The sequence below is a fragment of the Scyliorhinus torazame genome, chromosome 8, assembly GCF_047496885.1.
Source record: "Scyliorhinus torazame isolate Kashiwa2021f chromosome 8, sScyTor2.1, whole genome shotgun sequence".
Taxonomy (NCBI): domain Eukaryota; kingdom Metazoa; phylum Chordata; class Chondrichthyes; order Carcharhiniformes; family Scyliorhinidae; genus Scyliorhinus; species Scyliorhinus torazame.
In genome coordinates, this window is record NC_092714.1 from 23,594,277 (window position 1) to 23,716,172 (window position 121,896).

At 49.0% G+C, this 121,896-nt stretch overlaps 1 protein-coding gene across 4 annotated transcripts; it reads left to right on the forward strand.

Annotated features, from left to right (window-relative positions):
- Window positions 1-63,457: 63,457 nt before the first annotated feature.
- Window positions 63,458-118,450, forward strand: tmprss3a (transmembrane serine protease 3a). 4 transcript variants are annotated; one of them, XM_072513155.1, is made up of 13 exons: window positions 63,458-63,520; window positions 64,765-64,912; window positions 65,483-65,599; window positions 88,954-89,070; window positions 90,979-91,102; window positions 94,835-94,960; window positions 96,739-96,782; window positions 100,196-100,361; window positions 104,455-104,624; window positions 105,600-105,695; window positions 108,712-108,857; window positions 112,681-112,833; window positions 118,378-118,450. In XM_072513155.1, the coding sequence occupies exons 1-13, from the start codon at window positions 63,506-63,508 to the stop codon at window positions 118,396-118,398; spliced, it is 1,443 nt and encodes a 480-aa protein (XP_072369256.1). In that variant the 5' UTR covers window positions 63,458-63,505; the 3' UTR covers window positions 118,399-118,450. The 4 variants fall into 4 exon arrangements, with proteins under 4 accessions (XP_072369256.1, XP_072369257.1, XP_072369258.1 ...); XM_072513156.1 differs by having other exon boundaries at window positions 108,715-108,857; XM_072513157.1 differs by lacking the exon at window positions 112,681-112,833 and having other exon boundaries at window positions 118,378-118,433.
- The last annotated feature ends 3,446 nt before the right edge of the window (window positions 118,451-121,896 follow it).

The following is a 121,896-nucleotide window of genomic DNA, read 5'->3' on the forward strand; positions in this document are numbered from 1 at the left end:
GAAGTCTCATTATCCCCATAGTGACCAAGGACAAATAACCTCAAGTAAACCCAGGGGGCTGTGGGATATTCTGACCCACTGCGATCCTATCAAAGAATTAGTGAAGCAAAATAAGGAAGGTGCTTCATTAAAATATACACTCAGTGATACCCAAAAAATCTGTGCTACATTATCCTTCAACTCCTGTCTGCAAAAGTGCCCAGAGCAATAAGTCAGTGCGGAACTTAAACACCACTGCCCCTGAAGATCATTATTCTCCCGCAGTAGATCAGAGACTTGGCAGAATTTGGGCTTTGCAAGCCAAAGAACAAAGTGGCTTCTGCTCCCCGCAATCTTTCTCCCCCGCAATTGTGAGGAAAATGCGAGTATATTCTTGATCTCTATCTTGAGGCAACTGAGATTCAGTGGGTTAAGGGGGAATACCTTGACACATCAGATGCACTTGGGCTCCACGTCCCCTTCTGTTTATTGCCTATGCTGCCAACATCTGAGGACCGATGAATCTCGTACAGGAACAATTTCATTTTTCTCACCTTCTGACTAATGGGGCTGAGTTCTTTACCAGGGAGAGACGGGGACAGGAGTTAAGGTTGTTTTTTGGGTCAGGAAATTTTCCCCACTTGTTGATTTTCACAGAAGAGGAAGTTGGGGGGGGTAGGTGGGGTGGTGAGTGTCGCGTTATTCACCCTGGGGGTAACACGGACTGCAATTGAATGCTGTTGTACTGGAAAGCAGACGCCAAACTTAGACGTTGGTTCAATACAATTTATTGAACTTCTGTAACAAGGCACACAGCTTGCTGTGGGTCGACACTCTACTACTCTAAGTGTGCTAACTCTAACTAACTAGACCAGACTAACTCTGAGCCACGTGTAGAAGGTGCGAACTGATATATACACCCTGACTGTCACTACAGTTGTCACCAGTGGAAAGAGGCGGAGTGCTGATGCCTCATGTGTTTTATAGTAGGAAACCTCCCTCTAGTGTTCTGTCTGGTGATTGGTTGTGTTCTGTCCTGTGTGTTGATTGGCTAACCTGGGTGTTGGTCACTGCCAGTCTTTACCTCATTATGTGCATGAGTGCATATCATGACAGTGAGCTTTCATTAAAAAGGAGGTGGGTTCCCTGTTCAATTAGTGCCAGTGACAGCAGGAATGGAGGTGGGTCAGTTGAAGCGTGGGCCTCATTTTAAACTTCTCACCGCAGCCATCACTGGGGCTGGTGGTTGTCCAGTGAAGGGAGGCCACTGAATCGTGCTGAATTCTTCCACTGCACCACAGGGAAGGGAGGTGGTGCAGCGGAGCCGGAGGACTGGCACACCGGGTAAGACTGCCCCTTGCTTCATCAATGTCAGCTTGGGTGTAATTCTAAAGGCTCTGAGAGAGAGGAGGGAGGTTGCATTCTCAGAGTGGGGCAGGAGGAAGCCACCTGTAGAAGTCAAAGAGGCCTAAATTCAGACCGCTACAACCATCAGTGGCAGAATCGAGATGAGCAGAACCTGGATCCAATGGTATAAAAGGATTCACTTAATTGATATGCTCAGGAAAGTTGGGTGCAACCCCCAAGCTTCAAGACAGGGTTCACGGCCTATACCCTCCAGCCCACAGCCCACCAGAGGGGCATTTGAGTCCATGTTGCTCCTCAACATGAGAGGGGTGTGCGTCCAGGTCACATACTGACCCTTCAGGTGTGCTCCCACCTGCATCGCCGCTGTTGCCTGCCAGCACTGTGACATGCAACTCCGAATGGATTGGGGCTGGTGACATTAGACACCGAGATCAGAAATGTTTTATCTCACTCACTACTGTATTTGCAGGTGAAACAAGTTGACAATGTGAGGGAGAGGGATCGGATGGGAGGCGGAGTACGTTCTTTTCCAGAATTATCCCAGTGGAGCAGGCAGTGATGGAGATAGCCAGGATGGTGAGAGAGGAGGCAAATGGACCTGACGGAACAGTTCACTGTGGACCTGGTGATTGCACAGGGTGACATCGTCATTAAAGGGGTGTTCTGCATGCCACCACGTTCAACAGCTGGTCACAGATGAGTAAGATTGGGTGGCCTCAGCATGGCAGACGTTTCTGCTCCGAGGCCAGCTCTCATCATCTCTTTTTGCGCCTCCCACAAGTACAGGTGCCCCACACCTGGCAGCATCATCTCCCCATCCCACCACCGTGAACCCGGAGGAGAACACAGGATGTGAAGAAGCATCATTACAGCTTGTAAGCACATCCTCCACCAGTTCAGATACTCTCACATTGGTGAGTCCTCACGCCCGGTTAAATAAGGTGGCACTGGGTGCTGAGCACAGCATTGTGTTCAGGAGGAGGGGGCCAAAGGCCGAGCCAGCTGTGGGCAGTCCCCCTCGGAGGATGAAGTCACTGGAAATGTGGTAGCAGAAAATATACTCCTGTGTGCCAGAGTTCGCTCATGTGAAGATGCCGGCGCTGTGGGCACAGTAAGAAGTCTCACAACACCAGATTAAAGTCTAACAGGTTTATCTGAAATCACAAGCTTTCTGAGCGCTGCTCCTTTATCAGGTGAAGTTCAGGCAGGTTCACAAACACAGCATATACAGGAGAGACACAATTGCAAGAGAATTACAGATTGATTTTACCTGTGATTCTCACTCATTACACTCACACTATCTCATCCTGTAAAACTTGTTTACATGTAAAGACTCACATTCTTCACACTCCAGTCTGCAATTATCTTGCAATTGTATCTCTCCGGTGTTTTTGTGAACCTGCCCCATAGGGACACAGGTTCAAATCCCGCCCCTGCAAACGGTGAAATTTGAAATCAATTTTTTTAAAATCCGAAATGAAAAGTCTACTGATGACCAAGAAACCATTGCCGATTGTCGTAAATCTGTCGCCTTTACCTGGTCTGGCCTACATGTGACTCCAGACCCATGGCAGCAATGTGGCTGACTCATAGCTGCCCCTTGAAGGGCAAATTAGGGATGGGCAATAAATGCTGGCTCAGCCTGCGACGCCCGCATCCCGTGAACAAATAAAGAAATAAATAAATAAACCTCTCCACCTGTCTCTCTCTCTTCCTTCTCTTTTAAGTTTCTCCTTAAAGCATACCTGCACAAACAAGCGTGGCTACTTCTCAATGTTTGTTTGGCAATGTACTTGGGAAGTTCCTTGAGTTGTTTTATTATACAACAGGAACAAAATCAATGTAAGTTGCTGTTGTTAAGTCAGGATTCCGGAACTGCAGAATTTGTGCTTCAGGTAGCCACACTCCAGAACTGGAAGCTGGGAGTTAAATGGGTCCCATGTATCACTGACTCGGAGTACAGAGGTGCAATTAATGGATTCAATGGCTTGTGAATAATTTTGTTTCTTTGAGAAAGAGGTTTAAAAAAATGCAGGACAATTTGCAAAGGTCATCGAGATGGACAAAAAGAACATCAAGTCAGATGTCAGGAAGTCCCCCCACACCCACTGCTCCGACAGGCAGTCATCCCCCTCCGGAATTAATTACCTAAATATCCGATGAGTTTGGATTCCTTATAGTCCATTCAAGTGGAACTTTACTGAGTTGGAAAGATATATCCAGTCATGAAGGGTGTGTCGCCTGTTCCTTTTTGATGTAAGAACCAGTAGCAAGGCAGAAACTTGATGCCCACCCTTGCTAGTCAATTTAGTCAACAGGATACAGCTAACAATGTAGGCTGACTTCCCTATAGATCATTAATGAGCCAGATGGGTTTTAGTCACCATTTATTTTGGCTTCCTTCTCTCAAATTTCCAAAGGAATTAAACTTTGCAATTTTCTGTGACTTGAACTTATGCAGCAGGATTCTTCGGTCGCCGACGCCGAAATCGCGTTTGGCGATCGGTCCGAGAATCGGCGCTCACAACCGCATCGGGGACGGTGCCGCTTTTGTGATGCTCCACCCCCTCCAAAGCGACGTACTTTGGCGAGCCGGCCAAAGGGGGGCACTATTTCGCAGGCCAGGTCCGCGAGCTGCCGGCGCCATGTTGCACGGCGCGGCCGCTGTAGGCATGCGCGGCCGCTGTAGGCATGCGCGGCCACGGACCCGGCAAATCAACTTTTGTGATGTTGATTATGGGACAGATATTGGCCAGAACACCTGGGATAACTCCCCTGTTCTTCTTCACAGCTCTTAATCTCGTCAAATAAATAGGGAGGCATTGAAAAACCACATCAAAGAAATACGGTGAGCACTGTTGCTTCACAGCTCCAGTAATCCAGGTTCGATTCCCAGCTTGCGTCACTGTCTGTGCAGAGTCTGCACAATCTCCCTGTGTCTGCGTGGGTTTCCTCCGGGTGCTCCGGTTTCCTCCCACAAGTCCCGAAAGATGGGCTTGTTAGGTGAATTAGACATTCCAAATTCTCCCTCAGTGTACCCGAACAGGCGCCGGAATGTGGCGACTAGGGGCTTTTCACAGTAACTTCATTGCAGTGTTAATGTAAGCCTACTTGTGACAATAATAAAGATTATTATTATTATAAACCTCAAAGCATCAATCAAATAAACATAGCACTCCCCTTCAAGCTGTGTCAACTTCACCTACAAGACTAAGGGGTGAATCCTCCGTCTCCCCAGCTCTGTGTTCCTTACGCGGCCTGCTGTCGCCGGCAGCAGGATTTTCTATTCCCACCGCCGGCCAGTGGGATTTCCCATTGCGCCTACCGCATGCTGCCGGGAGTTGCAAGGGCGGCAGTGCACTGCTGACGGAACAGGGAATCCCGCTGGCGGAGAATTCACTACAGTGTTCATTATTCAGTCTGAAAGCTAATCTTAGCATTCCTAATGAGACAACCTGGTAACTGTATCAACAGAGGCAGGCTGAACAGATGACCAGATATCTGCTTTTCCTAGATGGGCTGGGGCACCAAACAGCCTTAACGGTACTGGAGTGAGATCGCAGAAAACTGCGGCAGGCCTGTTAACCAGTCTGCCTGCATTGCTGCCTTATGCCTGCTTTGGCAGGAAGTGGGACCAACATCTCAAGAAATTTCAGAAGTCGGGTATGCAACGGCGGGAAACCGCCTGACTCATTGGGCGGGATTCTCCGACCCCCCGCCGGGTCGGAGAATCGTCGGGGGCTGGCGTGAATCCCGCCCCCGCTGGTTGCTGAATTCTCCGGCACTGGATATTTGGCGGGGATGGGAATCGCGGCGCGCTGGTTGGCGGGCCCCCCCCCCAGCGATTCTCCGGCCTGCGATGGGCCGAATTCCCGCGGCTGGAATGCCTGTCCCGCCGGCGAGAATCAAACCACCTCTCTTACCGGCGGGACTAGGTGGCGCGGGCGGGCTCCGGGGTCCTGGGGGGGGCGGGGAGCGATCTGGCCCCGGGGGCTGCCTCCACGGTGGCCTGGCCCACGATCGGGGACCACCGCGGGCGGGCCTGTGCCGTGGGGGCACTCTTTTCCTTCCGCCTTCGCCATGGTCTCCACTATGACGGAGGCGGAAGAGACCCCCTCCACTGCGCATGTGCGGGGATGCCGTGAGCGCCTGCTGACGCTCCCGCGCATGCGCCGCACGGCAAAGTCATTTCCGCGCCAGCTGGCGGGGCACCAAAGGTCTTTCCCGCCAGCTGGCAGGGCGGAAATCAATCCGGCGCGGGTCTAGCCCCTCAAGGTCAGGGCTCGGCCCCTCAAAATGCAGAGAATTCCGCATCTTTGGGGCGTCGCGATGCCGGACTGATTCGCACCGTGTTTGGCGCCGGTTGGGGAGAATCCCACCCCTTGTTCCCAACTCTAAGGGGAAAGTCCGGCCCAAGTTGTTTCTTTGTGTTGACCATGCGGGAGGAACGGTCCTGACAATATTTTGAACTAACCTCTACTAGTGATTGGTAGCGATGGGTCCGATGCGAGTTGCATCAAACCTTTAAAATAGACAGTGCAAAATCTCTGACATTTAAAGAACTCATGATATTCCATTAATATGGTAAAGTTTCTTGGGCGTCATTCTCCGACCCCCCGCCGGGTCGGAGAATGGACGTTGGCCGCCGTGAATCCCGCCCTCGCCCCCGCCGAAGTCTCCGATACCGGAGATTGGGCGGGGGCGGGAATCGGGCCGCGCCGGTTGGCGGGACCCCCCGCTCAATTCTCCGGCCCGGATGGGCCGAAGTCCTGCCCAGAAATTGCCTGTCCCGCCGGCGTAAATCAGAGCTGGTATTTACCGGCAGGACCAGGCGGCGTGGGTGGGCTCCGGGGTCCTGGGGGGGGCACGGGGCGATCTGGCCCTGGGGGGTGCCCCCACGGTGGCCTGGCCCGCGATCGGGGCCCACCGATTCGCGGGCGGGCCTGTGCCGTGGGGCACTCTTTCCCTTCCGCCTCCGCCACGTCCTCCACCATGGCGGAGGCGGTAGAGACTCTCCCCACTGCGCATGCGCGGGAAACTGTCGGCGGCCGCTGACGCTCCCGCGCATGCGCTGCATTTCCGCGCCAGCTGGCGGGGCAACAAACACCATTTCCGCCAGCTGGCGGGGCGGAAATCCCTCTGGCGTCGGCCTAGCCCCTCAAAGTTGGGGCTCGGCCCCCAAAGATGCGGAGCATTCCGCACCTTTGGGCCGGCGCGATGCCCGTCTGATTGGCGCCGTTTATGGCGCCAGTCGGCGGACATCGCGCCGCTGGGGGAGAATTTCGCCCCTTATGTTAAAATGACAACTAGATTTTAGAAGTAGTCCATTGCCAGTTAAACACTTTGGGATGTTCTTCACTTTAGATGGCGCCTGTTGAATTATATGAAGTGGGTTAACACCTCAACTAAAATGCCAAAGAGAGAAACTTCAGGCAAATATGTTGAACCGTCTCGACATAGGTTAATATCCCACACTTTCTGTTCAACATATCCGTTCACACTGCTCCAAGTTCAGATCGAGTTCAAAACAGTTGACTAGCCAAGGAGAAAGTTCCTTGTGTTATTTCCCTCTGCATGTGACAGAATATAGATAGTTTACTCTTTAAAGGTTCCACACACAGTTTGACAGGCTTTAGATCACAATGACATTCCAGAACTGCTTCAAATGGTGCTTGACTACTTGTGCTGTGGAATTCAATCCATTTACAGACAAACTGCTGCCCACACGCAGGACAGGATATGGGCAGTAATTTAACAGTCAGTCGTGTAGCCTGGAAAGCCCCTGGCGACTATCCGAGTGAATAAAAGTTTGAAGTGCTCAAATGACACTTGTGGAAAAAGTTAATTCATTAAAAGTGACTGGGCTGGATTCTCCGCACCCTGACAGCAAAATCGTGGTTGGCGATGGGGCGGAGATTCCAGTTTCCCACATGAAATTGGGACACGGCGCCAGTTCAGTGATTGTGTGCCCACTGAAAAGCGGCATACTCGGGGATTACCAAACGCCAATTATCCACCACATGAGGCCATTGCCCGAGGCCTGCCACGCTATTCTCCACCCCCCCCGACCAGCCGAATTCCCAATGGCGTGGACCACTCATGGTCCCACCGTCCGTGATACTCGCGAGGCAGCTGCGGACTCTGTCCAGGGCCGCCACAGTCGGGGAGGGGGGGGGATGCCGATTGGAGGGCAGGGGGAGCCTTATTCGGGACCGGGGATGGGGGGCACTATTCCCGTGGTCCAGGTCCGCGGTCTGAGTCCGCCATGGAGCATGGCGTGGCCAGAGGTGGCCACCGCCATGCGCATGCCGCCATCTGGCCAGGAGGTGCGGGGGGCCGTATCGGCAGCTGGAGCAGCGCGTGCCACGACAGATGCCTGCTAGCTCCCTGCAAGGCTGTGAATCACCAGTTCCTCTGGCGTAAAAGACCACAGTTTTTGGCATGATATGCAAACATGCAACAAATGAACAGTCAGAATAGGACACAACCAATGGGCAGTCAGCACACTTAGAGGTGGCATCACCGCAAGGGGCATGGCATAAACACTATAAAAGGGATGAGGCACACACACCCTGCCTCTTTCCACAGACAGACATCTAGAGAGTTAGACAGGGTTGATCAGCAGCATCACACTCCAGCGTGTGGCTTAGAGCAAGCTGGTACAGTTAGACTGAGTTACTACAGTTAGATTAGCAGAGAGTCAAACTCATTTGAGAACTGTGTTAATAGTTCAATAAACACGTTGAACTCATTTCAGAGCCTGGAGCATCCTTTAGTTAAGACTGCATCAAGTAGCAGCCTGTGTTATCTGAAGCAGCACAACACAACATGATACCAGGAGTGACTGTTCAATCTATTTAGTTCAACTCAGCAAGATCCGTGACAACCAGCTACTGCATCCCGGCACAATGGACAAGATTCAGGCTCCTCATCAGCTCAGGACCACCGGCAATCTTAGTGCCAACTGGCGATCATTCAAGCAGAAATTTCAACTGTACGTGGAAGCATCTGATCTCAATGGCGCGACCGATGCGCGGAAGATTGCTCTTCTACTCACCACTGCGGGTGACCATGTGATAGAGATCTTCAACTCCTTTCACTTTTCTGACGTGCAGGACAAAACAAAGTACCAAACCATTCTGGACAAAGTCAACAGCCACTGCGAGGTGGACACCAACAAAATCTTCGGGCGCTACATCTTCAAGCAGAGGATGCAAGGTAAAGACGAATCCTTCAACTCCTATCTAACTAACCTTGGACTGCTAGCGCAATCCTGCAACTTTGGTGATATCACTGACTCCATGATCAGAGACCAAATCATTTTTGTAGTCCAGTCTGATCCGCCGCGAAAGCAATTGTTGAAAATCAAGCACATGACCCTGCCAGTCGCAGTTGAAACGTGTACTGTGCATGAACACTCTAGAAATCGCTATTCACAGTACAAAACGGCAGAAAGTGTAAAACAAGTCTCCCATGAGGTGGAGAGTGTTCAGGCCATCTCCCGGATGCAGCGCCTCCACATTGACGAAAGCGGCCATTTTGTGCGCTCTTCCCGGGGCCCGACGCATGCGCAATGCGATCGGGAACACGAACCGGTCGAAAACCGCACTGCGCAGGTGCAGATGTCCGAGAACCGCACCGCGCATGCGCAACGACGCACTGAGCGTCATGACGTGTGCGAACTGCGGCATGCCTATTTTAAAAAAACTATCCTGCAAGAGGCAAACGTTGTTTAAACTGTGGGAAACCAAACCACTATGCAGCCCTGTGCAGATCTGCACCACCAGTCAGGAGCCACGCTCCCAATTCCGACAGCGGCGCATCAGAAGTGTGCAACACCGAATGCATGACTGATAGGCACGCTGCTGTATGAGTACAAGATTCTACTGCGGCCTGATGCCAAGCCAGTGGTCCACGCACTACAACGTGTCCCTGCTCCACTGAGAGAGCGCCTGAAGGCAGAGCTCACGAGTCTACAACAAAAAGGCATCATCTCCAAGGTCACTGAACCAACCGACTGGATCAGCTCGATGGTGTGCGTAAAGAAGCCTTCGGGGGACCTATGGATCTGCATTGACCCCAAGGATCTAAACAAAAACATTATACGGGAACATTACCCCATCCCGAACAGGGAAGAAATCACGAGTTAGATGGCACACGCGCTTCTTCACAAAATTGGACGCATCCCAATGATTTTGGCAAATCCAACTTGAAGAATCCAGCAGAAGGCTCTGCACCTTCAGCACGCCTTTTGGCAGATTCTGCTACAACCAAACGCCATTTGGCATCATCTCGGCATCAGAGATTTTCCATCGCATCATGGAACAGATGATGGAGGGAAAAGAAGGGGTTTGTGTCTACGTGGACGATATCATAATCTGGTTCACAACCCCAGAGGAACATGTGGCGTGACTCAAGAAAGTATTCCGATGCATACATGAACATGGCCTCAAGCTAAACAGGTCCAAGTGCTGTTTTGGGACATCCATGCCGAAGTTCCTGGGCGATCAGATTTCGCGACACGATGTGCGCCCGGACACAGGCAAAATTAAAGCCATCGAGGCAATGAAAGTCCCTGAGGACAAGGAGGCAGTACTGCGCTTCCTGGGAATGGTGAATTTCCTTGGCAAGTTCATCCCGAACTTGGCCACACACACCACGGCCCTACGCAACCTGGTGAAAAAATCAACCGCTTTTGAGTGGAAGGCGGAGCACCGAACAGAGTGGCTGGAGCTGAAAGCCAAGCTCACCACTGCACCCGTCCTTGCATTCTTTGACCCAGACCGAGCGACCAAGATATCCACAGATGCGAGTCAGGGTGGCATTGGGGCGGTGTTGCTTCAAAGAGACGACACGTCATCTTGGGTACCAGTAGCATACGCGTCACAGGCAATGACACCCACTGAGACCAGATATGCGCAGATTAAGAAGGAGTGTTTAGGTCTTCTCACCGGCATCCTCAAATTTCAGGATTATGTCTACGGCTTGCCAACATTTACTGTTGAGACGGATCATAGGCCTCTGGTCCACATCATCCAAAAGGACCTGAACGACATGACGCCTCGTTTGCAAAGGATTCTGCTCAAACTCCGGAGGTCAGGGGCGTCATTCTCCGCCGGCGGGAGTCTCCGTTTTGCTGGCGCCCGGGGGTTTCCCGACGGCGTGGGGCTGCCCCACAATGGGAAACCCCATTGACCGGCCGGTGTTACGGAGACTCCCGCCGGCCGGTCGGCGCAGAAATGTGGCGGGGCGGGTAGGAGAATTCCGCCCATGATTTCAATTTGGTGTACATACCTGGCAAGGAGCTCATCATCGCCGATGCATTGTCCCGATCCGTCAACTCACCCAGTGAACCACTGGAGATCATCCAGCACGTTGAATTGCAGGTACAACTGTGTGCAAGCACTCTCCCGGCAACAGATGAGAAGATCGTTCTCATCCGAGAAGAGACGGCCAAAGACCCCCTGTTGCAGCAAGTCATCCACAACCTCAGCAATGGCTGGCAGAAAGTACAATGCCCTCAATTCTACAACGTCAAGGACGACCTGATGCTGATCGACAGCATCCTGCTCAAGCTGGACAGGATAGTCATCCCGCTACGTCTCCAGAGCATGGTGCTGCGGCAGATTAATGAGGGATACCTGGGCATAGAAAAGTGCAGAAGCAGGGCCCGGCAAGCTATCTACTGGCCCGGCATCAACCAGGACATCACGGACATGGTCCTGAACTGCGAAACCTGTCAGAGGTTCCAACCAGCACAGAGCAAGGAGACGCTCCAACCACATTACCTAGAGACCTCTCCATGGTCCAAGGTTGGCATTGACCTATTCCACGCAAATGGTCGCGACTATATCTTAATCATCGATTACTTTTCAAACCATCTTGAGGTCCTGAAGCTGCCAGATCTCACCTCACAGACCGTCATCAAAGCGTGTAAAGAGACATTCTCACGGCATGGCATTCCGAACACCATCATGAGCGACAATGGCCCGTGCTTCCACAGTCGAGAATGGTCCACGTTTGCCAAGAGCTACAATTTCAGGCATGTCACCTCCAGTCCGCACTATCCGCAGTCCAATGGCAAAGTCGAAAAAGGGGTGCACATCGTTAAGCAGCTCATCCGCAAGGCCTCAGACTCCGCTTCCGACATACACCTTGCATTACTTGCAGACCGGGCGACCCCACTGTCCACTGGCATGTCGCCAGCTCAACTGCTGATGAACAGGGGCCTGTGGACGATGATTCCTGCCATACACCTGCCCAACCTTGATCACCTCCCGGTGCTGCAGAAAATACAGTTGCTTCGTGACAGCCAGAAGCAGGGCTATGATGCACATGTCACCGATCTGGAAGTGCTATCCCCGGCAGACACTGTCAGGATCAAGATACTGGATGGTGGGTGGTCTGCTCCGGCTGTCGTATTCGACAGGCTGCGCCCAGATCCTATGTCATACGTATGGCTGATGGCTCCATTGTGCGAAGGAATCGAAGGGCACTGCGAAAAGTTGCATCCCCACAACCACTTTCCCCTCCATTTCCACATGTCGATTTGCCACCTCCAGACACCTCGAACCATGAGGCCACCAGTCGTGCCTCCCACTCGCCTGTCAAGACACCGTCATCCCCTCCACCACCTCTCCGGCGGTTGACGAGGATCAGACGCAAGCCTCAGAGACTGGACTTTTGAGCATTTGTTTTGCTTGTTCTGTTCTGTATTCCTCAGTCAGTCACATTAGACAGGCACATTCACATGTATATACATCTTTAAAAAAAGGGGAGATGTCATAATATGCAAACATGCAACCAATGAACAATCAAAATAGGACACAACCAATGGGCAGCCAGGACACTCAGAGGTGGCATCATCACAAGGGGGCATGACATAAACACTATAAAAGGGATGAGGCACTCACACCCTGCCTCTTTCCACAGACAGACATCTAGAGAGTTAGACAGGGTTGATCAGCAGCATCACACCCCAGCACGTGGCTTAGAGCAAGCTGGTACAGTTAGACTGAGTTACTGCAGGTAGATTAGCAGAGAGTCGCACTCATTTGAGAACTGTGTTAATAGTTCAATAAACACATTGAACTCATTTCAGAGTCTGGAGCATCCTTTAGTTAAGACTCCATCAAGTTGCAGTCTGTGTTATCCAAAGCAAAATAACACAACAGTTTTCACGGCAGCGTGGGGAAATAGTCCCTGAAAAGGGGAATCCAGTCGCATGAGTTAATGTTCGTGTTAAAATAGCGAAAAGAAATTGAAGACAATAATGTGGATTTGTGTCATTTATTTTAGACTTTGGACCACCCAAGTCTTCGGCTGTCCCGGCTGTGGTGGGATGTCCCAATGCTGGTCTGTACAAACAGTGATGGGATGTCTCAATGCTGGTCTGTACAAACAGTGATGGGATGTCCCATTGCTGGTCTGTACAAACAGTGATGGGATGTCCCATTGCTGGTCTGTACAAACAGTGATGGGATGTTCCATTGCTGGTCTGTACAAACAGTCATCAGCTGTCCCAATGCTGGGCTGTACAAACAGTGAAGTGATGTCCCATTGCTGGTCTGTACAAACAGTGATGGGATGTCCCAATGCTGGTCTGTACAAATAGTGATGGGATGTCCCATTGCTGGTCTGTACAAACAGTGATGGGATGTCCCATTGCTGGTCTGTACAAACAGTGATCAGATGTCCCAATGCTGGTCTGTACAAACAGTGATGGGATGTCCCATTGCTGGTCTGTACAAACAGTGATGGGATGTCCCAATGCTGGTCTGTACAAACAGTGATGGGATGTCTCAATGCTGGTCTGTACAAATAGTGATGGGATGTCCCATTGCTGGTCTGTACAAACAGTGATGGGATGTCTCAATGCTGGTCTGTACAAATAGTGATGGGATGTCCCATTGCTGGTCTGTACAAACAGTGATCAGATGTCCCAATGCTGGTCTGTACAAACAGTGATGGGATGTCTCAATGCTGGTCTGTACAAATAGTGATGGGATGTCCCATTGCTGGTCTGTACAAACAGTGATGGGATGTCCCATTGCTGGTCTGTACAAACAGTGATCAGGGGCGAAATTCTCCCCCAACGGCGCGATGTCCGCTGACTGGCGCCAAACACGGCGCCAATCAGACGGGCATCGCGGCGGCCCAAAGGTGCGGAATGCTCCGCATCTTTGGCGGCCGAGCCCCAACATTGAGGGGCTAGGCCGACGACGGAGGGATTTCCGCCCCGCCAGCTGGCGGAAATGGCGTTTGTTGCCCCGCCAGCTGGCGCGGAAATGCGGCGCATGCGCGGGAGCGTCAGCGGCCGCTGACAGTTTCCCGGCGCATGCGCGGGAGCGTCAGCGGCCGCTGTCAGTTTCCCGCACATGCGCAGTGGGGAGAGTCTCTTCCGCCTATGCCATGGTGGAGGCCGTAGCGGAGGCGGAAGGGAAAGAGTGCCCCCATGGCACAGGCCCGCCCGCGGATCGGTGGGCCCCGATCACGGGCCAGGCCACCGATGGGGGCACCCCCCGGGGTCAGATCGCCCCGTGACCCCCCAGGACCCCGGAGCCCGCCCACGCCGCCTGGTCCCGCCGGTAAATACCAGCTTTGATTTACGCTGGCGGGACAGGCAATTTCTGTGCGGGACTTCGGCCCATCTGGGCCGGAGAATCCAGCGGGGGGTCCCGCCAACCGGCGCGGCCCGATTCCCGCCCCCGCCCAATCTCCGGTACCGGAGACTTCGGCGGGGGCGGGGGCGGGATTCACGGCGGCCTACGGCCATTCTCCGACCCGGCGGGGGGTCGGAGAATGACGCCCCAGGTGTCCCAATTCTGGTCTGTACAAACAGTGGGTGTGATGTCCCAATACTGTCTCTCCAAACAGTGATGGGATGTCCCATTGCTGGTCTGAACAAACAATGGGTGAGATGTTCCAATGCTGGTCTGCACAAACATTGAGGCGATATCCCATTGCTGGTCTGTACAAACAGTGATGCGATATCCCTATGCTGGTCTGTACAAACAGTGATGGGATGTCCCATTGCTGGCCTGTACAAACAGTGATGGGATGTCCCAATGCTGGTCTGTACAAACAGTGATGGGATGTCCCAATGCTGGTCTGTACAAACAGTGATGGGATGTCCCATTGCTGGTCTGTACAAACAGTGATGGGATGTCCCATTGCTGGTCTGTACAAACAGTGGTGGGATGCCCCATTGCTGGTCTGTACAAACAGTGATGGTCTATCCCATTGCTGGTCTGTACAAACAGTGATGGGATGCCCCATTGCTGGTCTGTACAAACAGTGATGGTCTATCCCATTGCTGGTCTGTACAAACAGTGGTGGGATGCCCCATTGCTGGTCTGTACAAACAGTGATGGTCTATCCCATTGCTGGTCTGTACAAACAGTGGTGGGATGCCCCATTGCTGGTCTGTACAAACAGTGATGGTCTATCCCATTGCTGGTCTGTACAAACAGTGGTGGGATGCCCCATTGCTGGGCTGTACAAACAGTGATGGGATGTCCCATTGCTGGTCTGTACAAACAGTGGTGGGATGCCCCATTGCTGGTCTGTACAAACAGTGATGGTCTATCCCATTGCTGGTCTGTACAAACAGTGGTGGGATGTCCCAATGCTGGTCTGTACAAACAGTGGTGGGATGTCCCATTGCTGGTCTGTACAAACAGTGATGGGATGTCCCATTGCTGGTCTGTACAAACAATGATGGGATGTCCCAATGCTGGTCTGTACAAACAGTGATGGGATGTCCCATTGCTGGTCTGTACAAACAGTGGTGGGATGTCCCATTGCTGGTCTGTACAAACAGTGATGGGATGTCCCAATGCTGGTCTGTACAAACAGTGATGGGATGTCCCAATGCTGGTCTGTACAAACAGTGGTGGGATGTCCCAATGCTGGTCTGTACAAACAGTGATGGGATGTCCCAATGCTGGTCTGTACAAACAGTGATGGGATGTCCCAATGCTGGTCTGTACAAACAGTGGGGGATGTCCCAATGCTGGTCTGTACAAACAGTGATGGGATGTCCCATTGCTGGTCTGTACAAACAGTGATGGGATGTCCCAATGCTGGTCTGTACAAACAGTGGTGGGATGTCCCAATGCTGGTCTGTACAAACAGTGATGGGATGTCCCAATGCTGGTCTGTACAAACAGTGGTGGGATGTCCCATTGCTGGTCTGTACAAACAGTGATGGGATGTCCCATTGCTGGTCTGTACAAACAGTGGTGGGATGTCCCATTGCTGGTCTGTACAAACAGTGGTGGGATGTCCCATTGCTGGTCTGTACAAACAGTGATGGGATGCCCCATTGCTGGTCAGTACAAACAGTGGTGGGATGTCCCATTGCTGGTCTGTACAAACAGTGATGGTCTATCCCAATGCTGGTCTGTACAAACAGTGATGGGATGTCCTATTGCTGGTCTGTACAAACAGTGGTGGGATGTCCCAATGCTGGTCTGTACAAACAGTGGTGGGATGTCCCATTGCTGGTCTGTACAAACAGTGATGGGATGTCCCATTGCTGGTCTGTACAAACAGTGGTGGGATGTCCCATTGCTGGTCTGTACAAACAGTGGTGGGATGTCCCATTGCTGGTCTGTACAAACAGTGATGGGATGCCCCATTGCTGGTCAGTACAAACAGTGGTGGGATGTCCCATTGCTGGTCTGTACAAACAGTGGTGGGATGCCCCATTGCTGGTCAGTACAAACAGTGGTGGGATGTCCCAATGCTGGTCTGTACAAACAGTGGTGGGATGTCCCATTGCTGGTCTGTACAAACAGTGGTGGGATGTCCCATTGCTGGTCTGTACAAACAGTGATGGGATGCCCCATTGCTGGTCAGTACAAACAGTGGTGGGATGTCCCATTGCTGGTCTGTACAAACAGTGGTGGGATGTCCCATTGCTGGTCTGTACAAACAGTGGTGGGATGTCCCATTGCTGGTCTGTACAAACAGTGGTGGGATGTCCCAATGCTGGTCTGTACAAACAGTGATGGGATGTCCCATTGCTGGTCTGTACAAACAGTGATGGGATGTCCCATTGCTGGTCTTTACAAACAGTGATGGGATGCCCCATTGCTGGTCAGTACAAACAGTGGTGGGATGTCCCATTGCTGGTCTGTACAAACAGTGGTGGGATGTCCCATTGCTGGTCTGTACAAACAGTGGTGGGATGTCCCAATGCTGGTCTGTACAAACAGTGGTGGGATGTCCCATTGCTGGTCTGTACAAACAGTGGTGGGATGTCCCATTGCTGGTCTGTACAAACAGTGATGGGATGCCCCATTGCTGGTCAGTACAAACAGTGGTGGGATGTCCCATTGCTGGTCTGTACAAACAGTGGTGGGATGTCCCATTGCTGGTCTGTACAAACAGTGGTGGGATGTCCCAATGCTGGTCTGTACAAACAGTGATGGGATGTCCCATTGCTGGTCTGTACAAACAGTGGTGGGATGTCCCAATGCTGGTCTGTACAAACAGTGATGGGATGTCCCATTGCTGGTCTGTACAAACAGTGGTGGGATGTCCCATTGCTGGTCTGTACAAACAGTGGTGGGATGTCCCAATGCTGGTCTGTACAAACAGTGATGGGATGTCCCATTGCTGGTCTGTACAAACAGTGATGGGATGTCCCATTGCTGGTCTGTACAAACAGTGATGGGATGTCCCATTGCTGGTCTGTACAAACAGTGATGGGATGTCCCATTGCTGGTCTGTACAAACAGTTGTGGGATGCCCCATTGCTGGTCTGTACAAACAGTGGTGGGATGTCCCAATGCTGGTCAGTACAAACAGTGGTGGGATGCCCCAATGCTGGTCTGTACAAACAGTGGTGGGATGTCCCAATGCTGGTCTGTACAAACAGTGGTGGGATGTCCCAATGCTGGTCTGTACAAACAGTGGTGGGATGTCCCAATGCTGGTCTGTACAAACAGTGGTGGGATGTCCCATTGCTGGTCTGTACAAACAGTGATGGGATGTTCCATTGCTGGTCTGTACAGCCAATGATGGGATGGTCCGATTTCTGGTCTCTTTGGGCATCAGTAGTTATTCAAGTCGCCACATGACATGAAAGGAACTGAAGAAATCCATTTCTGCCCAAAGTAGACTACTCTGGGGAATCTGCTGTGGTAATTTTGTGCAGTGAGACATCAATCTTTTGTCTTTTTGAATGCGCTTGCTGTATAATTATGCACAGTGCCTATACTGATTCCTGCCCCAGATTCCTTTTCTCAGTTTACAGCATTATTCAACTTTGTTCCCATGTTTTTGCTAATGGCAGACTCTTGTTTTGTGAATATATATCACACGCAGAATGATTCACTTGCAAAGTACATCAAGTGTTTGATTCGAATGGCTTCATTTGTTTGGGAGCGAAGCCGAAAACATCATAGTGCTGTAAGGTGTCTGGTGCATGCCTGCAAACACTTGTGGTAGGAGTGAGCAGTTAAGAGTCAGTCTGGCTTTTCCTACATCTCCCTGACCAGAGTGGTGTGACTGACCAGAACCATCTCTGTTCATCCGACTTCAAACCTGTCCCCAATGCATCAACAGAGGAATGGCCATTTTGTCGACTGGCAGACCCCCCCTCAGCACATGCTAGCAAAATCTAGCAGCAGAAACGGGCCTAAATCACCACAATACTGTTTCTGAGCCTAAAGGTTGGCAATGGTAGTCTATTCACCACTGTGAAGTTGTGCTGAAACAACTTCAGATGTTTGCTGAAGGATCCCGGACCCGATCAAAGACAATTTCAGCATCAGAACTGAACCATTCGGATCAGACCTTATTTCCGCAGTCCTGCCACATCCAGCTGTGAATGGTGGGCGACAATTAAAAAATTAGCTGGCGGATGAGGCTTCACAAATATCCCCATCCTCAATGATGGAGGAGCCCAGTACCTCAGTGCAAAATACAAGGCTGAGGCATTCGCAACCATAAGACTATAAGACTATAAGCCATAGGAGCAGAATTAGGCCACTCGGCACATTGAGTCTGCTCCGCCATTCAATCATGGCTGATATTTTTCTCATCCCCATTCTCCTGCCTTCTCCCCTAACCCCTGATCTCCTTATTAATCAAGGACCTATCTATCTCTGTTTTAAAGACACTCAGTGATTTGGCCTCCACAGCCTTCTGCAGCAAAGAGTTCCACAGGTTCACCACCTTCTGGCTGAAGAAATTCCTCCTCATCTCTGTATTAAAGGATCATCCCTTTAGTCTGAGATGGTGTCCTCTGGTTCTAGATTTTCCTACAAGTGGAAACATCCTCTCCACATCCACTCTATCCAGGCCTTTTGTAAGTTTCAATAAGATCCCCTCTCATCCTTCTAAACCCCAACGAGTACAGACCCAGAGTCCTCAAACGTTCCTCAGACGACAAGTTCTTCATTCTAGGGATCATTCTTGTGAACCTCCTCTGGACCCTTTCCATGGCCAGCACATCCTTCCTTAGTTACGTGGCCCAAAACTGCTCACAATACTCCAAATGGGGTCTGACCAGAGCCTTATACATCCTCAGAAGTACATCGTGGGTCTTGTATTCTAGCCCTCTTGACATGAATGCTAACATTGCATTTGCCTTCCTAACTGCTGACTGAACCTGCACATTGACCTGCAGAGAATCGTGAACAAGGACTCCCAAGTCCCTTTGTGCTTCTGATTTCGTAAGCATTTCCCCATTTAGAAAATAGTCTATGCCTAAATTCCTCCTTCCAAACTGCATAACCACACACTTTTCCATATTGTATTTCATTTGCCACTTCATTGCCCACTCTCCTAGCTTGTCCAAATCCTTCTGCAGCCCCCTTGCTTCCTCAATACCACCTGTCCCTCGACAGATCTTTGTATCATCTGCAAACTTAGCAACAGTGCCTTCAGTTCCTTCTTCCAGATCATTCATGTATATTGTGAAAAGTTGTGGTACCAGCACAGACCCCTGAGGTACACCACTAGTCACCGGCTGCCATCCTGAAAAATACCTCTTTATCCTCACTCTCTGCCTTCTGCCAGTCAGCCAATCCTTTATGCATGCCAGCATCTTACCCTTAACACCATGGGCTTTTAACTTATTTAACAGTCTCCTATGCAGCACCGTGTCAAAGGCCTTCTGGAAATCTAAATAAATCACGTCCACTGGTTCTCCTTTGTCTAACTTCCTTGTTACCTCCTCAAAGAACTGTAACAGATTTATCAGACACAACCTCCCTTTGACAAAGCCGTGCTGAGTCAGTCCTATTTTACCATGACTTCCAAGTACTAAACAACAACCTTCAGCCAGAAGTGTTGAGTGGATGATCTATTTTGGCCTCCTCAGGAGGTCCCCAACAGCACAGATGCCAGTCTTCAGCTAATACGATTCACCCCACACGATATAAGGAAAGAGCTGAAGGCACTGGATACTGCAAAGGCTATGGACCCTGACAATATTATTACTGAAGACTTGTGTTCCAAAACTTACTGTGACTCTCGCCAAGCTTCCCTAGTACAGCTACAACACTGGCATCTACCCAGCAATGTGGAACATTGCCCAGGTATGTCATGGACACCGCTATAAATAACAGTGAAACAGAATACCCGGAGGCCTTGTTCATCATGGCCGGGGACTTCAACCAGGCCAACCTCAAGAGTGTACTGCCAAAATTCCACCAATACATGTCCTGCCCCATCAGGGACACCAACATCCTTGACCACTGCTACACCAACATCAAAGGCACCTACCGACCCATCCCCCAACCACATTTTGCAAAATCAGACCACAAGGCGTCTCCCAGCGTACAAGCAGAAATTTAAGCGGGAGAATCCGGTTAAGAAGGTCGTGCAATGCTGGTCTGAGGCAAGGGAAGACCTATTACGTGACTGCTTGGAGTCAGTGGAATGGTCCACATTCAAGAACTCAGCAGTCAACCTAGAAGAGTATGCATTCATCGTCACTGACTTCATCAGGAAGTTTGTAGAAGATTGCGTGCCAAAGAAGGTAGTACATACATCCCCAACCGGGAAACATGGTTTAATCAGGGGATTCACTCCATACTGAAGTCCAGGTCTGAGGCATTCAGGACAGGTGATCCTGACCTATAAAGGAAATATAGGTACGACCTCCGCAAAGCCATCAGGGACGCCAAGGGACATTACCAGACTAAGCTAGAGTCACAGATTAACAATATGAATTGTTGTCAGTTGAGGCAAGGTTTAAACAACATAATGGGCTACAAAGCAAAGCCGAGTAGAATCCCTGGTAACAGAGCGCCGCTCGCTGATGAACTCAATGCATTCTATGCTCGTTTCGAGCAGGAAACCAACAACCCATTGACAACTGCCCCAGCAGCCTCAGACACACCCATACCTACCATCACAGCTTCTGAATTCAGATCATCATCCTTGAAAGTGAACCCACGGAAAGCAACGGTCCTGATGGAGTCCCTGGTCGAGCACTCAGATCCTTTGCATACCATCACAACTGGTCCACAGCAGACGCTCTCTCCCTGGCCTTACACTCATCCCTGGAGCATCTCGACAACAAGGACTCCAACGTCAGACTCCTATTCTTTGACTGCAGCTCCGCCTTCCCAGCCAAAGTCATACCCAAACTGCAAAACCTAGGATTCGGCTCCTCCCTCTTCAATTGGATCCTCGACTTCCTGACCCATGGACAACAATAAGTAAGGATAAGCCAACGACACCTCCTCCACGATCATCCTCAATACAGGGGCCCCGCAAGGCTGTGTGCTTAGCCCCTTACTCTACTCTCTGTACACAAACAACTGGGTGGCAAAATTCAGCTCCAACTCCATCGACAAGTTTGCTGATGACACGACTGTAGTGGGTCGGATCTCGAACAACGATGAGTCGGAGTGCAGGAGGCAGTTAGAGAACCTAGTGGAGTGGTGCAACGACAACAATCTCTCCCTCAATGTCAGCAAAACTAAGGAGGTGTTCATCGGCTTCAGGAAGCAAAGTGTCGTACACGCTTGTGTCTGCATTAATTGTGCCGTGGTGGAAATAGTTGACAGATTCAAATTCCTAGGTGTGCATCATCAAAAATCTGTCCTGGTCCACTCAAGTCAGTGCTTTGACCAAGATAGCACAACAGTACCTACACTTTCCCGGGATGTCCACATTGACTCTTACCAATTTTTACAGATACACCATAGAAAGCATCCTATCTGGCTGCACCACAGCCTGGTATAGCCGAGTATGGCATCAAGCAGACCTAGCAAAACTGGAGTCAATGGGAATCAGGGGGGAAACTCTCCACTGGTTGTAGTCGTACCTGACACAAAGGAAGATGGTTGTGGTTGTTGGAAATCAGTTATCTCAGTCCTAGGACATCACCACCACTGATGTCCCCCACCATCAACATTCTGGGGGCTACCATTAACAGAAACTGAACTGAACGAGCCATATAAATACTGTGGCTCCAAGAGATGTTCAGAGGCTAGGAATCCTGCAGTGGATTCTATGGACCCCACAGCCTGTCCACAATCTACAAGGCACAAGTCAGGAATGTGATGAAATATCTACACTTATTTGGATGGGGGCAGTTTCAACAATATTCGAGAAGCTCGACACCATCCAGAACAAAGTTGCCTGGTTGAACGGTACCCCATCACAAACATTCACTCCATCCACCACTCAGTAAAAGCTGTGTGCACCATCCACAAGATACGCTGCAGCAACTCACCAATGCTTCTTAGGCAGCATATTCCAAACCCACAACTGTTACAATCTAGATAGACAAGGGCAGCAGACACATTGGAACAACGCTGCCTGGAAGTTCCCCATCAAGCAATGCATCATCCTGACTTGGAAATGCATCGCCGTTCATTCACTGTTGCAAGATCAAAATGGTGGAACGCCCTAACAGCACTGTAGGTATACCTACACCACATGGATTGCAGCAGTTCTAGAAGGCAGCTCACCACCACATTCCCAAGGGCAATTAGGAATGGAAAATGGATTGTGGTCTAGCCAACAACACCCACAACCTGTGAATGAATAAAATTAGGCCAACTTTGGGAGTGATCTCCGAACTTTCGCAATTTAACTTCAGTAGACTGGCCATTAGTGTCAGAAAGCAGAGGTAGTTTTAAATAATTTATATTTAGTTTTGTGGCTATTATAAATAAGGTCTTGGTTTCAGTGAGTTTAATTTTGTGTTTCTAATAGTTGAAAGAGTTTTTAAAAAAGTTTTGGATTGTGGTCGATCGGATTTTAGTAAAATCTGGCCAGGGTAGACAGGGAACAACTACGAGTGGGGGTGTTCAGAAAGGAAATGGGGAGGCTATAGGCCCAACATATTCCATCAAGGGTGATAGGAAGGAGTAACAAGCCCAGAGAACCATGGATGACCAGAGATATTCAGCATACGATGAGAAGGAAAAGAGGCTTTTAGCAGGTACAAGATGAGCAAATCAGCTGAGGCATCGGTGAAGTACAGGAAGTGGAGGGTGGAGCGTAAGAAAGCAATTAGGACAGCAAAGTGAGTATCTGAGACAGCTCTGGATGGTAAAGTAGGGTAAGTCCCAAGATATTCTATGAAAATATCAATGAGAAGAGGATAATCAGGGAAGAGTAGGGTCCATTGAAGACCAAGAGGGAAATCTCCGGGTGGAGCCAGAGCACATTGGTAGGGTGTTAAATGAATGCTTCACATCCATCTTCACCCAAGAGAATGAGGAGGTAGAAAAGGATCTTGGGGAGAGAGACTGCGAGGTGCTTGAGTAAGCTGACAAACAGTGTCAAGGTATTAGAGGTGTTGGCAGGCTTGAAAATGGACAAATCTCCAGGTCCGGGTGAATTGTGTTGCAGGCTGCTGTGGGAGGTGATGCAGGAGATTGCAAGGGCTCTGATCCAAATGTTTTTATTTCTCTCTGGCCACAGGGGAAGTGCTAGAGGACTGGAGAACAGCTCGTGTGGTTCCACTATTTAAGAATGGTTACCAGGGAACTACAGGCCAGTGAGTCTCACATAAGTGGTAGGGAAACTATTGGAGAACATTCTGAAGGAACAATTCTACCTCCACTTAGAAAGGCAAGGTTAGATCAGGAACAGTCAGCATGGTTTTCAGAGGGAGGTCATGCCTAACAAATTTGATTGAATCTTTGAAGCGGTGACCAGACGTATAGATGATGGTATTGTAGTTGATGTAGTCTATATGGATTTCAGCAAAGCTTTTGATAAGGTGCCACATGGGAGACTTAGAAAGAAGGCAAATACATGTGGTATACAGGATAACTTGATAAGGTGGATTAAACTTTGGCTTAGCTGTAGGAGACAGAGGGTGGTGACAGATGCCTACTTTAGTGACTGGACGCCAGTGTCCAGTGACGTATCACAGGGATCTGTGCTGGGTCCCCTACTATTTGTCATTGATATAAACACCATAGATGACTATGTGGGGAGGGAGGGTCAGTAAGTTTGCAGATAACACAAAAATTGGCAAGGTGGATACAGAGAGATTGAGTGTCTTGAGTTCCAGGAAGATATAGATGGGATGGTCTTTCGGGGTTCTGCTACGAGAATCTGCGTTCCCACGCCTTATTCCTAGCCCATGTGACACCATTTTGAGGCCCTCCTACCCCTGATGTGTGTAAAAAGACAGGCAAGGCTTCTGATGCAAAATCAAAAATAGGGTTTATTTCAAATAAAGCAAAATCACCAAACTTACACTACCCCTCCCACCTGGCTTATTCACTCTTCCAACTTCTTCCATCAGGCAGGAGATAGAAAAGTCTGAGAACACGCACGAACAGATTCAAAAACAGCTTCTTCCCCGCTGTTACCAAACTCCTAAACGACCCCCTTCGGGTCTGATCTGTTCTCTTCACACATCGTCTCTACCGAGTAGTACTACACTCCTGTATGCTTCACCCAATGCCTGTGTCTATGTATTTACATTATGTATTTTAGGTTTGCCCCATTATGTATTTTCTTTTCATGTATGGAATGATCTGTCTGGACTGTACAGAACAATACATTTCACTGGAGCTTGGTGCACATGACAATAAACAAATCCAGCAAATACAAAACAACAAACTGGATGAGGGACAGAGAAGGGAACACGCAAATACAATATACCTGATGCACGATCAATTGCACAAAGACTAAAGTTGGGTACAACTGTGGCTTTATTACAGTCAGATGCGTGGCCTCCTGCTGCAGCTGGCGAAATGGCAGGGCACTGGAGGTCAAGCATATTTATACAGTTCTCCGTGGGCGGAGCCAGCCGGCAGGAGCTACCGGCGAACCTGTAGTGCAGGTCCTACCTTACATCTCCTATTACAGTGGATCACCACAATACCATAAGGAAAAGAAAAAAAAATGCCAACACCAACCTCCCACTGCCCTCTCCTGACTGACTATATTGGGGCTTGGGGTGTCAGGATCTATGCTCACCACTGTGATATGGACAGATGCTTCCAAAATGCGGGTTGGTTCCCCCCTTGGCATTGCCTGGTTGGAGGTATTGTATCCCTGACATTGTTGAAGCCCTCTACTGCATTCCAGGTTAGTTGGGGTGTGGTCAGTCGGTGTTTCTATGGTGAGGTTTCCGTTGCTGATGTTGGTTCCTCGTTTCTCAGGTTTGATCTCGATGCGCCTGGGTAGATAAGCTTGAAACTTCCTGAACTGCTGGAACTGGACTGCACCCCTTTCTTTCCTAAAAACAAAACTCAATTCTTGTCTTCTTCCACCCATATTATAGAACATAGAACATACAGTACAGAAGGAGGCCATTCGGCCCATTGAGTCTGCACCGACACACTTAAGCTATCACTTGCACCCTCTCTCCGTAACCCAATAACCCCGCCTAACCTTTTTGGTCACTAAGGGCAATTTAGCATGGACAATCCACCTAACCTGCACATCTTTGGACTATGGGAGGAAACCGGAGCACCCGGAGGAAACCCACGCACACACGGGGAGAATGTGCAGATTCCGCACAGACAGTGACCCAGTGGGGAATCGAACCTGGGACCCTGGCGCTGTGAAGCCACAGTGCTATCCACTTGTGCTATCATGCTGCTCTTCCAGTTGCTAGGATGGACTATCTGGGTGCCAATCTTGACTTGGTTTTGCTTTGCATTATGTGGTAACTGCTTCCGGGATGACCTGACCAGGTGTTGATTGTTTGGCCCATTGCCCTGATGTTGTGGGTAAGCTATGGGGTTGTCTGTGGCTTGATGGGACTGTCTGTTACTGGGCCTTTGTTGGGATGGAGGCGTTAATGGGGTTTGTGGACTATCCTCGCATTGAATCTGGAGTTGGCTCCACGGTGGGGCTCCTGGAGAGGCCATGCTGGAACTGAGTCTCAGGCTATTGTTTAAATGTTAACGTCTCTTGGGGTGAGATTCACACACAGGCCGCTGTTCCATGACCATTTAAAAAAACAGTTTTTGCTTTTCCATTCAGTAACTGTTCGAAACTCATAAACCACATAACTCTGGGAGATTTTTGAACATTCTTCAGCGTCTGGTTTAGCACAGGGCTAAAGAGCTGGCTTTTAAAGCAGACCAAGGCAGGCCAGCAGCACCGTTCAATTCCCGTACCTACCTCCCCGAACAGGTGCCGGAATGTGGCGACTAGGGGCTTTTCACAGTAACTTCATTTGAAGCCTACTTGTGACAACAAGCGATTTTCATTTCATTTTATTTCAAATGGGCAGATAAATGGCAGATGGAATTTAATCCTGAAAAGTGTGAGGTTATACTCTTTGGAAGGAGTAATTTGACAAGGAATTATCCAATGAATGGGCTGACTCTGGGAAGTTCTGAGGAACAAAGGGACCTTGGCGTGTTTGTCCATAGATCTCTGAAGGCTGAAGGGCAGGTTAACAGGGTGGTGAAAAAGTCACATGGGACACTTGCTTTTATAATAATCTTTATAATAATAATCTTTATTGTCGCAAGTAGGCTTACATTAACACTGCAATAAAGGAGGGAAGAACTTTTAAGATGCAGTGGGGTGTTTTAGTTTCTGCAAGAAGGATGGTTGATTCTTGCATGCATGATTTTGCTTAAGCTGCTTGAAGCTTCTTCTTTTGTGTTTGATTCTGTTTGAAGGTGATGGGACTGATAAGAATCGGTTAAAGGGGGAGGGGTTTGCCTCGTTCCCTGCACGTTGGGGGATGGTTTGTTTGCTTTTCGGGATTTTTGTTACTGTGTTGAGTGCTTGTGATATAGCTAGGTGTGATAGGACCTGGCAGTCGGCAGGTTTTTTGACGCCAGAGGGTGGGAGATGCTGAGCTAGCTGGATAGCTGATTCAAGGGAGCAAAGTGGGAGGAGAGCTGAGGAAAGACGAAGTGGGGGGGGTGGTACTGCTGATGGGTAAGGGACAGTTAGGAGACTGGAGATGGAGATCAGATGGCAGTCGCCGCCGAGGGGCGGATCAAGCGAGGTGTGGAACACGGGCTCGGAGCTGGCCTAAGAAAGTTCATGGTTGACTGACAGGGGAGGGTGGCACAAGCCCCCCCCCCTCCCCGACCAGACTGGTCACGTGGAATGTTCGTGGACTGAAAGTGCCGGTTAAGAGAGCCCGTGTGTTCGCACACCTGAGATAGTTAAAAGTGGACGTGGCTATGTTACAGGAGACACACTTGAAGCTGGGAGACCAAATTAGATTGAAGAAGGGAAAGGTCGGGCAAGTGTTTCATTCAGGACTGGACTTTAAAACAAGGGGGGTGGCTATCCTGATTAACAAAAGGGTGACATTCGAGGTGGGGAGTATAGAGGTAGACCCGGGAGGCAGATTTATTATGGTTAGTGGGGAGCTAGAGGGAATGGCAGTGGTGCTGGTGAATATATATGTCCCAAACTGTGATGATGTTGCGTTTATCAGGAAGGTGCTGGGAAAGATCCCAGAACTTGACTCACACCGGCTGATCATGGGGGGTGACTTTAATACGATCCTGGACCCGAGATTGGACCGGTCGAGTGCTAGGTCGGGAAAGCTATCAGCAATGGTAAAGGAACTGCGGGAGTTCATGGAGAGCATGGTGGACCCGTGGAGATTTGAGAGACCAAGGAACAGGGACTATTCATTGTACTCCCATGTACATAAGGCGTACAAAGAACAAAGAACAAAGAAATGTACATCACAGGAACAGGCCCTTCGGCCCTCCAAGCCCGTGCCGACCATGCTGCCCGGCTAAACTACAATCTTCTACACTTCCTGGGTCCATATCCCTCTATTCCAATCCTATTCATGTATTTGTCAAGATGCCCCTTAAATGTCACTATCGTCCCTGCTTCCACCACCACCTCCAGTAGCGAGTTCCAGGCACCCACTACCCTCTGTGTAAAAAACTTGCCTCGTACGTCTACTCTAAACCTTGTCCCTCTCACCTTAAACCTATGCCCCCTAGTAATTGACCCCTCTACCCTGGGGAAAAGCCTCTGACTATCCACTCTGTCTATGCCCCTCATAATTTTGTAGACCTCTATCCCTCAACCTCCGTCGTTCCAGTGAGAACAAACCGAGTTTATTCAACCGCTCCTCATAGCTAATGCCCTCTATACCAGGCAACATTCTGGTAAATCTCTTCTACACCCTCTCGAAAGCCTCCACATCCTTCTGGTAGTGTGGCGACCAGAATTGAACACTATACTCCAAGTGTGGCCTAACTAAGGTTCTATACAGCTGCAACATGAATTGCCAATTCTGAGACTCAATGCCCCGGCCAATGAAGGCAAGCATGCCGTATGCCTTCTTGACTACCTTCTCCACCTGTGTTGCCCCTTTCAGTGACCTGTGGACCTGTACACCTAGATCTCCCTGACTGTCAATACTCTTGAGGGTTCTACCATTCACTGTATATTCCCTACCTGCATTAGACCTCCCAAAATGCATTACCTCACATTTGTCCGGATTAAACTCCATCTGCCATCTCTCCGCCCAAGTCTCCAAACAATCTAAATCATGCTGTATCCTCTGACAGTCCTCATCGCTATCCGCAATTCCACTAACCTTTGTGTCGTCTGCAAACTTACTAATCAGACCAGTTACATTTTCCTCCAAATCATTTATATATACTACAAACAGCAAAGGTCCCAGCACTGATCCCTGCGGAACACCACTGGTCACAGCCCTCCAATTAGAAAAGCATCCTTCCATTGCTACTCTCTGCCTTCTATGACCTAGCCAGTTCTGTATCCACCTTGCCAGCTAACCCCTGATCCCATGTGACTTCACCTTTTGTACTAGTCTACCATGAGGGACCTTGTCAAAGGCCTTACTGAAGTCCATATAGACAACATCCATTGCCCTACCTGCATCAATCATCTTTGTGACCTCCTCGAAAAACTCTATCAAGTTAGTGAGACACGACCTCCCCTTCACAAAACCATGCTGCCTCTCACTAATACGTCCATTTGCTTCCAAATGGGAGTAGATCCTGTCTCGAAGAATTCTTTCCAGTAATTTCCCTACCACTGAAGTAAGGCTCACTGGCCTGTAGTTCCCTGGATTATCCTTGCTACCCTTCTTAAACAGAGGAACAACATTGACTATTCTCCAGTCCTCCGGGACATCACCTGAAGACAGCCAGGATCCAAAGATTTCTGTCAAGGCATCAGCAATTTCCTCTCCAGCCTCCTTCAGTATTCTGGGGTAGATCCCATCAGGCCCTGGGGACTTATCTACCTTAATATTTTTTAAGACGCCCAACACCTCGTCTTTTTGGATCTCAATGTGACCCAGGCTATCTACACACCCTTCTCCAGACTCAACATCTACCAGTTCCTTCTCTTTGGTGAATACTGATGCAATGTATTCATTTAGTACCTCGCCCATTTCCTCTGGCTCCACACATAGATTCCCTTGCCTATCCTTCAGTGGGCCAACCCTTTCCCTGGCTACCCTCTTGCTTTTTATGTACGTGTAAAAAGCCTTGGGATTTTCCTTAACCCTATTTGCCAATGACTTTTCGTGACCCCTTCTAGCCCTCCTGACTCCTTGCTTAAGTTCCGTCCTACTTTCCTTATATTCCACACAGGCTTCGTCTGTTCCCAGTCTTTTAGCCCTGACAAATGCCTCCTTTTTCTTTTTGACGAGGCCTACAATATCTCTCGTTATCCAAGTTCCCGAAAATTGCCGTATTTATCCTTCTTCCTCACAGGAACATGCCGGTCCTGAATTCCTTTCAACTGACACTTGAAAGCGTCCCACATGTCAGATGTTGATTTGCCCTCAAACATCCGCCCCCAATCTAGGTTCTTCAGTTCCCGCCTAATATTGTTATAATTAGCCTTCCCCCAATTTAGCACATTCACTCTAGGACCACTCTTATCCTTGTCCACCAGCACTTTAAAACGTACTGAATTATGGTCACTGTTCCCGAAATGCTCCCCTACTGAAACATCTACCACCTGGCCGGGCTCATTCCCCAATACCAGGTCCAGTACCGCCCCTTCCCTAGTTGGACTGTCTACATATTGTTTGAAGAAGCCCTCCTTGATGCTCCTTACAAACTCTGCCCAGTCCAAGCCCCTGGCACTAAGTGAGTCCCAGTCAATATTGGGGAAGTTGAATTCTCCCATCACCACAACCCTGTTGTTTTTACTCTTTTCCAAAATCTGTCTACCTATCTGCTCCTCTATCTCCCGCTGGCTGTTGGGAGGCCTGTAGTAAACCCCCAACATTGTGACTGCACCCTTCTTATTCCTGATCTCTACCCATATAGCCTCACTGCCCTCTGAGGTGCCCTCCCGTAGTACAGCTGTGATATCCTCCCTAACCAGTAGCGCAACTCCGCCACCCCTTTTACATCCACTGTATCCCGGCTGAAACATCTAAACCCTGGAACGTTTAGCTGCCAATCCTGCCTTTCCCTCAACAATGGCAACAACATCATAGTTCCAAGTACTAAGCCAAGCTCTAAGTTCATCTGCCTTACCCGTAATACTTGTTGCATTAAAACATATGCACTTCAGACCACCAGCCCCGCTGTGTTCAGCAACGTCTCCCTGTCTGCTCTGCCTCAGAGCCACACTGCCCCTATTCCCTAGTTCTCCCTCAATGCTCTCACCTTCTGACCTATTGCTCCCGTGTCCACCCCCCTGCCATACTAGTTTACACCCTCCCGTGTGACACTAGCAAACCTTGAGGCCAGGATATTTATGCCTCTCCAGTTTAGATGCAACCCGTCCTTATATAGGTCACACCTGCCCCGGAAGAGCTCCCAGTGGTCCAGATAATGGAACCCCTCCCTCCTACACCAGCTGTTTAGCCACGTGTTTAGCTGCTCTATCTTCCTATTTCTAGCCTCACTGGCACGTGGCACAGGGAGTAATCCCGAGATTACAACCCTCGAGGTCCTGTCTTTTAACATTCTGCCTAGCTCCCTGAACTCCTGCTGCAGGGCCTCATGCCCCTTCCTGCCTATGTCGTTAGTACCAATATGTACAATGACTTCTGCCTGTTTGCCCTCCCCCTTCAGGATGCCCTCTACCCGTTCCGAGACATCCTGGGCCCTGGCACCAGGGAGGCAACATACCATCCTGGAGTCTCTTTCACGTCCACAGAAGCGCCTATCTGCACCCCTGACTATAGAGTCCCCTGTTACTATTGCTCTTCTGCGCTTTGACCCTCCCTTCTGAAGATCAGAGCCAGCCGTGGTGCCACGGCTCTGGCTGCTGCTGTTTTCCCCTGATAGGCTATCCCCCCCGACAGTATCCAAAGAGGTATACCTGTTCGAGAGGCGGACAACCACAGGGGGATTCCTGCACTGACTGCCTGCCCTTTCTGGTGGTCACCCATTTCTCTGCCTGCACCTGGAGTGTGACCACATTTATATAACTGCGATCTATGACGCTTTCCGCCACCTGCATGCTCCTAAGTGCATCCAATTGCTGCTCCAACCGAACCATGCGGTCTGTGAGGCGCTCCAGTTGGGTGCACTTTCTGCAGATGAAGCCATCCGGGATGCTGGCAGCCTCCCGGACCTGCCACATCTCACAGTCAGAGCACTGCACCCTGCTAACTGACATTGCGTCAATTAATTAGTAAATTAAAGTTAAAAGTTTTTTTTAAAATGTTTTTAAAGTTACTATTAACTATCTGTTTCCTAACACTAGGGGCGTCATTCTCCGCCGGCGGGAGTCTCCATTCTGCCGGCGCCCGGGGGTTTCCCGACGGTGTGGGGCTGCCCCACAATGGGAAACCCCATTGACCGGCCGGTGTTACGGAGACTCCCGCCGGCCGGTCGGGGCAGAAATGTGGCGGGGCGGGTAGGAGAATTTCGCCCTAGATTTCTACTATAAATGTGAAAGCTAAATATAGTACTCTCCGATCTCTGGCTTAGATACCCCTCGAAATTATAATTAAGTAATTATGTTTAATTAGTAACCAATGCTTAATTTTTTAAATTTAGTGTAGATTCCCAACCAGCCACTCAGGTCACAGCTTTTCTGTGATGTCACTTCAGTTCCCCCCCCCCCCCCCCCCCACACACACACACACACAATTTGAAAAGGTAATAAAAGTAAAAATGAGTAAAAATCACTTACTTACCTTCTGAGGGTCTCAGATGTTCTCAGGTTCTCTCCCTGCTGATTAAAAGTTACAGGCCAGAAAAAAGAGAGAGAACAAAACAGTAGGGAAAAAGCACCTTCTCTCACTCTTCACCGAATTACCTCACTGCACCAAATTACCAAGTTTCAAATTCTCACTCTGTGTCTCGCTCACTCAGGCTGTGTCTCTTTGACCTGCGCAACGCTTACTAAGTGTGCTTTCTGTCTGTCTTTTACACAGACTTTAGGATGACTCACACTACTTAAACTTCAAAGAGAAGAATACAATGTGTACCTTTGTGCCCCTAAACAGGCCTCAGATGACTGCCAGATAACTGCCTCTCAGCAATTAGGATGGGGCAGCTTCAGCCAATCAGACACTAATCTACACTGCACTTTTAACTGAAAAACAACAGAATTAGATTTATCACTTACCTTACCTGGTGACCTCACTGCACCAAATTACCAAGTTTCAAATTCTCACTCTGTCTATGTCTCACTCACTCAGGCTGTGTCTCTAAATTTGTTCATGCTAGATAAACCACTGTTAGCAGGGGTTGAGGACACTGAGTACTCAGCAATTGTGCTCTCAGATCATGCACCGCACTGGATAGACCTACGGGCAGACATGGGAATGTCCCAGCGCCCACAGTGGCGACTAGATACAGAGCTGTTAGCGGATGAGGAGACCTGTGAGCGAGTGAGAGAGGCCATTCGGGGGTACATAACGATCAATGACCCGGGAGGGACTGCAGCTGGGGTGGTCTGGGAGGCACTGAAAGCGGTCATTAGAGGGGAATGTATTTCGATTCGAGCCCACTGGGATAAAACTGAGCTGTTGGAGCTGGACAGGTTGGTAGGAGAAATCTTACAGGTGGACAGGAGATACTCGGAGTCTCCAAATGAGGAGCTCCTGAAGGAGCGTCAGAGACTTCAAATGGAGTTTGGGCTCCTTTCCACAGGTAAGGCGGAGGGTCAGCTGAGGAGGGTAAAAGGGGCAATATATGAACATGGGGAGAAAGCTAGCAGGATGCTGGCACATCAGCTGAGGAAACAAGAGGCGGCGAGAAATAGGGAAAATAAAGGATATGAGGGGAAAGATGGTGATGGACCTGGGGGAGGTGAATGAAGTCTTCCGGGAATTTTATAGCCAGCTATACGAGTCGGAACCCCCGGTTGGGGAGGAGGGCATGAATCAATTCCTGGGGAGGCTAGAGTTCCTGAAGGTAAATGAGAAGCTGGTGGAGGCCCTGGAGGACCCGATTGGGCTTGGGGAGGTGATAGATGGACTGGGGGCGATGCACTCGGGTAAAGCCCCGGGACCTGATGGATTCCCAGTGGAATTTTATAAGAAGTTCTCTGGGTTACTGAGGCTGCTCCTGGTTAAGGCTTTCAATGAGTCCAAGGAGCTGGGAGTACTCCCCCCAACATTATCACTGGCATCAATTTCTCTCATCCTGAAGCGTGACAAAGATCTGGAGAGCTGTGGATCGTACAGGCCAATCGCCCTCTTGAATGTAGATGCCAAATTATTGGCAAAGATCCTGGCCACTTGAATAGAGGATTGTATCCCGGAGATAATTGGGGAGATCAGACGGGATTTGTAAAGGGCAGGCATCTGACATCCAACTTAGACGGCTTCTTAATGTAACCATATCTTCACCGTGGACTGCACCGCTGGGCTCCCTGAATACCTGCACGGAGCCATTGGCAATGCTGCCGTCACCATAGCCCTCAAACTAGTCCCCTTACAATATTCTTCCTCCATCCTAACCCACTCTACCCCTTCTCCTTCCCACCACCGCCGCACCTTGTCTACATTTGCCGCCCAATAATAATGAAGCAAGTTTGGCAACGCCAACCCCCTTTCCTGCCTCTGCCGCAGGGTCCTCCCCCACCCTCGGCACTTTCCCCACCCATACAATGTCCGAGATGATTGTGACCACTTTCCGAAAAAAGGCCTTTGGTACAAAGATTGGGAGAGCCTAAAAGATAAACAAGAACCTCAGCAGAATATTCATTTTCACCACTTGGACCCTCCCCGTTAAGTGCAGTGTATCCCACCTCTGAAGAACCTCCCTGGCCTCCTCCACCAACTTCGTTAAGTTCCACTTATAGAGCCCCGTCCATTCCCTCGCTACCTGAATCCCCAAATATCTAAATCTATTCCTCGCTACCGTAAATGGCATCCCCTCTAAATTAGCCCGCTGTGCCAGCTCATTCACCGGGAATATCCATATCGATTATGTTGGTCCATTCCTGGGCACAACACTCTAAATGGATGGACATTTTTGAGGTGAAGTTATCCTCCATGCTATCATCAAAAGATTATGTCAATGCTTTTCAACTTGCAGATTACCTAAAGTCATGGTATAAGACAATGGAAGCGTATTTACAAGTGCTGAGTTTCAAAACTTTGCCACTTTCAAAGGTACCAACCACATTCGAACTGTCCCTTACCACCCAGCTTCAAATGGAGTAGCTGAGAGAGCCGTCCAAACTTTGAGGCCTAAAGAAATTGCCAGGAGGAACCTTGGAGACAAAATCTCACTATTCCTCCTTCGCAAGCGCACCACTCCACATGCAACAAGGGGAGTTCCACCAGAAGAACTGCCAATGAAACACTGGGTGTGATCGACCGGCAGCATTCCGCTCTCGCTCGAGAGCAATGCAGCCGGCAGATCCCGAGAGAGGCCTCCCACGGGCTTCCCATCAGCCTTTATGCCTTGCGGGATATAGAACTGAAGAAATGTTTCCATTAAATGCCCCCCATCGTCTCAGAGCGAGACTGAGCCTCATATTTCCAAATTTACCCATGTGGGTAAAAATGAATCAAAGTAATCAGAAAGCAAGACAGTGTTCACACAGTACAGCACAATCATTGATGGTAAATTAAGTTGTAAATGTGAGAAACCTCAGCCGTGGATCAAATTGGATCACAGGAATTATTGTGCCTAAGACTGGACACCTTTCATACACTTCCCTTCTCTCCCTTCCTCCCTCTCTTCCCTCCTCTCTCTTCCCTCCTCTCTCTTCCCTCCACTCTCTTCCCTCCACTCTCTTCCCTCCTCTCTCTTCCCTCCTCTCCCTTCCCTCCACTCTCTTCCCTCCACTCTCTTCCCTCCTCTCTCTTCCCTTCTCCCTCCACAGAGGCTGTCAGACCTGCTGGGATTGTCCAGTATTTTCTGTTTTTGTCCCTTTCACACCAAGTGAATGTGGAGGGAAGGATCATTCGTAAACATGTGGATCACTGGTGGAGTAGGGAGACGATCCAGCTGTCCGTGTTGTCATCAAGAATTTTTTTCATAAGCACCGACGTACCTGATTGTCCTGTCATCAACATAACTGATTTCTCCGTGGATGCAGATAGTAATGAACTGTCTGTACCAGACGAGGTTCCTGTTATTTCAGTTCCTGTTAACATCAATTCCAAGGAAACATCTCAGACAACAGAATTACCCCCGCTGTACAAGAAGCAGAAAACCCCCTCAAAGACTTGATTGATAATTGTCCAACTCATGTATGTAATGTTCAGTTAGTATTTAGGACCGAGTGAATTGCTATTGAAGATTGTAGAAAGGACTGAAAGGGTAAGTGATGTGATGATTTTTCTTTAAGGGCAACACAGCAGAGTAAGGGTCACATGGCCTGTGCGACCAATTGGGACCAATTGGGGCAGCAGGGTAGCATTGTGGATAGCACAATTGCTTCACAGCTCCAGGGTCCCAGGTTCGATTCCAGCTTGGGTCACTGTCTGTGCGGAGTCTGCACATCCTCCCCGTGTGTGCGTGGGTTTCCTCCAGGTGCTCCGGTTTCTTCCCACAGTCCAAAGATGTGCAGGTTAGGTGGATTGGCCATGATAAATTGCCCTTAGTGTCCAAAATTGACCTTAAGTGTTGGGTGGAGTTACTGGGTTATGGGGATAGGGTGGAGGTGTTGACCTTGGGTAGGGTGCTCTTTCCAAGAGCCGGTGCAGACTCGATGGGCCGAATGGCCTCCTTCTGCACAGTAAATTCTATGACTCAGAGTGTGGAATCACCCCTGGTGAGAGAGGTTCCTTGGCAGATATAATAATAATCTTTATTGTCGCAAGTAGGCTTACATTCACACTGCAATGAAGTTACTGTGAAAAGCCCCTAGTTGCCACACTCCTGCACCTGTTCGGGGTACACGGAGGGAGAATTCAGAATGTCCAATTCACCTAACAGCACGTCTTGTGGGAGTTGTGGTTGGAAACCGGAGCACCCGGAGGAAACCCACGCAGACACAGGGAGAACTTGCAGACTCCACACAGGTAGTGTCCGAAGCCGGGAATCGAACCTGGGACCCTGGCACTGAATCAACAGTGCTAATTACTCTGCTACCATGCCGGCTATACAAGTTACAGCCATGAGGCTGCTGCACAATTCTTATTAATAAATACCTTTCGTGTTCGCCTATGAAGTCTGCGAAAATGCATCTTTATAGTTATCCTTTCAAATCTGGATAGATCTGCAAAGATAGAGCTGGGGTAAATGACTACTATGTCGTGGTCAATCTTTTCATGTTTAATAAATGGTTTATTCTTTTGTTAAAAGTTAATTGGCCGTTTTACGATTCTGTTCATCTGCAAACAAAAAATAAAAGCTACTGTCTATTGAGCCAGTGTTCCATTCTGGGACCTGACTACCGAGTAGTAACATCAGCTGGGATTGTAACATCAGTCAAATTCCATTTTATACAGTGAAGGGTACACTGGTTGTGTGGGGGGGGAGGTGGGTAATGCTGATGGGGAGAGGGCCAAGTGCGAGAAACCTAATTCTCATAACTCCACTTTGACGGGGAGACTGATGGTAATTGGTGACATTGTCTCCCCCGAAGATGGGTTTGCAGGCCTGCCCCACTTAATATTTTGCTCTCAATTTTAAGAGTTCAGGTTGTTCCATTTAAAATGGCGGTGTTTGGCTCACATAGCTGACCCTTGACGACCAGCAGGGATTCTCCCTGGAATTGAAGAATAAGAAACGCAACACAATTGTGATTGAAAACTGGGTGAGGAGGGGGTGGGAGAGAATCACAGGGACGGTCCCCAAAATTGGGCGGGCTTTTTCTTCTCTCTTTTCGGTCATTGATTCAAGAAATATTGAGAGACGGGGGCGGGGGTGCGCGGGAAGATGGGCTCCTTGACTCGCAGTCAGGATTCACCCAATCGGCGGATGAAGAATATGCTTGCTGTCCCATTGGACTTGGGAAGGCGGTGAGGTGGGGGACCAATGGGGGAGGATGGGGAGGGGGGCAGAGAGATGTGGGACCAATGGGGGAGGGTGGGGAGGGTGCACGGTGAGATGTGGGACCAATGGGGGAGGGTGGGGAGGGGGCACGGTGAGATGTGGGACCAATGTGATGTGTTGGGTGTTCTGGATCACATACAGCTCACCAACACTTGAAATAGTGCAACACTATTTTATTGAATCATTAACTGTTTAAACATACTCAGAATGTCTGTGTTGCAGGCTGTGAGCTCTGTCCTCCTAGCTAGCTGGAACTCCAATGAGCGGGAACTCTGATGCCCCCTGTCTTTATAGTGCGTGTGCTCTCACTGGTGATTGGCTGCGGTGTTGTGTATGTTGATTGGTCCCACTGTGTGTCCATCAGTGTGTGTCTGCACCATGATATACTGGTGTATATTATGACATGCCCCCTTTTATAAGAAATGTACCTGCGTGGCAATAAATAGTGTATAGTGAATGTTCCTGACTACGTGTGTGCGAAATATTTACAGGACTATGTGCATAAAAACTAAGCTATTTACATGGGAAGGTGCCTGGTGCAGAAAAACAGTGTGTCACAAGAATAACGAGATGAACACTATGTACAAACCACTTGAACGATTAAACGGAAGAACAGAACAAATCAGAAAGTCCATAAGTCCACAAAGTTCACAAATTAAGTCTCTGAGGTGGGCGACGAATTCTGGTTAACCGCCTCAAGGGTGGGTCGGGAATCGCCGGCTGAGGAGCGGGCTGGACTGCATCAGAGTGAGCAGGATGCAGAGTGACCGGAATCTCTGCATAGTCCAGGTCAGGGTCAACAGGAGGGCGTGGCAATGGTGGAGGATCACGTAGCGAGCGCGGAACGAGACAAAGGGCACGTCGATTGCGGCGCAGAATGGAACCATCCGGTAGACGAACCAGGAACGAGCGGGGAGCTACCTGCCGAAGAACCACAGCAGTTGCAGACCAGCCACATTCCGGAAGATGGATACGGACGTTGTCATCTGGAGCCAGAGCAGGGAGATCAGCTGCACGGGAGTCATGAGCCGCCTTGTGCTGTGCACGAGACAGTTGCATTCGTTGAAGGACCGGAATGTGGTCGAGGTCTGGGACGTGAATGGACGGCACCGTCGTCCTCAGGGTGCGACCCATGAGCAGCTGGGCTGGCGACAGGCCAGTGGACAGTGGGGCCGAGCGATAGGCCAGCAGGGCGAGGTAGAAATCGGACCCAGCATCGGCAGCCTTGCAGAGGAGCCGTTTGACTATGTGGACGCCCTTCTCCGCTTTGCTGTTGGATTGGGGGTACAGGGGACTGGATGTCACATGCACAGAGTTGTACCTCCTGGCAAAGTTGGACCATTCCTGGCTTGCGAAGCAGGGGCCATTGTCCGACATCACAGTGAGTGGGATGCCGTGTCGAGCAAAGGTGACCTTGCAGGCACGGATGACTGCAGACGATGTGATGTTGTGTAAACGTACCACCTCCGGGTAGATTGAAAAGTAGTCTACAATCAAGACATAGTCCCTGCCCAGTGCGTGGAACAGGTCGATGCCGACCTTGGACCAAGGGGACATGACCAACTTATGGGGCCGTAGGGTCTCACGTGGGCCAGCTGGAAGCGCTGACAAGTAGGACAGTTGAGCACTGTGTTGGCGATGTCGTCATTGATACCGGGCCAGTACACAGCCTCTCGGGCCCGTCAGCGGCACTTTTATGCACCAAGATGGCCCTCGTGTAGCTGTTCCAAGATGAGCTGGCCCATGCTGTGCGGGATGACAATGCGGTCCAGTTTCAGGAGAACATCATCGACTACCGGCAGATCATCTCTGATGTTGTAGAACTGCGGACATTGGCCCTTGAGCCACCCGTCTGTTAGGTGGCGCATGACACGCTGTAGCAGGGGGTCAGCCGCAGTCTCGTGGCGAATTTGGATGAGGCGTTCATCCGTGGCAGGTAGATTGGAGGCCACAAAGGCCACATGGGTGTCCACCTGACAGACGAATCCCGCTGGGTCACATGGAATGTTGACTGCCCTGGAGTGAGCGTCAGCAATGATTAGGTTTTTGCCCGGGGTGTATACCAGCTGGAAGTCATATCGCCGGAGCTTGAGCAGAATACGCTGGAGGCGAGGTGTCATGTCGTTCAAGTCTTTCTGTATTATATTGACCAGCGGGCGATGGTCGGTCTCGACGGTGAATTGGGGAAGGCCGTACACATAATCATGAAACTTGACGACACCGGTCAAAAGGCCCAGGCACTCCTTTTCTATCTGCGCGTAGCGCTGTTCCGTGGGGGTCATGGCGCATGATGCATATGCAACGGGGGCCCATGATGAGGCCTCATTGCGTTGCAGGAGCACTGCCCCAATGCCGGATTGGCTGGCATTGGTCGAAATTTTTGTCTCTTTCGCTGGATCAAAAAAAGCTAAGACCGGGGCCGTGGTGAGTTTGGTCTTGAGCTCTCTCCATTTGCGCTCGTGGGCAGGGAGCCATTGGAAGTCTGTCGTCTTCCTGACCAGGTTCCTGAGAGCCATGGTTAGGGATGAACTTCCCGAGGAAGTTGACCATGCCCAGAAATCGGAGGACTGCCTTCTTGTCCTCTGGCGTTTTCATGGCTGTGATGGCAGCCACCTTGTCCACATCCGGCCGCACACCCAACTGGGAGGTGTGGTCCCCTAGGAACTTGAGTTCCGTCTGACCAAAGGAGCATTTGGCTCTGTTGAGGCGTAGGCCCTGCTCTCGTATGCGTCTGAACACGCGCTGGAGGCGACTGACCTGCTCCTGCGGGGTGGTGGACTAAATGATTATGTCATCGACATAGACGCGAACACCTTCAATGCCTTCCATCATTTCTTCCATGATCCTGTGGAACACTTCTGAAGCCGATATGATCCCAAACGGCATCCTGTTGTAACAATATCTGCCAAAAGGGGTGTTAAAGGTACACAGTTTCCTGCTGGATTTGTCGAGCTGGATTTGCCAGAAACCTTTCGAGACGTCAAGTTTGGTGAAGAGCTTGGCGCGAGGCATGTCACATGTGATCTCTTTGCGCTTGGGAATCGGATAATGCTCCCTCATGATAATGCGATTCAGATCCTTGGGATCAATTCAAATTCTCAGCTCGCCGGAAGGCTTTTTTATGCACACCATGGAACTGACCCAGTCGGTTGGTTCCGTAACTCTGGAGGTCACTCCTTGGTCTTAGAGTTCCGCAGCTTCTGCTTGAGGCGGTCCTTGAGGGGTGCAGGGACTCTGCGAGGTGCATGCACCACAGGCGTGGCGTTCTGTTTGAGTAGGATCTTGTAAGTATATGGGAGCGTGCCCATGCCTTTGAAGACATTGCGGTGGTGGTCGATGATGGCGGCGAGTTGTGCCCTGAAGTCAGCATCCTGGAAGGCAGACGTGTCATCAGGAGAGAGAGAGTGAACTCTTTGAATGAGGTTCAACAGCTTGCACGCCTGTGCGCCAAGCAGGGAGTCCTTCGAGGAGCCCACGATCTCAAAAGGAAGGATGGCTTTCCGTGACTTGTGCGTCACTTCAAGTTGGCACGAGCCGGTAGCAGGAATGATGTTGCCATTGTAGTCCAATAGCTGGCAGGCCGATGGAAGGATGGTTGGTTAGACACGAAGGCTTTGGAAAGCAGACCTGGAAAGCAGACCACGCCATGAGATTGGCGGAGGCACCAGTGTCCAGGCGGAATCGTATTTGGGGCCGGTTGACCGTCAGGGTGGCACACCACTCATCGTCTGGATCGATGTTGTATACCGACAGCGGCTGGTGTCTTTGCTTCGGGGACAGCCTGTTTCTCGTTACAACACCGACTCGAAAAGGCGCCTTTGGGTCCTCGGTGTCACTGATGTGTGGGAGATCGGTGACCATGGGTTGAATTGCCCGAACATTCCTGCGAGGCCGGCTGAAGCAATATGAGTTGGCAGGCTGAGCTGCTCGACTGAAGGCAGCATAGTGGCCAAGTCTTCCACATCGTAGGCATTGTCGAGATTTTGCGGGGCATTGCCGCTTTAAGTGGGCGGAGCCACAGTTGCCGCACGTCGTGACGTCAGTACATTCGTTGCACCACCGCGCATGCGCGGTGCGGTTGTGCATGGTGCGCGCCTGCCATTACGTTTCTCAACTTCGCCGTCCCCTCGTTTGGTGCGTACAAGCGCGGGAGTCTGCGAAAAGCGCGCAAAATGGCCACCCTCATCCAGGCTGAGGCCCTGGAGGTGCTTAATCACTTGGACCCGTTCCGCCTCGTCGGGACCTTGCCACGCCATTTCAGCCGTTTTAAATGGGAGTACCGACTGGTGGCATTTTCATTTAAGACACAGGTCTCAATGGCGGTCGCTAGGGTGAGTTGCTTTACTTTGAGGAGCTGCTGACGTAGGAGGTCTGACTGAACACCAAAAACGATCTGGTCGCGTATAATGGAGTCGGAGGTGGGCCCGTAGCTGCAAGATTGCGCAAGGATCCAGAGGTGCGTGAGAAAGGATTGGAAAGGTTCGTCCTTACCCTACAAATGCTGCTGGAACACGTAGCGTTCAAAACTTTCATTCACCTCAACGCTGCAGTGAGTGTCGAACTTGAGGAGGCCGTCTTGAACTTCGTCTTAGCTTCGTCATCTGCAAAGGTGAGAGAGTTGAAAATGTGGATGGCATGGTCCCCGGCCGTGGAGAGGAGAAGAGCAATCTTTCTTGTGTCCGAGGCGCCCTTCCTGGCTGTGGCTTCGAGGAAGAGCTGGAAGCGCTGTTTGAAAATCTTCCAGTTGGCCCCGAGGTTGTCGGCGATGCGGAGCGGCGGCGGCGGGCTGATGTTGTCCATGTTGCAGGATGACGGAATGCTGGCGGAAGGCAGGTCACTTGCAGGTAGGTCTAAGATGTGTTAATATCCCACCACACCTGGTATCATGATGTGTTTATGTTCTGGATCACATACAGGTCACCAACACTTGAAGTAGTGCAACACTATTTTATTGAAAGGTTAACTGTTTAAACATACTTGAACTGTGGGTAAATACGATACCAGCTTTAACTAAAGACCTTTGCCTTGTCCTAACCAGTTGGTGCACTCAGTCTGTGTTGCAGGCTGTGAGCTCTGTGCTCCTAGCTAGCTACAACTTGAACTAACGGGAACTCTGATGCCCCCTGTCTTTATAGTGTGTGTGCTCTCACTGGTGATTGGCTGCGGTGTTGTGTGTGTTGATTGGTCTTGCTGTGTGTCCATCAGTGTGTGTCGGCACCATGATATACTGATGTATATTATGACACAATGGGGAAGGGTGGGTGGGGGGAGCGGTGAGATGTGGGACCAATGGGGGAGGGTGGGGAGGGGGGGCGGAGAGATGTGGGATTGGGGCACTTCGAAGTAGGGAGTGATCTGATGGAGCCCCAGAAAGACCCCCAATCAGAGTTGACAGCTCTACAGTCCATAAGACCAGAAGACAGAGGAGCAGAATTAGGCCACTCGGCCCATCGAGTCTGCTCCGCCATTCAATCATGGCTGATATTTTCTCATCCCCATTCTCCTGCCTTTTCCCCATAACCCCTGATCCCTTATTAATCAAGAACCTATCTAACTCTGTCTTAAAGATACTCAGTTATTTGGTCTCCACAGCCTTCTGTGGCAAAGAGTTCCACAGATTCACCACCCTCTGGCTGAAGAAATTCCTCCTCATCTCTGTTTTAAAGGATCGTCCCTTTAGTCTGAGATTGTGCCCTCTGCTTCTAGTTTTTCCTATTGGTGGAAACACCCTCTCCACATCCACTCTATCCAGGCCTCGCAGTATCCTGTAAGTTTCAATAAGATCCCCCCTCATCTTTCTAAACTCCAACGAGTACAGACCCAGAGTCCTCAACCGTTCCTCATATGACAAGCTCTTCATTCCAGGGATCATTCTTGTGAACCTCCTCTGGACCCTTTCCAAGGCCAGCACATCCTTCCTTAGATACGTGGCCCAAAACTGCTCACAATACTCCAAATGGGGTCTGACCAGAGCCTTATACAGCCTCAGAAGTACATCCCTCATCTTGTATTCTCGCCCTCATAGAATCATAGAATTTACAGTGCAGAAGGAGGCCATTCAGCCCATCGAGTCTGCACCGGTCCTTATAAAGAGCACCCTACAGAAGCCCACGTATCTACCCTATCCCCATAACCCAGTAACCCCCACTTAACATTTTTTGGACACTTAAGGCAATTTATCGTGGCCAATCCACCTAACCTGCACATCTTTGGACTGTGGGAGGAAACCGGAGAACCCGGAGGAAACCCACGCAGACACGGGGAGAACGTGCAGACTCCGCACAGACAGTGACCAAAGCCGGGAATCAAACCTGGGACCCGGGAGCTGTGAAGCTATTGTGCTAACCACTGTGCTACCGTGCTGCTACTCGACATGGATGTTAACATTCCATTTACCTTCCTCACTGCCGACTGAACCTGCACGTTAACCTGAAGAGAAGCGTGAACAAGATTCCCAAGTCCCTTTGTGCTTCTGATTTCCTCAGCATTTCCCCATTTAGAAAGGAGTCTCTGCCTCCATTCCTCCTTCCAAGGTGCATAACCTCACACTTTTCCACATTGTATTCCATCTGCCACTTCATTGCCCACTCTCGTGGCCTGCCCAAGTCCTTCTGCAGCCCCCCCGCTTCTTCAGTACTACCTGTCCCTCTACAGATCTTTGTATCATCTGCAAACTCAGCAACAGTGCCTTCAGTTCCTTCTTCCATCAACTAACATGACAAGTCGCAGTTACGGATGCAGAGCTCTCATCCCCCCCTCTCTCTCCCTCACATGTGAGCAAGTCACCCTCGATGCAACCATTAGGGAACATTGAGAATACCTCCCACAATATTCCTTTTGGCCATCGAATTGACAGCAAGGGCACATCGCCTTGAAGTCCGAGCCGGGCCGCTAAGAAGTAAAATCGCCCTTCCTCGCGGCGTGGCAGAAATCCGGGACAGCCTTCCCCGGAAAGGCTGCGAATCCTGGGAAATAATCGGGAGGTTACAAGAAACTGAGCTGGATCATTTTTCGGGGCCCAAGCGAATGAAAGGACGTGGAGCAAAGGGAAGGCGAGGTGCAAATCAGCCTCGGGAATGAGCGGCCCAGTCCTGTTCCTCAGCTTCCTATCCGGCTGGGATTTAATCAGATTCTGATTGATTGTCAGTGTGGCAGAGATTAAATGGACAAACCGCAGCCATTGTTGACGGGCTGGTGGCGACACTTCGTTTATGTGGTACTTTGCTGCCCTCCTATGGCACCGGCTGAAAGTGCAGATCCAACGGCAATTTTTAAAAAACACACGCAGCAAAATGCGGCCTTGAACACTGAGTGGCAACAATCCACGCCCAGAGCCTCTTAACACATGGGTCAGGAGGCCCAACCTACCTCAGGTGGCAAATACCTGCTCCTCTTAATAATTAGAAGATCTACATCTTCACCAAAATCATAGAAGAATGTACGCCATTTAGTCCGTCAAGCTCCTGCATGGCTCTCTGGAAGAGTAATCCAGTTCCCCGCGCCCTTCCTCACAGCCTTGATTACCACTCCCCCGCCCTCCCCCTTCTTGAAAAAATGATCAAATTCCCTTTTGAAAGCCATTAATGTATCTGGATAATAATTTGAGTATCTGCACCTTTAATGATGTGCCTATCTGTCAACCAAAGTCCATTTCCTTGTCCATTCAATTTAATATCCGAGTATCGACGAGCATTTTGGCCTGTGCTTACTCCCAAAGTAAACCCTTCCTGCACCGAACTGCATTGCTGCCCATCCGGTTAGGCTTCTTTGGATTGGGTTGGATTTGTTTATTGTCACATGTACAAGGTAAAGTGAAAAGTATTGTTCTGCCTACAGTCCAGGCAGATCATTCCATACATGAAAAAACACATAGGACATCATAAATACACAATGTAAATAAATAGACAGAGGCATCGGGTGAAGCACACAGGACTGTTGTACTACTCAGTAGAGAAGATGTGTGGAGAGATCAGTTCAGTCCATATGAGGGCCATTCAGGAGTCTGGTAACAGCAGGGAAGAAGCTGTTTTTGAATCTGATATTTTTGTATCTCCTGCCCGATGGAAGAGTTTGGAGGAGAGAATAAACCGGGTGGGAGGGGTCTTTGATTATGCTGCCCGCTTTCCCAAGGCAGCGGGAGGTGTAGACAGAGTCAATGGATGGGAGGCAGGTTCGAGTGATGGACTGGGCGGTGTTCACGATTCTCTGTAGTATCTTACGGTCCTGGGCCGAGCAGTATTCCTCTTCAGATTTTAATCGCTCCTCATCTGCCCATCAATTTTTCGTCCATCAACAAATTCCATACCGCTTGCATAGTTCCAAACTCCAGCCCGTTCTTCATGTAGGGCATCAGCAGAGTCCTGACACAGGCTGATGCACATTACCGGCCTCATTCAGGCCCAGAAACAGGCACTGGGGGTTCCTCCGCCTCAAGGCTAAAGATGATCAGCCAAATCCCAATTCAAAGGGGTTAGGTCCCAACCCAATGCGTCACTCAGTCTCCAACAGGCTCTCTGTTATTAATCAAACGCCACACATTAAAGAAAAAACGGCAGACTGACAAAATGTGTTTCTGATATTGTGTCTATTATTCACACGTATCGGGTGCTGCTCTGCATAAATATAGACTTGGTGTTAATATGGAAAAATAGCAACAGCTTGACTTCAGCCCGCTGGGAGCCGCAGTTGGCTCGTTAGTGTGACCAAGACCATCCTTAAACATAAGGGTTTTCTTTCCTTCTATCCCTGATTGCAGACGTATGTAAACACAGACAGGGCCCACAGACAAGGCGAGCACAGAGTGGGGCCTGTGTTTATTTGCACTCTGGGGAAAGATTGACTTGCCCACAGTGAACCATCTTTTCGGGAACGCTGCTCTTCTGACCCCATCCTCTCGCAGAACAGGGGTGTTGCATTCTCGCTGGTCCTGAGCTGCCCGTTGGGTCAGCGCAGACCCTCGGAGAGAGTGCCCCACCCTGGCCCCATGACCCCCACCCTATTCCCGTAACCCCGCCTAACCTTGGACACTGAGGGGGCAATTTAGAATGGCCAATCCACCTCACCTGCGCATCTTTGGACTCCAGAATCTCTCCTGAATACTCAACCTGCACTCACAGAGTTCACATTAGCTGTGCCCGGGCTGTCCCATCACATCCATAAGACAAAACTTTGCGTGAGATTTATTTATCCCCTCGGGGGGGGGGGGGGGGGGGGGGGGCGGGCGGCGGGGGGGGGGGGGGGGGGGGGGGGGGGGGGGGCGGACTTGCTGCGTTTTCCCAGCATTTGTTTCAGATTTCCAGCAGCCGCAGTATTTTGCTTTTATTTCACTTGTGCAACACCAGCACCCGCCTTTGTGCAGGATCCAACTCATTGAACTCGGAGATCCTCATCCATGCCTTTACTTAGTCTCCCAGTCTTGACTGTTCCTGAATTCCGCCCCCCCCCCCCCCCCCCCCGCTGCTTTCTGTGTCCTAACCTAACCCGCAGCCAATTCAATTCATCCAGCAGCCCCTCTGCTCACTGACCAACACCGGCTCCGGGTTAAGCGACGTCTCGATTTCAAAACACTGACTTGCCAATCCCTCCGTGGCCTCACCTTCCCGACCTCTGTAACCTCCTCCAGACCCTGTGCTTCTCTACGTCTGAGCAACCTGGCTCGATTTTAAGTTGTGTCTTGCGGGTGTAACGGGACGGTCGAGGCTAAGCGCCCTGGAGAAATGGACTGCGCTGTGCAGCGCGTAAGGTCACGGGAACGGCAAGCGCGGAAACACCCTTCAGCTCCTCCACCCCACCGCCTTTGCCATTCTCAGGCCTGGGGTCATTTTCAAGAAGCTGGTGAGGGGCAGGGTCACCTTCAAGGAGCAAGAGTCGGCCATTCAGCCCAACAAGGCGGCCCCGCCATTCAATTCGATCATGTCTCAGCAGCCACTTCGACGATAAGACCATAAAGGCGCAGGGGCAGAAGTAAAATCATATGGTTCCATCAAGCCGCTGACAGATTTGTTATCAACAATCCTGATTTTAATTCAATCGTAATTAAATCAAATCCACGCCGCCCCGCCCCCATTGGCAGAGAACGAATATGTTTGTTGTTCACTTGATGAAAGTGCTTCTGCCCACAGAAATACTTTACATGTAGCACCTCTGCCACCGTGTGGCCCAATATAATAACTACAAGTCACAAATTAGTGTCCACCCTCTGCGCATTATGTGAAACTTTGTGCTTCATCTTGCTCACACTGAATCAAAGCACTTACACCCTGACAAAAGAGCATCATTATCAAAAGGTGTTTGAAGGCTTATCGCACTGTGCCTTTAGCACAGGGTGAAAACCCTCCCCATGGAGCCAAACAGAGGTAGCCTCTGGAAAGGTTATTTTATTCTGTTGAGTAGCTGGGTTTAGACTTAACTTCCTCCCGCTGCCCAGTCAGATCCCAGAGGGAAAGCACAGTGAGGACCTGTATTCTTATTTCCTCATTTTACTGACTTTCTCCCTTCTGAGATTTCGACGCAGACCTGTTTGGCTTCAAGTCTTCCTTAGAATCCATCTACTTGACCGACCCTTTTTTAAAAATTTAGAGTACCCAATTCATTTTTTCCAATTAAGGGGTAATTTAACGTGGTCAATCCACCTACCCTGCCACATCTTTGGGTTGTGGGGGCGAAACCCACACAAACACGGGGAGAATGTGCAAACTCCACACGGACGGTGACCCAGAGCCGGGATCGAACCTGGGACCTCGGCGCCGTGAGGCAACAGGGCTAACCCACTGCACCGCCGTGCTGCCCTGACCGACCCATTTTTGATCACACTGCTATCCCTTTGCATTGGTTCCATTTTTGTCGAAGTTTGCCTCTAGGAAGTGCCTTTTAGATGATTTCTATTCATATGTTTGTTCATATTTGCTGGAGGTCTCCGGGCCACATATCAATTCCTGCAGGAGTATGTCAGTCTTTGCAGGATGTCACTGGGAGAGTACTGGGCAACTGGTCACCCATTTAAGACAGTAATGAGGAGGAATTTCTCCTCTCAAAGGGCAGTGAATCTGGGGAATTCTTTACCACAGAGAGCTATAGTTAGGTGAATTGGACATTCTGAATTCTCCCTCTGTGAACAGGTGCAGGAGTGTGGCGACGAGGGGATTTTCACAGTAACTTCATTGCAGTGTTAATGTAAGCCTACTTGACTTGTGACACTAATAAAGATTATTATTATTATATTTTTGTTTTTCTTATAGAATCATAGAATCCCTACAGAGCAGAAGGAAGCCATTCAGCCCATCGAGTCTGCCCTGACCCTCCAAAAGAGCATCGCACCGAGGTCCAGTCCCCATCCCTGCAACCCCGTAAGCTAAGCTGCGTGCCTTTGGACACCCAGGAGCAATTGATCCACCTAAACCTGCACATCTTTGGACTGTGGGAGGAAACCGGAGCACCCGGAGGAAACCCACGCAGACACGGGGCGAGCATGCAGACTCCGCACAGACGGTCACCCAAGGTTGGAATCGGAACTCTTGGCGCTGTGAGGCAGCAGTGCTAACCACGGTGCCTCCGTGCCATCACGTGGCTCATCGGGAGTCTTTCCCGCTCTTTCCAGCTGCCATTGGCATGTGTTGGGAAGAATTGCAGGTCGCTGCCCAACCTGTCTGACTGCAGTAGGGCCACATGTTCCTCAGCCATCGAACCCTGAAGTGAAACCCAGAGTTCTTGGCTCAGGCACAGAGATGCTGTCCCCATACCTCACGACATTCTCGGGCAAGTTTGGCTGATCGCGACCACATTGCTTTTGTGGGAGCTTCTGTAATCTGGCTGCTACAGTGTGACAGCAACTAGACTCAAAAATACTCAAATTGGCTGGAAAGTGCATCTCCGGGACATCGGCACCAATGCCAAGTTCTTCCTTTTGAGCAGAGAGAAGAAAAGAAGAAAGGGCGAGGATTTTCTTTACGTAGGGCCCATTATGTCTCTCAGAAATTTCCCAAAGAGGTTATTTTTCAAGTAGAGCTGCTGAGAGGCATTCAGCACAAGACAAGGCCTCGTGGGCAGCAGCAAGATGAAAGATCGCTTAATCCGCTTTTCATAGAACATAGAACAGTACAGCACAGTGCAGGACCTTCGGCCCACGATGTTGTGCCGACCATTTATCCTAATCTAAGGTTAACCTAACCTACACCCCTTCAATTTACTGCTGTCCATGTGCCTGTCCAAGATTCGCTGAAATGTCTGACTCTACCACCTCTGCTGGCAGTGCATTCCACACACCCACCACTCTCTGTGTAAAGAACCAACCTCTGACATCTCCCCTATACCTTCCTCCAATCACCTTAAAATTAAGTCCCTGCGTGACAGCCATTTCTCCCCTGGGAAACCAGGCTATCCACTCTATCCATGCCTCTCATCACCTTGTACATCTCTGTCAAGTCACCTCTCTTCCTTCTTCACTCCAGTGAGAAAAGCCCTCACTCCCTCAATCTTTCTTCATAAGACATGCCCTCCATTCCAGGCAGCATTCTGGTAAATCTCCTCTGTACCATCTCCAAAGCATCCACATCCTTCCTATAATGAGGGGGCCAGAACTGGACCCAAGGAGCAGGATTCTCTGATCCTGAGGCTAAGTGTTGGCGTCTTGGCAAATGCTGTTGGGTTTTACGATGGTGTCAACAGGCCCTCAGGAGCAGCGATTCCGAGCCCCTCAGTAGGCCAGCAAATGGGCGGTGCGGTGGCTCCCTTCTCCGCGCCGGCCCTGACGCAACATGGCGTAGGGTTACAGGCCGGCACGGAGCAAAAGAGGCCCCCAGGCCGAGAGGCCGGCTCACCGATCGGTAGGCCGCCATCGCGGGCCAGGCCACAGCGGAGGCACCCCCCCAGGATCGGACCCCCCCCCCCCCCCCCCCACTCCCCCAGGCTGCCCCCCGGAAGGATGCACGGCGAGGTCCCGCCGGGTAAGACCACACGTGGACGGCGCCTGCAGGACTCGGATTTGTTTTGCGGCCACTCGGCCCATCCCGGGCGGAGAATCGCCGGGGGAGGCCGTGTAGAGCTGTCCACGACCGGCGTCGGGGTGGCGTCGCGTGATTCGCGCCCGACCCAGCGATTCTCCGGCCCGGCGTGGACTGAGAGAATCCCACCCAATATTCCAAGTGTGGTCGAACGAGAGTTTTATAAAGCTGCAGCAAAAACCTCGCCTCTGGAACTCAATCCCCCTGTTAATGAAAGCCGACACACCATACCCCTTCTTCACAACCCTATCAACCTGGGTGGCAACTTTGAGGGATCTATGTACGTGACCCCAAGATCCCTCTGTTCCTCCACACTTCCAAGAATCCTGCCTTCAACGCTGTATTAAGCATTCGAATTCAACCTTCCAAAATGAATCACTTCACATTTATCAAGGTTGAACTCCATCTGCCACTTCTCAGCCCAGCTCTGCATCCTGTCAATGTCCTGCTGTAACCTGCAACAACCCCCAACACTATCTACAACTCCCCCAATCTTTGTGTCATCGGCAAACTTACTAACCCACCCTTCCACTTACTCATCCAAGTCATTTATAAAAACCACAAAGAACAGAGGTCCCAGAACAGAGCCCCGGGGGACACCACTGGTCACCGACCTCCAGGCGGAATACTTTCCATCCACTACCATTCTCTGTCTTCTTTCGGCCAGCCAATTCTGTATCCAGACAGCCAAATTTCCCTGTATCCCATGCCACCTAACTTTCTAAATGAGCCTACCATGGTCAACCTTATCAAATGCCTTACTGAAATCCATATACACCGCATCCACTGCCCGACCTTCATCAATGTGTCTCGTCACATCCTCAAAGAATTCAATGAGGCTTGTGAGGCATGACCTGCCTCACACAAAGCCATTCTGACTATCTTTAATCAAACTATGTTTTTCTAAATAATCATAAATCCTATCTCTCAGAATCCTTTCCAATATTTTGCTCACCACAGACGTAAGACTGATGGGCCTGTAATTCCCAGGGATTTCCCTATTCCCTTTCTTGAACAGGGGAACAACATTCGCCTCCCTCCAATCATCCGGTACTACTCCATTGGAGAGTGAGGACGCAAAGATCACCGCCAACGGCGCAGCAATCTCCTCCCTCGCTTCCCGTAGTAACCTTGGGTATATCCCATCAGGCCCAGGGGACTTATCTAACCTGATTCTTTTCTACAATTCCAGCACACCATCCTTCTTAATGTCTGTTGAATCTATTAACCTGTTTGAGTCTATTAACCTGGTTCACACTGTTCTCATGAGCAACAAGGTCTCTCTCTCTAGTGAATACAGAAGCAAAATATTCATTTAGGGCCTCCCCCATCTCCTCAGACTCTAGGCACAAGTTTCCTCGACTATCCCTGATCGGCCCTACTCTCACTCTGATCATCCTCTTATTTCTCACATAAGTGTAGAACGCCTTGGGTTTTCCCTAATCCTTCCCGCCAGGGCTTTTTCATGCCCCCTTCTAGCTCTCCTCAGTCCATTTTTGAGTTCCTTCCTGGCTACCTAGTAACCCTCTAGAGTCGAATCAGATCCTTGTTTCCTCAACCTTACGTAAGCTTCCTTCTTCCTCTTGACTAGAAGCTCCACTTCTCTTGTCATCCAAGGCTCCTTCACCTTACCATTCCTTCCTTGTCTCAGTGGGACAAAACTATCCAGCACTCGCAGCAAGTGCTCCTCGACTGTCTGGCGAAAGGAGGAAAATTTGGGCAGGCTGCTGAGAAGGATAGAGAGAGCAAGAAGAAGGACGGTTAAGAGCAATTAAACAAAAGCTGAAGGACAGGGAAATAAAAGTCAGCTGAAGTTTCCGCCGAGGTTCCCTGGCAGGAGGCCGGCGGGGACAGGTCTGAGAGTGACCATTCACCATCCACCTTGCAAAAAAATGATGCCAAGAAGCTATTAAGAACTCGGCCAAAGTTCAGCAGACGCTGTCTGCAACCGTGGATTAAAGCATTTGTGTCTGAGGAAATAGCGAGGGTAAGCTGAATCAAGGTGACGGGAAGAACCGAGTGGAAGGGTCTCAGAGTATCATGTGAGAGGCAGCCAAGTATAGTTCAGTGGACTCTTGACCCTAAGTCACAGGACATTGGCCTGACTGAAACACCACTTGATCATTTCATCATCTGTGCTAAATACACCACTGACAAAAAATTAAATACCGCCGACACGTCATCACGAATATCCCATCTAGCATGAATTGAGATAAATTTACTGAAAGAATTCTTGTTGTATTTCTATTCAGCTTCTCGTGTGAAAACGGTGATCACCGTGTTTGTGAAAAAGGCAGGGAGTTCAAGGTTGTGGTTAGGGGAGGGGGTGTAATACAGAAAGTACAATCCGAGAGTTTCATTTATCAAAAGCCTTTGAAGGCCCAGGGAATGATAAAAACTGACAAGATCTGGAGGATCTTTGCTCACCATATTTCACAGTTAACCACTGAATTTCTCTTTTTAAAATATTTTTATTTGGGATTTTTAGCATTTAGTAACCTGTGGCGGGATTGTCCCACAATCGGCGGGTTGGCCCGACGCTGGCGCCAAGAATCCTCTGCAGTTCCAGGGGCTAGGCCGACGGCGGAGGGGTTGGCACCGTGCCAACCGGCGCCAAAGGGCCGCGGTGGTCCCGCGCATGCGCAGAACCGCCGGCATGTTCTTGCGCATGCGCAGGGCGTTTCTTCTCCGCGCCGGCCATGGGGGAGCCCGACAGAGGCCGGCGTAGAGGCTAAGATTGCCCCCACGGCACAGACCCACCCGCAGATCGATGGGCCCCGATCGCGGGCCGGGCCACCGTAGCCCACCCCCCCCCCCCCCCTGCCCGGGGGCCGGATCCTCTCGCGCCACCCCGAGGACTCCGGTAGACGGCCTTCTAGCCAGGTCGCACCGTGATGGACCGTGTCCATTTCACGCCGGCAGGACTGGCCGAAAACGGGTGGCCAACGGGAATTGCCGGGAGGGTTGCTGCCAATGGCCCCCGACCGGCACGGCATGATCCCTGCCACCGCCCGATACCTGGCGCTGGGGAATTTGGCAGCCAGCGTTGGGGCGGCGGGGCGGGTTTCACGCCGCCCCCCCCCCCCGGCGATTCTCCGACCCGGCGGGGGGTCTGAGAGTCCCGTCCAAGGTTTATACACAGCAAGAGGCACAAATGAAGAAATTGAGCAACAGAAACTTCATAAACCTCTGTACAACAAGTTGTCACTTTCCCTGTGACCCAGGTTCCGGTGCTCACATTCTCTTATTTACATTTGTATTTACAATTAATGCCAGAACTCCAGAACTCTTCACTTTCTTTCTATTTATACTCATTTTGATGGGGTGGGGGGGGTGGGGGGTCCTGTTCCCCCATTGAGTTTTTGAGGGAGGTTAGGGTGATCAGCCTCCTCGGTTTTCTGTGTGTGGGAGGGGTCTGTGTCTACTCCAGCGAACGGCCTTTATCTGCTGTACGTGAGCTTCCTTTCATCCCGCCGCTACTCCCTGCCCCCTCTCGCCCCTCCGTGCCCTCCCTTCCCCCCTTCTTAGTCCCCTCCTTCCTATCTGTCCCCCTCCTTACTATCTGCTCTCCCACCCCGCCTCACCCACCCCAGTTAGCTGCTGCTTGCGAACAGGTCCTCAAAGAGGTTTGTGAACTTATTCCATGTGTCGTGGAATCTCTCCTTGGACCCCCTGATCCAGAACGTTATCTTCTCTAGACTCAGTAACTCGGCCAGGCCTGAGAGCCACTCCGAGGCTTTGGGTGGTGCTGCAGACCTCTGATCGGGCTGAAGGCTCCGCCTGGCGATCAGTGGAGTGAAGACTCATTTTTACTTGAATACCTTTTTCAAATTGTGTGTGTCGGGGGGAAACTGAAGTGACATCACAGAAAAGCTGTGGCCTGAGTGGCTGGTTGGGATTCTACACTAAATTTTAAAAATTGAGCATTGGTAACTAATTAAACATAATTACTTAATTATAATTTAGAGGGATATCTAAGCCAGAGATCGGAGAGTACTATATTTAGCTTTCGCATTTCTATTAGAAATCTAGTGCTAGGAAACAGATAGTTAACAGTAACTTTGAAATTTTTTAAAAAATATTCAAAAAAAAAAACATTTTTAATTTTAATTTTAATTAATTGATGCAATGTCAGTTAGAGGGGTGGTGTGCTCTGACTGTGAGATGTGGCAGGTCCGGGAGGCTTCCAGCGTCCTGGATGGCTTCATCTGCAGAAAGTGCACCCAACTGGAGCTCCTCACAGACCGCATGGTTCGGTTGGAGCAGCAATTGGATGCACTTAGGAGCATGCAGGTGGCGGAAAGCGTCATAGATCGCAGTTATGTAAATGTGGTCACACCCAAGGTGCAGGCAGAGAAATGGGTGACCACCAGAAAGGGCAGGCAGTCAGTGCAGGAATCCCCTGTGGTTGTCCCCCTCTCGAACAGATATACCCCTTTGGATACTGTCGGGGGGGATAGCCTATCAGGGGAAAGCAGCAGCAGCCAGAGCAGTGGCACCACGGCTGGTTCTGATGTTCAGAAGGGAGGGTCAAAGCGCAGAAGAGCAATAGTAACAGGGGACTCTATAGTCAGGGGCGCAGATAGGCGCTTCTGTGGACGTGAAAGAGACTCCAGGATGGTATGTTGCCTCCCTGGTGCCAGGGTCCAGGATGTCTCCGAACGGGTAGAGGGCATCCTGAAGGGGGAGGGCAAACAGGCAGAGGTCTTTGTACATATTGGTACTAACGACATAGGCAGGAAGGGGCATGAGGTCCTGCAGCAGGAGTTCAGGGAGCTAGGCAGAAAGTTAAAAGACAGGACCTCGAGGGTTGTAATCTCGGGATTACTCCCTGTGCCACGTGCCAGTGAGGCTAGAATTAGGAAGATAGAGCAGCTAAACACGTGGCTAAACAGCTGGTGTAGGAGGGAGGGTTTCCATTATCTGGACCACTCGGAGCTCTTCCGGGGCAGGTGTGACCTGTATAAGAAGGACGGGTTGCATCTAAACCGGAGAGGCATAAATATCCTGGCCGCGAGGTTTGCTAGTGTCACACGGGAGGGTTTAAACTAGTATGGCAGGGGGGTGGGCACGGGAGCAAGAGGTCAGAAGGTGAGAGCATTGAGGGAGAACTAGGGAATAGGGACAGTGTGGCTCTGAGGCAGAGCAGACAGGGAGAAGTTGCTGAACACAGCGGGTCTGGTGGCCTGAAGTGCATATGTTTTAATGCAAGAAGTATTACGGGTAAGGCAGATGAACTTAGAGCTTGGATTAGTACTTGGAACTATGATGTTGTTGCCATTACAGAGACCTGGTTGAGGGAAGGGCAGGATTGGCAGCTAAACGTTCCAGGATTTAGATGTTTCAGGCGGGATAGAGGGGGGTGTAAAAGGGGAGGCGGAGTTGCGCTACTGGTTCGGTAGAATATCACAGCTGTACTGCGAGAGGACACCTCAGAGGGCAGTGAGGCTATATGGGTAGAGATCAGGAATAAGAAGGGTGCAGTCACAATGTTGGGGGTATACTACAGGCCTCCCAACAGCCAGCGGGAGATAGAGGAGCAGATAGGTAGACAGATTTTGGAAAAGAGTAAAAACAACAGGGTTGTGGTGATGGGAGACTTCAACTTCCCCAATATTGACTGGAACTCACTTAGTGCCAGGGGCTTAGACGGGGCGGAGTTTGTAAGGAGAATCCAGGAGGGCTTCTTAAAACAATATGTAGACAGTCCAACTAGGGAAGGGGGCGTACTGGACCTGGTATTGGGGAATGAGCCCGGCCACTTGGTAGATGTTTCAGTAGGGGAGCATTTCGGTAACAGTGACCACAATTCAGTAAGTTTTAAAGTACTGGTGGACAAGGATAAGAGTGGTCCTAGGATGAAGGTGCTAAATTGGGGGAAGGCTAATTATAACAATATTAGGCGGGAACTGAAGAACATAGATTGGGGGCGGATGTTTGAGGGCAAATCAACATCTGACATGTGGGAGGCTTTCAAGTGGCAGTTGAAAGGAATACAGGACCGGCATGTTCCTGTGAGGAAGAAGGATAAATACGGCAATTTTCGGGAACCTTGGATGACGAGTGATATTGTAGGCCTCGTCAAAAAGAAAAAGGAGGCATTTGTCAGGGCTAAAAGGCTGGGAACAGACGAAGCCTGCGTGGAATATAAGGAAAGTAGGAAGGAACTTAAGCAAGGAGTCAGGAGGGCTAGAAGGGGTCATGAAAAGTCATTGGCAAATAGGGTTAAGGAAAATCCCAAGGCTTTTTACACGTACATAAAAAGCAAGAGGGTAGCCAGGGAAAGGGTTGGCCCACTGAAGGATAGGCAAGGGAATCTATGTGTGGAGCCAGAGGAAATGGGCGAGGTACTAAATGAATACTTTGCATCAGTATTCACCAAAGAGAAGGAATTGGTAGATGTTGAGTCTGGAGAAGGGGGTGTAGATAGCCTGGGTCACATTGTGATCCAAAAAGACGAGGTGTTGGGTGTCTTAAAAAATATTAAGGTAGATAAGTCCCCAGGGCCTGATGGGATCTACCCCAGAATACTGAAGGAGGCTGGAGAGGAAATTGCTGAGGCCTTGACAGAAATCTTTGGATCCTCGCTGTCTTCAGGGGATGTCCCGGAGGACTGGAGAATAGCCAATGTTGTTCCTCTGTTTAAGAAGGGTAGCAAGGATAATCCTGGGAATTACAGGCCGGTGAGCTTTACTTCAGTGGTAGGGAAATTACTGGAGAGAATTCTTCGAGACAGGATCTACTCCCATTTGGAAGCAAATGGACGTATTAGTGAGAGGCAGCACGGTTTTGTGAAGGGGAGGTCGTGTCTCACTAACTTGATAGAGTTTTTCGAGGAGGTCACTAAGATGATTGATGCAGGTAGGGCAGTGGATGTTGTCTATATGGACTTCAGTAAGGCCTTTGACAAGGTCCCTCATGGTAGACTAGTACAAAAGGTGAAGTCACACGGGATCAGGGGTGAGCTGGCAAGGTGGATACAGAACTGGCTAGGCCATAGAAGGCAGAGAGTAGCACTGGAAGGATGCTTTTCTCATTGGAGGGCTGTGACCAGTGGTGTTCCACAGGGATCAGTGCTGGGACCTTTGCTCTTTGTAGTATATATAAATGATTTGGAGGAAAATGTAACTGGTCTTATTAGTAAGTTTGCAGACGACACAAAGGTTGGTGGAATTGCGGATAGCGATGAGGACTGTCGGAGGATACAGCAGGATTTAGATTGTTTGGAGACTTGGGCGGAGAGATGGCAGATGGAGTTTAATCCGGAAAATGTGAGGTAATGCATTTTGGAAGGTCTAATGCAGATAGGGAATATACAGTGAATGGTAGAACCCTCAAGAGTATTGAAAGTCAAAGAGATCTAGGAGTACAGGTCCACAGGTCATTGAAAGGGGCAACACAGGTGGAGGAGGTAGTCAAGAAGGCATACGGCATGCTTGCCTTCATTGGCCGGGGCATTGAGTATAAGAATTGGCAAGTCATGTTGCAGCTGTATAGAACCTTAGTTAGGCCACACTTGGAGTATAGTGTTCAATTCTGGTTGCCACACTACCAGAAGGATGTGGAGGCTTTAGAGAGGGTGCAGAAGAGATTTACCAGAATGTTGCCTGGTATGGAGGGCATTAGCTATGAGGAGCGGTTGAATAAACTCGGTTTGTTCTCACTGGAACGAAGGAGGTTGAGGGGAGACCTGATAGAGGTATACAAAATTATGAGGGGCATAGACAGAGTGGATAGTCAGAGGCTTTTCCCCAGGGTAGAGGGGTCAATTACTAGGGGGCATAGGTTTAAGGTGAGAGGGGCAAGGTTTAGAGTAGATGTACGAGGCAAGTTTTTTACGCAGAGGGTAGTGGGTGCCTGGAACCCGCTACCGGAGGAGGTGGTGGAAGCAGGGACGATCGGGACATTTAAGGGGCATCTTGACAAATACATGAATAGGATGGGAATAGAAGGATATGGACCCAGGAAGTGTAGAAGATTGTAGTTTAGTCGGGCAGCATGGTCGGCACGGACTTGGAGGACCGAAGGGCCTGTTCCTGTGCTGTACATTTCTTTGTTCTTTGTTGTTTGTGTCCGTAACCCCCTCCCTGTGTCGAACTCTGTAGACTCTGACACCCCGAAGACCACCACAGAGGGGCACGATTCCATCTCGACCCCCACTAATCAGTATGAAAATATTGAAGATGGGGCTGTTGGACCCGAAAGCAACCCTGTACCAAAGTGTCTTTTCAATTCCCGATTGGCCTGAGAAGACAGGGTGCACGGTGATGGCAATGTTGGCTGACTAATGGCTGGAGAAGAGGGTAAGGGGTGGATGGAACCAGGAGGCCATGTGATGAAGCCTCCAGGAACACGTCCAGTCAGAATTGCCAACCCCAACACAAACACACAGATGCAAACATTCCAGCACGTTCCCATCGGAGCTCAAGTAGACATGTGGCTGGGCAATCCGCCAATTCTCACCATCCTTGGGCTGGATTTTATGCTTCCCTGTCAGTGCGTTTGAAGGCGCTTGCGGCTGGTAAAATACAGCATGGGGCCTCCCCACCACCTTCCCGCCCACCCCTGAACAGGGAGGGTTGCGCTTCTCAGACTTTGAACCACTTAGAGTGGACCACGGCTCGGCTTCAAGGTTCCCAATATTCATGAACCAATCCACACATCTCAAAATGGCCGAAACAGTGCTGTGCCAGATGGACGAACTATCCTCACAGTTAGACCTACCCTTGCCTGTTGAATATCGGTGATATTTTGCTGTGAAAGTTGCAGGGACAGGGGGATGGCAATGACATGGTCCCATCCAGAATCTGAGTAAAACACCTTTCTCCTTAACCAATCAGTTTGAAGGATTATAAAATGAGAGCACAAGGATTGAGCCAGGAAGTGTAAATTAGAATGAGCAAATTCAATGTCAATTCAGTTCCAGAAAGAGAATTAAAAGAGGAAATAAAGATTGGATTAAAAGGGAAAAAAAGAAAGACAGAAAGAAAAATTTATAGATTTTAAACCTTCAAAATCAATGGAAACTTGAAAGAATGGGACTCCACACTTAAAATAAAATATTTTATTTTCAGTGCCAAAGAGTTTGACTGGTAGTAATTAACATCTATAATGCTGTTAAGCGCAGTTTGACAGGAAATGACTTGACTTCCTGTACTGAGTTTGATAAATAATAATAAATAATAATAATCTTTAATTGTCACAAGTATGAAGTTACTGTGAAAAGCCCCTAGTCGCCACATTCCGGCGCCTGTTTGGGTAAGCTGGTACGGGAATTGAACCTGCGCTGCTGGCCTTGTTCTGCATGACAAACCAGCTATCTAGCCCACTGAGCTAAACCAGCCCATATGTATGACAAGTTTAACCACATGAGTTTGACACATGTCCACCACACTCCTATTCAGGTACAGGAACTTCACCTGCTCCACCAATTGAAGGGGAGCTGGACAAATAAATATGGAGAGGCAACAGCCTAGTTTTCTTACCCTGGACTGGTGATGCAAAGACCCAGGGTTTGAATCCTACCATAGCAGGTGGTGGAAATTGAATCCAATAAATATCTGGAGCTAACGATGACCATGAAATCATTGTTGATTGTTGTAAAAAAAAAACAGCTGCTTCACTAATGTCCTGTAGGGAAGGAAACCTGCTATCTTCACCTGGTCGGGCCGACAAGTGACTCCAGACCCACAGCAACATGATTGGCTCTTAAATGTCCTCTGAAATGGTCTGTAAAGCTCAGTTGGATAAAACCGCTCCAAGGTCAATAAGAAGCAATGAAACTGGACGGACGACCCGGCATCGACCCAGGCACTGGCAACAACAATGGCAAATGCAGCTATGCCCACCCTGCAAAGTCCGCCTTACTAACATCTGGGGGCTTGTGCCAAAGTTGGGAGAGCTGTCTCACAGACTAGTCAAACAACAGCCGGACACAGTCATACTCACAGAATCATACCTTACAGACAATGATTCTCCGCCGGCAGGATGCTCCGTTTTGCCGGCAGCTCAGGGGTTTCCCGACGGCGTGGGGCTGCCCCACAACGGGAAACCCCATTGACCGGCTGGCGTAACGGAGCATCCCGCCGGCGGGTCGGGGCAGAAATGTGGCGCAGCGGGGTGGAGCATCCGGCCGAATGTCTCAGGCACCACTCTCACCATCCCTGGGTGTGTCCTGTCTCACCGGCAAGACAGACCCAGCAGAGGTGGCAGCACAGTGGTGAACAGTCGTGAGGGAGTTGCCGTGGAAGTCCTCAACATCGGCTCTGGATCCCATGAAGCCTCATGTCTCCAGGTTAAACATGGGCATGGAAACCTCCTGCTGATTACAACACACCGGCCACCATCAGCTGATGAATCAATTCTCCTCCATGTTGAACACCACTTGGAGGAAGCATTGAGGGTGCAAAGGCACAGAATGTACTCTGCGTGGGGGACTTCAATATCCGTCACTAAGAGTGGCTCGATAGCACCATGACTGACCAAGCTGGCTGAGTCCTAAAGGACATAGCTGCTGGACTGGGCAGGTGGTAGGTAGTGAGGGGACCAACAAGAGGGAAAAACATACTGGACGTCATCCTGGCCAATCTGCCTGCTGCAGGTGTATCTGTCCATGACAGTATCGGTAAAAGTGACTACCGCACAGTCCTTGTGAAGACGAAATCCCATCTTTACATTGATGATATCCTCCACCTTATTGTGTGGCATTGCTATCGTGCTAAATGGAGTAGATTCAGAAGAGATCCAGCAACTAAAGACTGGGAATCCATGAGGCACTGTGGGCCATCAGCAGCAGAATTGTACTCAACCACAATCTGTAATGATCTGGCATATCCGCCACTCGAGCATTACCACCAAGCCAGGGGAACAACCCTGGTTCAATGCAGAGTGCAGGAGAGCGTGCCAGGAGCAACACCCGGCATACCTAAAAATGATGTGGCAACCTGGTGAAACCACAACACAGGACTGCTTGCATTCCCAGCAACATAAACAGCAAGTGATAGACAGAGCTGAGCGATTCCACAGCCAATGGATCAGATCGAAATTCTGTCGTCCTGCCACGTCCAGCCGTGAATGGTGGTGGACAATTAACCAATTCACTGGAGGAGGAGGTTCACAAATATCCCCACCCTTAATGATGGAGGAGCCCAGCACATCTGTGCAAAAGACAAGGCTGAGGCATTCGGAAAAAATCTTTAGCCTGAAGTGCCGAGTGGATGAGCCATGGCGGTCTCCTTCGGAGGGCCCCAGCTTCACAGGTGTCAGTCTTCAGCCAATACGATTCACTCCATGTGTTATCAAGAAACGAGTAAAGGCAGTGGATACTGCAAAGGCTACGGATCCTGACAATATTCCGCAATAGTACTGAAGTCTTGTGCTCCAGAACTTGCTGCGCTCCTAGCCAAGCTGATCCAGTACAGCTACAGCACTGGTGTTTACCCGGCAATGTGGAAAATTGCCTAGGTGCGTCCTGTACACAAGTAGCAAGCCACATCCAACACAGCCAATTACCGCCCTATCAGTCTACTCTCCATCAACAGTAAAGTGATGGAAGGGGTCATCAACAGTGTTATCAAGTGGCACTTATTTAGAAATACCTGCTCAGTGACGCTCAGTTTGGGTTCTGTCAGCTCCTGACCTCATTACAGCCCTGGTTCCAATTTGGACAGCAGAGCTAAACCCCAGTGGGGAGGTGAGAGTGACTGCCCTTGACATCAAGGCAGCATTCAATCGAGTATGGCGTGAAGGAGCGCTAGTTAAACAGGAGTCAATGGGAATCAGGGGAGAAACCTCTCCGCTGGTTGGTGTCATACCCAGTACAAAGGACGATGGTTGTGGTGGTTGGAGGTCAGTCATCTCAGCTCCAGGGCATCACTGCAGGAGTTCCCCAGGATAGTGTCCTCAGCCCATCCATCTTCAGCTGCTTCCTCAATGACCTTCCTTCCAACATAAGGTAGATGTGGGATGTTTGCTGATGATTGCACAATGTTCAGAACCATTGGTGACTCCTCAGACACTGAAGCAGTCCACGTGCAAATGCAGCAAGACCTGGACAATATCCAGGCTTGGGCTGACAAGTGGCAAGTTACATTTGCGCAACACAAGTGTGAGGCAATGCCCATCTCCAATAAGAGAAAATCAAACCATTGCCCCGTGACATTCATTGGTATCACCATCACTGAATCCCCCAAAATCAACATCCTGGGGGTTACCATTGACCAGAAACTTAACTGGACTAGTCACATTTGTGGCTACACGAGCAAGTCAGAGGCTAGGAATCCTGCAGCAACGAACCCACCTGCTGACCCCCCCCTCCCCCCAAAGCCTGTTCACCATCTACAAGGCGCAAATCAGGAGTGCAATGAGATACTCCCCACTTGCCTGGATGAGTGCAGCTCCAAGAACACTCAAGAAACTTGACACCATCCAGGACAAAGCAACCACTTGATTGGCACCCCTTCCACAAACATGCACTCCCTCCACCACCGACTAACAGGGGCAGCCGTGTGTACCATCTTTAAGATGCACTGCAGGAACTCACCAAGGCTCCTTAGGCAGCACCTTCCAAACCCATGACTACTACCATCTAGAAGGACGAGAGCAGCAGATACCTGGGAACCCCACCACCTGGAGGTTCCCCTCTAAGTCATTTACCACCCCGACTTGCAAATACATCACTGAACCTTCACTGTCACTGGGTCAAACTCTTGGGACTCCCTCCCTAAAGCAGTGTGGGTGTACCTACGCCACATGGACTGCAGGGGTTCAAGAAGGCAGCTCACCACCACCTTCTCAAGGGCGATTAGGGAGGGGCAGCAAATGCTGGCCTAACCAATGAAGCACATATGTGTTTTGCCAGGTTTGGAAGAAAAATATATTTCAAAACAACAATGAATTTTAAAAAGGTGTCCTTATAGTTACAACAATTAATAATTTCAATGCTTTGTAAACATCCACCCTTTCCACAAATTTAGAAGAGATAGATTATAATGGGGTGTGATATTTGGGGACAGTTACGTTCTACATGGGTACTTGAAGTGTAGCTTTTCGCAGGCATTCTGGAGCGCACATTGTGTTAAATTGATGTGTCAACCACAAGGCGGTGTTGGCTTACCATTTGATCCTGATCATAATGAGGAGCGATGTAATGCTGCCTGGTATCCATAGCCACCTGCTCAGTGGAGGAGCAACCTGATAGTCACTGTCTGAGCTGTTTGCTGGCTCTCATTGTTCCTCGCACAGGGATTATCAAACAACCGGCTTTGGCAAATGTGCCTTCATTGCGATTTCTTCAAGACCACGGGGCCCGGCTGGATTAAGTCATGTGCATGCCCTGACATGGTTTTGTAATCTGTGTGAGAAATGTCTTCCACAGAGGTAAGCTAAAGAGAAATAATTAGGGCCTCAACAGTCTGGCCTGAGGTCCGATCATTTATTCATCTGTTTTCTTTTGCCAGAGCTTTTTGAGACATTGAAGACAGATAGGTTGACCAGTCATCTGTAGGCTGTCCTACACGGGGCAGTGTACTGTTAAAGAAAAGAAAGGCTTGTATTTGTAATAGCACCTGTCACCACTCAGGACGTCCCAAAGTGCTTTGCAGCCAATGAAGAACTTTTGAAGTGTCGTCGCTGTTTTAATGGAGGAAATGTTGCAGCTAACATATGCACAGTAAGCTCCCACAGACAGCAGTGTGATAACGATCAGATAACCTGCTTTAATGACATTGCTTTTGAGGGATATATATATTGACCAGGAGAGCTCCCCTGCTCTTCTTCAAAGCAGCGCAATGGATATTATATTCCCCCTGTGAAGGGGGCGACCTGGCCTTGGTTCCATGCCTCACTCCTGAAGAAGGGACCTCCAACAGTGCAGCACTCCCTCACTACTGTAATGCAGTCAGCTTTGCCACTGACAGATGCTACAAAACCCTCAAGAAACGGAGAGGAAAGACGAAGGCATCACCAAAGGTGATGTAAATCAAGGCTCGGCTTTTGACTGCAGGAGGGGAGGGAGAGCTTGGAGATATAAACAGTTCCATTTTTTGCAGTGGCCAGCAAAGAACCCGACGACCGTGTGCCCCTCGACATGACGACACTGGGGAGTGAAGCGTATGTCGATGGGCCAAATGGCCTCCTTCTGCACGGTCGGGATTCTATGTCAAACTTTGTATTCGGGGAAAGCACTTCAGAGGGGAAAGGACTCTTGTTGCTTTCGATCCTGCGCATAACTGATCAAATTCCATCTGTATCCCACACCGGTTAAATCCTATTGGTCGCAATCCTGCCCCTAGCATCTTCGTACCTGCAGTCTATCTACAGCTCCCACTTCCCCAGAACACTGGAGTCAATGCTGTCGTCCACATTTCCCTGTCGTTCTCCACCCAACCTCTCCAACCGCCTGGAACTGAATGGCTCAAATCAGCTAAAGTCATCACATCTTAGAGTATCAATACTAGTTAGTTAGTTGAGCTTCAACTCAAACTACTTTGGTGTGTGATTCTTCCATTGGGGATTTTAAGATATATTTTTAGAAATATCCATCTTTGATAGACCCCAGTTCTACTGTGGAGCAGTAGTGTGTGCCTATTTTAATGACTTTTTTTTAACTTAATTGACTGCAGGTACAAGCTGAAGCAGCAGAGAACGCAGACAGCACAAATTTAGAAATAGTATCAGTCACCGAAGATGAGCTGCCTACCATCGAACTTCCCAACACCGCACAAAGAATCTCCAACACTCTTGAATCAAAAGTATTGCCGGTCGAGGCAGGTAAAGTGGTTGTTTTTCTGTCTCTATTCTAGTGACGTTTAGTTGAGGTCCTGGCTATAAGCTTTTGTTGAAGAGGGTCACGTTCCAAAATCAACGCTCAGATCAATGGGCAAATGTCCTCGGCTATGACGTGGCCATATGTTTACATTGCTCACTAACAGAAAGAAAAAAATGATTGTCCTCCGCATTTCCAGAGTCACAGAAATGTTACGGTGCAGAAGGAGGCCATACGGTCCGTCGTATATGCATTGGCACTCCAAATGAGTATTATAACTTAGTACCATTTCCCTGCCTTTTCCCCATACCGCTGAACATTGTTTCTATTCAAGGAATCATTGGGTGGTACGGTAGCACAGTGGGTAGCACTGTTGCTTCACAGCGACAGGATCCCAGGTTCGATTCCCAGCTTGGGTTACTGTCTGTGCGGGGTCTGCATGTTCTCCCCGTGTAATTGGTTGGTGACGGTAAATAATGTAGGTGTGCACCTGATTCCATAGTTTTATTTGGTGTCAGCCGAAACAACATCCAATATTCCAGTTGTTTCATCAAGTCTTTTTTTAAACTTTCCAGAAAACCAGGACCTAACCTATTCAAAATGCCATTTTCTTGCATCCAAGAAGCTTCTTATTTTGGTTGCAGTGGGTGTGAGTGGCGTAGTATTAATCACAATCGCCATTGCTGTGGGTGGTGAGTACAATGTCCACACTTTTCAGTGTTTGAGCTGTACGCATTTGGTGCTCTTTTCTGAATGGAAAATATAATTTGTCCTCTTTTTAGCCTCTCTAATCTCTCTAGTTTGGGGATGGAGATGAAGGCAGAGTGGCGGAAGAAATGTCCTGTATCACTGTTAGTGAAGTCATTACAATACTGGATAAAATTTTATGTTCGCTGGTTGGAGCGAGATTTTATGGGGTCTTTTTGTGGCTCTCACACAAGTCAGAAGGTTACAGGTTCAAGCTCCACTCCAGGAATCTGAGGCGATAATCCAGCCTGACACTCCCAGTGCAGTACTGAGAGAGTGCTGCACTGTCTGTGGTGCCTTTTTTCGAATGAGACATTATGGCAAACATTCAAAGAGCGCACGGGTGAACAGCAACAATTGTTCATTCCTGCCTGGCACAAAAATAAAATGGGAAAGATGGTCAACCCAGGGCTTACAATGGAAATTAGCGATAATATTAGATCCATGGAAGAGGCATACAAATTGGCCGGAACAACAGGCCTGAGGATTGGGAGCAGTTTAGAATTCAGCAAAGGAGCACAAAAGGATTGGTTAAAAAGGAGAAAATAGAGTACGAGGGAAAGCTTGCGGGGTACCTTAAAACTGACTGTAAAAGCTTCCATATGTATATTAAGAGGAAAGGATTGGTGAAGATTCCCCACTGGGTCACTGTCTGTGTGGAGTCTGCACGTTCTCCCCGTGTCTGCGTGGGTTTCCTCTGGGTGCTCCGGTTTCCTCCCACAGTCCAAAGACGCGCAGGTTAGGTGGATTGGCCATGATAAATTGCCCTTAGTGACAAAAAAGGTTAGGAGGTGTTATTGGGTTACGGCGATAGGGTGGAAGTGAGGGCTAAAGTGGGTCGGTGCAGACTCGATGGGCCGAATGGCCTCCTCCAGCACTGTATGTTCTACGTTCTAAGACAAATGTAGGACCCTTACAGTCAGACAGAGAAATGTATAATGGGGAACAAAAAAATGGCTGACCAACTAAATACATTAGTTCTGACTTCATAAATGAGGACAAAAAATAACATACAAGACATATTTGGAACACAGGATTTCGTGAGAGGGAGAAACTGAAAGAAAATAGTATTACTAGGGAAATGGTGTTCTGGAAATTGAAGGGATTGAAGGCTGACAAATCCCAGGGCCTAATAAGCCACATCCCTGAGAACTTAAAGAAGTGGCCCTTGAAATAGTGGATGCATTGGTGGACAGCTTCGAAGATTCTATAGACTTTGGAACAGTTCATACAGGTTGGGGGGAGCGAATGTAACCCCACAAAGGGACATAGAGAGAAAAGAGGGAATTATAGACCAGTCAGCCTGATGTTGGTAGTGGAAGGAATGCTGGAGTCCATTATAAAATATTCAATATCAGAGAACTTGGGAAACAGTGGCAGGATCGGACAGAGTCAGCATGAATCTACGAAAGGGAAAACATTCTTAACAAATCTACTGGAATTATTCAGGGATGTAACCAGTAGAGTTAACAAGGGGGAAAGTGGATGTGGTTTACATGAACTTTCAGAAGGCTTTCGACAAAGTCCCACATAAGAGATCTGTGAGTTTTATTAAAGCGCGTGGGATTGGGGATTCTGTATTGAGATAGAGAGCAAACTGGTTGGCAGACAGGAAACAAAGAGTAGGAATAAATGGGTCTTTTTCCAAATGGCAGACAGTGGCTAGTGGGGTACCGCAGGGACCAGTGTTAGAACCCCAGCTATTCACAGTATGTATTAATTATTCAGATGAGGCAACTAAATATCTCCAAATTTGCAGATGACACAAAGCTGTTTGAGAGAGCAAAAACAGAAAGGCAGATTACTATCTGACTGGCTATAGTTTGAGAGAGGGGGATGTGCAACAAGGCCTGGGTGTCCTCGTATTCCAGTCGCTGAAGATAAGTATGCAGGTGCAGCAGGTGGTAAAGAAGGCAAATGGTATGTTGGCCTTCATAGTGAGAGGATTCTAGCTCAGAAGCTGGGATGTCTTGCTGCAATTATACAGGACTTCAGTGAGGCCACAGCTGGAATATTATGTACAGTTTTGTTCTCCTTATCTGAGGCAGGATGGCCGGGATTCTCTCACCCCGGTGCCCGAACGGAGAATCGTCGGGACCGGTGCGTTCGGAGGCCGCTCTACGCCCCCCCCCCCCCCCCCCCCCCCCACCCCCAGCGATTCTCGGCCTGGGATGAGCTGAGCGGCCACGCTGAAAAGGCCGAGTCCCGCCGGCGCCGTCCACACCTGCTCTTTCCCGGCGGGACCTCGGCGTGGATGCGTCTGGGGGCGGGGAGGGTGGTCCGACCCCGGGAGAGGTCTCCGCTGTGGCCTGGCCCGTGATCAGGGCCTACCGGTCGGCGGGCCGGCCTCTCGGGCTGGGGGCCTCTTTTGTTCCACGTTGACCCCTATAGCTCTACGCCATGTTGCATCGGGGCTGGCGCGGAGAAGGGAGCTACTGCACATGCACGGCAATCGCGCCGGTGCCACTGCCACCCCGCGGCGCCCATCTGACACCAGGATCGGTAGCTGGAGTGGCATGGCGTTTACGACAGCGTCAACACATAGCCTCAGGATGAGAGAATCCCGCCCGATGTTCTTGCTATAGAGGGAGTGCAGCGAAGGTTTACCAGGCTGATTCCTGAGATGACAGGACTAACGTATGAGGAGAGATCGAGTCGGTTTGAATTATATTTACTGGATGTTTGAAAAATTAGGGGGATGTCACAGAAACTTATAAAATTCTAACAAAGCTAGACAGGACAGATGAAGGAAGGATGTTCCTGATGACAGAGGAGTCCACAACCAGGTTTCGCTGTCTAAGGATACGGGGTAGACCTTTTGCGACAGAGTTTAGGAGAACTTTCTTAATTCAGAGAATGGTGAGCTTGTGGAATTTGCTTCCACAGGAAGTAGTTGAGGCCTGAACATTGTAAGCTTTCAAGAAGGTGCTAGATATCGCTCCTGGGGAAAAAGGGATCAAAGAATGTATGGGGAAAGCAGGAGCAGGATACTGAGTTGAATGATCAGCTATGATCATAATGAATCGCGGGGCAGGCTCGAAAGGCCAAACGGCCTACTCTGGCTTCTATTTTCTATGTTTCTATACTGACCCCTGGGATACATATCACATATATCCTTTTCCATTCTGGACAGCAATCATTCACCATTACTCTCTGTCCTTTAGTCAATTTTACACCCAGTGATCTTTTATTCCTATGGGCTTTCACGGATTCCCGACAGTGCATGAAACTATGCAGCCCTTCGAATCTGCACTGACCCACCAAAAGAGCCCCCCACCTAGGCCCAATCCCCCTCCCCATTCCAACAACTTCACCTAACTTTGGGACACAAAGGGGCAATTTAGCATGGCCAATCCACCTAACCCGCACATCGTTAGACTATGGGAGGAAATTGGAGCACTCGGTGGACACCCACGCAGACACGGGGAGAACTAGCAAACTCCACACAGTCAGTCACCTGATATTCGGAATTGAACCTGGTGTGAGACAGCAGTGCATTTCATGGTCATCATTAGGAATCAAACTTAACCATATGCCATGGGCAGAATTTGAACTCAGGTCCCCAGATTGTGCCCTGGGTCTCTGGATTACTAGCCAAGTGACAATACCACTTCCCCGCCACCACCCCGCACTCCAACCAGTAGAGAGTTTCCTCTCATTCTCATTGAACCCGTTTTTTCTAGGGCCCCTTGATGCCATATTCAGTGAAATGCTGAATTAATGTAAAGGACAGTCACTCTGACCATCACCTGGATAGGGGAGACAGTGAATATCACCTACCTGGTCTTCAGGAAGACATCTAACCTCATTCTACACAACATGCATAAAATCCAAGCTCAGACAAGAAAGTTAAACTGAAAGAAACCCAATTAAATAAACATGTGGAGAGATCTGACTCACGTTGATTGAGCAAACAGACTAAATGGTAAACAGAGGGAACTTTGAAAGAAACAATACAAAAATATGTTCCATTACAAAACAAAATCTCAGCAAGAAAGATCCATCCTCACAAAGGATGTGCGTGATTCTATTTGATTAAAAGATGTTGCAAAGAATCACAGTATGTCTGATGATTGTATGGGAAAACAGGAAATGTGATCAAAATGTTGATTAAAAAGGTGGAAATTATGGGCTATGAGATTAAATCAGTCAGGAATGTAAAATCAGATAGTAACAGCTTTAACAAATGGTGAAAAATGGAAGTAACTAAGTTAAGCAAGTACCTTCGAGGTAGAGAAAAGATAAATCATTATCAGGAATGAGGAAATGGCAGAGACATTAAATAAATATTTTATGTTTGCTTTCATAGTAGTAGAAGACACACATTGCATACCACAGGCTAATGAGGAACTTAAAGTAATTAATATCAGCTCTGGAGAAACTGAGGGGAAAGCTCAGAGTTCCCCAGGACCTGGTGACCTGCATCGTTAGGTTCTAAACGAGGTAACTGCTGCGATCGTGGATGTGCTGGTCATTACCATGGGAGGCACGGTTGCTTCACAGCACTAGGGTCCCAGGTTAAATTCCCGGTTGGACCACTGTCTGGGCAGAGTCTGCACGTTCTCCCCGTGTTTCTATTTAATTTGTTCATGGGATGTGGGCTTCGCAGGCTATGCCAGCATTTATTGTGAACCACATTGCTGTGGGTCGGAAGTCACGTGTAGGCCAGGCCAGGTAAGAATGGCAGATCATTAGACTTTAATTTCCAGATATTTTATTGGGGTTAAATTCCACCCCCTGCCATGGTGGGATTCGAACCCGGGTCCCCAGATCATCACCCTGGGTCTTTGGATCACTAATCCAGCGACAATGTCACTATGCCACCGCCTCCCCTGTCGGTGTGGGTTTCCTCCGGGTGCTCTGGTGTCCTGCCCCAAGTCCCGAAAGACATGCTGTTAGGCAATCTGGACATTCTGAATTCCCTGTCCATGTACCCGAACAGGCGCCGGAGTGTGGCGACTAGGGAATTTTCACAGTAACTTCATTGCAGTGTTAATATAAGCCTACTTGTGACACTGATAAAGATTATTTATTTAATTATTTTCCAAAATTCCCTGGGTTTTAGAATGATCCCAGCAAATTGCAAGTTGCAAATGCAACACCTTTATACAAGAAGAGAGGAGAAATAAAACAAGGAAATACAGGCGAGTTAACCAGACATCAATCATCAGCAAAATGCTATCATCTATTATAAAGGAAGTTTTAAAAGTGCTCTTTGAAAATCATAGCATGATCAAATGCTTTTATGAAAAGGAAATCATGTTTGACAGATATATTAGAGTTTTTGGAGAATGCTACCTATAGGGTTGATAAGGGGGAACCAGTAGATGTGGTATACTTGTATTAAGTCGCCATAGTCCCAGATGACCATAGGCTGCTTTCCCCTTTGAGGGGGAGAGCTGACTGGTGGTGATTTAACCTGAGGATCACCACACCTCAGGTGAGAGGAAAGGTTGAGAAGGCAGGGCCTTCATGAATAACCTCAGGCGGTACAGGGATTGAACCCGTGCTGTTGACATCGCTCTGCAACACAAACCAGCCATCCAACCAACTGAGCTAAACCCCCAAAATACAATCAGCTGCACAACTTTGCGCTGGCACTGAGTCTTCAGAATCACCAAAGTTAAACAAGGGGATTGGAACTGACACCTGCATAGGCGCTGAAACCTAAATCCAGCACCTTAGACAGCTCCGCCATGATATCACAGGCTGTATATAGTGGAGTGTCATAAGACTGTATGAAGGACTTGTGACACGGTAGTGTCCCTGCCTCTGGGGCAGAAGCTCTGGGTTCGAGACCAATCCCAGGAATTGGTGGCCAAAGAGGTGCATTCATAACATGGACAAAAGGTTGAGTATCAATCTGCAAGACCCTTCCAACACACAACAATGGCAGGTGGTGAGAGAGAGAGACTCATGGTCAGCCATGCTTGATGTGCAGTGGCACCTCTGGCGACAGGATAGCACCCTTTTCCAGGAAAAAACAGCTATGGACTCGGATAAATGCCTCCCGAGTGCACCACCAAATATGGGAACAGAAACAATCGCAAGATTGTTAATGACTTTGATGAAGAGACAAAGATTAAAGTATCTAAATTTGCTAATGAGACAAAGCTGTGAATGGAATGTAAGCTGTGAGGAGGACATAAAACGTTTGCAAAGAGATATGTACAGGCTAGGTTTGAGGCCAGAAGGTGGAAACAGGGGTTTAATGTGGCCAAGTGTAATAAGAATAGTAAAGCAGAATATTTCAAAGTGGGGGCGTGGCTGTCCTCGCACAAGAAACATCCTCACTTTTGGAAGACTAACAAGGCAAAGGAATATACAATAAATCAGAAAATTCTGGAAATAGTCAGGCGAGAGAAACATTTCACATCAGTCATCAGAATATAGAAAGTCAGCATGCAGGCACAGCAGAGAAGGCAATTTATTTCAAGGGGGTTGGAATACAAGAATGAGGAAATGTTGCTCTAATTGTATGGGGCACTGGTGAGGCCATACCTGGAGTAACGTGCATAGTTTTGGTCTCAATATCGAAGAAGGTTTAATAATAATAATCACTTATTGTCACAAGGAGGCTTCAATGAAGTTATTGTGAAAAGCCCCTTGTCGCCACATTCCGGCGCCTGTTCGGGGAGGCCAGTACGGGAATTGAAATTGTGCTGCTAGTCTTGTTCTGCATTACAAGCCAGCTGTTTAGCCCACGGTGCTAAACCAGCCCCTTAGGTAGGTATCTACTTGCCTTGGAGGCAGTACAGCAAAGGTTCACTAGATTGGTTCCTGGGATGAGAGAGTTGTCCGATAATAGAAAGCTGAGCAAATTGGGTCGATATTCTCTGAAGTTTAAAAGAAGTTTAGAGTTTAGGGCGGTGATCTCATTGTCACATATATAATTCTGAATGGGCTAAACAGGGTGGATACTGAGAGGCTCTTTCCCCCTGGCTGGGGAACCTAGAACACTTGTGAATTGAGGGTACGATAAGTATGTTCACAGATGACACAAAAATTGATGGTGTGATAAATGGTGTGGAGCAAGGCCTTAAATTACAGGACGGTATAGGCGGGCTAGTTGGATGGGCAGAACAGTGGCATATGGAATGTAACCCTGTAAAGTGTGAGGTAATGCATTTTGGGAGGAATAATATGGCAAAGGAATATACAATGAACAGTAGGACGCTACGAAGCACAAAGGATCAAAAGGACCTTGGTGTGCATGTCCGTTATCCCTGAAGACAGCAGGGCAGGTAGGTAAGGTGGTTAAGGAGACACATAGGATACTTGCCTCCTTATTAGCTCAGCATAGAATGCAAGAGCAGGGAGGTTATGATGGAGCTGTGTAAAACACTGGTTAGGCGGCAGCTGGAGTACTGTGTGCAGTTCTGGTCACCTCACTATAGGAAGGAAGTGATTGCACTGGAGAGGGTGCAGCGGAGATTCACCAGGATGTTGCTTGGGCTGGAGGGTTTCAGATATCCACTGGTAAGGCTGGAGTTGTTTTTCCTTGGAGCTGAGAAGGCTGAGGGGGAACCTGATTGAGGTGTGTACAATTCTGAGGGCTATCGACCGCCTGGCTAGGAAGGAATGTTTCCCCTTAGCGGAGGGATCAATAACCAGGTGGCATAGATTTAAGGTCAGAGGCAGGAGGTTTATAGGGGCTGTTGGGAAAAATGCTTTCACCCTGAGGGTAGTTGGAATCTGGAACTCACTGCCTGAAAGGGTGGTAGAGGCAGGAACCTTCACAATGTTTGAGAAATATTTAGATGAGCACTTGAAATGCCACGGCACGCGAGGCTGATGGCCAAATGCGGGAAAATTGGATTGGAGTAAATCGGTGCTTGTTGGCTGGTGTAGACATGATGGGCCGAATGGCCTCTTGCCGTTCTGTAAAAATTCAATGCCATGATTCTCTATCTGGGAGTCTAAGTGCTCCCGCTATTGGAAAATCGTGGCAGTTTCGCGCTGTCACTGGGAGAGGCGCCCAGGTGTGAGGCTCACTCCTAAACCATTCTCATTTATGCATGGTGGAGATCTCACTGGATTCCCCCGCCAACTCAAATCCTCACTCCCACCCCCCACCCCACTGAAAAGGATGGGCATGCTCTCCCCCACCATGGGAATAACGGGTCACCCCTCCCACACCATGCTCGCATGTGACTGACCCGACCCCCCCCACCCGAACACCCCTCCCACTCCAGTTACTCTCATACTCCGCAGCTCTCCTTCAGCCCCCATCAGCCCCCCATCAGATACCCATCGGAATCCTCATCAGCCACCCCTTCAGCCCCCCACCAGCACCCCCATCAGCCCCCCATCACCCCCACATCAGCCCCCCATCAACCTCCCATCAGCACCCCTTCAGCCCCCCATCAGCCCCCCATCAACCTCCCATCAGTACCCCCATCAACCCCCCATCACCCCCCCTTCAGCCCCCCATCAGCCCCCCATCAACCTCCCATCAGCACCCCCATCAGCCCCCATCACCCCCCATCAGCCCCCATCACCCCCCATCAGCCACCCCTTCAGCCCCCCATCACCCCCCATCAGCCACCCCTTCAGCCCCCCATCACCCCCCATCAGCCCTCACCAGCCACCCCTTCAGCCCCCCATCAGCCCCCCATCAACCTCCCATCAGCACCCCATCAGCCACCCATCACCCCCCCTTCAGCCCCCCATCAGCCCCCATCAACCTCCCATCAGCACCCCCATCAACCTCCCATCAGCACCCCCATCAGCCCCCCATCACCCCCCATCAGCCCCCATCAAGCCGCCCCTTCAGTCACCACCCTCTGTCATTGCCAAAGTTGCACTGCCCCCTGGCACCATGGCACCTGCACACTGGCAGTAACATACGTGCCTGGGACAGTGATCCCCAAGAGGGGGAGGGTCAAGGGGGTCAGGCCATAGGTCATGTGCCCTTCTGCTACTTCCAGGCTGCAGGTGGGGGTTCCCACATGGGTTGTGGGACTTGGGTGGCCTTGGACTGTTGGTGAGGATTTGACCCCGGGACCCACATTTGACCCCGGGACCCGCATCCTATCGGGCTGCATCACAGCCTGGTATGGCAACTGCTCGGCCCAGGACCGCAAGAAACTTCAGAGAGTCGTGAACACCGCCCAGTCCATCACATGAACCTGCCTCCCATCCATTGACTCCATCTACACCTCCCGCTGCCTGGGGAAAGTGGGCAGCATAATCAAAGATCCCTCCCACCCGGCTTACTCACTCTTCCAACTTCTTCCATCGGGCAGGAGATACAGAAGTCTGAGAACAATCACGAACAGACTCAAAAACAGCTTCTTCCCCGCTGTTACCAGACTCCTAAATGACCCTCTTATGGACTGACCTCATTAACACTACACCCTGTATGCTTCATCCGATGCCAGTGCTTATGTAGTTACATTGTATATGTTGTGTTGCCCTATTATGTATTTTCTTTTATTCCCTTTTCTTCCCATGTATTTAATGATCTGTTGAGCTGCTCGCAGAAAAATACTTTTCACTGTACCTCGGTACACGTGACAATAAACAAATCCAAGCCAATCCACATTCCTGTGCCTGTTCTACCCCTTCCAGCCCTGGGCAACCTAAAGGTCACCATTGGTATGATAATCAGTCAACCATCTGCTCAATGGCATCCTCCTTGTCTAAATTTTTTAATTGTGTCGTGCCCTCCTCACCCTGAACTATTCTGCCTGACATCTGAAGAGCAGTCCACATAAGAAACAATGCAGAAATATTTTCCCTTTCCGAACATTTGCTCCCTCAGACAAAAACCTTTAAAATATCAGCTGTTACAAGTGTCAGAGGCTTCCAGGAAAGCCCACAACACTTCAAAAGGCTTCAAATCCCCTGACACGCTTTGAAATGTAAAACATCCCTTCAACTTCACAGAGCAATACCTCATGAGCCTATGATTGACAGCTTAATGGTACAGACACAGCTGCTTGGTGGATTGTTTATTTGTCTTTCCCTTCATGCTTGAATACATCTCAAGAACCCTGCTTTGATGCTCACAACAATGTTTATCAATACAATTGCAATGATTGACAGCTCCTCGCCGCATCACAGGAGCTAAGTAGTTTTGTTTCTTCTCTGCTCACAGCAGAAAGCACTTAGCTCCTTTCCGGTTCCACCATGGCAGAGCTGCACTTGACTAACCTAGCACCAGGAAGTCTAGGGATATGGGGAGTCAATGGGAAAGTGGAGTTGAGGCCGATGATCATGTTGAATGGCGGAGCAGACCCGAGGGGCCAAATGGCCTACTCTTGCTCCTAATTCCTAAGTTCCTGTGTTCCTATCAGCTCGATGGGAATGTATCAAAATGAATTGATATGATTGATAAACAAAGTGGTTCTGCAGGGCCAAGCACGTCGTAGGCAGCCAGTTGCCAGTGGAATGTCACAAGGCTTAGAACTGGTGCCATAAGTGGTTTGAGGGAAAAGGATTATGTCAAAACGCATGGAATAATAGAAGAACATTGTTATAATTACAGATTATAAACTCTGCTCCCATGTAATTTTAGGGCTTGTTTTTGGATTGCAGCTGTTAGTAATGATTTCTGCATTTTCTATTCACACACCTTTTGATTCTTAACTTGTCTATCCCCTCCCTTTTCGGTGTACTATCATCTTCTATTAGTTAATTTCTCGTGTCTACCACCCGATCACCAACCTTTCCTTTTGTTCATTTTCTCCCCTTTCCTCCTTTCTTGTAATTACCCTTCAAACCAGGTGCTGAGTATTTACAGCATTTTTTGCTTTTAGAGGACAGGTAGTATTGAGGAAGCAGGTGGGCTGCAGAAGGACTTGGACAGGCCAGGAGAGTGGGCAAAGAAGTGGCAGATGGAATACAATGTGGAAAAGTGGGAGGTTATGCACTTTGGTCGGAAGAATGGAGACTATTTTCCAAATGGGAAAAGGCTTAGGAAATCAGAAGCACAAAGGGACTTAGGAGTCCTATTTCAGATTCTCTTAAGGTTAACATGCAGGTTCAGTCGACAGTCAGGAAGGCAAATGCAATTTTAGCATTCATGTTGAGAGGGCTAGAGTACAAGAGCAGGGATGTACTTCTGAGGCTGTATAAGGCTCTTGTCAGACCCCATTTGGTGTACTGTGAGCAGTTTTGGGCCCCGTATCAAAGGAAGGATGTGCTGGCATTGGAAAGGATCCAGAAGAGGTTCACAAGAATGATCCCTGGAATGAAGAGTTTGTCATATGAGGAACGGTTGAGACCTCTGGGGCTGTACTCATTGGAGTTTAGAAGGATGAGGGAAGATCTTATTGAAACTTACAGTATACTGCGAGGCCTGGATAGAGAGGACGTGGAGAGGATGTTTCCACTTGGTGGAAAAACTAGAACCTGAGGGCACAGACTCAGACTGAAGGGATGATCCTTTAAAACAGAGATGAGGAGGAATTTCTTCAGCCAGAGGGTGGTGAATCTGTGGAACTCTTTGCCGCAGAAGGCTGTGGATGCCAAATTACTGAGTGTCTTTAAGACAGAGATAGATAGGTCCTTGATTAGTAAGGAGATCAGGGGTTATGGGGAGAAGGCAGGAGAATGGGGATGAGAAAAATATCAGCCATGATTGAATGGCGGAGCAGACCCGATGGGCCGAGTGGCCTAATTCTGCACCTGTGACTTATGGTCTTATTTCAGATTTACAGTAGTATTTTGCTTCTTTAATAAAAATAACTTGTTAGGCTGATAACAAGAAGTATAATGCATAAATTGAAAGATGTAATTGGGGATTTGGTCCATTCTATCTTGGCCTCTCAATATCCTGTAAGTTTCAATAAGATCCCCCCTCATCCTTCTAAACTCCAACGAGTACAGACCCAGAGTCCTCAACCGTTCCTCATGTGACAAACTCTTCATTCCAGGGATCAGTGTGCAGTGTGTAGCCTTGAGCTCCCTGTGACAGAAAGGGTACCTAGTTATTGGAGGGGATATGGAGAAGATCTACACAGTTGATTTCAGAATCTAAGGGAATGACAAACGTGGAAAAATGTCCTACCCCAGGTCTTTTCGCTCTGGAAAGAGACCGAGAGGTGGAATGCTAGAAGTGGCACAGTGGTTTGCACTGCTGCCTCACAGCGCCAGGGACCTGGGTTCAATTCTGCCCTTGGGTCATTGGCTGTGTGGAGTTTTGCACTTTCTTTCCATGTCTGCGTGGGCTTCCTCTGGGTTTTCCAGTTTTCTCTCACAGTCAGGTAGGGTTACGGGGATGGTGCGGAAGAGTGGGCCTAGGTAGGGTGCTCTTTCAGAGGGTCTGTGCAGGCTCAATGGGCCGAATGGCCTCCTTCTGCCCAATCACGATATTATGGAGACTGAGAGATGGAATGATAGTGTTATATGAGAATACCTTTAAGAAATGGGTGTTTAAAAAATGTACCTTTTAGAAATGGGTGTTTATCAGTGATGTCAGAGTGTGGGTGGAGCTGGGCTGTCTGTCAGCTTTTTACTTTTGTTTTAGGCTGTTTGCTGCAGGGTGTGTTTTAGTTTCGTTTTCAGAGCTGGAATCTGCAGTCACAGCCAGAAGGTGTATGAGTCTCTCTCTCTATGTAATCTAAAGAATGTAAATCAATCCTTTGGTGATTTAAAACTAATAACTGCTCTCAGTAGCGACGTTAACCTGATGTGCTTCTGTTAAAAGTTTTCTTTTAAAGTCTTCTGGATGTTAAAAGGAAAGCTTAAAGGATTACTTAGTGTTGTATTCTTTGGGGGTTGTATTTGAATTAATGGTTGCTAAGATGTTCACTGTTTATTTTAAAAAGATTAACTTGAGTTCATAGAATAAACATTGTTTTGCTATAAAAAAAATACTTTTCCATTTCTGCTGCACCACACCTGTAGAGTGGGCCGTGTGCTCCCCATACCACAATCTATTAAAAGTTGTGGGTCAGGTGAACTCCATGATACTTTTTGGGGTTCTCTAAACCCTGGCCCATAACAATAGACTGTTTAAAATGATGAAAGATTTTGATAACTTAGATCCAAAGTCAGTTTAGGCCATGTGCAGAATTTAAATCCAGCGGGCTATGTTTACAATTATGAAAAGAACAGCTAAAAAATGAAGGAGGAACATTTTTACATAAAGGATGGTGATTATGTGAAGTGGATTATTACCACGGATGGTGAAACAGCAAATTGAATGATTTTCAAGAGGGAACTAGACAGATTCCTGACAACAAATGGGCTTTAAAAATGAGAAGAAATGCACCATGCGAATACTGTGCATAGATAAACTAGATGGAGTGAACTTCTCTGCTGCCTAAAACTCTTATTATGTGACTCAAGAAGCTCAACACCATCCAGGACAAAGCAGCCCGCTTGATTGGCACCTTAAACATTCATTCCCTCCACCACCGACACACTGTGACAACAGTGCGTGTACTATCTTACAAGATGCACTGCAGCAACTCACCAAGGTTCCATAGACAGCGCCCTCCAAACCCATCACCTCTCTCTGAAGGACAAGGACGACAGGCCCATGGGAACACCATCACCTGCAAGTTCCCCACCAAGTCACACACCATCCTGTCGTGGAAATATATCACTGTCGCTGTGTCAAAATACTGGAACATCCTCCCGAACAGCACTGTTGGTCTAAATAATAATAATAAATCGCTTATTGTTACAAGTAGGCTTCAATGAAGTTACTATGAAAAGCACCTGTTCGGGAGGCCGGTACGGGATTTGAACCCATGCTACTGGCCTTGTTCTGCATTACAAATCAGCTGTTTAGCCCATTGTGCTAACCTAGCCCCTACCCATAGCACATGGGTTGCGGCGATTCAGGAGGGGATTTGTCAACAGATTCGCATGGGTAATTAAGGATGGGCAATAAATGATGGTCCAGCCAATGACACTTGTTGTGTTATGTACTCTGGGATAAAACAGGCTGCAACTCGATGCAGCTTTGACCAAAAGATACTCCAGACGTTGAAGTAAGTTCAATGTGATTTATTGAACCATTAGCACAGTTCTCTATGAGTTCGACTCTCCTGCTAATCTTGCTATAGTAACTCAGTCTAACTAACCAGTCTGCTCTAGGCCACGTGGTGGGTGTGATGCTTCTGATCTGCCCCTGTCCTACTCTCTAAGTGTCGCCTGTGGAAAGAGAAAGAGCATGCGTGCCCTGTCCTTTTATATGGGTTGTGAAGTGCCCCCTTGTGGTAATGCCACCTCTGGGTGTCCTGATTACCCATTGGTTGTGTCCTGTTCTGATGACCCATTGGCTGTCTGTCTGCATGTCATGAGATCTCTGGTGCTCCCTCTTGTGGTTGCTTAGTCACAGTGTATTTACATTAACTCCTTGTGTAGATACAGTGATGCATATCACAACATCCCCCCTTTTTTCGTGTTACATATTTTCTGTACATTGTTAAAGAAAATTGAGCAAAATAAGTAGATAAGTGATCACATGTGCAAGTTATGATGATGGTGATGATTATACAATACCAAATAATATTTATGAGTCCAAAGTTCATGAATTTATACGGTCGAGTTGCTTTCTTGTTTTGTTGGTGAAGTGGTGATGTTGATGGTGGCATTTCCTTGTGAACGCCGTCAGTGTTCTGGTGTTTACGTAACCAAGAAGTAGTCAGGAGGTGTTCAAATGGTCAAATCAGTTCGTTGTCTGATTTAGACTCTTTTTTTTATCCTTGTGGTAGCGAGGCATATGTCATCTGTGTTGTCCGACCTGGACTGTTTCTTGTGACTGCGATATTGATGCAGTATGTCATCTGCCTTGAAAGCTGGTTTGCTTGTTTGTAGTGGAGCAAACTTGAATCGGTGAGATTTACTGTCATGCCATGGTATGTCTGTACTCTTGCCAGTGTTAGGAGCTGTGCTGTTACATTGTCCTGCATTTGCAGAGTTGTACCATGTCGTACCAGTCATTGGTCCATTGTTGTTGTTATTGACGAGCTTATTGTTGATGCTGTTGCCTCTGGTACGCTTCTTGTTGTTGGCTGTGTTGTTGTTTTTGTAGGTTTTGTTGTTGTGTTTGTTGCGCTCAGTGACCATCCCGAGTGGATAATGCAAGTCCTTCACAAAGTTACTTGTGTCAGTGTCCTTCGTGGCATCTGCTCTTGCATTGAGCGTTTCCTCTTCGATTCCTCGGTGCTCCTCGTCTGGAGTTGGTTCACCTGAATCATCTTTGGTTTCTTCATGCTCCTCGGCTGGAGTCAAAATGTTCAAGATTTCATTTCCTTGTGGAGAGGCTCGACTGGATGAGGTTTCAATTGATGTAGTCTCACTGGACTCACGAGTAGTTTCACTTGGATTGTCGAGTGCCCCTGTGCATACGAGCAGAGATCTGTCAGTCTCACTGTGATGTTGCACGTCTTGTATGGGAATTGTAATGCCTTCGTCACTTGTCTCACATACAGTGGGTAGACCTGCAGTGTCTTCTTGTTGGTTAAATGAGCTGGGTAGACTGTCAGAGTCTTCTACTGGTGGCTCAAATAAGCTGGGTAGACTGTCATAGTCTTTTTGTTGTTCACATGAGTGTGGTAGACTTGCATCGTCTGCTGCTGGTTGCTCAGAGAAGGTGGATAGACCTTCACGGTCCTGTCCATGCATGGACTGCGCTCTGCAGTCTTGCGTTGCTTCCATCATGGAGTCTGCCAACGAGCTCGCTGTGGAGGCCTGTATCGCTCTCTCTGTGGAGTCTGGCATCGTTCCCTGTGTGGAGTCATGCAGTGGTCTCACTGTGGAGTCGATCTGTGCGCTCTCAACAGAGTCGTGCAGTGGTCTTACTGTGGAGACTTTCATCGCTCTCTGCGCGGAGTCGGGGACCCTTCGTGGTGCATGGACCATTCTCTGTGTGGAGTCGGGGACTCTTTGTGGTGCGTGGACCACTCTCTGTGTGGAGTCGGGGACACTTTGTGGTGCGTGGACCACTCTTCGTGGTGCGTGGACCACCGGTGGGCATCAGGCCGCTCTCTGTGGGCTTGTACCGCTCTCTGTCTCTTGGCGTCAGGCCGCAGCAGAATCCTGTACTCATGGGTCGTGATGTCGTCTATGCTGGGCTGAGGATCCTCAAATCCAAAGAACTCATTCATGACTGTGTCGGATGCCTCAATGTACAACACATCTCGTTGCGGTTCGGATTTGGTACTGAGGTCGCCACGTCCAATGATGAAATCATCGTCTGAGTTGTAGTCTTCAAGGGCTAAATCATCTCTTAGGAGTGGTGCTAACTGCTTGTTGCAGGGTTCTGTGGAGGTTACTTTCAGCTACTGGTCGAAGTTCAGGCATTGTGCTGTCGTTCCAGGTGAAAGAATTGTGTTTTCTGGCTTTACATTTTTTTTCATTATTTTCAGACATTTCCCCTTTAAGTGGGCGTGGTTCGGGGCCTCTGACGTCATGACGCTTGTGACGTAGAGCGTAGAAATGGATTGCGCATGCGCAGATCAGTTTTCCTTCACTGTGCGTTCTTTTCGCAACTGCGCATGTGCGGCTTTTCACGCATGCGCAAAACACTGTTTCGCCGGTTGGCGTCTTCTCGGGAACTGCGCATGTGCGGCTCCTTGTGTTAATCAAAATTGCCGTTTGCTTCTGTTGCAAGCCTACCTTTGCCTCATGGTGAGTATAGGCGCCAGTTTTACCGATTTCTGTTGGGTTCACCTCGCAGTAGTTTTCAAACTTGTCCAGGATTGTCTGGAAGTCTCTCTTGTCCTGCCCTTTGGAGCACTTGAAGAAGCTGAAGATTTCTGTTGCACTTTCACCCGCTATGGTGAGTAGAATATCTATCTTCTCAGCATCGGCCACACCATCTAGGTCGGATGTAACCATGTAAATTTCATATCTCTGTTTGAATGCACGCCAGTTGGCACTGAGATTGCCATGGTACCTGAGTTGCTGAGGAACCGGAACCTCGATCAGCTTGCCTGAGTGCTGTTGCTGGTAGTCACGGATCTTGCTGAATGAACTAGATTCAACAGGCACTACTGGTACCATGTTGTGTTATGTACTCTGGGATAACACAGGCTGCAACTCGATGCAGCTTTGACCAAAAGATACTCCAGCCGTTGAGGTAAGTTCAATGTGATTTATTGAACCATTAGAACTGTTGTCTATGAGTTTGACTCTCCGGCTAATCTTGCGATAGTAACTCAGTCTAACTAACCAGTCTGCTCTAAGCCACGTGGTGGGTGTGATGCTTCTGATCTGCCCCTGTCCTACTCTCTAAGTGTCGCCTGTGGAAAGAGAAAGAGCATGTGTGCTCTGTCCTTTTATATGGGTTGTGAAGTGCCCCCTTGTGGTAATGCCCCTCTGGGTGTCCTGATTACCCATTGGTTGTGTCCTGTTCTAATGACCCATTGGCTGTATGTCTGCATGTCATGACATCTCTGGTGCTCCCTCTAGTGGTCACTTAGTCGTAGTGTATTTACATTAACCCCTTGTGCATATACAGTGATGCATATCACCACAACACCCAGATGCCTTGAATGAAGGCAAGAAAAACTGCATAAAACTATTAGAAAATGAAAAACCTCAAGTTGCCTCCAAAGTGCTTTACAGCTAATGAAGTACATTGAAGTGTAGTTCCAGATAATATTGTCGGGAAGCATGGCAGCTAATTTGACACAGAATGCTCCCACAAATTGAGGTGAATGGATAGTTTGCCCTGTTGATTCAGTTGGTGAAGTTGGTGTATTACTGCACCTTGTTGACAAGAGGTTGAAGGTTCAATTCCTAATGTGTGGTCTCACATTTACACAAAGGTGCACACTGACTCTCAGTAAATTCACATCAAGGGGCTGCAAACTGTCATAATACACACCAGTATATCATGGTGCAGACACACACACACACACTGATGGACATGCAGTGGGACCAATCAGCATACACAACACCGCAGCCAATCACCAGTGAGAGCACACGCACTATAAAGACAGGGGACAGGAGAGTTCCCACTCATTCTAGCAGCCAGCTCGGAGCACAGAGCTCACAGCCTGCAACACAGACATTCACCATGTGCTGAGTGCATCACCTGGTTAGGACTAGGCAAGGGTCAACAGTTAAAGCTGGTCTTGCATTTACCCACAGTTCAAGTATGTTAATATAGTTAACCTTATAATAAAATAGAGTTGTACCAATTCCAGTGTCGGTGACCTGTTTGTGATCCAGAACACCCAACACATCACAAACAATTTTCTAATGAGCGCTGCCGGAACCGGAATTGAGACGGCCCACATGGTCGAATGGCACGTTACCGTCATTCACACACTGTTTGCGATCAGCGTTGTTGAGGCACAGAAACAAAACCAATTTCAAAATAACCACTTGTTCGATAGTAGCTTGTTTTAAAAGTTGCAAAACTTGATCCCTGTTTTCTGACCATGATGTGTCACTGATCGGTCATTCTGTACAGGATTGGCTTTCTTACCGTCATTTGATCCCTCGCACTCACATTTCCGTAAAGAATCCATCATCTTGTTTTCAAAGCGTCCCAAGCTAAAGCACACGGCTAAGGGCATATTCCTCTGATGGACATTTACTGAGATAGTATTTACTACCTTATTGCTTACTTCGCAGCATGGTGGCACAGTGGTTAGCACTGTTGCATCACAGCGCCAAATCCCAGGTTCGATTCCCTTTTGGGTCACTGTCTGTGCAGAGTCTGCACGTTCTCCCCGTGTCTGTGTGGGTTTCCTCTGGTTTCCTCCCACAAGTCCTGAAAGACGTGCTGTTCGGTGAATTGGACATTCTGAATTCTCCCTCTGTGCACCCGAAAAGGTGCCGGAATGTGGCGACTCGGGGATTTTCACAGTAACTTCATTGAAGTGTTAATGTAAGCCAACTTGTGACAATAATAAAGATTATTATTATTATCCGGGTAACACAGGGTTTTCAGTCCAGGGCCAACAGCACCTTTAATATTGCATAAATCACTCCGAATCAAGTTCACTCCGGGAGGTAGGAAGTATCACACTGTGCAATAATTATGTTATGGCCAAAAATAACAATCACGTTTATTGGCAAGTTACACAATTATACAGAATTAACATACTTACTCAGAATATTCTTCTTATGCAACCGGAAGCCTTGTGGCGCAATGGGTAGCTTCCCTGCCTCTGAGACACAAGCTCCGGGTTTAGGTCCCAGCCCAGGATTTGCCAGTCAAGTAAGGTGCGTTCATAACGCGGCCAAACAGGTTGGGTGGAATTTTGAACCCATGTTAGGCGTCAGCGTAAACGGCGACGCGGGTCCAAAATCAGGCGAGAGTCGGAAAACGAGATTCTCCCTGGCGAGGATCTTGTTTCTCGGTTTTCAATGCCCCTTGCCCATGACGTAACGAGGCTCCCACACGGGAAGGTGGGTAACCTCATTTTAATAAATTACAATATCATTAGCGAGCCGTCACTCTGCACCCCCCCCCACCCCACCCCTCATCGAATATTACAGCTCTGTAAAACGTGACCCTGGCGACCTCATCTCCGAAGGAGATATCAGAGGCGAGCACGCAAGTCCCCAATACTCACCAGGGGGCACTGGAGAGGAACTGTGAGTACTAGCTAACTCATTCCCGAGGTGGGGTGCATTTGAGTCCTGACTCTTTGAAGGGGGGGGGGATAGAGTTTGCTGCTCACAGGCCTTTGTGAGGCTTCCATTGTTGTGATGTTCTTGGTCTCCAATAAGGGGGGGCCTTAGAATGGACTTTGTGCATCTCGGGTTCAAGCGATGGTTGGTCTGAGAGATTGCCTTTCTGGACTAGCCTTTCTGGACATGGCCTTGCTTCTTATTGCCGTGGAACAGGAGACATGCAGCTGCATTTGGGCAGGAGTGGGTGGCAGGGCCTGGTGAGTTAATGGGGGCAGGCCACATTTGGAGGTGGTGCAGTGGAGACACTGCTGGCTATGGGTGTATAGGAGAGGAACAACATACCTCCAGATGACCGTGAATCAGTGCCATCGACTGCGGTTCAGGGATGGTGGATCATCTGTGCCAGGTGATGCAGCAGTTGATGCCACATGGGCTGGGCAGTCACCCATTGCCCGTGGCCCTGAGGCTTCCAGCCGTGCTGAACATTTATGCTAGCGGCTCATTTCGGGGCTGCATGGGTGACCTCTGTGGCATTCCCCAGGTTCAAATCCCGCCGTTGCCGACGGTGAAATTTGAATTAAATTAAAATCTGGGATTGAAAGTCTAATGATGACCATGAAACCATTGTCAATTGTCGTAAAAACGTGATGCCCACGTTCCATGAATGTATATTAAAGAAAAAGACAGCGGGCTGGATTCCCCGTCCTCCCGCACCAGATTCCTGGTACAGCACGCCGGCATGATGCCGCCTGGTCAATGGATTTCCCATTGTGGGGCAGCCCCACACAGTCAGGAAACCCCCATACTGCCAGCAGAACGGAGCGTCCCACCGGCGGAGAATCCAGCCCCAGGATCTTTGGCTTGCCCTCCTCTCTGAGGAGATCGATGATGAGCCGACGGTGCATTTCCCACATGATCATGGGGGCTGGTTGTGGATGCTGGAACAAAATGAGAGCAGGGAGGCACTTTAAGGGTGTACATTGTGACTTTTAATAGATTAAGTGGTGCTAACATAGATGGTACATATCTCCTCATAACTCAACTCACCCGTGCCCACGCTGTGACTAATTTCAGTGCCTTTCTAACTCTCCTGCTGCATCAAGTTGTCTCTCCAGCATCCACAGGTGAAGATGAGGTGGCCTGCTGTCTTCCACACTCTATTGTCTGGGATGACATTGACAGGTGCCCTCTGGAGGGCGAGGAACTTGAGGGCAGCGCGGGTATTGTTGTGCTGCCTTTCTTGGTGTGTGGGGCTGGAGGTGTGTCAGTCAGAGTGGGGTGGGGGTGAAGGGGGAGACAGGTGGGATGGGCAGCCCCAATATCTTCTGGGTGGAAGACCGTGGGCTATGGACCAGACGATCCTCTTCCCTGTGGTTGCGAGGGGGAGTCCCAGGGTGCCAACCTGCCCTGTCCCCGACCACCCAGGGGTCTCTGATGGCCTGGGTGGCCACTCCCCAGTTGCTATTACGACTTTTCCACGTTTGTGGAAACGAGTGCTAAACGGTGCCCTGGCGAGGTTTCCCAGGCATGGCCGTTAGATCCTGAACGCTGGGGGAATCCCGTAAAAGCATATTTAAAGGGGCCTTATGGATCATTTAAATATGCAAATCTGAATCACACCCAGTGTGGGCGAGATCCATGTGACATTATGGGAAATGTTCAGAATACAAAGGGTTAATGTCATATCACAATTAACCATGAGATGGAGCTAGGTGCAGAATTATATAAAACTCTGGCTCACAGGCTTCAGGGATAAGGCTGGAGAGGAGCAGTGAGAGAGAGTAGTGTACAGTTATAGATAGGGTGTTAGTTGAGTGTAGATTGTAGATTACTAGATTATTGTTTACTAGAGAAGTAAGTGGTCGGGCTTAAATCAGTAGTGTAAATAAAAGTTAGCTCCGTTAATGAACTTAGCTTCTGTGGTCTTTGTGAAAACTACAACATCCATCCTGAGAACAAGAATCACAGAAAACACTGTCGTGTTGGGTGTTCTGATGCACAAATGATCCAACACGGCTGTAGATGGTACAACTCTGTTTTATTGTCTAAACAACGGTAACAACTAACTACTGGCTTGGGTACGTGCTTCACCAGCTAACCTGTGAACCCAGCCCTATCACTATCTTAGTGAGGCACTCAGCACATGGTCTATGTCTGAGTGGCGCGCTGTGAGCTCTGCGCTCTGAGCTATCTCCTGGTAGAATCAGCGGGAACTGTGGTGTTCCCTGTTTGATAGTGCATGTGCTCTCACTGGTGATTGGCTGCGATGTTATGTGTGTGCTGGTTGTTCCAACTGCCTGTCCATCAGTGTGTGTGTGATTGCACCATGATATGCTGATCTGGATATCATGACAAACACCACAATCCAGATCGCGAGATTTAGTTCAATCTCGCAAAGCGTTTCGAGTATCACAAATTCTGCAAGGTGCCTCTCGCGAGATTCACCGGCCTAGTCCCAACACCAAGTTGGGCGTGATGAAGCCGCTGAATCGCGCCCATTAACTGCCACAGAATAAATGTAAATAGCTTCCATTGAAGTCAAAAAGTAGCCTTCAGGCACAGGCCTGAACAAATCACTCAGCAGGTTTGGATTTGAATTGAGCGACTTGGCTCCTCCCTCAAGCAAACTAGCCGTCAATCAGCCAAACCATGTCCATTGACTTCAACTGGGGGGACTATTTCTGTGAGAGAATTTGATTTCTAACCCCCCCACCCCCCCCTCCCCCCCCAACCATGTCAAGAAAATATTAAAGCTCACACTAATACACATTTCACCCGTAACTCTTGTCCCGGCCTCATTTACAGCATAGTTTACCTCTATAGTGCTTACACCTTAAATCGATGCTAAAATGCAAGGAGTAATTTTATGAGGATCTGCTGCTAGTGATCATGTTTAGAGAGTCTCTGCACCATCAAAATGCTCCTGTGTAAATCCAATGTCAGGGCCTATAGTGAAATAGAAGGTTGGATATTTCACGCTCATTGTAGTGATGTGACATGAGCCATTTCTTTCAGAAGAGAAAATTATTAGATGCGAAAAACAGTTGAAACAAAATGAAGATGTAGAATGATTTCGGGGAGATGTCACTCGACTAGTAACCCAGAGGCCCAGGTTAGTGCTGTGAGGATACAGGATCACACCCCCCATTGGTGGAATTTAAATGCAATTACATCTGGAATTGAAAGCTAGAATCAATAATGGTGATCATGGAACTATCATCGAGTGTCATTAAAAACCCACCTGGTTCACTAATGAGGGAAGGAAGTCTGCCATCTTTACCTGGTCTGGCCTCCAGGTGACTGTAGACCCCCAACAATGGGGTTGACTTTTAACTCCCCTCTGAAGTAGCCCAGCCAGCCACTCAGTTCCAGGGCAATTAGCGATGGGCAACAAATGCTGCCCTTGCCACTGAAACCCGTGTGCCCTGAAAGAATAAAGAAAAATTCAATCCTGTTGTTTTTGTAAAAATGTATTCTCGAACAAAGCTGAGTTGGCTGGATGGCTGGTCCGTGATGCTGAGCGGCGCCAACAGCACGGGTTCAATTCCCATACCAGCTGAGGTTCAAACTCGCCGCTCGCCTGAGGTGTGGTGATCCTCAGGTTAAATCACCGCCAGTCAGCTCTCAAAGGGGGGAGCGCCCTCTGGGACTGTGGTGACATTTACATTTTTCATTCATTCACTTTCAGAAAGCAACTGTTCAAAGTCAGAAATAATTACAGCACCAATTAAAATTGTTTCAGTCACACACAGCTGCGTTGGCAAGTTCCCATGTCATGCGTCCTCGTCGTGTATATGGCACACAGCTCGGTGCGATGGTACGAAAGACTGCGCTTCGGGAGAAGATGAGCTGGGATGTGGTAAAGTAGAAAATTGATTCCTCTGAATGTTTTGTTTTCCTATTGGGACAAATGGTGCTGGAGAGGTAACAGCATGTCGATGATGCCTGCCATTATTAATAAATAAATCAGCCAGCAAATTTAGGGGATTAGGGAGACGCTGTGAGGAGCTCATCCTCAAATTTTGCTGACTGATTTCAATTGTTTGCTTTGCACAAAATGACATCTAATCCTTCGCCTTCGCTAGTGACACAGCAAGTTGGTAATGAATAGCTTGCATATCTTTTAACAACAGGATGATTGTCAATGCAATGCAAATCAATCTCCCGGACCCAGGGTGGGAGCAATTTAACTTGTCCAAACTCAGTCCTGCAAGTAGTAAATTCTTCTCAGAGATTTCAAAGATGCCAAACCTTAAAGTTGAACATGATTTTCCGATTTGTGCTCTTCACCTTTTCTCTCCCTCTTCATCGAATCATCCTTCTCCTCGCTTTGGATGGAATCTTCCCATATGTTGGCCGAGTGCTAGTTTGAGCAAGAAAACCAGCTTGTAGCTCTCCAGCTGCACAGCCGAGTTTTCTCTCCAGGTTCTCTGACACTCGCTCCACAGACAATTCGGGGGCGCGGTTTGTGGCATCACTCTGGCGGGGCGGGGCCTGATAGTGCCGGCAAGGACGGCATCACTGAGATCGTGGCGCCATCTTTCAATGAAGCCCAATCAGCATTTGAAATAAACTCCCCCTGCCCCCCCTTCACTCCAGGAACACAGGAGGCACCCCCACAGGTATCAGAACAGGCCACCCTAAACACAGACATCGGTGAACACCAACCCCTACATAGACATCGGGGTGAATCCCCCCCCCCCGAAGAATCAGGGTGATCCTCTCCTTCCCTGCACACAGGTGTCAGGCCAACACCACCACTTCCCCACAAGGTGACCCCCCCCCCCTCGCCCACAAACAGGCATCTGGGCAACCACCCCAATGCATAAGGGGAACCCTCCCCCGCCCAATGGGGCTCCCCCAGAGGAGCGTCTGGCAGTGCCATCCTGACAATGTCACCTTGGTAATGCGAGCTTGGCAGTTTCAGTGCACTGCCCAGGCATGTTTCCCCCCCCCCCCCCCCCCGGGCCGGGGGGGCCATACCTACCTTTGCAAGTTCTCCTCAACTCGTAAAATGTTTTAAACACCTGCTGTAAACCGATACGAGCATTCAGTGAGGTTGAGGGGAGGCACATACTGCGGGAAAATGCTTGAATCATATTTAATTTTATTGCAATGTGCTGAAATGAGTTTCCCGCTCTCTGAGGGGCAGGGGAAATTGGAAAACGAGATATCGCTGGCAAAAATCTCGATTTCCAATTCTCCTGAGATTTTGCGCCCACATCGCCGTATGCACTCATGGCCAACATGGGCGCAAAACCGTCCCATTTATTTCTTTCCTGGACCTGATTTGACTCTGATTCACCTGAATTCCTTCTCCATTGTCCCTCTATTGTTTTCTTTTGATGCTTAAACCTTTCCGGTTAAGGGGATAGACGGTTGGCGTCATCATTCGCTGAGATCCGTTGCCTTCTCTGCGCAAACGTCAGCTTGAACTTCCAGAAAGTTGCGGCCCGAGGAACGTTGGAGCTGACGGGGACCGAAAATACATTTACCGGATGGTGCACGTCGTGAGAGTAGCCCACTTCAATTTTGACCCACTTAACTTTTGTGTTTTTCAAAGCGCAAAATTTAATTGCTGGAGAACGGGACATAATTCCCATTCAAACACTCGCTCACATGACAAACATACAACGGATCGTGTGGTTGATGTTATGCTTGCTGGGTTTAAGGGAATGCCTATTGTTGACAGCTTATAACGGTAGGTTTGGGAAGTGTATCTGCTCCAACTGTAACCTTACCCTCTGTTCCCTTTCTGCTTCGTCAGTGCGCGTCAGTGGGAAGAGTTCAGTGGTGCAGATTTATACAGGCGGGACCTGGAGAACGGTGTGTTGGGAGGGATGGAATGCTGTACATGGAACCGCTGCGTGTAAACAACTCGGATACAGCAGGTAAGTTAATTGTTAAAATGTAAATTCTTCCCCAAGCTCAAGCTCACAAAAGCAATGATTCTCTGCTGCAGTGCTGCACTGTTGGAGCTGCTGTTTTTCTGATGCAACAGTAACTTTGGCCTGGTCTGCCCGCTCTGCTGGTTGTAAAAGGTCGCACGGCACTGCCTCCAAGAAGAACTGGCAGGTTCCCCCTATTGTCCTGGCTGTTTGAGTTTTGAAAGGTAACCAGTCGGATTGACCCCTCTGGCTTTCTGTAGACACGTGACTATGCCACGAGGCTGCCTCTGGAGGCAGACACCGTGGCAACTCCTATTGCAGGTTCCGCAGCTGCATGGCCTGGCGAACAACAAAAAACACCGTAAACATTGGTAGGACCAGAGGTCTCCACCGGCGGCCAATGATGAGCTACCTCTGTCGCCTTCGCCATCGTAAACCACACTGCAGGGGAGGGGAAGGGGGTGGAAAGTCCCACCACCCACTGAGAACCCAGGAACACAGAAAGGTTAATAATCTGGAAAAAGCTGCTGACAAAGATAAAGGAAATCAGACAAATTTTGCAAGGCTACAAGTGAGGCGCTGCTAAGAATAAAATGCAGAAAAGTGCGAATCTGCAAAAAAAGCTGCTGAAAAAAGAACAAAAGAAATGCAGACACAAAAGAACGCAAGGAATGCAAACAAAAGCTTCAAGGAAATTACTAAGTGAAAATGGCTGCAGTAGATTTCCATTCTTATCACGAGTCAAAATGAACAGTGATATAGGGCAGAATTGGCTGTTTTTCCACTTACAATGGCCAAACTATATGATTGCAACAGACTTAATTAACAAACCTAACTGATGCGAATAGCCACACTGTTAACACTGCTAAGATAGGACTGCTACAAAGTGGATATCACTCTAAATCTAACAGGTGTGCAAAAAAAGACAAAAGATATTTTGAAAGCCCCACAATCGCATTTTGAACCCCGAGTGAATAGTACAGATGAACGTTATGTTTTCAACACTAGAGTTCTGAGTGAAAACGGGAACATTGTATGGCACGTGATGGTTGTAGACAGTTAGAAGAATCAGGTGAATTTGGACAGCATTAAGGTGATCTTATTAAAGATAGATTAGCCATAGGTGTGAGAGACCTCTCAGTGAGAGCAAGTCGACTACAAGATGAGAAACTGGCGCTAAAGAAAGAGATAGATCTGCGACAAATTATGGAGGTTGCGAAGCGTCAGCTGGAGCATATGTAAGGCAAATCAGACCAGGAGATACATAATGCTGTGGGAGCAGCTACACTGAAAGAGTGGAGCAATCACAGACAAAGAGCAGGTTGCAAATCCTGCGGAGCACGGCATGCACAGGAAAGGAAGGATTATCCAGCAGGGGGAAAGAGCGTTTTAATTGCAAGAAGTAGAATCATTTTGTGCACAAGTGTCTGCCTAGAAATAAAATCAAAACAAGCCGATACAGATGGTCACTGGAGACATATCAGCAGAAGAATTACGCACGGTTCAGTCAAGACTATAGGCAACAAATGGTTTGTGATTGTTACCATGATGACCTCAGAGGGAAGTATCAAGTGAAAAGAAATGCCAGATAGATGCCGGGGCATTGTGCGTCATAATGGCCTGCACACATCTGTGTGAAGTGGCTCAGCATGGTGATCAAAGATAAAGCCTTCAAAGGTAAGATTGAGGCTTTATGATGGCACGACGCCCATAGTGAGAGGACGGTGCAGTCTGACGGAACATCGGTTACCATGGAAACAAGGGCCGCGGGAACGACAATCACTGGACAATGAACATCATCCAGCCATTGTCAATGCGCACAGATTCCAGGAAGAGGCCTGCACGGTTTAAAGACTGGGGGGGGGGGTGGGATTTTCCTGCATCCCCCCATCTTCTGTGGCATGTTTTCCAGCGGTGCGGCTGGCCCGCCATTGGCCGCTGGTAAGATCTTCCGATCCCGCCGATGGGGAACGCGCCGCAGTGGGTCACCTTCGGCAGGACCGGAAGATCCTGCTAACAGGAAGGGCTGGAAAATCCCTCCCTATGTGTGCAATGCATGTGCAGAGACTGACGAGTAGAACAAACATTTGTCAGTGCATGAGAACAGTGGAGGTATAAGGCAGGTAAACATGTATTTTGTTCACTGGGAAAAAGGGGATGTTTGCATCTTCAGTTCAATATGAAAGGGGAATGTTTGAGTTTTGAAAGGTAACAAGGCTGATTGACACCTCTGGTGCTCCATAGTCACCTGGCAACGCCATGAGGCTGCCTCTGGAGGCAGGCATCTTAAGATCAATTTAGTAAAGAAACTCACAGAAGCAGACACTGGAGAAGGCTGCTGCCCTTATACTTGAAATACTGACCAATATCTGTCTCTCAATCAGCTACACCAAAGCAAACAACCTGGTCATTTATCTCACTGGTGTTCGTTTGGAGCTCGCTATGTAAAAGTTGACTTCCATGGGTTGATACAGCAGTGACTACACTTCAAAAATGGGGTCGGGTTAGCTCAGTCGACTGGACGGCTGGTTCGTGACGTGGAGCGACGCCAACAGTTCCGGTTCAATCCCCGTTCCGGCTGCGGTTCCCTGTGATAGGCCCCGCCTTCTCAACCTTGCCCCTCGCCTCAGGTGTGGTGACCCTCAGGTTAAGTCACCACCAGTCAGCTCTCACTCAAAAAGGGGAGAGCAGACTCTGGGATGGTGACAATATTTACATTTCAAAAGTATTGGCGGTAGAGTGTTTTGGGAGGCTGTGGACATCGAGTCAATTGAAACTTTCAAGACGGAGATTGATTGATTATCGGTGGCTAAGGAATAGCAAGAGATGTGGGTTCACCGTGTTTAAAAGGAGGTGGAGGCACAAATCACCCATCATCTAATCGGATGTGGAGCAGATTCAAGAGGCTGATTTACCAAACGGTGCAGAATTCTCACATAGCGTGGGGCAAGGGGTTGATTAGTGAGCGGATTCACTCAGGAGCTGAGGTTTTCGCAGCCAGCTGGCCTGGTAACTCATACAAGAGGTCGGCACTGCATTGATTTGTCAGACCAGAGTTAACCAGTTGGACGCAGGGGAGGGGGCCAGCCAGGGAGGTCTGCATGGACGTGACGGGCCGAATGGACCCTTCCTTTGTTGGAACCATTCTACGATTTAAAATCGTGTTGGGTTCTTTATGTGCGTTTTATCTTTCCACAGCTCCCAGGAGGCCATGTGGGGTAGAAGAATGCATATACACGGTAACCTCGCTAGTCCAGAATGCTTGGGACCAAGTCATTTCTGGATTTCAGAATGTTTTAGATTGTAAAATGACATTAGAATGCCTAACCACAAGTGCACGAACCAGAAAGCAATGTAGATATAAATATCTATGATGACATGAGTTCTTGGACCTGCTCAAAACATTTCCGTGCAACTGGTGTTTCCGAATGGCAGATTTCCAGACTGGAGAGGTTCGAGTGTATTGTGACATATAAAGTATCACAATTATGTGGGACTCCCTGGATGGGGAGCAGGTCGTTTTCTCTCCACCCTTTGTCCCTGTGTTTGGACGTGCAATGCAATGGGAAAATTCCCCGGATTTTCCACAAGATGCCAGGTGATGCATGGGAAGACGTGGCTTCCCATACTGTTACCTATCATTCAAATTTTTATTTGTCTGGTTGTAAAGTGTTGCTGGTTTTGACTCTGCGAGCAGTAAGACCTTTCCCTCATCTCTCTGCGTTGTCTTCCCAGTTATATCAATTCCACGGAGCTTCCCATTGCATCCATTGAGGAGAAGCTCAAACACAACTTTGTGGAAGTAAACTTCAGCCAGCACACGATCCATATCCCCAGGATACAAATGGTGATCCCACTGAGGTACATAAATCATTAAAGATTCATGTTTTATAAGCTTAACACATTCAAATCAACTGCTTTGTCTTGCTCTGGTGATTTTACTGATTTTCAATTCAGTCACGTTGCCAGACAACAGGTCTCAGAAATATGACTCAGATAGAAAATGCGAGGTCGGGTAGGCACAGTGGTGCAGTGGTTAGCACTGTTGACTCACGGCACTGAGGACCCGAGTTCCCGTGGGCAGCACGGTAGCATAGTGGTTAGCACTGTTGCTTCACAGCTCCAGGGTCCCAGGTTCGATTCCCGGCTTAGGTCACTGTATGTGTGGAGTCTGCACGTTCTCCCCATGTCTGTCGTGGGTTTCCTCCGGGTGCTCCGGTTTCCTCCCACAGTTTAAAGATTTGCGGGTTAGGTGGATTGGCCATTGATAAATTGCCCTTTGTGTCCAAAAAGGTTAGGTGGGGTTACTGGTTTAGGGGGATAGGGTGGAGACGTGGGCTTAAATAGGGTTCTCTTTGCAAGGGCTGCTGCAGACTCAATGGGCCAAATGGCCTCCTTCTGCACTGTAAATTCTATGATTCTATGAATCCCGGCCCTGGGTCACTGACCATGTGGAGTTTGTACATTCTCTCCGTGTCTGCTGTTAGATGTTTTAGTTGCTGTGATATGAAGAGTCAAAAGTTCTGTTCCTTTTTCACCAACGCACATTTATTTCATTCCAACAGACTTGGCACAAAACCCTAACTATACATCATCTGACAGAGGCCACCTGAAGCCCCTTTACATATCAGTGTCAATTAATGGATACTTAACATAAATGAGACAACTAATTGCAATGTCTCTTAACCCATTACTTAACAGTGTGGGTATGACACCCACAATCCACAGATGTGCAGGGTAGATGGATTGGCCATGTTAAATTGCCCCTTAATCCCTGCTGTCTCACAGTGCCGAGGTCCCAGGCTCAATCCCAGCTCTGGGTCACTGTCTGTGTGGAGTTTGCACATTCTCCCCGTATTTGCGTGGGTTTCGCCCCCACAACCCAAAGATGTGCAAGGTAGGTGGATTGAACACACTAAATTGCCCCTGAATCGGAAAGAAATTAATTGGGTACGCTAAATTTATAAAAACAAAATTTTTTAAAATAAAAAAAATAATTTGCCCCTTAATTGGAAACATGAAAAAAAAAAGAAAGTGTGAGGTCCAACGATCTACTTAATGTCTCAAGTTAGTACTCTTTGTCACACCTACATGCAATGATTTACTATAATCGCTGCTTTTTGCTTTAACATTGATTTTCGGCCCAGAACTCCACAGTTTGCAGACAAGAATTTATTGCAAGTTGAGAGATCCCAATGTGGTTTGAAGTTAACTGTAATGTTAATCAGATTTAAAGGTCACAGGATAAGTTTGGGTGAAGAAATCTCTGCAGCTCATTTGATCTCAATTTGGCAAGATGTCTGCGCATTGGAGCATTTAACTTGTTTTTCAATGTGTTGGAAGGGATTACGTGGGGGAGGTTGGGGTGGTGGAGGGTATAATTTGAGGTCAGTGATGAACCTGACGATTTGTAATACGAGCAGGTTATTTTAACAGCCTATGGAGAATGTGGGTAGTCAATGGGTATCCAGGAATGATTACAAAAGTGTTCCAAGTCCATTTCCATCTGTGCTGAACTAAAAATGGAACCTTAACGAAACTCTATCGCCGCGTTGTTCGCCATTTTCATATTTTAATGTAAATGTACTTGTTCAGTTTTGGATTTTTACCTCTGATTTGCTTTTCTTTCTTTTTTGCAGTACCGAGTGTGATTCAGGCAAGGTGACATCATTGAAATGTTTAGGTGAGTTTCATGGAGAGAGGATCCTGTTCCAGGTATTTGAAGATGTTGATTATTATTAACAAGGGTACAAAGTAGAAAAATGTCCCAAAGCGCTTCATGTATTGGTCACATAGGACAGGCGATCAAAAGCTTGGTTAAAGACATGTTGGGCAGCACGGTAGCACAGTGGTTAGCACTATGGGTTCACAGCGCCAGGGTCCCAAGTTCAATTCCTGACTTGGATCACTGTCTGTGCTGAGTCTGCACATTCTCCCTGTGTCTGCGTGGGTTTCCTCCGGGTGCTCCGGTTTCCTCCCACAAGTCCCAAAGGACGTGCCGTTAGATAGTTTAGACATTCTGAATTCTCCCTCTCTGTACCCGAACAGGCGGCGGAATGTGGCGACTAGGGGCTTTTCACAGTAACTTCACTGCAATGTAAGCCTACTTGTGACAATAAAGATTGTTGTTATATATTTATAATGAAGGTCTTTAAGGAGGGAGAGAGAGGGAAAGAGAGAAATGGAGAGGTTTACTGGGGGAAGTGGGGGCAGACAGGGAAGTAGCTGTTCCTCTGTTTGGAGTTGAATTTCCAGTGTTTACCTAGTTTAAGGCAGTCACTGGATAAAAGCAAATTACCGCGGATGCTGGAATCTGAAACCAAAGAGAAAATGCTGGAAAATCTCAGCAGGTCTGGCAAAAGCTTTGACAACGGTCATCTGGACTCGAAACGTTAACTCTTTTCTCTCCCTACAGATGCTGCCCGACCTGCTGAGATTTTCCAGCATTTACTCTTTGGTTTAAGGCAGTCACTGTCATATGAGGGTGTTCCGGACTGGAAGGGTTAATGTGGGACTGGAACAAGTATCACCCACACGGGACTATGGAAGTCGTAAAGTAGTGGTGTGCAGTGTGACATGGTGGCACAGTGGTTAGCACTGCTGCCTCAGAGCTCCAGGGTCCCGGCTTCAATTCCAGCCTCAGGTGACTGTCTGTATGGAGTCTGCACGTTCTCCCCGTGTCTGCGCGGGTTTCTTCCGAGTCCTCCAGTTTCCTCCCACTGTCCAAAGATTTGCGGGTTAGGTGGATTGGCCGCGTTAAATTTCCCCTTAGTGTCCAAAGGTTGGGTGGGGTCACAGGGATAGGGCAGGAGATTGGGCTTGGGTAGGGCGCTCTTTCGTAGGGCCGGTGAGACTCATTGGGCTGAATGGTCTCTTTGTGCACTGTAAGGATTCTATGATTATCTGAGTAGGGTAGTAGTATGCATAAAGGAGGCCAAACTGAATACTGTACTGTAAACCTACTCCTTTCTCAGTCGATGCTGCATTTTAATGAAACATTGAAATTAATACAGAGCGAGGCAAAATTGGTAGGAGGGTCACTGACGGACCAAGAAGGCACAGGAATTTGGAGAGTGGAACTCAATCAATCGCCAACAAATTCCTGACCTCTAAACTCCGACCTGCAATTGTAGGAATGTCTGGAGTCAAGCCTCAAAGACGAGGCAAAACAGGAGGGATTGGCAATGAGGGAGCTAGAAGAAGGAACAATGATATTAAAACAGATGAGATCAGCTCATTTGGTGCCACATTGTTTTCAGAGAAACTACTGTGAGATGCTTTTGATTATTTTCTGTTGAAATAGCAATTTGATGCAAATGCGTTAAGAGAAAACATCACCCAGCACAGTTTCACCTTCGAGCCAACACAGAGATTTCTTTATCATAATAATAACCTTTATTGTCACACGTAGGCATACATTACAAAAGCCCCTAGTCGCCACATTCCAGCGCCTGCTCGGGTACACAGAGGGAGAATTCAGAATGTCCAATTCACCTAACACCTAACAAGCACGTCTTTCGGGACTTGTGGGAGGAAACCGGAGCACCCGGGGGAAACCCACGCAGACACGGGAAGAACGTGCAGACCCCGCACAAGTTCATGAAACATAAATCCAGCACTCTGATAAATTCAATAAAGGAGGCTGTTGCTGTGCAGTACCTCCCATTGACTTCAAGTGGCACTGCTGAGACCAATGTCATTTAGTGGTACAACAGCGCCACCTGCTGGAGAGGAGAATGAAGTGTTGAAGCTCGCCGATCTGAACATTTGCTATGATGATTTCTATCAGCATTTTCCTTGGAAAACAGGCAAAGTAGCAGGTTGAAAAATTCAGCAAGCTGCATGCTGTATGACGATGGCCTGGTGCGACTTTTGAATGGCCACAGAATCGGGCAAGCAGCAATTAAAAATAGAGAAGAGAGGGACGAGTTGGGAGAAGGAACAGGAGTGAATATCAGGAGTGAGGATGAAAATATGGATGTGAAAGTGAGGGGGGGGGGGAAAGAGAGTATCCAAGGATGAATGAGGGAGAGGGAGTGAGTGAGGGAGGAATGTGTGGGTAGGAAGTGTGTGTAACTGGGGAAGGAAAGAGTTCTAATGAGCTTTGAAGAAGCTGTGTGAGAGAGAGAGGTGAGGGAAGTATTGATTAGAGGGCGAAAGGAGTGAGTGAAGGAGGGAGGCTTGAGGGAAAGAAAGTTTTATTACAGGAGGAGGGAGTGTGAGTGAAGGAGATGAAGTTAGAGAGGTACAGGGAGGAGGAGGGAGAAGAAAGGACAGAGGGATAGGAAATGGGGAAGACAATATAGACTTAAAGACACAGTTCTGTAGAGCGTGCAGGGACCCGGGGATGCATATATAGCAATCTATGAAGAAGGCAGGCCATGTTGAGATAGCATTTCGCAATGTTACGTGGTCTTGGGCTTCGCCAATACAGTATTTGAGTATAAACCTCAGGTTCGGCCACAGTGAGCCTACTGTGCCCAGTTCTGGGCACCAGAGTTCAGGAAAACATGGGGGTCCTTGAGAGGGTGCAGAGGAGATGTACCAGGACTATTGCAGGGGTGAGGTATTTTCGTGACAAGGTTGGGCTGGAGAACCTGGGCTTGTTCTCCTTGGAGCAAAGGCGATTGAGGGGAAATTTGATAGAGGTAGACAATGAAAAGCTGTTACCATTAGGTGGTGGCGAGTGGGTGGTGGGGGTGGGGGTGGTGGTGGTGGGGAGGGGGGGGGAGTGGTTGGCAGCGGGGAACATAGAACATACATACAGTGCAGAAGGAGGCCATTCGGCCCAACGAGTCTGCACCTAAGGGTGGTGGTGGTGTGGAAAATAACCTTTTTGCAGAGTGGTAGCAAGCTGGAATTCGCTGCTTACAGAGACAATGAAAGGTAGACACTTAAAGAAAATAAATATGAAGGAATTAGGGAATAGAGCAAAGGAATAGGACCAACTGGATTATTCTGACTTGAACCAGATGGGCTGAATGTCCTCCTTTGGTGCCATCAATGGCTCCCGGACGAAGGGAGGGGGGAAGGTAAGGACAAAACCTCTATAGTGCGTAGTTTGCCGTGATGTTTGTGTTTCTTCTCTTGTTGCAGAGTGCGGTTCCAGGCCCAGCTACTCGCCTCGAATTGTTGGTGGGAATATCTCAGTGTTTGGTCAGTGGCCATGGCAGGCAAGTCTTCACGTCAATGGACATCACCTATGTGGAGGATCCATCATCGCGTCACAGTGGATAGCCACCGCTGCTCACTGTGTTGTTAAGTAAGTCACATTTCCCATTCTGGGGCAGAATTTAAGAATAATATAATAATAATCGCTCATTGTCACAAGTCGGCTTCAATGAAGTTCCTGTGGAAAGCCCCTAGTCGCCACTTTCCAGCACCTGTTCGGGGAGGCTGGTTTTGTTCTGCATTATAAGCCAGCTATTTAATACCCCCTTCATCCCCATCCCAGTGAGTTTGAAGATAGTTGCGGGGGTGGGGCTGTGAGATCAGCTGGGGCTAATGGGTGTCAAGTCCAGGGCCGGCCGCCTCCTCACCTGGAGGCAAATTGAGGTCCTAAGGTGGCCACAAAATGATCACTTAAGGGCCTCATTGCACTGCTGCTGATATTCAACTAGCAGAGGACTCGCTATCTGGCGAGGCCGCACAGCAACCAGCGTCGTACTGGAGGGTCCCTTTGTTCATGGGCATTCTGTGGCCAATTGAGATGTCTGCTATCAGGGTATGGGGGTCCCACAGCAAGTCACCCACCCTCCACAAACCCTCCAACCTTCCGAATGCCTATCCCACTCCACCCCACCCCTCACAGGTGACAACCCCATTCCCCGACTCCAATCCTGCCCACACTCACCTCTATCCCAGGTCCGTAGCCGATTCTTCCTGCAGGCCTGGGTGTAATACTGGCAGTGGTCACTGTTGAAAATGAAAATGAAAATCGCTTATTGTCACAAGTAGGCTTCAATGAAGTTACTGTGAAAAGCCCCGAGTCGCCACATTCCGGCGCCTGTTCGGGGAGGCTGTTCTGGGTGACGCTGCCAGTAATGGAACATGGAAACGTAGAAAATAGGAGCAAGAGTAGGACATTCGGCCCTTCGAGCCTGCTACGCCATTCGACATGATCACGACTGATCCTCTATCACCAAGCCGGACTCTCCCATTCTCTGCCCATACCCCTTGACACTTGCAGTGTCTAGCAATCTATCTATTTCCTTCTTAAATATATTCAGTGATTTGGTCTCCACAGCTTTCTGTGGTCAAGAATTCCTCACGTTCACCAGGCGCTGAGTGAAAAAAATTCTCCTCATCTCGATCCCCTGGCCTACTTCATATCGTGAGAATGTGACCCCTTGTTCTAGGCCCCCCACAGCCAGTCTGTCCAGCCCTGGCACAAGTATGTACGTTTCAATTAGATCCCCTCTCATTCTTCTAAACTCAGGTGGATACAGGCCCCGTCTACCCAATCTCCCCTCATTTGACAATACTGCTGTCCCAGGAATCAGTCTGGTGAACCTTTGCTGCACTCCCTCTTTGGCAAGTATATCCTTTCTTAGATCAGGAGACCAAAACATCACACAATACCCCAGGTGTGGTCTCACCAAGGCCCTGTACAGCTTCAGTAAGACATCCTTGCACCTGTATCTACAAGTCCTCTGGCAATGAAGGCCAACATGTCATTTGTCTTCCTAACTGCCTGCTTTCAGTGACTGGTGCAGCAGGATACCCAAGTCCCTCTGTACGCCATCATTTCCCAGTCTATCACCATTTCGATAATACTCAGCCATTCGGTTTCTCAGTCCAAAATGAATATCTTCACATTTATCCACATTAAACTGCTTCTGCCACATAATTGCCCACCAACTCAACTTGCCTAAATCACCTTGAAGCTTCTTAACATCCCCCTCGCCACTCACCTTCCCACCATGCTTCGGGTCATCAGTAAACTTGGAAATATTACTTTTGTTACCCTCATCCAAATCATGGATGTATATTGTGACTAGCTGGGGATGAGCACTGATCAATGTGGGACCCCACTAGTCACCACCTGCCACTTAAACAAAGACCTATTTATTCCTACTCTCTGTTTCCTGTCTGCTAACCAATTCTCAAACGTGCCAACAGGGCGGCATGGTGGCTGTCTGTGCGGAGTTTGTACGTTCTCCCCGGTGTCTGCGTGGGTTTCCTCCGGGTGCTCCGGTTTCCTCCCACAGTCCAAAGATGTGCAGATTAGGTAGATTGACCATGATAAGTTGCCCCTTAGTCGCCACCGGGTTTGGGGCAGGGATGTGGGCCTGGGTAGGATGCTCTTTCAGAGGGTTAGTGCAGACCTGATGGTTTGAATGGCCTCCTTCTGCACTGTAGGGATTGTATGAGAATATATTACCCCCAATCCATGTGCTTTAATTCTGCACATTACCCTCTTGTGTGGGACTTTATCAAAATGCACCACATCAGCCTCTAATTTGCCAGCACTCTTGGGGATGGGATTTTCATTCCACTGGGGGCTTAATCAGATGGGGAGCTCGACGCTGCCCAGGTAAGTGCCTGATTGAAATTCCCATCACCCACATTAAATTCCAGCTCTGATCTCAACCCACGGTGACCTTTGCTGGAAAGTGGATGTTTATCAGGCGGGTCTGGAATGGCCTTGGTGGAATAGCCTGCAGAGATCAATCATTTTCTATCACTTGTATTCATGTCGTGCTTTTAGTGTAGCAAAACATCCGACGGCGCGCTGGACGAGAGAATTATCCAAAATAAAACCGACTCCGAGCTGTATAAAGAAATATCAGGACAGGTGATCAGAAATTTGTTGAAAGAGGCTTTAACAAACATCTTGAATTTGAAGAGAGAGAAACAGAGAGAGAGAGAGGGTGGGGGGGCGGGGGGGGGGGGGGGTGGATTTAAGGAGGGTATGCCAGAACTCAGGGTTTGGGCAGCTGAAGACACCAATGCTGGAACCAGGGAAATCGGGGATGCCAGGAGGTCAGAATGGGGTGAGCACCGAGATCTCGGGTGATTGCAGGGCTGGTGTGAGTCACAGACATTGGGAGGAGTGAGGCCCGGCGGAGGTCAGAACACAAGGATGAGAAGTTAAAAATCGAGGCCTTACCAGATTGGGAGCCAACATATGTCAGTAAGCCACAGGGGTGATGGGTGAATGGGACATGGTACAGAGTATTGGAATGAGCGCATGTTTCCAGAGGGTGAACAGTGGGAACCTGGCCAAAATAAGTCTGAGCTCATGCCGGTGTGACATTATCATAAATGTAAGGAACTGTAAGGGTTAATGTAATGTCTAAGTCAACCACTAGAGGGAGCTTTATGTGCAGCTTTGTCAGGTATCGATGCTAAGCCTTGGGGTGAGAGGTGAGGACAGACTGAAGGAAAGATAGTGTGAGTGAGAGCAGATCATAGTTATTGTGATAGTGTAGAGATTAGTAGTAGATGAGTGTCGATTATATGTTTATTATTGAGGAATAAGTGTCAAATCCGATTAAGTAGTGTTAATAAATGTACAGCTTTGTTCAATTTGAAAGCTATTTGAGGTCTTTGTGAACACTACGCAACCATCCTTAAATTAGCAACACAGAGCCGCAATTGTTTTGGCCATGATAATGGAGGACAGATAGCATGAGGGGACGCAATGGCATAGCGGTATTGTCACTGGACTAGTAATGCAGAGATCAAAGGTAATGCTCCAGCAGATGGTGACATTTGAACTCAATGAAAGAAATCTGCAATTAAAAGTCTAATGATGACCATTGTCGATTGTCGTAAAAGCCCATCTGGTTCACCAATGTCCTTCAGGGAAGCAAATCTGCCGTCCTTACCTGCTGTGGCCTACAGGTGGCTCCAGACCCACAGCAATGTGATTGTCTCTTAACTGCCCCTCTGATAAGGCCCAGCAAGTCACTCAGTTCAAAGACAATTAGGGATGGGCAACAAATGCCCAACCAGCGACGCTCACATCCTATGAATTAAAAAAAGAAATGTATCTGGATCAGCATCGGAAAAGACAGAATTTAAACACTAAAAACCATTGGCTGGATTTTCCGGCCCCCCAGTCCAGCTGTTTCTTGGAGACGCGCCATTTGCTGGCGTCTGGATTCTCAACTGCAATAGGATTTCCCATTGAAGGTCACCCCCACGGCACCAGGATGTCCGTGTGCAGGATGCGCTGCCAGTGGGAACAGAGAACCCCTACAGCCGAAAAAGTCCAACCCATGTCTCACATCGGGATTTTGACTCCCGCACTTGTGGTAAACCTGTTTTCTCACCTGGGAAGGGGGTGAGGGTAGAGATGATCACGGGGTGAGCCTGGTCTAACTCAGTACTATCCTTTCTGGTCTCAGGTTTTTATTTATCACCTCGTGGAAAGTTTATGTTGGAATTGTAAAGCAACCTCTGACTGAAAGTTCATCCTACGTTGTGGAGAAGATCATACACCACAGGAAATACAAGGAGCGGAGCTATGATTACGACATCGCACTCATAAAACTGGAGGGACCATTGACGTTTAATGGTAACTTTGTCTCCCATTCCCTAAGCTCACAGAAAGAGCCTTAACTTTGGTTTATGGACACGTTCTGAAAGGTAAATGCAAAGCAGTTCTTTAGTGGGGCGCGTCAGCAAGCTACACTCTCACTCGTGATTTGGGTGAAGGTTTAACACAAAAGGATTGGGTAAAAGTCTCGTCTCTTCATTAAACCATCACATTGCTATCTGAAAATGAATCTTGCCATACTCTGAATACAATTCCTCCTTAACCTAAATCCACAGAACAAAAACAATACAGAATTGTACACTAACTGGTATTAAAATGCTGACACAATACCCAGTCTGCTAACACAAAAGACTAATGTTTCACATCGGCATTTCACAATACCATAGTTCTCTGCTGAGTTTAAAATGTCTTCAAAATTGACTCTGCTAAATCCAGGCTTGGTCAGGGATTAGGAAGATTGCTGATTTGGGATATGGAAATTTAACCCAAGTGCAATTCACTGACTTTTTTTTTGCCAAGGATGACGTTAAGCTGTGGTCAGTGTAGAAAGAGCTTTATTTGGAATAAGACTGTGTACTGCAGGGAACAAAAAAAAAGTCTCCTCCAGGCACCTACCGATTCTCCAGCCCGGATGGGCCGAGCGGCCGCGGGGCCCACCGATCGGCGGGCCGGTCTCTCTCTCTCCCCCCGGGCATACTTTCTTGCGCGGCCGGCCCCTGAACACCGACGCGGGGCCGGCGCGCGGAAGAAATCCCCCGTGCATGAACCACTCCAGCGCCGTGCTGGTCCCCTGTGGGGGCCCGAATCGGTCGTCCCCATGCCCGTTTTGCTCCATCGTGAAACGCGACGGCGCGAACACGTGGGCTCCATTTTGGAGAATCGCCCCCCCCACTGTTGTTTTATTGACCTGTGCTTTTTTAGGATTCTGTCTTGAGATTCTAGTTTTGAAAAGTGCTTCCAGGGAATGACTTGCGGATTTTGTTTTCCACACAGATTGGATTCAGCCTATCTGCCTCCCCAATTCAGGGCAGGAGTTTGGGGAAGGTAAAAGCTGCTGGATTTCAGGATGGGGTCTGACCGACGGAGGAGGTAAATGGAGTTTATAGAAATGAGGACATCATCTCAGGCAGTCGAAGTGACACCACTTGGGTTCCATCTTCCTGGGTCAAGGAGGCGAAAAGGTCAGCCAGGGTCCCTGGTCCTCACCAAGGGTTGATTCCTGCCGAGGAATGGGCATAGTGGCAGCTTTGGATAAAATCTGCCCCTCGTGTTCAAACAGCCTGCTGAGACTTACATGCAAAGCATGGCCACTTTAGTGAGTGGGCTGGCGGGCTGCTCTGTCCACTGAGTACCCCACAGCAAAGCTCAATACCTTCGAAAGAGCAGCGGAGTAAGTTTGAGAGGAGTAAATGGGTAACATCCTACTGGGGACTAGTACAGTGTCACCATGCATTCATGCGCAAACATGCATTATCACAGGGCAGTGGACTATGTAAATGCCTTGTGACACCAAATGTAATATGTCAGTTGTAAAGTCCTTCCCATAGCTGAGGCTCTACTCAGCCTGACTTCCAGTCTTACTCTGTATAAAAGCAAAAATCAAGTCGCCGTAGCCCCAGATGGCCATGGGCTGCTTTCCCCTTAGAGGGGGAGAGCTGACTGGTGGTGATTTAACCTGAGGATCACCACACCTCAGGCAAGGTGGAGAAGGTGGGTCCTTCATGAATAACCCCAGCCCGTACAGGAATTGAACCCACGCTGTGGGCCTTACTCTGCATCACAAACCTGCTGTCAAGCCCACTGAGCTAAACTGCCCCTGGCCCTGGTCATGTGACTGCGTAGAATAATTCAATCAAACTTCTTTATTGCGCATTACAAGTCCCTACAAATATACTCACAAAATGGCAATCGGCCTTCCCGTCTGAGGGTGCTCAGTCCGCTGAGCGAATCCCCTCGGCATCTTTGGTGGCTGACCAGGTCACTACTTCCTGACACTCACGAGCTCCTGATGCTTAGAGAGTGCAGCCGGTCACTCACGCCGATGTCCGTGACCCCTCCGGGTCGTCAGGCGGCAGTGGCACCCATCCCTGTTCGAGTTCATGAAAGTTCAACCTTGAGCCCCCAAAAAAACAACTTCAGCACATACACTCCCTTGTCTGCAGGACCGTCTTGAGGGTAAACAGTCTCAGTTCTTATCTTCTCCACCCCAGGGATTTTGCAGCTGGGCTTATTTTGTCCATTGAGCGAAAAGCAGAAAAACACATTTTTAACCTTTGTCCAATTAAGCAATCGCCTATGTTCTGTTTTGTTCCCATTTCTTCAGTCAGGCAGTCTTCCCCTGTTTCATCATTCTTTGTCCATCTCTGCACACAGGACTGCCAAGCACTTTTTACAAGCATGAGTGTAATACCTACAGTAACTTCATCTATGGGCACTTTAGGAAGCACGGCTTAAAAAAAATGGGCTTGAAAAAATCTTTGAAGAAAACTAATCTTGCACAGTCTTAATAATTGACAGGAAAAAATGAACCAGGGTTGCCTTTTCTGATCCAAATCCGTGTTGCAAACATGAAGTTTGACTATGACACTATCCGCTGTGTGATGGTGTATCCAACAATACTTGCCTTGCAAGTTCACAAAAAATACTGTGCTCAACCGAATGAGAGACTATCACCCATGGAGCTCTTAAGCACAGCAAGGAGTCAACAGGAATAATTTTCACCTTGCAGAATGGGTTCTGTGTCAATGAGAAGAAATGTTTTGCAGGCCACTTCACTCTCAAAGTCAAACTGTACCGTCCATTGCCTACGGGAGAGGAGGCGAGGGGAAGAGGCGAGATTAGGAGGGAAGAAAATATAATTGGTTTCCAACTGGTGTTGAATAAAGCACTAATAAATCATTTAACATTATTATCAACTCTGTCACTAGGGGCATGGACTCAAGCTCAAGTGAGGAAGGTCAATAAACAGTTCATATTTGGCAGCTTCATAAAGATGGTAGTCAATGCGTGGGTATTCAAAACGAGCTGGATTGACTTCTTGGGGAGGACAAGCATGGATACTTTATGAACTCTTGGACCAACTCAATTGACTGTAATGAGCTTTTCCAATCCTGTACATCCCTTTGTAAATTAAAGGCAACAGCCCAAATGTTGCTGGAACAATGCATCTTGCAGTGTGGCCCTGTTATTTCGAATTCTTTCCTCGTCCTACAATATGAAACCTTATTCGACTTGCAAGTTCCTGGAGGTGCGAGATGACAGCGGAGGAAATGGGCATCTGGGACCTTAGTCAACAATGGGACCGATAGATCTTAGTGCGATTTAAGAACAATAGTGAGGGAAATAGAGTGAGTTGGAGTCAAATCAGATGGAGAGAAAGAGAGGGAAGGAGTGAATTGAGAGAGAGAAAAGAGATACTGAAAGAAAAAGAAAGAAGAAAATGTAAAATTTTGATTCAAATTAACAACTTACTACCTGCAGGAATGAAGCTTCATGATTTAAGTTGTTCCCTTCCAGAGGCAGAGAGTTCGAGTGACATAGACCCTCTGCTCAGAAACCTACTTACACTGTTAAGTTCTAGGCCTAACTTTCTGCGAAGGTTAATAATAATCTTTTAATAATAATAATCTTTATTAGTGACACAAAGAGGCTTACATTAAGACTGCAATGTAGTTACTGTGAAAATTTCCTAGTCGCCACACTCCGAGTGCCTGTTTGGGAGGGAGAATTCAGAATGTCCAATTTGCCTAACAAGCACATCTTTCGGGACTTGTGGGAGGAAATCGGAGCACCCGGTTAATGGACGGGTTTAATGGTCGATTAATGCATTGCTGTAGTCACTTTATGAAACTCATCGGGAGGGTCAGTGCAAATTGCCGTTTTTTGTGAGGTGAGAGGTGGATTGTTGCAAATGGTCGAGCAGCTTTCCGGCACTCTCTAAGTCGCAGGGTTCCTTACCATGAACTGCTGGATGACTAAATAATGATAGCATCAGCTGCCCTTAAACTTGCCGTTACTTTGCCAGCTAGACCTGGGCCAAGGCTTTTTTTTGAGTGTCCCGTTCCTTTGCAAGAAATATGCTAAATGATTTGCATTTGTAATCCAGCAGATGAAATTTCTTTTAACCTGAGGGCGGCCCAGGTTCCCCTAATATCCAACCATGTGTGCAGTCGACCTGAAGTCTACTACAAGAGCATAAGCTCCAGAATGATTTGCGCTGGGTATCTTCAGGGAGGTGTCGATTCCTGTCAGGTACGGTCCCAAAATGCACCACAAGTCTGGGTAACTGGTCACTCAGGAGGACTTCTCACCATCAAGGTTCCTCCCAATTATGAGTAACTTTGGTATTTTGTGTTGCTTGTAAAAGTGTCAGTTACTGCCTATTTCAGTAAATATTCATTTCCATGCCTTTCAATGGCTCCAAATTTTCTCAGAGCCGTGAACATACCTCTTCTCCAGTTCTCTATCCAAAACAGTTCTGACCCACAGCTCCACGCGCTCCACCCTAGTTTGGGCAAGGAGGCAGGTCCGAGTCAGAATAGGGATCAAGCACCAGATTTAGGGCGGGATTCTCTCAGCCCGGGGCCGGGCCAGAGAATCGCTGCAACCGGCGCGAATCACGCCATGCCGCCCCGACGCCGGCACACGATTCTCCGCTCCCGGCATTGACGCTGGCATGTTTGCCGTGGTTGGCGCGGCGCCGGTCGGAGGCCACTCGACGCGGCCGGCCTGCCGATTCTCGGCTTGGGATGGGCCGAGCGGCCGTTGTGAAAATGGTGAGTCACGCCGGCGCCGTCCATACCTGCTCTCAGCCGGCGGGAACTCGGCGTGGAAGGGTCAGGGGGCAGCCTGTGGGGGGGAATGGGGGGTCCGACCCCAGGTGCGGGGAGGGCCTCCAATGTGGCATGGCCCGCGATCAAGGCCCACCGATTGGCGGACCGGCCTCTCTGGCTGGCGGCCTCCTTTCTTCTGCGCCGGCCCCTGTAGTCCTGTGCCATGTTGTGTCGGGGCCGGCGCATTGAAGGAAACCACTGTGCATGCGCGGATCCCGCGGCGCCCAATTCATGCTGTAGCTGAAGCGGCGTGAATCGCTCCAGCGCCGTGCTGGCCCCCTGTGCCAGTGTGCAACACTCGCTCGGGGACAACACTGTGCATTTGAAGGCCGATTAAGGTTGGCGGCATGGTAGCACAGTGGTTAGCACTGCTGCTTCACAGCATCAGGTTTGATTCCTGGCTTGGGTCACTGCCTGTGCGGAGTCTACACGTTCTCCCCGTATCTGCAAGGATTTCCTCCGGGTGCTCTAGTTTCCTCCCACAGTCCAAAGGCGTGCAGGTTAGGTGGATTGGCCATGCTAAATTACCCTTAGTGTCCAAAAGGGTTAGGTGGGGTTACGGGGATAGGGTGGAGGTTGGGCTTAAGTTGGGTGCTCTTTACAAGGGCTGGTGCAGACTCGATGGGCCGATTCTGCACTGTAAATTCTATAAATTCTACAAAGTTTTAGTCAAACAAAGAGCACCTTACACCGAGTTGATCTGCTGATGTTTGTCTCGGTGTGCATTCATGGGAACATCCCTTAGAGCGCGGTTCGCACCAAGCTGATCCATATTGACTATTTAACCAACTGGCTCTCCAAGGAGTCCGAGTTTCTATGATACAATATTGATGGACAACATGCACCTTTATGTACATGTTGTAGTCTGGAGCTATGAATAGTGATGATAGAAGCTCTAATTATCTCTCCATCACATTGTAGAGCCATGCACAGGAGAATTGGGTTCATAGAATTGGATACGCTGATGATGCAGGAGGCCATTCAGGTCAACAGGCCTATGCTGGTTCATTCAAAGAGCTATTCAATAGAACTCCCTCCTGTGCCCTTCCTCCAAAACGCTTGCCATTTTTTGAAATGTTTCAAGCATATATCCAATTAATTTGTTGAATATTATGATTGAATTTTCTTCCACCACCATTTCCAGTCAGTACCTTCCAGACCATAACGACTCGTGTCATAAAACAATTCTCCTCATCTAGCTTGTTCGCCAATTATCTTAACCTCTGTTTACTGACCCTCCTGCCAGTGAAACCAGTTTCTCCCAATCTACACAATCAAAATCCTTCATAATTTGAACACCTTTGTTAAATCTCCCCTTTGCCATCTCTGTTGCAAGGAGGAATATCACAGCTTCTCTGATCTTGCAGAATAATTGAAATATCGGGTTGAATCCTCATCGGATTCAGGTGGTTGGGAGTTATCGGGTGGTCGGGAGTGGGTCAGCTGGTCCGGCATTGGGTGGTCAAGGGGGTTCAGCTGGTTGGAGGAGGGTCAGGTGGTCAGAGCAGTGTCGAGTGGGCAGGTGGAATTGGGGGTGGGGAGGTAATCAGGGTGTAGTAGGGGTGTCCAGGGTCGCCAGTGGGCGGGGATGTTGTCGTGGGGGTAGTCGGTGGGGGGGTGGAATCATTGGGGGGGGGGGTCTGGTGGTGAGTTGGAGGGGGGGAGAGTTTTGTATTGTAGTTACATAGGAGTTAGAAGTAGCTTTGATCCTTTTAACTTTTCACGGGTTAATATTCTGCTCAATATGTCAGAACCATTTGAACGCTCCGACTTCAACTCAGGGTTTCGGATGGTTCCAGAAAGAGAGAAATTTCCACCGAAGGTTGAAACTTCTCAAGCAATTCTCAAGGGTCACTCCTCAACACATCTTCCCAGGGTAGGGCCACCCAGAGAGCGGAAGATCTGGGCCAATTACATTGCTTGCATTTCAGTGTTGGTAGGTTAACAATAAAGTTCCAATTCCCCTTGCTTCTGGCTCCATCCCATTAGTCAACATGGCCCTGGTATCGCAGAAGATTGGATGTGTCCCAGTTCTGCTTCCCAAAGTTACACATGTTTGTCGGCCACACAGTAGCACAGTGGTTAGCAGTGTTGCTTCACAGCTCCAGGGTCCCAGGTTCGATTCCCGGTTTGGGTCACTATCTGTGCGGGGTCTGCACGTTCTCCCCGTGTCAGCGTGGGTTTCCTCCGGGTGCTCCGGTTTCCTCCCACAGTCCAAAGATGTGCAGGTTAGGTGGATTGGCCATTCTAAAGTGCCCTTAGTGTCCAAAACAGTTTGGTGGGGGAACAGGGTTATGGGGATAGGGTGGAGGTGTGGGCTTGAGTAGGGTGCTCTTTCCACGGGCTGGTGCAGACTCGATGGGCCGAAAGGCCTCCTCCTGCACTGTAAATTCTATGTTTCGATGGGTTATGTACAAGTATCTGTGTATATCTACCTGTGTGTTTCCGTTTGTTGAGATCCTGAGCCGAATTTTGCCCCATACAGGGTTGAATACGGAGGTGGGAAAGTCTAAAAATACTTGCTGTTGTCCGGCATGTCTATTTGCCAGCTCCATTCTGTTCCGGAGCCATTTTCTTGGAGGCAGGCTAGGGCTTCAAAGGGCTATCCACCAGTAAGTGACAGCTCCCAAATTCAGGGTAATTGAAGGTCTATTAACGGTTATTGTCAATGGCCGAATGGAATATTCGAGTCAGCCTGTGCGGTCTCCATGAAGCATGCAGGGAATAGGCCAGCTGCCTGGAGGTGGTCTCCCAGTGGAGAACTGAAGGGGGCAGCACTCCTGGGAGGCTTTCAGACTCTCCCTACCTGACTGGTCACAGCCGCAGGCTGCCCTGTGCAGGGGTTTCCTCCACAATCGTGGTCCAGCAACCGTGGCCAGTTTTTTGATTAAAAACTTTGGAATTTGCCACAGGGTGGAGCATCACAAGGTCGAGGGACTCTCTCTCTTCCTTACCTGGACTGAAGGCCTCCTACTGGCCCTCCACCTTTGAGGACCACCTGGACAATGAGACGGCCGGCTGGCCACGAATTGGCCAAATCGAGCAATGTCACTGCCGGGTGACACCGAGCGGGCCTTGACCTCTACATGACCCCGATGCAGGATGTTCCAACCCAAAACCTTATGTTCCGTGTACCCCATGTGCATTTGCATCCGTGTGAGTTGCACACGCGTGCTCAGAGGGGAATTTATCCATGATTTTCTCCTTACCTTTGAATTTTTCTCTTTGGCTCTAATAAACAGGGCGACAGCGGAGGCCCCCTTGCTTGCAATGAGGACAACACGTGGAAATTAGTTGGAATTACGAGCTGGGGAGCGGGCTGTGCGAATCAGAACAAACCCGGGGTGTACGCTCGGGTCACCGAATACCTCGAGTGGATCCATGAGCAAATGGAGGTGGGAGGAACCTGGACTCCACGATCACAAGTTTTGTTTGCTGCGCCTGCCTTGTTCTATAACAGCCTCGTTTTCCCTCTCCCTCTCTCATTCCCCATTCACTCAATTCAGAAGCAAAATAATCTTTGACACTCACCAATTTCAATCTGTAGTCAATGCGACAGCTCAGTGCAGGTGTGATATGGTTGCCACCAGCTGATCTTGATCTGCACAGTTTTTGAGTGCTGCATTTGAAGATTTTTGGGCAAGGAGTCCGATGTTTAAAATACATATTTCCCCCCATTTAGTTTGTGTCTCATAAAAAAGCACTGCTGAAGCACAGGCTTCAAAGGGTATTTTTCAGCCTGGCCTCTTACTTCCAGTGGAATGTAAATCAAGTAGCGTTTGCAACAAATTGCTATTATCTAAATGGTGAGAGATTGCAGAGCTGTGAGATGCTGAGGGATCTGGGTGTCCGAGTGCATGGGCGGGATTCTCCCGCAATTGTTGGGATGGCCCGACGCCAAGAACAGTGCAAACCACTCCGCCGTCGGGCCAACCGGAAGTTGTGGAATCTCCGGAGGCTAGGCCAGTCCCGGAGTGGTTGGCACCGCAACAACTGCCGCCGAAGTGCTGGCGCGAGTTGGCGCATACGCAGAACCGCCGGCGTGTTTCCTGCGCATGGGCAGACCGGCCGGCGTGTTTCCTGCGCATGCGCAGGGGGGTTCTTCTCCACACCGGCCACGGCGGAGCCCTACAGAGGCCGATGTGGAAGGAAGGAGTGCCCCCACGGCACAGGCCCGCCCAAAGATTGGTGGGCCCCGATAGCGGGCCAGGCCACCATGGGGGACCCTACGGGGCCGGATCCCCCCCCGAGGACGCACCTAGCCGGCCTACAAGCCAGGTCCCGCCGTGGTGGACCATAACCATTTCACGCCGGCGGGACTGGCCAGAAACTGACGGCCGCTCGGCCATGGGGGCCCGGAGAATTGCTGGGGGGCCGCTGCCAACGATCCCCGACCGGTGCGGCGTAAACCCCACCCCCGCCCGAAAACCGGCACCAGAGAATACGGCAGCCGGCGTCGGAGCGGCCCATGAATCACAAAAGATTAGTAAGCAGGTACAGCAAGTAATTGGGAAAGCTAATAGGATGTCATCATTTATTGCAAAGGGAATTGAATACAAAAGTAGGAACGTTATACTTCAGTTGTACAGAGCACTAGCGAGACCACATCTGGAGTACTATGTGCAATACTGGTCTCCATATTTAAGGAAGGACGAAAATGCATTAAAAGCAGTTCAGAGAAGGCTAATACCTGGGCGGGTCATCCGATGAGGATAGATTGGACAGGGTAGGTTTGTATTGCTGGAGTTTAGAGGAAGGTAAATTGATTTATATAAAGTCCTGAGGGATTTTGACAGTGTGGATATGGAGAGGATTTCCCTCTTGTGGGGTCATTATTTAAAAATAAGGGGTTACTCACTTAAGACAAAGATGTTTTGGGGCGGGCGGTCAGGGTCGGGGGTCACTATTTGGGAGGTCCGGCTATGTCTCTGCGGGGCTATGAATATGGGGCTATTTCACACCAGTTCTTCTGGCATGAAAGGCCACGGTTTTTCGCCAGCTTGGAGCACAGTCGCAAAAAAACAGAGAATCCAGCCCACAGTTCACAAATTTGATTGAGTTTTTTGACGGGTTAACCAAGAAGGTAGATGAGGGCAGTGCAGTCGGCGTTGTGTACATGGACTTTAGCAAGGCCTTTGGCAAGGTACCGCATGATGGGCGGTTGCATAAGGTTAAATCTCACAGGATTCAGGGTGAGGTAGCCAATTGGATACAAAATTGACTTGACGACAGAAGACAAAGGGTGGTTGTAGAGGGTTGTTTTTCAAACTTGAGGCCTGTGACCAGTGGTGTGCCTCAGGCATCAGTGCTGGGCCCACTGTTATTTGTTCTTTATATTAATAATTTGGATAAGAATTTAAAAGGCATGGTTAGTAAATTTGCGGATGACACCAAAATTGGTCGCATAGTGGACAGTGAAGAAGGTTATCTGGGATTGCAACAGGATCTTGATCAATTGGGCCAGTGGGCCGATGAATGGCAATTGGAGTTTAATTTAGATAAATGTGAGGTGATGCATTTTAGTTGATCGAATCGGGGTAGGACCTACTCAGTTGGGGGTAGGAAAGAGTTATAGAACAAAGAGATCTAGTACAGATTCATAGCTCTTTGAAAGTGGAGTCACGGGAGAACAGGGTGGTGAAGAAGGCATTCGCCATGCTTGGTTTCATTGGTCAGAACACTGAATACTGGATTTGGGATATCTTGTTGAAGTTGTAAAAGACATTAGTAAGGCCATACTTGGAATACTGTATACAATCCTGGTCATCCTATTATAGAAAGGATATTCTTAAACTAGAAAGAGTGCAAAAAAAATTTACGAGGATGCTACCGGGACTTGATGGGTTGAGTTATAAGGCCAGGCTGGATAGGCTGGGACTTTTTTCCCTGCCGCGTAGGAGGCTTTGGGATGAACGTATAGAGGTCTATAAAATAATGAGGGGCATAGATGAGCTAGATAGCCAACATCTTTTCCCAAAGATAGAGGAGTCTAAAGATGGAGGGTCTAGGTTTAAGGTGAGAGAGGAGAGATACAAAAGAGACCAGAGGGGCAACTTTTTCACACAAGAGTGTGGTGAGTGTCCGGAATGATCTGCCAGAGGCAGTAGTAGAGGCGGGTACAATTTTGTCTTTTAAAAAGTATTTAGACAGTTATATGGTTAAGATAGGTATAGAGGGATGTGGGTCAAATGTGGGTAATTGGGACTAGTTTAGTTGCAAAAACTGGGCGGCATGGACAAGTTGGGCCGAAGGGCCTGTCCAATGCTATAAACCACTAAGACTCTGCAAGGAGAAATCTTGGGCGGGATTTTCCGACCCTCTACCAGGTCGGAGAATCCCCAGGGGCGTTGTGAATCCCGCTTCGCCGCTCCCAACGCCGGCTGCCAAATTCTCTGGCGCCGGTTTTCGGGCGGCGGCGGGTTTTACGCCGCGCTGGTCGGGGGCCGTTGGCAGCGGCCACCACCGGCAATTCTCCAGGACCTGATGGGCCGAACGGCTGTCGTTTCCTGGCCAGTCCCGCCGGCGTGAAATGGACATGGTCCATCACGGCGGGACCTGGCTTGGAGGTCGGCTAGGTGAGTCCTCGGGGGGTGCGGGGGGATCCGGCCCCGGGGTGGCCTGGCCCGCGATTGGGGCCCACCGATCTGTGGGCAGGCCTGTGCCGTGGGGGCACTATTTCCTTCCGCGCCAGCCTCTGTAGGGCTCCGCCATGGCCGCGCGGAGAAAAACCCCCTGCGCATGCACAGGAAACATCGGCCTGTCCTGTACATGCGCAGAACCACCCCGGCAGTCCTGCGCATACGTCAACTTTCGCTGGTCCTTCGCCGCCGGTTGGCGCCGGCCTAGCCCCCGGAAGTGTGGAGGATTCTGCACCTTCCGGTCGGCCCAACGCCAGAGTGGTTCACGCCGCTCTTGCCGCCGGCTTTGGGCCATCCGGCCAGTTGCGGGAGAATCCCGCCCAATCTCTCACAGAGGGTTGTGAGTCTTTGGAACGCTCTTTCTTAAAAGGTGATGGAAGCAGAGTCTTTGAATGTTTTTGACAGAATTAAATAGTTTCTTGATGGACAAGGGGGTGAAAGATTATCAGGAGTAGGCGGGAACATGGAGTTGAGGTTATAATCAGATCAGTTTATTGAATAATGGAGCAGGTTCAAGGGGCTGAGCAGCCTATTCCTGACCTAATTCATATGTTCGCATGTGAATAGGTTTACAACAAACAGACGATTAGCTGCATTGATTGCTTCCCAGATGGAAGACTTAAAAAAATGATTGCCATTCTCCAATCTGGGAGAGGGCCACGATTCTCTGGTCCAGCGCCAGAGTGCCGGCACCGGCGCCAAAACGGGAGTACTTTACTCCGGCGGCAACGGCGGTTCCGAGACCCGATTCTAGGGTCCTGGGGGGGCCAGCATGGCGCTGGAGCGGCGCTCCAGCTGTCGGTCCTGGCGTCAACCCAGCTCAGCAGGGTCCACGCATGCACAGTTGGGCCGGCGCCAACAAGCGCCTTCTTCCCCGCGCCGGCCCCGACGCCAAAAGGCGCAGGGATCCAGGAGCCGCCGCAGAAGAAAAGAGGCCCCCCGACAGAGAGGCCGGCCTGCCGATCGGTGGGCCCCGATCGCGAACCAGGCCACTGGAGGATCGCCGCAATGGCTGTTTCCGGTGATTCTCCGTGCAGCCTGGCGCCATGCGCGTCCGTTTTTTTACGGGCGGGAGAATGGCGTCCCGGCATTGGGGCGCGATTCGCGCGGCCCCCCCGCTGATTCTCCGGCCCGGCGGAGGGTCGGAGAATCGCGCCCCGAGGAGAATGCAGCCTTCAAACTTCGACTTGGTCAGATGTGACCATCTGCGGTGCTCCACTGGATGGCTGAACAAGCCAATTCTGAAGTGGCAAAGTTAGCCACTCATGAAGCTGCCCCTTCTCGGTGCTCTAGATGGATCTCCTCTGATGCCCTGTTTACAGGGCTGGCGTCGGCTTTTGAGCTTCTGAAACCAATATGTCATTATGGTGCTGAACCCTGTTCATGACTGGTGTCACCATTGGCATCAGTCACGTGCTAAAGTTTGCCACTTGCCATGGGTGATGTTGGGGCGCTTTCATGTCTGTTTTGACTGTACTGGAATCAGAGCTTTGGGCTGTTCTTTTGGCACAGACTACCTCCCAGTATAGCTTATCCTTGGAGATTCAGCGACCTTCTTAGCTATCATAACCCCCAGGGGGAAACCATTAATGATCTCCCCGTGGGGATTGTGGAGTACCAGCTCCCCAGGTCGGGGGCAGAGGCCCACCCAACTGGGGCTCATTAGAACTGAACATAAAGGCCAGCCCAAGCAGTGATCGGCATGGTGACTGTGAGACAGTTGCTGCCGAGGCCAGATTATTGTTAAAAGTAAAATAAATCTTTTCCTTCCTACTGCCAGTTTCCTTGGTCATTAAGGTAGCCTTCTTTGTTTAATTGTTGCCAGCAAGTCGACATGTTTGCCCGAGATTTGGAAACGCCCCTGCAGTGCATGTGTGTAAGCAGAGTTCTATTTGTCCTGCTCAGAAAATAGACAAGAACCATTCTGTTTAATAACACACATGAGAGCCCAATGTGTCCACATACACCCTTTGCCTCTCTAATACAAGGCTGCACCTTCCGTTTCACCAGTAATGGTCATGAAGTTAGGCTCTACATGTATCCTGGTGACTGCCTCAACTTAATCCCTCTTAACACCCCGATTCTGGTGTTTCCAAATGCTTCCTGAAATTCTTTCCTTCACTCCGTGCCTTTATTTCCTCCAAACCTGTTGATTTTTCTCTTCAGCCCCTGCTGGGATCCACGGTCCTTTCTCCATCCAGTAGTGCTCTGCGATCTCTCATTCTCTCTATCTCTCTCTCTAAGGATTGTTGTCAAAGGTGTTGTGGCTAATTGTGCTTTCAATTTATTTTTATTTCACAGAAAGAAGAATTAGATGGCTGAAGACAATCAAAGAAATAAAAGAATTTAATAAATTGATGCTTAAGTTTTGTCCTGATTGTAAACGTCATTGTGTCTTTTGAGGTTCCACATTGGTATTTCAAGTATTTTCTGTGGGTTTTACTTTAGCACACCTTCATGCTCCTCCGGTGGAGTTTAATGTGTAGGAGTGGAGAGATTTTCGTTTTAATAACAAGCCCCCATCATCTGAACACCCGACTGGGTATTTCGTCCGCAACAGCTTTAATGTTTAACTGGCTCACGCAAATCGAGGATCCTCCTGGATGTCAATCCAGAGCTGGATGGGGATGTTTTTTATTTAGAGACTAACATTCTATTAGGAATTGGATTGGATTTGATTTGATTTATTGTCACGTGTACCAAGGTACAGTGAAAAGTATTGTTCGGAAAATTAAATGAAATGAAAATCGCTTATTGCCACAAGTAGGCTTCAAATGAAGTTACTGTGAAAAGCCCCTAGCGTACAGTCCTGACAGATCTTTCCATACATGAGAAAAAAACATAGGGCAAACATAATTACACAATGTAAATACATGGACACAGGCATCGGGTGAAGCATACAGAGGTACTCAGTAGAGAAGATGTGGGACGAGATCAGATCAGTCCATAAGAGGGTCGGTTAGGAGTCTGGGAACAGCGGGGAAGAAGCTGTTTTTGAATCTGTTAATGCATGTTCTTAGACTTTCGTATCTCATTCCCGAGGGAAGAAGTTGGAAGAGTGAATATGCCGGTTAAGAGGGGTCTTTGATTATGCTGCCCGCTTTCCCCAGGCAGCGGGAGGTGTAGACAGAGTCGATGGATGGGTTCTCATCATGGACTGGGCGGTGTTCACGACTCTCTGAAGTTTCTTGCTGTCTTGGGCCGAGCAATTACCATACCAGGCAGTGATGCAGCCTGATAGGATGCTTTCTATGCTGCATCTGTAAAAGTTAGTAAGAATCAATGTGGGCATGCCAAATTTCCTTAGTTTCCTGAGGAAGTATAGGCGCTGTTGTACTTTCTTGGTGGTAATGTCGACGTGGGTGGACCAGGACAGATTGTTGGTGATGTGCACACCTAGGAATTTGAAGATGTCAACCATCTCCACCTCGGCCCCGTTGATGCTGACAGGGGTGTGTATGATACTTTGCTTCCTGAAGTCAATGACCAGCTCTTTATTTTTGCTGACAGTGAGGGAGAGATTGGTGTTGTTACACCACTCCACTAGGGTTCTCTATCTCCCTCCTGTATTCTGACTCATTATTGTTCGAGATCCAACCCACTACGGCTGTATCGTCAGAAAACTTGTAGCTGGAGTTGGAGCCAAATTTTTCCAAGCAGTCATGTGTATAGGGAGTATAGTAGGTGGTAAGTACACTGCCTTGCAGGGCCCTCGCATTGAAGACTATCGTGGAGGAGGTGTTGTTGTTTATTCTTACTGATTATGGTCTGTGGGTCAGGAAGTCGAGGATCCAGTTGCAGAGTGAAGGGCCAAGTCCTAGGTTTTGGAGCTTTGCTATGAGCTTGGCTGGGATTATGGTGTTGAAGGCGGAGCTGTAGTCAATGAATGTAGGAGTCTGATGTAGGAGTCCTTGTTGTTGAGATGCGCTCGGGATGAGTGTAGGGTCAGGGAGATGGCGTCTGCTGTGGACCGGTTGTGGCGGTATGCGAATTGCAGTGGATCTAGGCATTCTGGGAGTGCGGAGTTGATGTGCTTCATGAACAACCTCTCGAAGCACTTCATTATGATAGATGTCAATGCCACCTGACAATAATCGTTGAGGCATTTTTAAAAATAATCTTTATTGTCACAAGTAGGTTTACATTAACACTGCAATGAAGTTACTGTGAAAAGCCACATTCTGGCACCTGTCCGGGTACACGGAGAGAGAATTCAGAATGTCCAAATGACCTAACAGCGCTTCTTTCAGGATTTTTGAGAGGAAACCAGAGCACCCGGAGGAAGCCCACGCAGACACAGGGTGAACTTCCAGACTCCGCACAGGCAGTGACCCAAGAGGGAATCGAACCTGGGACCCTGGTGCTGTGAAGCCACAGTGCTAATCACTTGTGCTACCATGCTACCCGTTGCCTTGTTCTTCTTTGGCACCGGTATGTTGGTGGTCTTCATGGAGCTGGTGAGGACCTCGGAACGGAGCAGGGAGTGGTTGAACATGTCCGCGAACACATCTGCCAGCTAGTCCGTGCTGGATCTGAGTGCATGACCAGGGACCCCATCATTATCCGTCGTTTTCCAAGGGTTCACTTTCAGGAAGGTCGATCTGACTTCGGAAGCTGTGACGGTAGGTATGGGTGTGTCCGAGGTTGCTGGGGCAGTTGACAACGGTTTGATGGTTTCCTTCTTGAACCGAATACAGAATGGATGGAGTTCATCGGGGAGGGGTGCGCTGCTGCTGGAGATTCTACTTGGCTTCGCTTTGTAACCCGGTATGTTGTTTAAGCCTTGCCACAACCGACGAGTGTCCGTGACGTTAGACTGTGACTTTAGCTTGGTCCAATATTGTCTCTTGGCATCCCTGATGACTTTGCAGAGGTCGTACCTGGATTTCTTGCAGAGGTCAGGGTTGCCTGTCTGAACGCCTCAGACTTGGACTTCAGTATCATAGAAGGTATCATAGAATTTACAGTGCAGAAGTTGGTCATTCGGCCCATCGAGTCTGCACCGGCTCTTGGAAAGAGCACCCTACTTAAGCCCACACCTCCACCTAACCTGCACATCTTTGGACTTTGGGAGGAAACCGGAGCACCCGGAGGAAACCCACGCAGACACGGGGAGATTGTGCAGACTCCACACAGACCGTGACCCAGGCCGGGAATCGAACCTGGGACTCTGGAGCTGTGAAGCCATAATGCTAACCTCTATGCTAGCGTGCTGCCCAAGATTGACTCCAGTAGGAAGTCAATCTCCTGATTAAGCCATGGTTTCCGGTTGGAGAACGTACGTACTACTTTCTTTGGCACGTAGTCTTCTACACACTTGCTGATAAAGTCTGTGACGGTGGTGGCATACTCTTTTAGGTTGTTTAGGCTGAGTTCTTAAATACGGACCAGTCAACTGACTCCATGCAGTCACGTAGGAGTTCTTCTGTTGCCTCGGACCAACACTGCACGACCTTCTTAATCAGATTCTCCTGCTTAAGTTTCTGCTTGCATGCCGGGAGAAGGTGCACCATCTTATGGTCCGATTTTCTGAAGCGCAGTCGTAGGGTGGTTCAGTAGGATGGATTTTTGCGCAGCAGTCAGTGGTTGAGAGTGTTGGCTCCTCTGGTGGGACAGGAAATATGTTGGTGGAATTTTGGCTGAACATTCTTTAGGTTGGCCTGTTTGAAGTCCCCTGCCATGATGAACAAGGCCTCCAGGTGTTCTGTTTCATTGTTATTTATAGCTGTGTACAACTCGTCCAGCGCCCTTTTCACTTCTGCCTGGGGTGGGATGTAGACCGCTGTGATAATGGTTGAAGTGAACTCCTGTGGAAGCGAG

Excerpts from the sequence above, each read along its gene's own strand:
- tmprss3a (XM_072513155.1), top strand. Across the intron at positions 89,071-90,978 it reads AGAAGATGAGCTGGGATGTG|TGCGCGTCAGTGGGAAGAGT; the intron begins GTAAAGTAGAAA and ends CTGCTTCGTCAG. Across the intron at positions 112,834-118,377 it reads GGATCCATGAGCAAATGGAG|AAAGAAGAATTAGATGGCTG; the intron begins GTGGGAGGAACC and ends TTTATTTCACAG.